Source organism: Rutidosis leptorrhynchoides, chromosome 9, assembly GCF_046630445.1.
Source record: "Rutidosis leptorrhynchoides isolate AG116_Rl617_1_P2 chromosome 9, CSIRO_AGI_Rlap_v1, whole genome shotgun sequence".
In the NCBI taxonomy this organism is placed as follows: Eukaryota; Viridiplantae; Streptophyta; class Magnoliopsida; order Asterales; family Asteraceae; genus Rutidosis; species Rutidosis leptorrhynchoides.
In genome coordinates this window covers 254,794,996-254,939,174 of record NC_092341.1, presented here as the reverse complement: position 1 = coordinate 254,939,174, position 144,179 = coordinate 254,794,996, and the positions used below count along the sequence as shown (strand labels likewise).

Below are 144,179 nucleotides of genomic sequence, written 5' to 3'. Positions count from 1 at the left end.
AATTTACATTTGACTCTTCATTATTATTAGATGAGTCAATGGGACTTGTTCTAGAGGTAGACATCTATCACATAATATCAAACGCGTTAAGAGATTAATATATCACATAATATTCACATGTTAAAAATATATAGTTTCCAACAAAATTTGTTAAGCAATCATTTTTCAAGTAAACACGGTCGAAGTCCAGACTCACTAATGCATCCTAACAACCTCGATAAGACACACTAATGCAAAATTCTGGTTCTCTAAGACCAACGCTTTGATACCAACTGAAATGTCCCGTTCTTATTGATTAAAAACGTTCCATATTAATTGATTTCGTTGCGAGGTTTTGACCTCTATATGAGACGTTTTTCAAAGACTGCATTCATTTTAAAACAAACCATAACCTTTATTTCATCAATAAAGGTTTAAAAAGCTTTACATAGATTATCAAATAATGATAATCTAAAATATCCTGTTTACACACAACCATTACATAATGGTTTACAATACAAATATGTTACAACAAAATAAGTTTCTTGAATGCAGTTTTTACACAATATCATACAAGCATGGACTCCAAATCTCGTCCTTATTTAAGTATGCGACAGCGGAAGCTCTTAATAATCACCTGAGAATAAACATGCTTAAAACGTCAACAAAAATGTTGGTGAGTTATAGGTTTAACCTATATATATCAAATCATAATAATAGACCACAAGATTTCATATTTCAATACACATCTCATACATAGAGATAAAAATCATTCATATGGTGAACACCTGGTAATCGACATTAACAAGATGCATATATAAGAATATCCCCATCATTCCGGGACACCCTTCGGATATGATATAAATTTCGAAGTACTAAAGCATCCGGTACTTTGGATGGGGTTTGTTAGGCCCAATAGATCTATCTTTAGGATTCGCGTCAATTAGGGTGTCTGTTCCCTAATTCTTAGATTACCAGACTTAATAAAAAGGGGCATATTCGATTTCGATAATTCAACCATAGAATGTAGTTTCACGTACTTGTGTCTATTTTGTAAATCATTTATAAAACCTGCTTGTATTCTCATCCGAAAATATTAAATTTTAAAAGTGGGACTATAACTCACTTTCACATATTTTTACTTCGTCGGGAAGTAAGACTTGGCCACTGGTTGATTCACGAACCTATAACAATATATACATATATATCAAAGTATGTTCAAAATATATTTACAACACTTTTAATATATTTTGATGTTTTAAGTTTATTAAGTCAGCTGTCCTCGTTAGTAACCTACAACTAGTTGTCCACAGTTAGATGTACAGAAATAAATCGATAAATATTATCTTGAATCAATCCACGACCCAGTGTATACGTATCTCAGTATTGATCACAACTCAAACTATATATATTTTGGAATCAACCTCAACCCTGTATAGCTAACTCCAACATTCACATATAGAGTGTCTATGGTTGTTCCGAAATATATATAGATGTGTCGACATGATAGGTCGAAATATTGTATACGTGTCTATGGTATCTCAAGATTACATAATATACAATACAAGTTGATTAAGTTATGGTTGGAATAGATTTGTTACCAATTTTCACGTAGCTAAAATGAGAAAAATTATCCAATCTTGTTTTACCCATAACTTCTTCATTTTAAATCCGTTTTGAGTGAATCAAATTGCTATGGTTTCATATTGAACTCTATTTTATGAATCTAAACAGAAAAAGTATAGGTTTATAGTCGGAAAAATAAGTTACAAGTCGTTTTTGTAAAGGTAGTCATTTCAGTCGAAAGAACGACGTCTAGATGACCATTTTAGAAAACATACTTCCACTTTGAGTTTAACCATAATTTTTGGATATAGTTTCATGTTCATAATAAAAATCATTTTCTTAGAATAACAACTTTTAAATCAAAGTTTATCATAGATTTTAATTAACTAACCCAAAACAGCCCGCGGTGTTACTACGACGGCGTAAATCCGGTTTTACGGTGTTTTTCGTGTTTCCAGGTTTTAAATCATTAAGTTAGCATATCATATAGATATAGAACATGTGTTTAGTTGATTTTAAAAGTCAAGTTAGAAGGATTAACTTTTGTTTGCGAACAAGTTTAGAATTAACTAAACTATGTTCTAGTGATTACAAGTTTAAACCTTCGAATAAGATAGCTTTATATGTATGAATCGAATGATGTTATGAACATCATTACTACCTTATGTTCCTTGGATAAACCTACTGGAAAAGCGAAAAATGGATCTAGCTTCAACGGATCCTTGGATGGCTCGAAGTTCTTGAAGCAGAATCATGACACGAAAACAAGTTCAAGTAAGATCATCACTTGAAATAAGATTGTTATAGTTATAGAAATTGAACCAAAGTTTGAATATGATTATTACCTTGTATTAGAATGATAACCTACTGTAAGAAACAAAGATTTCTTGAGGTTGGATGATCACCTTACAAGATTGGAAGTGAGCTAGCAAACTTGAAAGTATTCTTGATTTTATGTAACTAGAACTTGTAGAATATATGAAGAACACTTAGAACTTGAAGATAGAACTTGAGAGAGATCAATTAGATGAATAAAATTGAAGAATGAAAGTGTTTGTAGGTGTTTTTGGTCGTTGGTGTATGGATTAGATATAAAGGATATGTAATTTTGTTTTCATGTAAATAAGTCATGAATGATTACTCATATTTTTGTAATTTTATGAGATATTTCATGCTAGTTGCCAAATGATGGTTCCCACATGTGTTAGGTGACTCACATGGGCTGCTAAGAGCTGATCATTGGAGTGTATATACCAATAGTACATACATCTAAAAGCTGTGTATTGTACGAGTACGAATACGGGTGCATACGAGTAGAATTGTTGATGAAACTGAACGAGGATGTAATTGTAAGCATTTTTGTTAAGTAGAAGTATTTTGATAAGTGTATTGAAGTCTTTCAAAAGTGTATAAATACATATTAAAACACTACATGTATATACATTTTAACTGAGTCGTTAAGTCATCGTTAGTCGTTACATGTAAGTGTTGTTTTGAAACCTTTAGGTTAATGATCTTGTTAAATGTTGTTAACCCAATCTTTATAATATCAAATGAGATTTTAAATTATTATATTATCATGATATTATCATGTATGAATATCTCTTAATATGATATATATACATTAAATGTCTTTACAACGATAATCGTTACATATATGTCTCGTTTAAAAATCATTAAGTTAGTAGTCTTGTTTTTTACATATGTAGTTCATTGTTAATATACTTAATGATATGTTTACTAATCATAGTATCATGTTAACTATATATATATATATATATCCATATATATGTCATCATATAGTTTTTACAAGTTTTAGCGTTCGTGAATAACCGGTCAACTTGGGTGGTCAATTGTCTATATGAAACATATTTCAATTAATCAAGTCTTAACAAGTTTGATTGCTTAACATGTTGGAAACATTTAATCATGTAAATATCAATCTCAATTAATATATATAAACATGGAAAAGTTCGGGTCACTACAATATATACATTAAAATATCATTACAACGATAATCGTTACATATAAGTCTCGTTTCGTAATTCTTGAGTTAGTAGTCTTGTTTTTACATATGTAGTTCATTGTTAACACACTTAATGATATATTTAAATATCATTTTATCATGTTAAATATAGTGTATCAATATCTTAATATGATACATATGTATTTAGTAAACGTTATCATAACGATAATCGTTATATATATATCATTTCGAGTTTCTTAACTTAGTAATCTCATTTCTTATGTATATCACACATTGTTAATATACTTAGTGAGATACTTACTCATCATAATCTCATGTCAACCATATATATATGTCTATATATACCACAACTTGTAGTTTTTACAAATTTGAAACGTTCGTGAATCGCCGGTCAACTTGGGTGATCAATTGTCTATATGAAACTTATTTCATTTAATCAAGTCTTAACAAGTTTGATTGCTTAACACGTTGGAAACATTTAGTCATGTAAATATCAATCTCAATTAACATATATAAACATGGAAAAGTTCGGGTCACTACAGTACCTACCCGTTAAATAAATTTCGTCCTGAAATTTTAAGCTGTTGAAGGTGTTGACGAATCTTCTGGAAATAGATGCGGGTATTTCTTCTTCATCTAATCTTCACACTCCTAGGTGAACTCGGGTCCTCTACGAGCATTCCATCAAACCTTAACAATCGGTATCTTGTTTTGCTTAAGTCTCTTAACCTCACGATCCATTATTTCGACGGGTTCTTCAATGAATTGAAGTTTTTCATTGATTTGGATTTCGTCCGACGGAATAGTGAGATCTTCTTTAGCAAAACATTTCTTTAAATTCGAGACGTAGAAAGTGTTATGTACAGCCGCGAGTTGTTGAGGTAGCTCCAGTTGGTAAGCTACTGGTCCGACACGATCTATAATCTTGAATGGTCCAATGTACCTTGGATTCAGTTTCCCCCGTTTACCAAATCGAACAACGCCTTTCCAAGGTGAAACCTTAAGCATGACCATTTCTCCAATTTCAAACTCTATATCTTTTCTTTTACTGTCCGCGTAGCTCTTTTGTCGACTCTGGGCGGTTTTCAATCGTTGTTGAATTTAGATGATTTTCTCGGTAGTTTCTTGTATTATCTCCGGACCCGTAATCTGTCTATCCCCCACTTCATTCCAACAAATTAGAGACCTGCACTTTCTACCATAAAGTGCCTCAAACGGCGCCATCTCAATACTAGAATGATAACTGTTGTTGTAGGAAAATTCTGCTAACGGTAGGTGTCGATCCCAACTGTTTTCGAAATCAATAACACATGCTCGTAGCATGTCTTCAAGCGTTTGTATCGTCCTTTCTCTCTGCTCATCAGTTTGTGGATGATAGGCATTACTCATGTCTAGACGAGTCCCCAATGCTTGTTGCAACGTCTGCCAAAACCTTGAAACAAATCTACCATCCCTATCAGAGATAATAGAGACGGGTATTCCATGTTTGGAGACAACCTCCTTCAAATACAATCGCGCCAACTTCTCCATTTTGTCATCTTCTCTTATTGGCAGGAAGTGTGCTGACTTGGTGAGATGATCAACTATTACCCAAATAGTATCATAACCACTTGCAGTCCTTGGCAATTTAGTAATGAAATCCATGGTAATGTTTTCCCATTTCCATTCCGGGATTTTAGGTTGTTGTAGTAGATCTGATGGTTTTTGATGTTCAGCTTTAACCTTAGAACATGTCAAACATTCTCCTACATATTTAGCAATATCGGCTTTCATACCCGGCCACCAAAAGTGTTTCTTGAGATCTTTATACATCTTCCCTGCTCCGGGATGTATTGAATATCTGGTTTTATGTGCTTCCTTAAGTACCATTTCTCTCACATCTCCAAACCTTGGTACCCAAATTCTATCAGCCCTATATCGGGTTCCGTCTTCCCGAATATTAAGATGTTTCTCAGATCCTTTGGGTATCTCATTCTTCAACTTTCCTTCTTTTACAACCCCCTGTTGCGCCTCCTTTATTTGAGTAGTAAGGTTAGTACGAATAATTATATTCATAGCTTTTACCAGTATAGGTTCTCTGTCCTTTCTACTCAAAGCTTCGGCTACCACATTCGCCTTCCCCGGGTGGTATCGAATCTCAAAATCATAATCATTCAACAGTTCAATCCACCTGCGTTGTCTCATATTCAGTTGCTTCTGATTAAATATATGTTGGAGACTTTTGTGTTCAGTATATATAATACTTTTGACCCCATAAAAATAATGCCTCCAAATCTTTAATGCAAAAACAACAGCACCCAATTCCAAATCGTGAGTCGTATAATTTTGCTCGTGAATCTTCAATTGTCTAGACGCATAAGCAATCACCTTCGTTAGTTGCATTAATACACAACCGAGACCTTGCTTTGATGCGTTACAATAAATCACAAAATCATCTTTCCCTTCAGGCAATGACAATATAGGTGCCGTAGTTAGCTTTTTCTTCAATAACTTAAACGCCTTCTCTTGTTCATCCTTCCATTCAAATTTCTTCCCTTTATGCGATAATGCAGTCAAGGGTTTTACTATTTTGGAGAAATCTTGGATGAATCTTCTGTAGTAACCAGCCAATCCTAAAAATTGACGTATATGCTTCGGAGTTTTTGGGGTTTCTCACTTTTCAACGGTTTCGATCTTTGCCGGGTCCACCTGGATACCTTCTTTGTTCACTATGTGATCGATGAATTGAACTTCTTCCAACCAAAATGCACACTTTGAAAACTTAGCATACAGTATTTCTTTCCTCAATACTTCTAGCACTTTTCTTAAATGTTCTCCATGCTCTTGATCATTCTTTGAGTAAATAAGTATGTCATCGATGAATACAATGACAAACTTGTTAAGATATGGCCCACACACTCGGTTCATAAGGTCCATGAACACAGCTGGTGTGTTAGTCAATCCAAACGGCATAACCATAAACTCGTAATGACCATAACGCGTCCTAAAAGCAGTTTTTGGAATATCATCCTCCTTTACTCGCATTTGATGATATCCAGAACGTAAATCGATTTTCAAATAAACCGACGAGCATTGTAGTTGATCAAATAAGTCGTCAATTCTCGTTAGTGGATAACGGTTTTTGATGGTAAGTTTATTCAACTCTCTATAGTCAATACACAACCTAAATGTACAATCCTTCTTCTTGACAAACAAAACAGGAGCTCCTCATGGTGATGTGCTTGGTCAAATGAAACCACGTTCTAATAGTTCTTGCAGTTGGATTTGTAGTTCTTTCATCTCGCTGGGTGCGAGTCTGTAAGGAGCACGAGCTATTGGTGCAGCTCCTGGTACAAGATCTATTTGAAATTCAACAGATCGATGTGGAGGTAGTCTCGATAATTCTTTTGAAAATACATCGGGAAATTCTTTTGCGACGGGAACATCATTGATGCTCTTTTCTTCAGTTTGTACTTTCTTGACGTGTGTTAGGACAGCATAGTAACCTTTTCTTATTAGTTTTTGTGCCTTCAAATTACTAATAAGATGTAGCTTCGTGTTGCCCTTTTCTCCGTACACCATTAAGGGTTCTCCTTCTTCTCGTACAATGCGAATTGCATTTTTGTAACATACTATCTCTGCTTTCATCTCCTTCAGCCAGTCCATGCCAACTATTACATCAAAACTCCCTAACTCTACTGGTATCAAATCAATCTTAAATATTTCGCTATCCAGTTTAATTTCTCGATTCCGGCATATATAATCTGCTGAAATTAATTTACCGTTTACTAATTCGAGTAAAAATTTACTATCCAATGGCGTCAATGGACAACTTAATTTAGCACAAAAATCTCTACTCATATAGCTTCTATCCGCACCCGAATCAAATAAAACGTAAGCAGATTTATTGTCAATAAGAAACGTACCTGTAACAAGCTCCGGGTCTTCCTGTGCCTCTGCCGCATTAATATTGAAAACTCTTCCGCGGCCTTGTCCATTCAAGTTCTCCTGGTTCGGGCAATTTCTAATAATGTGACCCGGTTTTCCACATTTATAACAAACTACATTGGCATAACTTGCTCCGACACTACTTGCTCTACCATTACTCGTTCCGACACCATTTGTTCCTTTCGTTCTGTTAATCCCTTGTTCGTAGACCTCACACTTCGCCACGCTATGACCATTTCTTTTATACTTGTTGCAAAATTTGGTGCAGAACCCCGAGTGATACTTTTCACACCTTTGGCATAGCTGCTTCTGATTGTTGTTGTTGTTGCGATTGTTATTGTTGTTGGGATGATTGTTGTAGTTGTTGTTGTTGTTGTTGTTATGCCGTTTGTTGTAGTTGCGATTGATGTTGCGATTGTTGGGATAATTGTTGTTGTATTGGTGACTCTTATCACCGTTTTCCTCCCACTTTCTTTTGACTAGCTTCACGTTGGCCTCTTCGGCCGCCTGTTCTTTAATTCTTCCCTCAATCTGGTTCACTAGTTTGTGAGCCCTTCTACATGCCTTTTGTATGGAGGCAGGCTCGTGTAAACTTATATCTTCTTAGATTCTCTCCGGTAACCCTTTCACAAACGTGTCGATCTTCTCTTCCTCATCTTCGAACGCTCTCGGACACAATAGGCACAATTCTGTGAATCGTCTTTAGTACGAAGTAATATCAAATCCCTGTGTTCGTAACCCTCTAAGTTCTGACTTGAGCTTATTGACCTCGGTTCTGGGACGGTACTTCTCGTTCATCAAGTGCTTGAATGCTGACCACGGTAGCGCGTAAGCAACATCTTGTCCCACTTGCTCTAGATAGGTATTCTACCATGTTAACGCAATACCTGTGAAAGTATGCGTGGCATACTTCACTTTTCTCCTTTAGCACACTTACTTATGGCAAACACCGATTCAACTTTCTCGGTCCACCGTTTCAATCCGATTGGTCCTTCGGTCCCATCAAATTCTGAAGGTTTGCAGACAGTGAATTCCTTGTAGGAGCATCCTACACGATTTCTTGCGCCGTTAGCTGTATTGCTAGATTCAGAGTTATTGTTGGTATGTAGTGCGGCCTGTACTGCGGCTATGTTTGAAGCAAGAAAGGCACGAAATTCTTCTTCGCTCATATTCAAGGTGTGTCGAGTAGTCGGTGCCATTTCCTTCAAAATAGTCAAATGAAACAAGTTAATCATACATAATATTAAGAGTAGTCAATAGTATCTCGTAGCATAATATGAACTCATTTATAAAAGCTTTTTCTTCATATTAGCGTTTTATAAGTTTAAATTCGGGTACTACTTACCCGTTAAGTTCATACTTAGTAGCTAATATACAATTCAACTACTACAATTCCATATGAAAAACTGATTATAATAATATCTCTCATACAAATATTCTTCAAACTTACAACTTAGCTATATTACATATAACATGAAATATAGTACACTATGATACAGGATAGTTTTGAAGATAAATCTAGTTAATACGCAAGTTGTTCAGCAAAGGAAATAAAGACACGTAATTTATAAGTCCAAAAACAAGTCATACATTCTGGTTTTACTAAGACGACTTCCCATCCTTGGTCTTGTGGAAAATAACCGTTATGACCATTGGCTAGGCAGCATGTTGTAATGTCATCAAAAGGACGAGAGTTTCGTAATGTCCAACAGCCCCGTAATAATCTAAAAACCTTGTTTCTCACCCCAACTACTGAATCCGTCACTTGTGAGAAAGTTTTATTTAAAATCTGCAATCCGATGTTCTTTTTCTCACTTTGGTAAGAAGCGAACATCACTAACCCGTAAGCATAACATGCTTCTTTATGTTGCATGTTAGAAGCTCTTTCTAATTCACAAAATCCTATGTTGGGATATGTTGAGTCAAAATAGGTTCTTAACCCGTAGCGTAAAATTGCATTTGGGCTCCCCGCATTTAACGCTTTAAAGAAAACACGGCGTAACTTAAAGTCTCCCCACTGTGATATACCCCACCTATCAAAGGAAAGCCTTTTATAAACTAAGGCATTTCTGGAAAGTCTTTCAAATATTTGACAAGTTAATTTCGCCATAACTAATTGTGCTGATGAATTCTGACCGACTCTAGACAAGATTTCCTCAATCATATCCTCTGGTAGGTCTTCTAAAATATTCAGTTGTCTACCCTTAATGTCCATTTTGTTTTTATACTGTAAAATAGACAAGGATTAGATTCGTAATAACAAACAATACAAGCAATTTTTACATAGAACATAAAAGTACAAGCACACTACAATACATTTATTACACAACATGCTCATACCCCTCTAATCTAAATCACTGGTTTCTTCTTCTTCAGACTTGGTTCTTTTTCCTAATCTTCTAGGGATATATGATGTTCCTCTAATACGAGCCGTCGTTTTCCACGTTGGTTTAGAAAAACCTGGTGGTTTAGAGGTTCCCGGGTTATTGTCACGATATTGAAAATACGGGTGTTGACGGTACATATAAAGTTCTCTATTTTGATGTCTTTTCCCTTATTATTTTCTTTTGCCTCATTAAATTGGGTCGGGGTAATTTCTATAACATCATCGAAATCCTCATCGAGATCCGATTCATCGGAAAATTGGTAATTTTCCCAATATTTTGCTTCCTTAGCGGAAACACCATTGACCATTATTAACTTTGGTCCATTGGTTGAGGATTTTCTTTTATTTGACCGATTTTCTGTGGTTCCTACTATTCCCTCCTCCGGAACATCTTCTTCTTCTGGTTCCTCTTCTTCTGGTTCCTCTTCTTCCGGTTCCGTTTCCTCTTCTTCCGGTTCTTCGGGAACTTGTGAATCTTGCCAATATATATTCGACTCTTCGTTATTATTAGGTGAATCAATGGGATTTGTGCTAGAGGTAGACATCTATCACAAAATATCAAACATGTTATGCGATTAATATATCACATAATATTTACATGTTAATAATATATAGTTTCCAACAAAAATGTTAAGCAATCATTTTTAAAGAAAACACGGTCGAAGTCCAGACTCACTAATGCATCCTAACAAACTCGATAAGACACACTAATGCAAATTTTCTGGTTCTCTAAGACCAACGCTCTGATACCAACTGAAATGTCCCGTTCATATTGATTATAAACGTTCCATATTAATTAATTTCATTGCGAGGTTTTGACCTCTATATGAGATGTTTTTCAAAGACTGCATTCATTTTTAAAACAACCATAACCTTTATTTTATCAATAAAAGCATTACGTAGATTATCAAATAACCTTTATTTTATCAATAAAGGTTTTAAAAGCATTACGTAGATTATCAAATAATGATAATCTAAAATATACTGTTTACACACGACCATTACATAATGATTTACAATAGAAATATATTACATCAACATATGTTTCTTGAATGCAGTTTTTACACAATATCATACAAACATGGACTCCAAATCTTGTCCTTATTTTAGTATGCAACAGCGGAAGCTCTTAGTATTCACCTGAGAATAAACATGCTTTAAACATCAACAAAAATGTTGGTGAGTTATAGGTTTAACCTATATATATCAAATCGTAACAATAGACCATAAGATTTCATATTTCAATACACATCCCATACATAAAGATAAAAATCATTCATATGATGAACACCTGGTAACCGACATTAACAAGATGCATATATAAGAATATCCCCATCATTCCGGGACACCCTTTGGATATGATATAAATTTCAAAGTACTAAAGCATCCGGTACTTTAGATGGGGTTTGTTAGGCCCAATAGATCTATCTTTAGGATTCGCGTCAATTAGGGTGTCTGTTCCCTAATTCTTAGATTACCAGACTTAATAAAAAGGGGCATATTCGATTTCGATAATTCAACCATAGAATGTAGTTTCACGTACTTGTGTCTATTTTGTAAATCATTTATAAAACCTGCATGTATTCTCATCCCAAAAATATTAGATTTTAAAAGTGGGACTATAACTCACTTTCACAGATATTTCCTTCCTCGGAAATATGACTTGGCCACGGATCGATTCACGAACCTATACAAATATGTACATATATATCAAAGTATGATCAAAATATAATTACAACCATTTTTATTATGTTTTAAAGATTTGAGTGCATTAAGTCAGCTGTCCTCGTTAGTAACCTACAACTAGTTGTCCACAGTTAGATGTACAGAAATAAATCGATATATATCATCATGAATCAATCCACGACCCAGTGTATACACGTCTCAGGCTAGATCACAACTCAAAGTATATATATTTTTGGAATTAACCTCAACCCTGTATAGCTAACTCCAACATTACTGCATATAGAGTGTTTATGGTTGTTCCAAATAATATATATGCATGGGTCGATATGATATGTCAAAACATTTGCATACGTGTCTATGCTATCCCAAGATTACATAATATATTAGAATACATGTATAATACAATATAATTTAGCTAGGATATGATTTGTATAGATTTGTTAAACATTTCCCGTAGCTAAAAAGATCAAAAATATCCAATCTTGTTTTACCCATAACTTCTTCATTTTAAATCCATTTTGAGTGAATCAAATTGCTATGGTTTCATATTGAACTCTAATTTAAGAATCCAAACAGAAAAAGTATAGGTTTATAGTCAGAAATTTAAGTTACATGTCAATTACTAAATAGGTAGTCATTTTCGTCGAAAGAACGACATCTTGATGACCATTTTGAAAAACATATTTTCACTTTGAGTTTAACCAAGATTTTTGGGTATAGTTTCATGTTCATATGAAAAATCATTTTCCCAGAAGAACAAACTTTAAATCAAAGTTTATCATAATTTTTAATTATCCAAACCAAAACAGCCCCAGGTTTTATTACGACGGCGTATATCCGATTTTATGGTGTTCATCGTGTTTTCAGGTTTTAAATCATTAAGTTAGCATATCATATAGATATAGAACATGTGTTTAGTTGATTTTAAAGGTCAAGTTATAAGGATTAACTTTTATTTGTGAACAAGTTTAGAATTAACTAAACTATGTTCTAGTGATTACAAGTTTAAACCTTCGAATAAGATAGCTTTATATGTATGAATCGAATGATGTTATGAACATCATTACTACCTCAAGTTTTCTGGATAAAACTACTGGAAATGAGAAAAATGGATCTAGCTTCAAAGGATCCTTGGATGGCTTGAAAGTTCCTGAAGCAGAATCATGACACGAAAACAGTTCAAGTAAGATTTTCACTCTAAATAAGATTGTTATAGTTGTAGAAATTGAATCAAAGTTTGAATATGAATATTACCTTGAATTAGAAAGATAACCTACTGTTAATAACAAAGGTTCCTTGATCTTATATGATTACTTGGAATGGATTAAAAAGCTTGGAAGTAGACTTGCAAACTTGAAAGTATTCTTGATTTTTATGAAACTATACTTATGGAATTTATGAAGAACACTTAGAACTTGAAGATGGAACTTGAGAGAGATCAATTAGATGAAGAAAATTGAAGAATTAAATTGTTTGAAGGTGTTTTTGTTCGTTGGTATATGGATTAGATATAAAGGATATGTAATTTTGTTTTCATGTAAATAAGTCATGAATGATTACTAATATTTTTGTAATTTTATGAGATATTTCATGCTAGTTACCAAATGATGGTTCCCACATGTGTTAGGTGACTCACATAGGCTGCTAAGAGCTGATCATTGGAGTGTATATACTAATAGTACATACATCTAAAAGCTGTGTATTGTATGAGTACGAATACGGGTGCATACAAGTAGAATTGTTGATGAAACTGAACGAGGATATAATTGTAAGCATTTTTGTTAAGTAGAAGTACTTTGATATGTGTCTTGAAGTCTTTAAAAAGTGTAAGAATACATATCAAAACACAACATGTATATACATTTTAATGGAGTCATTAAGTCTTCGTTAGTCTTTACATGTAAGTGTTGTTTTGAAACCTTTAAGTTAACGATCTCAATTAATGCTGTTAACCCAATGTTTATTATATCAAATGAGATGTTAAATTATTATATTATTATGATATTATGATGTATGAATATCTCTTAATATGATATATACATTAAAATATCGTTACAACGATAATCGTTACATATAAGTCTCGTTTCGTAAATCTTGAGTTAGTAGTCTTGTTTTTACATATGTAGTTCATTGTTAACACACTTAATGATATATTTAAATATCATTTTATCATGTTAAATATAGTGTATCAATATCTTAATATGATACATATGTATTTAGTAGACGTTATCATAACGATAATCGTTATATATATCATTTCGAGTTTCTTAACTTAGTAATCTCATTTCTTATGTATATCACACATTGTTAATATACTTAGTGAGATACTTACTCATCATAATCTCATGTCAACCATATATATATATATATATATATATATATATATATATATATATATATATATATATATATATATATATATATATATATGTCTATATATACCACAACATGTTCGTGAATCGCCGGTCAACTTGGGTGATCAATTGTCTATATGAACCTTATTTCATTTAATCAAGTCTTAACAAGTTTGATTGCTTAACACATTGGAAACATTTAGTCATGTAAATATCAATCTCAATTAATATATATAAACATGGAAAAGTTTGGGTCACTATAATGTGGAACTTAAATAGCCATGGATTTATTTTTTTAGCTGGACTACATTTTTTTTAACTTGGGGCGTTATTGTCTAGTTCTTATCTAGAGGTTATACTTTATTGAGTTAAGATATTGATAATGAAGTTTAGAACCAAAGATTAGATGATGAATAATAAGGGTACATGATCATTGATGATGCCAATTAATTAGGGAGATATAAATATTGAGGACAACCTGCTATTCTTCTTTTGCTCCGTGTTTTATGATCCCTTTAATGGGATTGTCGACACTTTTAAGTGGTAGGGAAAAGGAATTCCCTTTCTGTAATACAACATAGAATTTGTATTATTTTCTTAATTAGGTATAAGTGATATTGAGGATGAAACGGATAGATGATATAAAAACGATGGCACAGATAATATGGTGATTAGCATACTATGATGATGATGTATGAAGATGTTCGAGGATGATTAATATTAGGGTTAATGGCGAAAATTTTGTTACAGTGATGCACCGAAATCTAGTTAAGGAATTCATGGACTAATTAAATGTTGGGCTTATAAATCCATAAAGCATGATACATGATACTCTTTGTTGGGTCATAATGAAACTGGGCCGGAAAGAAAAAAAAAAATACGAGTTAAATTTATATTGGGTCGGTTTAAGTTCAGAAAAAAAAATCGAATTGGCCGGATGGTTTATTGTGAGTATGGGTTAACGGGAGGTCGCGGGTTCGAGTCATGGCAGAGCTAGTTTTATTTTTGAAGCTTTTCCTTTAAGGTAGTATTTATATTATTATCATTATTATTATTATTATTATATAAGTATTATTATTATTATTATCATTAATATTATTACTATTATTACTATTATTATTATTATTATTATTATTATTATTATTATTATTATTATTATTATTATCAATATTACTAGTAATATTATGTTTACTATCATAATTATTTAAAGTATCATTATCATGACAATGCTAATAATGATTAAAACTACAATTTCTATTATCATTCTCATCATTACTATATTATAACAAATAAAGATGTTGCACATAAAAAGATATTTATATTACCTATAATGATATATTGAACATATTAACATAATTTTTATATATATACAAAATAAACATATACATAGTATATAATTTAAGATATAATATATAGACAAAATATAGTACAAAGTATATATAAACTACAACACTAAATATATAAATATTATATAATTAATAGATGTAATTATTTGATTACTATTATATGTGTTAATATACATAATTGATATAGGTTCGTGAATCCGAGGCCAACCCTACACTTGTTCAATGCCGTCATATGTATTTTTACTACAAAATACAGTATAGTGAGTTCATTTGCTCCCTTTTTACTCATTACATTTTTGGGCTGAGAATACATGCAAATGCTTTATTAACTGTTTTACAATTATTTATATGTGTGAGTTCATTTGCTCCCTTTTTACTCATTACATTTTTGGGCTGAGAATACATGCAAATGCTTTATTAACTGTTTTACAATATTTATATGTGTGAGTTCATTTGCTCCCTTTTACTCTTTACATTTTTAGGACTGAGAATACATGCGCTACTTTTACAATTGCTTTATTAAATGCTTTTGAAATACATTTTGAACTGCGAATACATGAAATGCTTTTATAAATGTTTGACGAGATAGACACAAGCAAAACATTCCTCGAATAAATTACGTGGACGTGACAATTGCCACAATTGATATGAATATTTTTCCCCTGATTATTATTGCTTGGTAACCTAAGAATTAGAGAACATCACTAATTTTGAGAATTAGTGCACACCTAATTGACGCGAATCCTAAAGGTAGCTATCGGGTTTAACACCCCCACCCAGAATGTTCACTAGACGAAAGGGCTAGTGGGCGTGTTGTTTAGTACTTCGAAGTTTATATGATTATTATACACACAAGATGTTCTGTTTTGGGGATATTATTATGCGCATTATATGTTAAGGTCGGTTACCAAGCCAAGCTATGAAAGCAATGAAAAGTGAATGTTATGTATCGAGAGAATGATTTTATACACAGGTTATGTGTATATTATTTTTGTGCACGAGATATGTGTACGGTTACTAAGATTTATGAAAGATGATTCCGTACACGAGAAAGGTGTACTATATTTAAAAGATATCGCATGTACATTACAGGTGGGTATAGGATTCGGGCCCATTTGTACCATGCAGGATTTAAATCTTGTGGTCTATCAAAATGATAAATTTTATTGTTTTATGATAAACCTATGAATTCACCAACTTTTTGGTTGACACTTGAAAGCATGTTTATTCTCAGGCATGAAAGAAATCTTCCGCTGTGCATTTGCTCATATTAGAGATATTACTTGGAGTCATTCATGATATATTTCAAAAGACGTTACATTCGAGTCGTCGAGTTCATCAAGATTATTATTAAGTCAATTATAGTGAGATATATTATGAAATGGTATGCATGTCGTCAACTTTCAATGTAAAGAAAGTTTGTCTTTTAAAAATGAATGCAATGTTTGTAAAATATATCATATAGAGGTCAAGTACCTCGTGATGAAATCAACTATTGTGAATCGTTTATAATGTATATGAACAGGTCAAGTACCTCGAGAGGGTTGGCAGTAGCCGAGAGGTAGGCCCTAAAATCAGTATCTGAGGTACACTCAGTGGTCACCAGGCGGTTAGCTGAGAAGACACTGGGTAGGACGGTGGTTGTCCCCAACTGTCTTTCAGTTGGTATCAGAGCGGTGGTCTTAGCGAACCAGGTCTTGCATTAGTGTGTCTAACTGATAGATGTTTAGATGCATTAGTGAGTCTGGACTTCGACCGTGTCTGCATGTCAAAAGTTTTGCTTATCATTTCGTATCAAAAATTACCTGCTTATCATTCTTAGGGATTCACTTGCTTATCATTCTTAGTCTAGACACATCTTACTACATTGATTGCATGAAAAGTGTATAGACAAAATTCATATCTTAGCGTATCTGTTACTGTAAACTTTTCCTAGCATATTCCGTAAATTCCTCTGTAATCTACGAAATATTTTGTTCTATATATATAGATATTCTATATAATTAGGATACCACCCGATAGCCGAAAATTATTTCATATCGATAAACCCTTTACTCAATCGTACGAAATGGAACTCGCCACTAGTTCAAGTTCTTCGGAATCCGACAGCTATTCCGACATGGTTGTTCACCTAAGCTCCAAAGCAGCGTCACCAGAATGAATCAACCAATCAGTCATCATCTATTCTGGATGAATTGGGGATGGGTTCGTAATCGACTTAATCAATGAAGAATAGAAGAAGGCGATCCTTCATATTCGGATTTTGACTGATCAAAATCCAAGTCAAGATTTAACAGAAGACATCACTTTTAAATTCCTACATCTTTCAAAGCCATACTTTGAATTCAAAACGGTGCCAGATCCATTGGCGTGTTATTACCAAAAATAACTTTACAATACCTTTCCAAAAATTAGCCAATTTTGTCACAGCTTCAGCAAATCAACTTCGACTTTCATTCGGATTAGCCTTATTCTAACTTTGATATATAAGTTTGCCACTTGATTTCATCCTAAACAATCATTCGTATCTTGACAATTACCATCAGCGTTTAATTATCTAAAAACACAATTCTCTTAAAACCACCTCAGATTGATAACCGATGATTCAGATATAGTAACATTAAATGCAGAGGAAACAGCAAAATTGTAGATGGTCTAAATGGCCAAAAGTTTGATGATAAAGAATGGAGTGTTGGGAACACTCGATAGAAAATTTGGTACTGACAAACGGATTGAGCTAACCATGAAGGAGACCAAGGACAAATACAAGGACCAAACCCTATATTCAAAGAATTCAGGTAATTCTGGATCCAATGAAATCTTTAGAGAATATCTTGCTTCGAAGTCATGTTAAAATCTTGCGGAAAATTTTTCTTCATCAACCTTCGAACTTAGGAATTCCAAAATATCATCATAAATATCTTCGATATTTCTGAGGATATTTTCAAAAATATTCTTGTCCAAAATTATCTACCCCTTCGTACTTTATGTATTCCATTTTATTGGAAACTTCTGTAAAATCTAAGTATAAATTATGAATGAATTCTGGAGAAGTGTTAAGAATTTGAGCATGAATTGGTATAATATAATGACACTTGGCCAACGTGATTATATTACAGTAAGACATGCTGATAGTTCTATTGGAACATGATGATTCACAGATCATATCATCATCATGTGACATGTTACATAACTCTTTCATGCTACTTAACCTTTAAAAACATCAAGAAAATATTTCTCTTGATGATTCGGTCTTTTCCGTGATTCTGGTAATTTAACAAGTCAAATCGTACTATTACCATTTCTTTCTTAGAACGTTAGCCATGATCAATTGAAATCCAAAGATTTGATCTACGAATCCGAGATGTCTTGATCACTTTAAGTTAGGAAGAAAACAAAAGCATGAAGCTTCAAAATAGAAGAAAGTATAAGATTGGTGAAAATAATGGAACGGAAAAGACCAAGTTGTAATGAAAAATCAGACAAAGTAATCGAGAGAGATGATCACATTTTATTAAAGAGATCTTAATTTCCATAAATCTCGAAGAATCATATCTTATAGATTTCCAAGATTTTCTTTTAAATTCCTCGAATTCCGGAAATCCACCGTGACTACATTAAAAGTTAAATCTCTATTTCAATCTTTTGTGATAGCTTCACTCATACGCTTCGATTAATCGAATCGTTTTATCCAAATTATTCAATGGTGATAAAACTCTATTTATCAACTCATATTCGTCATGAAAACATTTTTATTGTTAGCCATGACCACCTTACTCAAATTTCGGGACGAAATTTCTTTAACGGGTAGGTACTGTGACGACCCGGGAATTTCCGACCAAATTTAAACTTAATCTTTGTATGATTTCGACACGATAAGCAAAGTCTGTAATGTTGAGTCTCGAAAATTTTGAAAACTAGGTTCATATATTCAAATTACCCTTTGATTACTTCCGGCGATTCACGAATAAATGTTTGTAAATAACTATACTTATATATATATATATATATATATATATATATATATATATATATATATATATATATATATAAAGTATTTGAAACTATAAAATGTTATTAACTCATTAAAAATTAACCATGAAAAATATTATACAAAATAAGTTGTTATATATATCTATATATATATATATATATATATATATATATATATATATATATATATATATATATATATATATATATATATATATATATATATATATATATAAGTATTTGAAACTATAAAATGTTATTAACTCATTAAAAATTAACCATGAAAAATATTATACAAAATAAGTTGTTACTAAAATAAATTTATGTATATAAATAAGTGATTTTTATAATAATTATTATCATATGTATATTGGAATATATATATATATATATATATATATATATATATATATATATATATATATATATATATATATATATATATATATATATATATATATATAAGCTATAAATATTATATGTCAAAATTTATTTTAATAAAAGAATATAACATATCAATTATATATATATATATATATATATATATATATATATATATATATATATATATATATATATATATATATATATTTGAAATTTGGTATAAAAAAGTTAATATATGAAAATTGATATATATTATTATTATTATTAATATTGTTGTTATTAATAATATTAGTATAATTCGTATTATTGTTATTAACAATATTATTGTTATACATTCATGGTAATTTTTATCATTATCATTAGTAATAATACTACTACTATTATATCATTATAAACTTGTATTATTAGTATGTATGACATTAATAGTATTATTATTATAGTTATAATAATTATTAGTAATACTAATTATAAACTATAAAAACAAATATATAAATATAACAGATATACATATATAAGGATAGGCATATACAGATATATATAACATATAAATACAATTATATAAACATAGTTATATACAGATATTAATAATACAGTTAAATAAAAATAGTTATACAGGTATTAAACCTAAATACCGTATATATATATATGTATAAACACAAGAAAGTACGTAATCCAGTACACCATCGTTTTCAACCTTTATGTAATTCGATTTTCTGTCTACTGATAGTACCAATTAGAGATTCAATCGGATATGTACAAAATTGGTTAACAATTCATATCAGTTTTATTTATCTTATTATATATTCAGTACGAACGAATATCTTTCTGTCTATTAATTGATACACGTCCACCTCGCTCAATCAAAAGGAAACAGATTCAGTAACATGTAACTATCAATCTGTACTATGGTTTGTTTCTAGTTCTTGTTTGTTACACATCGTTATCCATAGTACCAATCTAATTTAACATTTACGGTAGGTATTTCTTTTTCTCTGTTCTTGATTGAAAACATGACGACAACAATCTTTCTATAAATTGACCAAGTAATGAAGTAATGCATTCATTTAAAATCCTTTCCCCTTCCAATATCAATATCAATCATTACCTCTAACCCACACCATGAAACTCCATTGAACACCTCAAACTTCATCGTCATTCTGCTGTATACATGAATCATACCGTCACCAACAATCTTCATCATACTGCTAATACACCTTTCTTTGTTCAAATCGTATTGTTCTACCTCCTGTTCTTCTGCGAATAACCACAACCATACAGCTCATTTTAATAGCTGTAACTTTTACTATATTATGGAGATAAAGCAACCACTTGCTAATAAACAAATAACATGTTGTGGTAGGTTGTTAAAACCATTTTTTTTATGCTGGCCGACACCTTTTCCTAATCAACTAACCCACTTGAGCTTTTTAAAAGAATTAGGAATGATTACAAGAAGGTGTGGCCACCGAAAATTTATGATAAGCTATTATGGTTTTGGTCGAGTAGGTATGTGGAACTCAAATAGCCATGGATTTATTTTTTTAGCTGGACTACATTTTTTTTAACTTGGGCCGTTATTGTCTAGTTCTTATCTAGAGGTTATACTTTATTGAGTTAAGATATTGATAATGAAGTTTAGAACCAAAGATTAGATGATGAATAACAAAGGTACATGATCATTGATGATGCCGATTAATTAGGGAGATATAAATATTGAGGACAACCTGCTATTCTTCTTTTGCTCCGTGTTTTATAATCCCTTTAATGGGATTGTCGACACTTTTAAGTGGTAGGGAAAAGGAATTCCCTTTCTGCAATACAACATAGAATTTGTATTATTTTCTTAATTAGGTATAAGTGATATTGAGGATGAAACGGATGGATGATACAAAAACGATGACACAGATAATATGGTGATTAGGATACTATGATGATGATGTATGAAGATGTTCGAGGATGATTAATATTAGGGTTAATGGCGAAAATTTTGTTACAGTGATGCACCGAAATCTAGTTAAGGAATTCATGGACTAATTAAATGTTGGGCTTATAAATCCATAAAGCATGATACATGATACTCTTTGTTGGGTCATATTGAAATGGGGCCGGAAAGAAAAAAAATACGAGTTAAATTTATATTGGGTCGGTTTAAGTTCAGAAAAAAAAATCGAATTGGCCGGATGGTTTATTGTGAGTATGGGTTAACGGGAGGTCGCGGGTTCGAGTCATGGCAGAGACAGTTTTATTTTTGAAGCTTTTCCTTTAAGGTAGTATTTATATTATTATCATTATTATTATTATATAAGTATTATTATTATTATCATTATTATTATTACTATTATTACTATTATTATTATTATTATTATTATTATTATTATTATTATTATTATTATTATTATCAATATTACTAGTAATATTATTTTTACTATCATAATTATTTAAAGTATCATTATCATGACAATGCTAATAATGATTAAAACTACCATTTCTATTATCATTCTCATCATTACTATATTATAACAAATAAAGATGTTGAACATAAAATTATATTTATATTACCTATAATGATATATTAAACATATTAACATAATTTTTATATATATACAAAATAAACATATACATAGTATATAATTTAAGATATAATATATAGACAAAATATAGTACAAAGTATTTATAAACTACAACACTAAATATATAAATATTATATAATTAATAGATGTAATTATTTGATTACTATTATATGTGTTAATATACATAAATGATATAGGTTCGTGAATCCGAGGCTAACCCTACACTTGTTCAATACCGTCATATATATTTTTACTACAAAATACAGTATAGTGAGTTCATTTGCTCCCTTTTTACTCATTACATTTTTGGGCTGAGAATACATGCAAATGCTTTATTAACTGTTTTACAATATTTATATGTGTGAGTTCATTTGCTCCCTTTTTACTCATTACATTTTTGGGTTGAGAATACATGCAAATACTTTATTAACTGTTTTACAATATTTATATGTGTGAGTTCATTTGCACCCTTTTACTCTTTACATTTTTGGGACTGAGAATACATGGGCTACTTTTACAACTGCTTTATTAAATACTTTTGAAATACATTTTGAACTGCGAATACATGAAATGCTTTTATAAATGTTTGACGAGATAGACACAAGCAAAACATTCCTCGAATGAATTATGTGGACATGATAATTGCCACAATTGATATGAATATTTTTCCCCTGATTATTATTTCTTGGTAACCTAAGAATTAGGGAACATCACTAATTTTGAGAATTAGTGCACGCCTAATTGACACGAATCCTAAAGGTAGCTACCGGGTTTAACACCCCCACCCAGAATGTTCACTAGACGAAAGGGCTAGTGGGCGTGGTGTTTAGTACTTCGAAGTTTATATGATTATTATACAGACAAGATGTTCTGTTTTGGGGATACTATTATGCGCATTATATGTTAAGGTCGATTACCAAGCCAAGCTATGAAAGCAATGAAAAGTGAATGTTATGTATTGAGAGAATGATTTTATACACAGGTTATGTGTATGTTATTTTTGTGCACGAGATATGTGTACGGTTACTAAGATTTATAAAAGATGATTTCGTACACGAGAAAGGTGTACTGTATTTAAAAGATATCGCATGTACATTATAGGTGGGTATAGGATTCGGGTCCATTTGTACCATGCAGGATTTAAATCTTGTGGTCTATCAAAATGATGAATTTTATTGTTTTATGATAAACCTATGAATTCACCAACCTTTTGGTTGACACTTAAAAGCATGTTTATTCTCAGGTATGAAAGAAATCTTCCGCTGTGCATTTGCTCATATTAGAGATATTACTTGGAGTCATTCATGATATATTTCAAAAGACATTGCATTCGAGTCGTCGAGTTCATCAAGATTATTATTAAGTCAATTATAGTGAGATATATTATGAAATGGTATGCATGTCGTCAACTTTCAATGTAAAGAAAGTTTGTCTTTTAAAAATGAATGCAATGTTTGTAAAATGTATCATATAGAGGTCAAGTACCTCGCGATGAAATCAACTATTGTGAATCGTTTATAATGTATATGAACGGGTCCTTTCAAATCTTCCGTTGTGCATTTGCTCATGTTACATGGAGTCATTCATGGCATATTTAGGACAGCACCTCGCAATAGGACCAGATGTTATTATATTTGTCCATATGGATTTGGACGGGGTATGATATATGGTATCAGAGCGGTGGTGGTAGCGAACCAGATCTTGCATTAGTGTGTCTAACTAGTAGTTGTTAGGATGCATTAATGAGTCTGGACTTCGGCCTAGTAGTTGTTAGGATACATTAATAAGTCTGGACTTGAACCTGGTCTGCATGTCAAAAGTTTTGATTACCGTTCTTTGTCAAAAAATATCTACCTATCATTTTCAGTCTCGACGCGTCTTATTGCAATTATTGCATAGATGGTGCACAGACAAATTCACATCCCATCACATTAAATTCTTATCTGACATGTTCCCTTAATTTCCTCCGTAATCTACGAGATCTTTGGAAGTATGTATAGATACTCTATATAATTAGAATATCATTCGATCTCTGAAAATCATTTCATATCAAAATCCTTTAACTGATCGTGAGAGATGGATCCTACACCTAGCTTGGATTCCATTAGTTTCGGAAGCGATTTCGAAATGTATATTGAAGTAGACTCCGAAGTAAATGAACCAGAAGTGCCTCAACCATTTAGCTATTTTTCTTTCTGGAGAAGATGGAGATGGGTCCGAGACTTACTCACTCGATGGAGAAATGAAGAAGGCGGACCCTACCGTGAACCAAACTTACCTCCTAACATCAGGGAAAACAATGTACTCACCGGTGAACCTATGCGCAACACTGTTTTCATCCTTCTTGCCAAAATATTTCGCCTTGAAGGTCGCATTACTGCAATATCATAAAATATTCAACCTCTACTCCCGAATACCAATCAAAGAGGAATATTGGAAGAAGTTAGAGAACTTCGAAATGATAATCAAGATCTATCGAATAAGATGAGTGGGTGGATAGAAATGATAGAGGGTAGGATAGAAACCCAGACAAGAATGGTGCGTGATTTACAAACTATACTTATTACACCAACATCATCACCAACCTCAGCACCAACAGCACTTGTACCACCGACATTAACATCCACATCACCAGCCTCGACATCACCATCTGTACCGCGAGCATAATCTTCATTCTACCTATCGTTCTATCTATTTTATCTTTGTTCCACATATCAATCTACATCGATAATCTTCGTTCTACATGGCGATTATGTAATCTCTGAAGTCTTAGAGATCATTTATTCTAGTTCCAACTAAAAAGCAAATGAGATTAATATCATATTAACTCATTAAATCCATGATTACATCTGAAGAAAATATATATGTATATATGTTTTCATAAAGATTGTAATTAAAAATTCTTTTGTACAAACTGTTAATGATGAAAATATTTTAACGGGTAGGTAATACCCGAGGAACATTTAGATTTCACATTAATAAGTTACACTGTACATTCTTTCAATTTGATTCAACGGTCATTTACTATCCTACTTACATTCACAGATATACGTATCCGTTCACCGTAGAATAACCATTTTCATTCAATTTCATATTTGGATTTTGACATATCAGAATCCAACAAGTGGCATAATGATGAAAACATTGGACAAAATAAAATTTCTTAGAAACAAACAAATTAACTATGAGAAAAATTTTGTTAAGAATCCACGCTAACTGTTCCTAGCTAACTGATTACATTTTATTTATCGCAATTTATTTATCGCAATTTATATTCTCGCAATTTTATTTATCGTCATTTAAATTCTGTTATTTATTTTACGTACTTTAAATATCGGGACATGTATACAAGGTTTTGACATATCATATCGACGCATCTAAATATATTATTTGGAATAACCGTAAGTCACTCTATATCACGGTAATGATCGAGTTAGCATATAAAGGGTCGAGGTTAATTCTAAATAATATATATACCTTGAGTTGTGATCGAGTCTGAGACATGTATACAATAGGTCACGATACGTATTAATTAATTCAAATATTATATATGAATTATTGAATTACTAACTGTGGACTACTAACTTTGGACAATTAAAATGAATTAAAATATTGATTATAACATATGAAACTAAACAATCCTTCAAGTTTGCCACTTGATTTCATCTTAAACATCCTTTGTATCTTGACGATCACAATCAGCGTTTAATCATCTAAAAACCTTCAATATTCTTGAAAACCCTCGGTTTGATAACCGATAATCCAGATCCGTTAACTTTGAAAATGCTGACGAAGCAGCATGTAGTAGATGGTCTAAATGGCCAAAAGTTTGATAATAAAGAATGGAATGTTGGGAACGCTCGATAGAAAATTTGGTACAGAAAAACGGTTTGAGCTAACCATGAAGGAGACCAAGGACAAATACAAGGACCAAACCCTATATTTAAAGAATCCAGGTAATTCTGGATCCGATGAAACCTTCAACGAATATCTTGCTCCGTACTCATGTTAAAATCTTGCGGAAAATCTTTCTTCATCAACCTTCGAACGTAGAAATTCCAAAATATCATCATAAATATCCTCGATATTTCTGAGGATATTTTCATAAGTATTCTTGTCCGAAATTATATACCTCTTCGAGCTTTCTGTATTCCATTATATTGGAAACTTCTGTAAAATCTAAGTATAAATTATGAATGAATTCTGGAGAAGTGTTGAGAATTAGAGCATGAGTTAGTATAATATAATGGCGCTTGGCCAACGTGATTATATTACAGTAAGTCATGCTAGAAGTTCTAATGAAACATGATGATTCACAGACTATACCGTCATCATGTGCCATGTTACATAACTCTTTCATTCTGCTTAAACTTCTGAACATATCAAGAAAATATATTCTTGATAGTTCTATCCTCAGTAATTCTGGTATTTTGACAAATCAAATCGTGTTATTACGTTCTTTCTTGTTTCGAACATTAAGTTCATTCGAAACTCCATACTTACGAATTCTGGACCATTACTCTCTTTACTAGAGGTCGAGAAGAAAATAAATAGGCAAAGAGATCCAAAATATAAGAGAAAATATAAAGCCCAATAACAATGCGGAGGTTACAAACCGTGGATATTAATACGAATAGCAATATAAAGACACGGTATAATTAAGAATAGTACCACCCCAAGGTAATAGTAGAAGTAAACAGATTCTTCTGGTGGAAGATTAAAAAGAAGGATGACAGAAATGATAATTAAGAAAATATCAAGGAGTAGAACTGGATGAAGCATTTTCAAAATCTTTTAGAAGTAAGAATTAAGAAAGAAAGTATAGGAGTGATGAAAATAATGGAACGGAAGGGTTTAATATATAATGAAAATATCATACGTAGCAATCAAGACAGATGACCACATTTAATTAAAAAGAACCTAATTTCCTTAAATTTCGAAGACTCAAATCTTATTTAGATTTCGAAGATTTTCTTAATCCCTTGAATTCCAGAAATTCAACCAAGACAACGTCAAAAGTTAAGACGAGCTTTATCTTCTAGATTCACTCTTTAAGTAATAGCTTCATTCATACGCTTCGAGAAATCAAATTTTTTTATCTTTATTACTCAATGGTGATAAAAATTTATTTATCAACCCATATATGTCAGGAAAACATTCTTATTGTTAACCATGACCACCTCGATCAAATTTCGGGACGAAATTTCTTTAATGGGTAGGTACTGTGACGATCGGGAAATTTTCGACCAAATTTAAACTTCATCTTTATAAGTATGTATCGTTCATATTAACATTTTTATATAAATATTCATATATAACAAATTAGGTATTTCTGATATAATACTAATCATATAATAGATATTAATACAACTATATAAATATTAATCATTTTAAATATATACACAAATTAAATATATATATATATATAATATATAAATTAAGATAGAATATATCAAATTGTTCGATTACGATTATATGTGTTAATAAATATATAAATGATATAGGTTCGCGAATCCGAGGCCAACCTTGCATTGTTCAGTATCGTCGTATGAATATTTTTACTACAAAATATCGTATAGTGAGTTTCATTTGCTTCCTTTTTAATTGCTTTTGCAATATATATTTTTGAGCTGAGAATACATGCGCTGCTTTTATGTTTGACGGAATAGACATAAGTACTTAAAATATATTCTACGTTGAGTTGTACCACCTTGCATATTTTCCCTAATAGCTTGGTAACTAATATTTACATGTTGTAAGAACATGTAAGCGCGAATCCTATTGATAGATCTATCGGGTTTGACCACCCCAACCGGGCTAGTCGATCTAGTATCGTAAACGGTTGCATAGTACTTCGTTTTCACTACACTTGGTTCAGTGTAGGGAGATTTCATAATAAAGGGAATATGCCACATTAATTGTTAAGTATGGTTACCGAAGCGCTCAACAACTTATAGAATACTTTTATACACTTGTGAGTGTACATATATTCATGAAACTGAAATCTTGTGGTCTATCAAAATTACCGAATTTTATGATTGTATATGATAAACCTATGAACTCACCAACCTTTTAGCTGACACTTTTAAGCATGTTTATTCTCAGGTATGAAAGAAATCTTCCGCTCTGCATTTGCTCATGTTACATGGAGTCATTCATGGCATATTTAGAACAGCACCTCGCAATGAGACCAGATGTTATTATATTTGTCCATATGGATTTGGACGGGGTATGACACTTTGCAAGTACCATCTTCTTGAATGATTGAATTGACCATGTTTTGTGAAGTAGTATAACATATTGTATTGTTGGAATATATGCTAATATTTGTGCTAGCTCCTGATTTGGAGACTTAGCGTTATTCTTGTGATGGTATGCTGTATAGTTGCTAGCGTTTATGCGGTAAGGTGTAAGTGGTTGCAAGTACGTATATTATATATGTATGTGTATAACTATTGCATTCACTAAGCGTTTTGCTTACCCTCTCGTTGTTTACATTTTTAGGCTCCGGCTTGGATAAAGGCAAGGGTATTCGATTGGATTAGTGGCCTCCCGCTTCGTTTTGATAGGGGATGCTTTGGGGTGTTTAGCTTTTGAAGTTTGACCGAGAATTGAGTAGTTTAACCCCCAAACACCATGCTCTAGTGTCGTTTGGATATTAAACTCTAATGGTCGAAACTTGTATTTTTGTACGAAAAGTGTAATTCGGGTCGATGTGGGCCCGGCGATGTAAAACTTGTTTTGATGATGGAAATCTCTTAGTTTTACTTATTATGACATGTTGTAATAGGGGTTTCTTTTAAAAGTATCGGGAAGCGGGTTTTCCGCTCATGTAAGTTGGACCCCGGGAACAGAAATATTTAGTTCATTTGGACGCCGTCCTAAATTGTTGGACGCCGTCCTGGCCTTCAGTACTGGACGTCGTCCAGATAACTGGACGCCGTCCAGATGTGCTGTACCAAAAAAAAAAAAAATTTGGTCGTGTTTTTGGCATAACGAGGGTTGGGTCGTTACATGTGGTTTCAGAGAATATCAATTTGGATAATAGGGTTTGTGGGTTGGCTCGAGTTCCTGATGTAGTGGAGGTGAATGGAGTTTCAGATGTTCATCCGGTTTGCAACCTGGTGATCGATGAAGATGGTGGTTCTCGGGTAGATTTCAGCCAAAAAGGCAGGGACTAGAGATGGGTCGGAAGGTAGCTGTGGGTGCTGAGAGTCTTGATGGGACTGGGACTGGTTTGTTGGGCCTATATGCAGGTACACTTTGGGTGATGCTTCTAGTTTTTTGAGGAGGTGGCGAAAGATCTTGATAGATGCATTAAGGTGGAGGGTAAACTGCTTAATTCGAAGGCGCTTCCGAAACAAGTAGTGATGAAGGGGTTTAAGGTCAAGAAAAGAGGTACTTTGAAAGGTTAACGTTGAAGGCTATATTCAAGTTTATGTTTCGGGTCTCATTCTAAATTTTGTTGGTGTGCTTGTGTTTTAGTTTTTTGGTTTCTTAGGTATTTGATGTTAGCATGTTAGATTTCTTGTAGTGATTGTTAGTTTTGTGCGGGCCTCGTTGCCTCAATTTGTATCTTTGTTGCAGGTTTTCAATTTTTTGATGAAGCTCGAGTTTAATAAAGTTATAGTTTTTAGCCAAAAATAAAAAATAAAAAAAACTTAGACAGTATGTTACGGACAAAATTACATGGAGTCCCTGAGGTATGTTCAAAACTACAATCGAAGTCTAAAAGAACTTTTTTGACTTGAGGGATTCTGTGGTATGCATTTCACGTGAAGTCCATTTTATTAGCACTATCAATATCTTCCGTTAAACTCTATCATGTGCAGTACACATGAGGGTATTTATGTCCATTCACTTTACCCTTTCCTACCCTTTTCACTTACCTACTTCACTTTCTTCTCTTTCCCCTACTACGGGTGTGTTTGAACGAAAGTAGCTGGAGTTGGAGCTTATGAGCAGGAGCTGGAGCTGAAGCTTATTTTTGAAGCTGGTAGCTGGAGCTTATTATTTTTTATAAATGTTTGGTAGACTAGCTGGAGCTTATTTTTAAGTTCATAAGCTCTACTATTTTTCAATAAGCTACTATAAGTAGCTTATTTTTTCAGAGCTTATGATTTTCATAAGCTCTACTTTTTTTGTCTACCAAACGAAGCTTATGACTTGGAGCTTATTAAAATCATAAGCTCAAGCTCTCATAAACTTCCATAAGCTCCAATAAGCTACGCGCCAAACACACCCTACTTCCAGCTAGATTCTCTACTACCTATAAAATCACCATTTCAATTCACTATTTCGAAATCAAAATTCAAAATGAAAAAAAATATAAAAGATCTGATGTATAAAATCAAACTCTAATTAAAATCAAACAATAATTTCATCTCCACCTCCATCAATTTTGTCAATTAATTTCAAACCAAAACCCTATAAAGCATCATCAATTCGGTAAGCAATTGTTTGTTTTCGATACATTAGTGTCACCTCCATTTGAAGCATCCTTAAAAGCATCATCGATTGTGTTACCACTCACCACACTATTTTTCTATCACAACCACTCAGAAACCCTATCATGGATCCCTAAAAATTTTTGATCAAAAACCCTAATTCTATAGAAATAAATAGATACAAATTATAGATGCAGAGAAAAATAAAAAGTAATACTTGAAGATATAAATTTATTGTAAGGATAAGAGACAGTAAATAAAAAGATGATCTTGTTGGACTTCATATATGAACTTCATATACGGAAATACCCACCTTCACATTTAAGATGTTTCGTCGATGACGGTGGTGGAATAAGCATAAAACACACAATCGATGAACGGAAAGCAAGCACTTGTTGAAAGGAATCAGATTTGGTGTCTTTCCGGCGAAGCCGACTACCGGTGACGGAAAACACACAGTTGCATAATGCAGATCTGACCATTCCGACTATCGTGAACACAAATCGAAACCCCAAATGGAGTTTGTTAAAATGACTCCGGTGGGGATGACATACATCACATCAATCGATAAATGAGGATGAAGTCAATGAAACAGAAACGATTGATATTTCAGGATATGAAATTTAAATATGTGTATGGATGAGGATGAAGTATGTATGAATTTTAACGTTTAAGACCATGATGAAGTATGTATGAATTTTAACGTTTAAGACCATTTGTAATGGTTAGCGGTGTCACTTTTCGTGTCACTTGCCTTTTTTCACTTTTTGGATTAGTAGGACGTGCTACTTTGTTGAGTGGAGTATTGGTGGTGTTACTTTTTGATGTTAATTTGGAGTATTGTGATGATGTGTTAAAATCTAATTGGGTTAAGTATTAAATGAGGATAAAAATAATATTTTTAAATTAATAAAAAAAATAAGAAACAGCCGTTGCTTGCGGTGTCTCTTTGCTTCAAACGCCATAGAAACGGGGGAAAGTGACGATGGGATACAGCTGCAAACTCGCGTTTCTTATTGCCAAATCAGCAAGTAACAGGGTCACTTGGACCCGTTACAGATGGTCTAAAGAGAAAGATAAAGGTTATATAGATATAGGTCATGTTTGACAATAAGTTTTTTTCTTTTTTTTTCTTTTTTTTTTATTTTGAAGCTTTTAGATTTTATGAAAAAACTCTTATCAAATAAAAATGTCCATTTGATTACAAGAGTTTAAAGCTTTTTGAAGGAGAGAAAATGCTAAAAGCTAAAAGCTACTAGAAGTAGCGTTTAATTTTTAGCTTATAGTTTTTTTTTGTCATTTTACTTTTTATTTTAATAGTTTCAGCTACTCTGCTAAATGACTAAATACATATAAAAAACTAACAGTTACAAACTACCATCTACAAGCTAACAGCTAAAAGCTACCGGCTAAAAGCTAGCAGCTACCCGCTAATTTTGCCAAACATACCCATAGAAATCTATTTATTTATTTATTTATTTATTTATTATTATTATTTTTTTTTTTTTTGAAAACTAAGGTTGTGTTTAGGTTTGCTTTAACTTCATACTCATCATCTGTGTTGATATGAATGAGTTTTAAATATTTCAAGTTGCAGGTAAGAAAAGAAAAATAAAAATAAATAGTTAAAGAAAGGTAAAATGGAACTGCTCGTTTTACCCTCATGTGCACTACACATGCTATAATTTAACGAAAAAAATTGACAGAGTGAAGTGGACTCCCCGTGAAACAAATGTATACCGCAGTGACCTCCTAAGTCAAAATAATTTTTTTAAACTTCAGTTGTAATTTTGAGCATACCATAGGGACCCCCTGTATAATTTTATCTATGTTATGCAATGAAAACTATGGATTCGTTATATATGTGGCACCTCGCAAGATCACAATCGGGAGCTGTTGTCAAAGAAATTGTTAATGATGTTGTGGGGACAAAACACAGCAACCAATCACATAATTTCTTTTTTTTTCATTTATTTATATATAATATTATTTTGCTCAACTATTAATTATATTTTATCATATAATAAATCTCCATGACACAACAACACAGCATTTTTCGTAGTGTCGGCACCAATCGACAACAACCACACGTCATCATAAATTACTCACACAACTCCACAACATCAAAACAATTACATTTACAATAACAAATGATCTTATGCACAATACATAACACTCAGGGACTATAAATCAATAAATACAACACTACAAGGTTCACCACGAAATTTTCATCTTTCATCTAGGGTTTTAAGAACTACTCCGTATGCATTTTTAATATTTTGCAGGAAATCGAGCGCACTAAAGATGAGTAGCAAGCCGCGAACTGGACCCCCAAAACACGCCAACAAATACGCATTTGAAACTGTAAACCGGCGTCAAAATCAACGAAACTGAAGTCGGAGGTAGGTTCTGGCCGTTATCGGAGATCACCGGTGTGCCCTAAGTGTAGAGATCAAATTGAATGGAAACGTAAATACAGAAAGTACAAACCCCTTTCAGAACCCGCTAAATGGTATAGATTTTAGATTTCTGTGTTTGTGTTTTGGATTTGTGGAACTTTAATGACTATTGATTTTGTTAATGATTTTGTGACAGTCAGAAATGTACGAAACGTGCTGTTCCTCAGGCATATCATGATATCTGTACATGTTAGGGTTCTAAAATTATGTATGTATATGTTATTGTATCGTTTAATTGATTTTTCATTGCTTTGTTTTAAATTTGTTAGTAAAGTAATGAATCTAAGCTAACATTTCAGCTTGTGCTAAAGAGCATCATGTATGTGCTAAATGCTCGTGCCATGTTGCAAAGAATTGTTGGATGGTATGACAATGTTTCAGTTTCTGTTGATTTGTAATATGAAAATAGGGTGAGTCATATGGCAATCAGCCTTAGCAAATGTAGATAAGTGGTAGACTCGTCTACTAATCCCAAACACTTATCCGCTCTACATAAAAACATGAAAAAAGGATAAACGTTAGCGAACAAGTACAACATTTCTGATAAGGAATCTTGTCAACACGAATTAATACTAAAATCAATATGCATCAGAGGGAAGACTACGTACTCAAATATTCGTACGAGATTATCATCGATGTTCCAAATGTGGACATGCAAAAAAACCTCGGACCAATTCCTCTATAGAAACCTTTCCAGCCATCATCGGCTATCAATTTTTTGATAACTTCGCATGTAGAAGGCCGCTTTTCTATTATCGTGTAAATGTAATTTTCTTATTTATTTCCTGTTTGTTAGTTGTATCTGGGGTTGCTTTTGGCAATCTTGTACTCTTTCGTGGTGATTAATATAAGGCCTTCTTGCTTTTTTGTTTTTAAAAAAAAAGAAGGCCGCTTTTCTTGTTCCATTACCTTGTACACAATATATGAATGAGCATAAAGTTTAAACACAGATGAAAATCAAAGAGGAACTGGTAACTTATAATGGTTGGTTACAACTATATGGTAATTTAGGCCTCACAACCCATTTACCTTCATTGGATTTTAGTCAAAGACATTGGGCTACTTCATGCTTGGTTTTTAGGATAGAGGTATCAAGATGGGCAATCAAGCAGGTTTGGTATGGGTCAAGCTGGTTATGATATTGATACAAGTCGTCTATTAAAATGGGTTGGTTCGGGTTGGCCTGCAAAACACTTTATTTTATCATATTTTATACAAAGAAATACATTGATTATGATTAAAATCCAATCCAATTTATTATAATAAAAATTTGAAATAAAAAATTACTCAGTGAAGTTGTATCCATGTAAAATAGATTATGAGGCAACTCTCAGTCCATTTGACCCATTTACATGTTCCCCTTTTACCTACAGCTTTTCATTGACCCATTTAAGATAAAACTGCACCCAAATTGACCGTTATAAACAAATGGATCAAAATCTCCAAATCTTTTTAGAGGATGCTCTTTGAATCTCTTATATGATCCCACATTGACTAGAGAACAAACTAGTTGGTGCCTTATAAGGGTGGGTGTCCCCTCCTGGTTCAAGTTATCTTTTGGTAGTGAGTTCTACACTTCATGTGGGATAGGCTTTATATCAATCTCTGTCGAATTTCTAAAATACATTTTAATCATGACAAATCCAGTGAACCTTTATGATGAAAATCAATTTCCTCAACCTTCATCATATGACATATTGACCTATTATTCAACTACATTTTTCTGCATGTGGACATTACACGTAAAAACAATTCAAAAAGAAACTGTTATAATTCAGTAGGCTTATAACTACCTTTAATGGTTATAAGAACAAAGAGAGAAGAAGGAGAGAAGAAATATTGATATTGATATTTCAAGAGAAATGGTGCACCTTAAATGGTTACCATACATATTTATTTATAGTATAAAATATTACTATGCAAGAAATATAATAATAATAAAATTAACATCCAATCTAGATATTTTATAACACTCCCCCTTGGATGACAATTTTATAAGAGAATAACTAGTACTGCCTCGTTAAAAACCTTGCTAAAGAAAACCCATTGGGATAAAACTTTAGCTAAGGGAAAAAGAGTGCAGCATAGAGTTGACTCCCCCTCAAGTAGGCAACGCCTGAGTTGTTACATCTTCTGAACATGTCTCATGCCAATATTATGAACGTGTGTTCTGAAAATAGCAGTTGGCAGTGCTTTGGTATAAAGATCAGCAGAGTTGTTGATTGAACGTATCTCATTTTAATCTGGTTGTCTTTTACGAGATCTTGAGTATATGAGAAGAATCTGAGGTTTTCATCTGAAACTGTATCATCTAAATCTTTTATGTACAAGTTTAGCCCCTGTGATTTGTCTACAGTCTCCTTCATGGTTTGCTCAAACCCTTGTTTCAATTCCTATTCCCTTGTAGTCTTTTCTGAGCCTTACCAACATACCATTCTTTTTCATCAAACTTATGACCGTTAAGACCGTCTATGGCTTTGGCGCCTCGTCAGTATTTATATTTTGTTCAGTCACTTTTGATACTCTTCTTTCATTTGTATTATGCAAGCTGCATTATCTTCATATATAGTTATTGGTGAAGATAGTTGTTGGTCTTTTATAGCGTTCTAGTCCACAAGAATCATTAATGATTTGTGTCATTGATCTCAACCAAAACACATTTTCGAGTAATTTCATATAATGCAATCACTTCGTCATGATTTGATGATGTTGCAACAAGTGTTTGTTTTAAGAATGCCATGATTTTGTGGTACCTCCATTTAGGAATACATATCGAGTTTGAGATTTATCTTTATGAGAATTTGATGAATGACCTGCATATACATAATCAACCAAATCTTGTTTTGAAACGTTAGAATAAAATAATTTTAAATCAGCGGTTTCTCAAGGGTATCAAAATATGTGTTTGATCCCGCTCCATTGTCATTTGAGCTGAATCTTGCCAACAAATTAACTGCAAGAGAAATGCCAGGTCTTGTACAATCTATAAGATACATAAGAATCTCAATTGCACTAAAATATGGAACTTCCGATCTGTTAAGATTTTCATGATCTTCGCAGAGATGAAATAGATCAGTGTCAATATTGAGTGATCTAACAACAATGAGTTTGTCTTTACAAAAAATGTTTTAAAATCTTTTCGGTATAAGTTGTTTGATGTACAAGTAAACCATTAGGCATATGCTCAATTTGCAATCCAAGGTAATACTTGGTTTTTTCAAGATCTTTCATTTCAAAATAATTCTTTAGAAGTTGAATGATTTCATAGATCTCTTTATTTGTTCATATGATGTTAAGAACATTGACATAAACAACTATGATCTCATATCCGAACATTGTTTTTATAAAACATACGTGCAAAATAAGTTTATATTTATACCCTTTTTTTTATCAAGTAGTCATTTAATCGGTTATACCACATACGTCCCGTTTGTATAAAACTCATTTAGAAATCTTTGTGATTTAATGGAATATATTCTCTTGGGTTTTACATTAGATGCTTATGATACCTTAACCCTTTAGGTATATTCATATATATCACTATTAAGTGATCCATACAGATAAGTAGTAACAACATTCATGAGATGCATTTAAATAACTACCAGGTTGATTAAGTATCTAATAAGTAATTGTATTCATTACAGGAGGATAAGTTTTCCTCCTAATTCATTTCTGGTCTTTGTGGGAAATATTGAGTTACAAGTCTAGTTTTGCCTCGTAACTTCATTTGCACATTTCTTTTCGGATAAAAATTCATTTGTATCCCATACGTTTCACATTTTTAAAAGTGATAACGATTGATCCGAAAACTTTTCTTTTATCGAGCGATTCTAATTCAGCTCGTATTGCTCCTTTCCATTGAGCTCAATCATGTCCATTTTGTATATTCAATGATAGATTTTAGTTCCAGATCATCATCTTTATTCATGATGTCATTGTAACATTATATGAAAATATCTCATAGAGATTTTAATTTCATTTCGGTTCCATAATATTGCATAATTTATCGCAATTTTAGTATTTACATTTATCAATATCCTCTGCAGAAGGAATATTGATTTGTGGTTCTTCTTGAACACTTTCTTTTATCTCATTATCAGCTGATTTTCTTTTTCGAGGATTTTTATCTTCGGAACCAATTGATCTTCCACGTTTGATGCGTGGCAAAGACTCAACAGTGACATTATTGCCAGCTTTTGGAATTTCAGTTCGAGCTGGAGCATTTATCGCTGGTATATATGATTTAGTCACTTTTTTTATATCTGTAAATGCATAAAGTAATTAATTTGCAAGTTCTTGCATATGCATTATTTTTGAATTTTCGTTTCACATTCTTTTGTGCGAGTTCAATATACCTTAATTGATGTTCACATCATGAAGCATCATTTTATTTTTTTTATTTTTATTTCTCCCCCTAATCTAGGGAACAGTGTTTTATTAAAATGACAATCAGCAAAACGTGCTGTAAAAATATCACCCATCATGGGTTTAATCTATCTTATGATTGAAGATGTTTTATATTCAAAATATATTATCGTCTTTCTTTGAAGAACCATTTTATTGTGTTGTGGTGATACAATTGGAACATACACTGCACAACCAATGTTCTAACGTGGAAAATATTTGGCTCTTGGCCAAAATCAAGTATTAAGTGAAAATATTTATGACTTCCACATGGTATAATGCGAATTAATGTCGCGGCATGTAAATTTATATGTCCACATATAAATATTGAGAGATTTGTACTCATTATCAATTGTCTAATTATTAGCTGCAAGCGTTTATCTATTGATTCAGCTAAACCAATTTTGTGTATGCACATGAGCAACTGGATGTTCAACAACAATCCCTGTAGATATATAATGATCATTAAATGCTTGAGATGTTAACTCACCAGCATTATCAAGTCTCATCCTTTTAATGGTGTAATCAGAATAATGTGTTCTCAATTTAATAATTTGCGCAAGAAACTTTGAAAATGCCATATTACGGCTTGATAACATACAAATATGAGACCATCCGCTAGATGTGTCTATTAGAACCATGAAATATCAAAATGGTTCAAATGATGGATGAATTGGTCTATATATATAATCTTGAATTCTTTCAAGAAACATTGGTGATTCTTTCTCAATATTCTTTTCATTAATCACCATATGTGTTTTTCATTAATCACCATATGTGCTTTTTCATTAATCACCATATGAGATTTTCATCATATATCCTTTTTACCATATGCGCTTTTAATCATATGTGTTGTAATTTTCATTATATGCACTTTTCATCATATGCACTTTTTATCATATGCGCTGCGCTTTTCATCATATGCGTTTTTTAAATGTATTTGTTGTAATTTATACTTGTAATTGTATAAATAAATAAAATTGAAAACGGAGTGCAAAAATGAAGAATTAATCAAGAAAACGTCAAAACACGAAAAAGTACAAAACAACCATAGCATAGAGTACAAATTCATGAAGCATGAGTTCAGTGTCGGTATGCCAGAATTATTATTATTATTATTATTTTATTTTTTTCAAACCAACTCCAGCCACCTTACATTAAACTATATTATAAAAGTTGATCTTTGACATATGAACATGGGATTGCTTCTTTTGCTTATTTTAAATCTCACTTTTGACACAGATAAAATGTAAACAATTAAAAAAAAATAGCCGAAAGAAGTGTTAGATGAGCGTATGCTCTAATTTTTAACACACATGGATTCACATATTTAAATCAGAGATTTATCCACATTCTTACTAGTATAATGATGATGTTCTAATATTTTAAAGCAAAGGGGGTTCACCACTACACTACAATGATGGTGTTTCTAGATCACGGGTTCACCAAAGAAGAATATTATAATCAATAATATTTTAATCTCAATTATTTTGGTGTGTGTGTGAGTAGTAGTCATTTTATTGTCTATATAATGAATAATTGTCAAAGATGAAGAGATATATAATTGGGTAGTCAGAACCTAGGGGATGGATACCAAGTCACTTTCACCAATTCTTATTTCAATAAAAAGTCATAGTTAAAATTTTTTCATCCATGTGTTCATATTTTAGTTTGTATTAGTTTCAAGTGTATATTACTATAACTAATATTATAAGGGTGTAATACCCGTAATCTTATAAAAAAAATAATAAAAGCAGGTTTCAGATTTCCATTTAGAAAACAAATAGGTGGTGTAGTTTTGTTGACCCAAGTCTTTATTTTATGATATGGGAGTAAGTTGACAGCTCATAACTCCTTTAATATCGTTAAACAAATTATTTGTTAACCTTTTATATATACACTTTATTTATCCTTATATATAAATAAATGTACTCCGTAAACCATAAATCATGACAAATAACTAAGACACAATATATCACTAATAATTAGTTAAAAAAATGAGAGGATGATTAGAATTCCATAAAAAAAAAAAACTAGTGGGTTAGTTTCAACTACCAAAAGTAATTAATTATTAAAAAAATGTCATGATCATTTGGTTGAAAGCAAGTCGGTGGATTTTAAATAATCAAAGGAAAAGAAATTATTCTATTTTAAAGTGTATATATATATGTGTGTGGATAGACATGCATTATAAGTTACAGCTCACCATTGTAATTCTTAGCCTTAATTTTCATCAATTATAATTACTCCGTATACTTTTAGACTTATCTCAAACCATGGCAATTGATTAAAACCCTACGAGAATTATATATACGATAGCTTTTCGTTCGTTCCTTTGTTTCCTGAGTTCGTCTCGTCAAGGTTCAAGAAAGATAAAATTATTTTCTTATACTATGTTCGTTATTTTATATCCGTTCACTGGGCAATTGGCTCAGCCGTAGTTTTTCCTTTCTTCTACGGCAGGTAATCAGGATTGATTCGGGGACTGAGAGTGTGACTTAGAAGACCTTGAAGATTGTGCTTTAGATTATTTTTGTAATGACAAATTATAGTTGTTTTTCGACTCATTCAATTATTTGTATTTTTAGACTAATTAGTATTAGTGTTGAATTATTAAGAAATAACACCGTTCAATTCCATACCGAGTTGGGGTGTTTCAAAGGGTGTTTTAATTCAAGTTTCAACTCTAAAGATAATAAGTGAAGGAGTGAAAAGTACAAGACTTTAAAGCTACTAAGAATACCAAGCAAAAAGGTACAAGCAACAGAGCATGGAGTACAAGTCTACAAAGCATAAGAAAGTTGTCGGCAGAAAACAACACCAGGACATACTCATTCAAAGTCTCAGTTTCGTTTTAAGCAAGCAGACATATATTAATTAATATTTATAAGGAAAAAAGAGGATAGTTTTGAGGTACGGATTCCTTGTTAATTCACATGATATTAATGTGTATTCAAGTTTTGTTTACTAAAACTATTTATTATTTTTGTACGGATTTCCCTTTTATCTTACAAAAATTATTTTTCTTCATGTTCATTGTAGTATTGATATTTGATTCTATGGTTCGTAAAATGTCTTGATTTTCTTGTTAACTAATTAAGTGAAAGGAATGTAAATTAAATAACATCAACAACGTTTTGGAATACCTTGATGAGTATAACTCAGTGGTGGAAGAACCCAAGCTGATAAATTCTTGATCAGAAGACACATCAGAGGTTTCAAGATCTTTCGAAGATCGTCCGGCGATTTCAGCGTGGAGGATGGTGGCCGGCGGGAATCTTGAGAGGTGGAAATGGTGGTTGGGCAACTGGAAGAATCATCTTAAATATATGGAGCTATTCGTGCTGATAACGTGTTATAATTCAATAGGCTTATAACTACCTTTAATGGTTATAAGAACAAAGAGAGAAAAAGAGAGAAGAAGGAGAGAAGAAATATTGATATTGATATTTCAAGAGAAATGGTGCACCTTAAATGGTTACCATACATGTTTATTTATAGTATAAAATATTACTATGCAAGAAATATAATAATAATAAAATTAACATCCAATCTAGATATTTTATAACACAATCTAGATATTTTATAACAGAAACTACTTTTTAAAACTTTTCCACCCAAAATAACAAGTTAACATTTCACTATTGTTACATTGTACAACCCCCTACTGCATGTAAACCCATAGACTTAATCTCATTTGCCAACTGGAAACCAAAAACCAAGAAGACTTTTCAAGTCAACTCTCAAAGCAAATCAGTCAAGCATTTTACTACAACCCCAAACCAGTACTTCTGCAAATTATAAAAGACTCTTGTCACAATTTAAGCAAACATTAACTACTCAATCTCCAATTATCCATCATGTCCACCTTCATTTCTTTGCTAATCCTCTTGTTAACCACCACAACCGCACAACCGTACAAACCAATCGACGAATTCTATCTCGACTGTGGTACTTCATCCACATCCGATACCACCTCGAGATGGGACGGTGATGAAAATTTCAACTTCGTACCCTCAAATTTTGCCACCACTTCCTTCTCTTCCACTGTCGACGGCAACATCGATCCTTCTGTCACTCAAATCGCTTACGCCACCGCTCGTATCATTAACACGTCTTCATTCACCTACAAGTTTCCGGTCTCACAAGGCCCGAAATTCCTCCACCTTTATTTCTAACCCGCCACATATTCCGGCCATAAGAAAAACGAATCATTCTTCGATGTAACATCAAATGGTTACTCTCTTTTAACTAACTTTAGGGCGTTCTTAACCGCCTCTTATATAAACAACATACACTTGAACTTTATGAAGGAATACATCGTTTATGTAAACGATACACAAACCCTGAACGTTACCTTTACGCCCTCACCCAACTCACATGCCTTCATCAATGGTATTGAAATAGTTTCAATCCCGGAAAATCTGTACTTAAACGCTAAGTCCCCGCCGAAATACTTTGCGCTAACTAACGGGCTCGAAATTAATGACGAAAAGGCACTTGAAACTATGTACAGATTAAACATGGGTGGACAACAAATACCCAGGGAAAACGATACGGGTATGAATCGGGTATGGGAACAAGATGAAAATTACATATTTGGAGCACTTGGGTGGACGCCTGTTTATAACGATTCGATCATGTATACAATAGAGACCCCTAATTATACAGCACCAGAGATAGTTTATCGAACACAAAGGAGTATGGGCAATCTGTCTGAATTGTACAATTTAACTTGGATACTTCCTGTTGATTCTGGGTTCTATTACATGCTCAGACTCCATTTTTGCAACATAATACCACAATATGCAAAAAAAGGTCTGATGATTTTCACGATTTTCATCAATAATCAAACCGCTGAGGAGGGAATTGATATTTTCAACTTGACTCGAGGTAGCGGTTATCCGGTATTCAAGGACTACATTGTTTTTATCAATGACCAAGATGGCAGCAAAAGTAAGAAAGATTTGGGGGTGGCCATGCATCCTAATTATGAATCTGAAGCGTATAGTGATGCTTATTTGAATGGTTTGGAAGCCTTCAAGTTGAGCATGAACCACAGTCTTGCTAGTCCCAACCCCGAACTAGCTCCTAAAGCTCCACTGTCAAAGCCGAAATCACTCATAAACAAAAAAACTCCGCCATAATCGGAGGTATTGGCGGATCGTTAGTCTTGTTGTCTCTTCTAGTCCTTGCAGTATTCAGGCGAAGGAAAGTAAAAAGGTTTGGAGGAGCTAAAGACCGTTGTCGTCGTTTTTCACTTAAGGAAGTGAGAGTTGCTACATGTAAGTTTAATGATAATCGTGTTATTGGAAAAGGAGGATATGGTAAAGTGTATATAGGGAATATTGAAAATCTTAAGAAAACGGTTGCGATCAAAAGACTTGACATGTCATCCAAACAAGGTCCTCGAGAATTCCTAACGGAAATTGGGTTCCTATCGAAACTTCGTCATGACCATCTAGTGTCGCTAATTGGATATTGTGATGATGAGGGAGAGATGATACTAGTGTACGATTACATGGCGCACGGGACTCTACAAGAACATCTTTATAATAATAAAAACCCGCCTTTGTCATGGCAAAAACGTCTCCGTATATGCATTGGTGCAGCCAAAGGGTTGGAATATCTTCATACGAGTGCGAACGGTGTAATTATTCATCGGGATGTTAAGTCGACAAATATCTTGTTGGATGAAAATTGGGATGCTAAGGTGTCGGATTTCGGTTTGTCAAAGTTAGGACCAATGGAGAAAGGAGAAAACCATGTTTTTTTGGGTAATGGGTTTTACCCGGTAAATATTATTTATGAAAAATAATAAAAACATACAAGAAAAGAACAACGATCACAAGCTCGCCTTGAGACCTCACAAACAACCAATAAAAACCAAGCTAGAACCCACCAAAACAGGACTAGCAAAACTAAAATTACATACGACACACATAGACCGGGACCTATAATTCCAACTATAACCAGTCCGATTTCATACCAAACGGGGCTGTTGTCTTGGTAGTATTTTTTCCTGCCATAAAGGTTGCCGTTTCATCTTCGTCAGATTCTACATCGCTTGATTCATCAATAAGAACTCCAAACGAATTATTAACCTTTGTTCCTTCCTGTTTTGTGCTCGTTCCCATATTCATGTTGGAGGTCTCAACTTTGTTTTTTATTTCAACTTCATTCTTTTTCCTTATAGGTTCCACACCTAGTGTGTTCTTTCCAATTGGTTTGTAGACCCATTTTTCCTTTTGCTTTCCTACATGAAAACCATCTTTTTGACTCTTACCCTTCACGATGCTTTTACCTAATTTCTTTTTGACTTGTTTAAAACCATCATCATTATCCACAGGTTCCTTTTGCTCAAAACTAACATTTTTTGAGCATTGCACATCATCATGGCCAAACACTTTACACATTGAACAACGTGAAGGTCTCCATTCATAATCAATCCTAACCATATCCATAGTTTTTTCTTTATCATCAAGGCTAGGAGTCGCAACTTTTAAGGTTTCTTTCAACTCAGATTTAGCCGATACCTCAACCATGTTACGAATATGGTGAAGGGCAGAGGCGGAGCCAGAAATCTCGATTGAGGGGGGCTACTAATATATTAAAATAAAAAAATTTCGTATTATATTATATTTTTTATTTAATCATCGGGGGTGATCCTCACACATTACTTTTTGATCCATCTACACCTAATTTATTATCATACCCTTAATTATACTTAGTGGTTGAGTCCATTAGATCGTTGTAAGAAGTATTAAGTTCAAATCTTGTATAGTCAGATAAAGGTTTAGAAACGTTCACGAGTAATCAAATTTTGTTTAAACATACATAGGGTTAAAATATTTGTCCCCCTAGATAACTTCAACGGTAAATTGAAATTAAAGTAGGACTTAGTGAGAAAATAAATTCTTTAAAGTTGTCCATATATATAAACTCAATAACAATTAGATTTATAAAATCTTTAAACAATTAATGATAACTAGTGTAAAATAATTGATTTTTAAAATCTTTAAGCAATATTCAATATGTTAATTTGATATACTATCAATTTAAGAGGCTAAAATAGTATATATTACAATAGTATAAGGACTTAAATGAAAAGTATAATAAAAGTTCATCTTTCTCCTGAGACTTTTCAGCGAACCTCCATTAAAATTCAATTGCAGTACATTACCTTTTTCTCCATTAGTGTTAAATAAAATTTACGGCTAATATTAAGTGGAGACTTGGGCCTATTGAGGGTGGCTTAGCACCACCCTGCCATCCCCTGTCTCCGCTATTGGTGAAGGGTACTTTCGGGTATTTGGATCCTGAATATTTCAGAACAGGGGAAATAACAGAGAAAAGTGACGTGTACTCTTTTGTGGTCGTTTTGTTCGAAGTATTATGTGCAAGACCTGCTGTGATTAATGATAGAGGGGTCCCCTACCAACAAGATAGTCTGGCAGAATGGGGAAAGTTTCATTATCAAAAGGGGTGCTTGCATGAGATAATTGATCCAAACCTAAACGACAAGATCGCACCCAAGTGCTTGATGAAATTTGCAGAGGTAGCGTATAATTGCTTAAATAATAATAGAAGTGAACGTCCAGCTATGGGCGATGTAGTTTGGGGATTAGACTTTGCATTGAAGCTACAAGAAGATGCTGAGAAAAGGGGTTGTGTTGTAGATACGGCCATTAATAAGGATCAGCCCGTTAATTTCACCATTCAGCCTGGAATGATCAACCCAAGACCACTACATGGAAAGTCTGATGAATCAGATGAATGGCTGAGATGAATCAGTTAGTTGGAAGGAATCAGATGAGGGGCTGTGATCATTTAGTTAGTTATTTGCTATGTGAGGGAATAATATAAAGTGGTTGTCATAGTGAGAGAATGGCATTCATGATTTCAGTGTCTGTGTGTGTTGTAATTCGGCCCATTGATTTTGGGTCTCACTGATTGTTATCTTCTTCATATTGAGTAGTAGAATTCAGCTCTTCCATTAATTCTGTTCATTACCCTTTCTATCCTATTTTAATTCTTGTGTCTGTCTTGCATTCATATTCCTCTTTCCTATCAGTCATATTTAAAGATCAAAAACTTGAAAAATATCTTGCAAATTTCAAGGGACATCCAAAATACGATTAAAGTCAGTACATTCCAAAGCCACACAATTGGATTGGTTATCCCACATGAATTATTGACCTATTCAACTAGATTTTTCTGCATGTAGACATTACACATAAAAACAATTCAAAAAGAAACTACTTTCTAAAACTTTTCCACCCAAATTACAAGTTAACATTTCACTATTGTTACATTGTACAACCCCCTACTGCATGTAAACCTTTAGACTTAATCTCATTTGCCAACCGGAAACCAAAGACCAAGAAGACTTTTCAAGTCAACTCTCAATGCAAATCAGTCAAACATTTCACTACAACTCCAAACCAGTACTTCTACAAATTATAAAAGACTCTTTATCACAATTTAAGCAAATATTAACTACTCAATCTCCAATAAACCATCATGTTCACCTTCATTTCTTTGCTAATCCTCTTGTTAACCACCACAACCACGCAACCGTACAAACCAACTGACGAATTCTTTCTCAATTGTGGTACTTCATCCACATCCGATACCACCCCGAGATGGGACGGTGATGAAAATTCCAACTTCGTACCGCCAAATGTCACCACCACTTCCTTTTCATCCACCATCGACGGCAATATCGATCCATCTTTCACTCAAGTCCCTTACTATACAGCTCGAATCATTAACGCTTCTTCGTTCACTTACACGTTTCCGGTCTCACAAGGCCCAAAATTCCTCCGCCTTCATTTCTATCCCGCCACATATTCCGGCCTTAAGAAAAAAGAATCATTCTTCTCTGTAACAGCAAATGGTTACTCTCTTTTAACTAACTTTAGCGCTTTCTTAACCGCCTCTTATATAAAGGATGCACATGTTATGAAAGAATACATCGTTTATGTAAACGATACACAACGCCTGAACGTTACCTTTACGCCCTCACCCAACTCATACGCCTTCATCAATGGAATTGAAATCGTTTCAATCCCGACAAATCTGTACTTAAACGCGAAGTACCCGCCGAAATACTTTGCTCAAACTAGCGGGCTCGAAATTAATGAGGAAACGGCACTTGAAGCTATGTACAGACTAAACATGGGTGGACAACAAATACCCGGGGAGAACGATACGGGTATGAACCGGGTATGGGAACAAGATGATAATTACATATTTGGAGCACATGGGCGGACGCCTGTTTATAACGATTCGATCATGTATACAACAGACACACCTAATTATACCGCACCAGACCCGGTTTATCGAACCCAAAGAAGTATGGGCAATCAATCTGAGCGGTACAATCTGACATGGATACTACCCGTTGATTCCGGGTTTTATTACATGCTTAGGCTTCATTTTTGCAACATTATACCAGAATACCAATTAGAACTTGGCATGATATTTACTATTTATGTTAACAATCAAACTGCTGAGGCTGAAGCTGACTTATTTCGCTGGGCTGGAGGTAGCGGGCACCCCGTTTTTAAGGATTACGCTTTGTCGTTCAATGATCCAGCTGGCGGTAAGCAAGATTTGTGGCTCGCGTTACATCCTAACGCCATTTCGGGTAAATATTTGGACGCTGTTTTGAACGGTCTAGAAGTATTCAAGGTGAGCATGTTACGTAATCTTGCCGGCCCGACTCCCGACCCAAAACTCGATCCTATAACTCCATCGACAAGCCCGAATTCATCCCAAAAAAAGAACAAAAACAGAACGACAGTTATCGTGATAGCAGGAGGTGTTGTAGGAGCGTTAGTTTTGTTGTCTATTTTGGTTCTTGTAGTTTTATGGCGAATACGTAGTGTCAAACACTATGGTCGTACAACTGATGACGTGTCATCCTATGATCCCGTGTATGGTGATTCGAAATCAACAAAGTCAACACATTCAACACTACCATCAGATCGATGTCGTCGTTTTTCACTAACCGAAGTGAAAGTTGCAACCGATGAATTTAACGACAATTGTGTCATAGGACATGGAGGTTTTGGTAAGGTGTACAAAGGGTACATGGATAACGCTACAACCACGGTAGCAATTAAACGTCTCAACGAATCATCGAATCAAGGGGCTCATGAATTTCAGACAGAAATCGTGTTTTTATCAAAGTTACGACATGTTCAGCTAGTGTCCTTGATCGGATACTGTGTGGATGAAGAAGAGATGATACTCGTGTATGATTACATGGCGCACGGGACGTTACGGGAACATTTGTACAAGACGAATAAACCTCATTTGTCGTGGAAACGGCGCCTCGATATTTGCATTGGTGCAGCTAAAGGGTTGCATTATCTACACGAGGGTGCAAAGCGTTCGATAATTCATCGTGATGTTAAGTCTACAAATATCTTACTAGACAAGAATTGGGTCGCTAAGCTGTCCGATTTCGGTTTGTCAAAACTAGGTCCTAGAGATCAAGCACAAAACCATGTTAGCACAGCTGTAAAAGGTAGTTTCGGGTATATGGACCCCGAATATTACCGAACGCAACAACTAACGGAAAAATCCGACGTGTATTCGTTCGGGGTAGTTTTGCTTGAAGTGTTGTGTGCACGGCCGGTAATGATCCCGGGGCTTGTTAAAGAACAAGTGAATTTAGCTGAATGGGGGAAGTTGTGTTATCGAAAAGGGACATTGAATAAAATAATTGATTCGAAATTAAAGGGGGCGATTGCACCCGAGTGTTTAAGGCAGTTTGCAGATGTAGCGATTTGTTGTTTGATGGAGAATAGTAGTGACAGGCCGGCTATGGATGCAGTAGTTTGGGGACTTGAGTTTGCGAAAGAGGTGCAAGAAGCGGTTGAGAAGACGGTTGGTGAGTCTGAGACGGAAGATCAAGAACGTCCGTTTATGGTGCAAGTGGAGCAAACGACAACGGACGATGATCTGTTTTTGGGATCAACAGCAGTAAGAAATGGGACGCCGTCGATTAGTAGCAGCGACGAAGGTTTTAAGTCGCAAACGGTTTTTTCGGAGATACAGAAGCCAACAGCAAGGTGATATGAATGTTGGCATATTTAGGAGAATTTAGAACTCAAATCTGGAGTTAGCTGTTTAAAATTTAATAATTGATGAATATGATTATAGATTATAGAATTTAATTTGCATCTATACTATAAACTAGTGAAACTACCGGTGGAATCACGGATTGGTTTAAACGAAATAGTTTAATGATATGTTTTAGATATTAAGTGAACTTAAATGCTAAAGTTATTTAGTTTAATGACTCGTGGAACCACAGAGTCCGACTAAGAAACTCGTCAGCTGAACATGTCATCAAACACCTAAAATGCATATCAAACAATCCACAACCAATCAGAAGAGATAATATTGGTTGTCCTTTTATTTTAATAGTGTAAATTAAAATATAAATTTAGAATTGGTTTCCTCCTGTCTAGATTTTATACCTTCTCGTACTCTATTTAAAATAATTAATTAAAATAATTCAAAATTATTTAATTTTAATAAGTAAAATAATTATTAATAAGATTTAATAATAATAATTAATTAATAAGATTTAATTTTAATTCAAAATTATTTAGATTAATAACATCATCCACCGTGCTTAAATTTTTTTCTTTTTCTTTTTGAGTTTTTCTTAACAAATGATTTAGTCTAATAATTATATCATCATTATAGGATTTTAATATTAACTATAGATAGTAACAGTATAGATGTGTGTAGCTATAATTTAAAAGATAGAAATATATAAGATAGAAATATATACACGTATAGAAGAGGTAAAAGTGATTCAAGAGTAAAATGGGATTTTTTTTTTTTTTCAAATTAATAATATTTGTTGGGCTAATTACATAAATGGTTTTCAAAGTTAATTTTTTTTTTTTGAAATGGGTAAACCGGCTTTTCATTCATCGTTTTTTGTGCAGTTTTTAAAGCCAAACCGACAATTCAAATGCCGGTTTGTATCCACGTTGCCCTAATCATACAACTTATTTACAGTAAAGTGACACATCTGCAAACTGGCAAATGAAATGCCGGTTTGAACCCATGATTTTTATTGATTTTTTCCAGTTTTTTCTGTCTATTATTAATGTTTTTCAGACTATTATTAATGTTTTTCAGACTATTATTACTGCAAAGCTGCAACCTATCATATCATAGTTTGAATATGAGTTTGAATTGCCAGAAAAATATTGTATTTATATAGTTAAACTGGAATTAATTAATCTCAAAACCATTACATGTTTCTTCAATCACTAAAACACTAAAACACCTCATATTACTATAACACTAAAACACCCTTATATTCATCACATATAATGGCTGAATGTTCTGATTTTATGGTTCATTTTGTTTGGGGTGGTAGAGTTACATTTCAAAATGAATGGTTAACTGGTGATGAAACATCACTTAGAACTACTTTTCTACTATACCAAAAGATTAATTGCATGAAGTTAAACGAAATGGCTTATAAATATGTGGGTGCTGATTCAAGAACACATACGTTGAAGATGATTATGTGGAATAAGTACTTCGTCAATGCGTGTCCGACTGAAATTCACGACCATAATTCTTTGGAATCAATGTATTTTTTGGCTAGTCAAAATCCACAGGAGGTAGATCAGTTACAAAGTTTAATTCAATCTTCTCAAATTACACAAATCGGGGGCGGTAGTGCATCCACATCTCAATCAGGATGTATGCTTGTAGATGAAGATGAAGTAGTGGCTGAAGAACAAAATGAAGAAGTTGATTCCGATGATGGTGCCTCAGCAACGAGTGAAGGTTCAGTAGAGAATTATAGTGTTGAAGGAGATATATCTGAAGATGATCAAAACGTGATCGATAGGCCGATCCAACCTCCTGTGAACCATCCTTTCGGGTTTCTTAATGTTGATGAAGATTCTGATCGACCTGCGTTCGATGAGGATGACAGGTTAGGATGGGATTGTTTAAAAAATGACGATGTACTTAGAAGACGAATGGTTTTTAGAACTAAAGAAGAACTTGTATCTGCTGTTAAGAACTGGAATATCAATCGACAGAGAGAAATTTTTGTTGAAGATAGCAGGCCAAGTTATTATAAAGCAATTTGTTACACAAACAGTCATCATTACAATGATCCAAATCAAATTAGACGATGTCCTTGAATGGTAGCTGCTACAATGAAAAATAAGGATCGTGACTGGAAAATTACAAAATGGTTTGATGAACACATTTGTTATGGAAACGTGCAAGGTAACAACAATCGTTGCTTAACCTCCAGTATAATTGCTACTGATATTATATCCTTTATTAGTCAAGATATTGCCTATGAGGTTAAACACATCCAAGCTCACGTAAAAATTTTTTGGAAAATGGATATCTCTTACGCCAAGGCTTGGAATTCTAGGCGTATTGCAATTGAACGTTTGTTTGGAACTTGGCAAAGCAACTTGGCAGAATTGCCCACATATGTCGATGAATTGGTTCACACCAATCCGGATATAATTGTTCGATGGGTGTTTCGCCCTCAAGTAGAATATGTTGTCTACACATTCAAATATGTATTATGGGCATTTGGCCCTGCTATTATGGCGTACCAACAATGTATTCCAATAGATTGTATTGATGGGACTCATTTGAAGGGTAACTTACATTGGCAAGATGCTTACAACGATAGCCAAGAATGCTAAAGGGCAAATTCTTCCTGTTGCATTTGCATTAGTTGATAGTGAGACGAACGAAAGTTGGGCTTGGTTTTTGAAAATGTTCCAAACTGATGTGTGCGAGGTTTAATACGAAATACTATTATTTTTATTACGAAATACGATACAATTTACACAAGTTTTATTTATTTATATAGATGGGATATACTTAAACCTTGCTACAACACTTATAGGCAGTGTACCTAATCGTAGAGTAGTATAGTTTTTAGTAAGTCCGGTTCGTTCCACAGGGAGCTAGCTGAGTTTAACGCTATATTTTTAACAACTATATTTATATAAAATATATATAATTATATATAGTAATATTATTATAAAAGGGGGTTTTTACCTTTTAATGACCGGTTTGTCGATTTTAAATAAAGCGTAAAGATAAATAACGATAATATAAATGACAGAATTTAAATTTCGATAAAGTAAATTGCAGTAAATAAAATGACAGTAAATAAAGGTACGATGAAATATGAAATAAAAGAATTATGCTTATTTAAAATTCCGTAATCATGATGTTTGACGTTTTGATTTTAATTTATTACTCTTGGGTTAATTGTCCTTTGTCCTGGTTTATTTGATACGTCTATCTGGTTTTTGTCCATAATAGTCCATCGGTCATAAATATAAAGTGCGAGTGGCCTCGTCAAATTACCCTTATACCCGAAGTTAAATAGTCCAACCAATTAAGGATTTAAACTGTGACGCAGTTATCACTTCTGTCAACAATTACACCAGTTGTCACTGTATGTAATCCACCCTGTTTTAATTAGATATGAATATAAATTTACCCACTTAATCAGTTTGAATAATCAATTACCCAACCCGAATAATTAATTAAATAATTATAATAGATTCCGTATGAACATTACTAAATAAGACAACCATAATCATTATTAATTATTAGGTTAATTAATTTGAAGATAGGTTCGACAGACTCCAATGAGTTGTCACTCGATTAGACAATACCCCCATCTATTAATAATCCATAGTCTAATGTCCACAAGTGTCGGTCTTTGTCCAAACATTAATTATGGTCCAAAGTCCAATAACCCGGTCTTAATATTTAGTTTAACATCACGATTACTTCAGCTCAAATAAGCATAATAATAACTTAGTTACGAGACATTAATTTAAAAAGGAAGAACATAGCTTACAGTGATGATTAATCGCGTAGCGTTACATGGACAGAGTTCCAACTTACAAAACCTTAAAACATTTCTTGCATTAACCCAATTATTATTAAACTTAATTTAAACTTAAAATTATAAATATAAATATATATGTTTTCTTACAGAGGAAAAAGAAAAGAGAGTGTATATTTCGTCCAATTCGTTGCCTTTTTATAGCACCTGACCAGCAAATTGCTGCCATGCGATTGCATGAAAATTGTGCCTCCAGGCCATGCGATCGCATGGCCTCCTGATCCAGCTCATATGCTTTTGGCTCCTAGCTTGTCGACATATTTATTTAATATATATATATATATAATATATATAATTTATATTAATTATATATATATATATATATATATATATATATATATATATATATATATATTATATTATATTCTTGTGTATAGTTGACTTGTAATTTTAGCTCCGTTGACTCGTGCGTTGATGCTCAGTTCATTTCTCGGTTCTGGATTTTTGAACGTCCTTTCGTACGCGTAGATATCGTGTACTTTGCGTTCCGCGACTTGTACTCTTGTCATTTTTAGACATTTCTTATTAATAAATGGAACCACTTGAATTATATCTTGTTCATTTGAGCTTTTTGGTCATTTGCGTCTTTAAATCGTCGTTTTCTTCTTTTGTCTTCGCACTTATTTATTTAAACGAATATTACATAAAAATAGAACAATTGCAACTAAAAGCTTTACATATTGGAAGGATATTGTGCCTAAATATATGTTCATTTGGAGCACTATCAAATATCCTCACACTTGAACGTTGCTTGTCCTCAAGCAATACAGAACTTGAAATTAAATCACACTTCACTCGAATCACTTTTTTTATTCTCACACTTTATACATCAGTGATTTTGATACGACGGTATAAACAATGATAGTAACGATGTGGTTTACAGTCCCATATGACTATTAAAAATTTAGATCCTTTAAGAAAATTGGATCTTTATGAAAACATTTGATCTTTTGAAAATTCATTCTAGCTTTTACCCTAGATAAGTTTTCCGGATAACCCTTCACCAGTGTTTGCAAAATGTTTTTGTGGGTTTTGTGGGTTTCAGATTTTAAAATTTTAGCTCAAAACTTGCGATTTTTGTCACCCACTTGCTAACCTTGTATTAGGAAAGCAACACGTCCAGTATACTTGTTCCGTATATTACCTTGCGGTAAACTACCGTCCGGTTGTAAAGGAAAGCGATGAACAAGCAACTGTTAAGGCAATGTCTAATGACATGCAGATGTTCATGGTCCAAAAACATGTCGGATGCAATTACTATCCTTTGTAGGAGCAATAGTAAAGATCACCCTATAACTTTTCGGTCTGGCACAAGGTCCTGTCTTCGACCATGCTATGCAACCACCGTTCTTACAGTTGACACCCGATTTTGGTTCAGGTGACCTAATGAATTCCGGTGAATTCTTAGGATTTTACGTTCAATGGTAATGAACGCATTGAAAATAGGTTTCAGAAAATAAATCGTTTTTAATTTTGATCAAAATATTTTCTCTTTCAAGCTCGAGTTTAGATATCATCGAATTCCATGAGTTTGTAATTCTCAATCTTTAAAGTCAGTCTCAAGAATTGAGTAATATCAGGCTTAAAAGCTGATTTTTTAATTTTTAAGGAGATTATCCTTTCTGGGGGTCTGATTCATTACTCTTATCAAGCTAATTTGCACGGCGCCCTCCCCATTTTACGAGACAGATCCTCTTATGGTTAGGATAAGTCTGACCACTTGGCGACCCTGTTTGATGCTGAGGTCCGTGGATTTCCTGCTGATTTTAGAGATGACTTTTCTAGATTTTTCGTCAACCTACAGCTGGTCTGGATGACAACTTCCTGACCTAAATCAAGAAACGCGTGTCTTTTCCGGAAGACTTCACTTCCTTTTAATGATGGAATTGATTCATCGTGTAGATCCATCTTTTCTTTCAAATGTATTACAGTAAATCGGGTAAAACTGATTAGTTTAGTCCAAAGCAAAAGTACCTGCAATAATCTTCTACAAAAATATGTGATATGTGTTTTAAAGAAATTGGTAAATTCTTTCCACACTTAGCTTTTATTTATTCTTTTCTTTGCCTTTTTATTCTCTTCTATTCCATTTTAAATGAATTCAAGCGTTTTGGGTTGTTTCTCCATTTATGTTCTCTCTGAGGTAACAATAATTTTGGCATTAACGCCTAGTTTTATCATTCATAAATATGTATAAACATGATTTTGAATTCATTTAGTTGAAAATTTTTCAAATTTTCACAAAATTTGGCAATTAAACTAAGTGTAAAGCCGAGAGAATTTATAACCCTTCCCCCCACTTGAGATCATGCAATGCCCTCATTTGCATGAAATCAGACTATAATTATAAATTCATGAGGGCAATTAGTGTAGAAAAGTGATTAAAAATACCGAATTTGCAAACATATTATTTTATATCACATTTGATATTTTGCGTCTTGTCATCAAAATTAGTAGCTTTTGCTGAACTTTAATGCCAGTCTTTGAAAGTGCGTTGTTTTACCCTATTTTGTACATAAGATAAACTACAAACATACATAATATTTTTATTATATTTTTTTATAAAACCTTTATTTATTAAAACAATTTAAATGAATAATTTTTTTTTAAAAAATTTTGTTTCCTTTTACTTTAGGTAGTTTCGGTATGTTTACCTAGTCCGTCCCTCGACAAAATTTAAAATTTGTCATTTTTAAAGAGATTGTTTTAAAAGCAAAGATTTTTGGGTTTTTTTAATATTTTTTTTGGTATACTTTAGATCAATAAAATTAAAAATAATGATAACAAAATTTTTCGCCCCGTCATCGGGTAAAGCAATTTCGGTTCCATGACCTAGTCTTTAACTTACGACTAATTTTAGAAATCATTTTTTTAATGAAATAAAGTAAATTTTTGTTTTTAAATTCACACAAAACATAAATTTAAAAAACGTATTAATTTCATACAAAACCTTCAAAACAAAAAATTCAGAATGGGGGGAGAAAACTAGTTCTTTAGTGTCTGCTAGTGGAAAAGACCAATCGGATTCCATTCTCAGAATTACACGAGAACAGAACAACTAACTCTAGACAGCATTTTCTTTTTAGAACATTTTAATCTCCCCACACTTAGGTAGCTGTGGTGTCGAAATTGTGATTAACTTCATCGTCAATTTCTCTTGGACCATAATCAACTTGCATATCTGTGACTTTTGCTTTAATCCATTGGTCGAATTCATGTGTAACATCCACAAATTCAACTAGTTTCACCTTTTCTTTAGGCGATAGATTGGATACTAACCGGTTACATAACTTAAAGTTCTCCTTGGTTCTAGCATCGTGAATCCGTTTAATAAGTTTCTTCATTGAACTATTAATAACGGGGTCATTTAATTTCGTATCAACAACGGGGTTCTTTGTTATCAAGTCATCATTAGGTGTTACTTCATTTTCCCCACACTTAGGCGTTTTATTATTGTTAAGCACTACCGTTGGAGTTGGTAAAACAACATGGTTCTTACCAATCGTTTTTGTTGGTTCAACGGTTTTGGTTGGTGGAGATTTAGCCTTTCGAATCACAAAGGTGACCGATTTGTCACCATCACTAAGTGTCATTCTACCCTTTCTTACATCAAATAACGCCCCGGTGGACGCTAAGTGTAGTGACCCGAACTTTTCCATGTTTATATATATATTAATTGAGATTGATATTTACATGATTAAATGTTTCCAACATGTTAAGCAATCAAACTTGTTAAGACTTGATTAATTGAAATATGTTTCATATAGACAATTGACCACCCAAGTTGACCGGCGATTCACGAACGTTAAAACTTGTAAAAACGACATGGCGATATATATATGGATATACATATGGTTAACATGAGATTATGATAAGTAAGTATCTCCATAAGTATATTAACAATGAGTTATATACATATAAACAAGACTACTAACTTAAGGATTTCGAAACGAGACATATATGTAACGATTATCGTTGTAACGACATTTAAATGTATATATATCATATTAAGATATATTAATATATCATAATATCATGATAATATAATAATTTAACATCTCATTAGATATAATAAACAATGGGTTAACAACATTAATTGAGATCGTTAACTTAAAGGTTTCAAAACAACACTTACATGTAACGACTAACGATGACTTAATGACTCAGTTAAAATGTATATACATGTAGTGTATTTAGATGTATTAAAATACTTTTGGAAGACTTCAAGACATATATCAAAACACTCATACTTAACGAAAATGGTTACAGTTACTTTCCCATTCTTTTCTTTCATCAAGAATTCTAGTCGTATTTTTACCCGTATTATACACAGCTTCAAAACGTACTTACTATGGGTATATACCAATAGGAACTAGCATGGGATTCCACTCTTGATTATGTCATGTATGACTAATCAATTTTAACTTCTACCATGAGCTAGTCAACTAACTAGAACTCCTTTTAACCCCACTCACCACTCACCAATTACCACTCATCATTCACTCCATTTCACTTCCAATTCTCTTTCTAATTCTCTCTCAACACACCCACACTATTATGAACGTATTTTTCCAGTAGTAAATCATCATCTTCATCAAAAATCACTTCAAGAATCAAGCTATAATCATCATAGGAAGAACACTTCAAGAACACTTCAAAAATCCCTTCAAGTTTACTAATTTACTTCCAAGCTTTCTAATCCATTCCAAGTAATCATCTAAGATCAAGAAACCTTTGTTATATACAGTAGGTTATCTTTCTTATTCAAGGTAATATTCATATTCAAACTTTGATTCAATTTCTATAACTATAAACTATCTTAATTCGAGTAAAAATCTTACTTGAACTTGTTTTTGTGTCATGATCCTACTTCAAGAACTTTCAAGCCATCCAAGATCCTTTGAAGCTAGATCATTTCTTGTCACTTCCAGTAGGTTTACCTACTAAACTTGAGGTAGTAATGATGTTCATAACATCATTCGATTCATATATATAAAACTATCTTATTCGAAGGTTTAAACTCGTAATCACTAGAACATAGTTTAGTTAATTCTAAACTTGTTCGCAAACAAAAGTTAATCCTTCTAACTTGACTTTTAAAATTAACTAAACACATGTTCTATATCTATATGATATGCTAACTTAATGATTTAAAACCTGGAAACACGAAAAACACCGTAAAAACCGGATTTACGCCGTTGTAGCAACACCGCGGGCTGTTTTGGGTTAGTTAATTAAAAACTATGATAAACTTTGATTTAAAAGTTGTTATTCTGAGAAAATGATTTTTATTATGAACATGAAACTATATCCAAAAATTATGGTTAAACTCAAAGTGGAAGTATGTTTTCTAAAATGGTCATCTAGACGTCGTTCTTTCGACTGAAATGACTACCTTTATAAAAACGACTTGTAACTTATTTTTCCGACTATAAACCTATACTTTTTCTGTTTAGATTCATAAAATATAGTTCAATATGAAACCATAGCAATTTTATTCACTCAAATCGGATTTAAAATGAAGAAGTTATGGGTAAAACAAGATTGGATAATTTTTCTCATTTTAGCTACGTGAAAATTGGTAACAAATCTATTCCAACCATAACTTAATCAACTTGTATTGTATATTATGTAATCTTGAGATTCCATAGACACGTATACAATGTTTCGACCTATCATGTCGACACATCTATATATATTTCGGAACAACCATAGACACTCTATATGTGAATGTTGGAGTTAGCTATACAGGGTTGAGGTTGATTCCAAAATATATATAGTTTGAGTTGTGATCAATATTGAGATACGTATACACTGGGTCGTGGATTGATTCAAGATAATATTTATCGATTTATTTATGTACATCTAACTGTGGACAACTAGTTGTAGGTTACTAACGAGGACAGCTGACTTAATAAACTTAAAACATCAAAATATATTAAAAGTGTTGTAAATATATTTTGAACATACTTTAATATACATGTATATATTGTTATAGGTTCGTGAATCAACAGTGGCCAAGTCTTACTTCTCGACGAAGTAAAAATCTGTAAAAGTGAGTTATAGTCCCACTTTTAAAATCTAATATTTTTGGGATGATAATACATGCAGGTTTTATAAATGATTTACAAAATAGACACAAGTACGTGAAACTACATTCTATGGTTGAATTATCGAAATCGAATATGCCCCTTTTTATTAAGTCTGGTAATCTAAGAATTAGGGAACAGACACCCTAATTGACGTGAATCCTAAAGATAGATCTATTGGGCCTAACAAACCCCATCCAAAGTACCGGATGCTTTAGTACTTCGAAATTTATATCATATCCGAAGGGTGTCCCGGAATGATGGGGATATTCTTATATATGCATCTTGTTAATGTCGGTTACCAGGTGTTCACCATATGAATGATTTTTATCTCTATGTATGAGATGTGTATTGAAATATGAAATCTTGTGGTCTATTGTTACGATTTGATATATATAGGTTAAACCTATAACTCACCAACATTTTTGTTGACGTTTAAAGCATGTTTATTCTCAGGTGAATATTAAGAGCTTCCGCTGTTACATACTAAAATAAGGACAAGATTTGGAGTCCATGTTTGTATGATATTGTGTAAAAACTGCATTCAAGAAACTGATTTCGATGTAACATATTTGTATTGTAAACTATTATGTAATGGTCGTGTGTAAACAGGATATTTTAGATTATCATTATTTGATAATCTACGTAAAGCTTTTTAAACCTTTATTTATGAAATAAAGGTTATGGTTTGTTTTAAAAATGAATGCAGTCTTTGAAAAAACGTCTCATATAGAGGTCAAAACCTCGCAACGAAATCAATTAATATGGAACGTTTTTAATCAATAAGAACGGGAAATTTCAGTTGGTATCCGAGCGTTGGTCTTAGAGAACCAGAATTTTGCATTAGTGTGTCTTATCGAGTTTGTTAGGATGCATTAGTGAGTCTGGACTTCGACCGTGTTTACTTAAAAAATGATTGCTTAACAAATTTTGTTGGAAACTATATATTTTTAACATGTGAATATTATGTGATATATTAATCTCTTAACGCGTTTGATATTATGTGATAGATGTCTACCTCTAGAACAAGTCCCATTGACTCACCTAATAATAATGAAGAGTCAAATGTAAATTGGAATGATTCGTGGACTGATTCACAAGTTCCCGAAGAGGAACCGGAAGAAGAGTCGGAACCAGAAGAAGAATCGGAACCGGAAGAAGAATCGAAACCGGATGAAGAAATAGAACCGGTGGGGGAAATAATAAAACGGTTAAGTAAAAGAAAATCCTCAACCAACCGACCAAGGTTAATTATGGTCAATGGTGTTTCCGCCAAGGAAGCAAAATATTGGGAGGATTACCAATTCTCCGATGAATCGGATTCCGACGAGAATTCCGATGATGTTATAGAAATTACCCCAACTGAATTTAAAAAGGCAAAAGAAAATAATAAGAGAAAGGGCATAAAAATAGAGAAATCTAATTCCAACCCCGATGAACTTTATATGTATCGTCAACCCCCGAAGTCCTTAAGTTGTAACAATGACCCGGGAACCTCTAAACCACCAGGTTTTTCTAAACCAATGTGGAAAATTACGGCTCGTATTAGGGGAACATCATATATCCCTAGAAACTTGGCAAAACGAACCAAAATTGAAGAAGAAGAAACAAGCGAGTCGGAATAAGATAGTTGTATTCGTGTGGTGTAATATATGTAATATAGTGTGCTTATGCTTTATGATATATGTAAAAATTGCTTGTATTAATAAGTATTTTTTTTTATGAATCTAACTCTTGTCTATTTTACAGTATAAAAACACAAAATAGATAGACAACCCAATATTTTAAGAGACCTACCCGGAGACATGATTGATGAAATCTTGTCTAGAGTCGGTCAGAATTCTTCGGCACAACTATTTAAGGCGAGATCAGTTTGTAAGACATTCGAAGAACGTTCCAAGAATGCCTTGGTTTATAAAAGGCTTTCGTTCGAAAGATGGGGGATATCACATTGGGAAATCCATAAGTTACGATGTGTTTACTTTGACGCATATATTGCGGGGAACCCAAATGCTATTTTACGCAATGGGTTAAGAAATTATTTTGACTCAATATATCCGAATATTGGACTTCGTGATTTAGAAAAAGAGGCTAACATGCAACATAAAGAAGCATGTTATGCTTACGGATTAGTAATGTTCGCTTCTCACCAAAGTGAGAACAAGAACATCGGGCTTCAACTATTAAACAAAACGTTCCCACAAGTGACGGAATCTGTAATTGGGGTAAGAAATGAGGTTTTTAGATTGTTACGGGACTGTTGGACATTACGTAACCCTCGTCCCTTTGACGACGTTACAACACGCTGTCTTATCAATGGCCATAACGGTTATGTTCCACAAGACCAAGGATGGGAAGTAGTCCTAGTAAAACCAGAATGCATGACTTGTTTCTGGACGTATGAATTACGTGTCTTTATTGCCTTTGCTGAACGACTTGTGTACTAGCTAGAATTATCTTCAAAACTATCTTGTATCAAAGTTATTGTGTGCTATATTTCATGCTTTATGTAAAATAAGCGGTATTGTAAGTTTGTAAAATATTGTATAAAAGTTTGAACGCGAAATATTATTATAATCAGTTTTTCATATAGAATTGTAGTAGTTGAATTGTATATTGGCTACTAAGTATGAACTTAACGGGTAGGTACTACCCGAATTTAAACTTATAAAATGCTAATATGAAGAAAAAGCTTTTATAAATGAGTTCATATTATGCTACGAAATACTATTAACTACTCTTAATATTCTGTATGATTAACTTGTTCCGTTTGACTATTTTGAAGGAAATGGCACCGACTACTCGACACACCGTGAATATGAATGAAGAGGAATTCCGTACTTTTCTAGCTTCAAACATAGCCGCAGTACAGGCTGCGCTACATACCAACAATAACCTTGGATCTAGCAGTACAGGAAATCGTGTAGGATGCACCTACAAAGAATTCACTGCCTGCAAACCTTTGGAATTTGATGGAACCGAAGGACCAATCGGATTGAAACGGTGGACCGAGAAGGTCGAATCGGTGTTTGCCATAAGTAAGTGTACTGAAGAGGACAAAGTGAAGTACGCTACGCATACCTTCACAGGTTCTGCATTAACATGGTGGAATACCTATCTAGAGCAAGTGGGACAAGACGATGCGTACGCACTACCGTGGTCAGCATTCAAGCACTTGATGAACGAGAAGTACCGTCCCAGAACCGAGGTCAATAAGCTCAAGACAGAACTTAGAGGGTTACGAACCCAAGGATTTGATATTACCACGTACAAAAGACGATTCACAGAATTGTGCCTATTGTGTCCGGGAGCATTCGAAGATGAGGAAGAGAAGATCGACGCGTTTGTGAAAGGATTACCGGAAAGAATCCAAGAAGATATAAGTTCACACGAGCCCGCCTCCATACAACAGGCATGTAGAATGGCTCACAAACTAGTGAACCAGATTGAAGAAAGAATTAAAGAACAGACTGCTGAAGAGGCCAATGTGAAGCAAGTCAAAAGAAAGTGGGAGGAAAACGGTGATAAGAATCACCAATACAACAACAACAGCAATTACAACAATAATCGCAACAATTATCCCAACAATCGCAACATCAATCGCAACTACAACAAATGGCCCAACAACAACAACAACAACAACAACAACAACAACAACAACAACAACAACAACAACAACAACAACAACAACAACAACAACAACAGCAACTACAACAATCATCCCAACAACAATAATAACCGCAACAACAACAACAATCAGAAGCAGCTATGCCAAAGGTGTGAAAAGTATCACTCGGGGTTCTGCACCAAATTTTGCAACAAGTGTAAAAGAAATGGTCATAGCGCGGCGAAGTGTGAGGTCTACGGACCAGGGGTTAATAGAACGAAAGGAACAAATAGTGTCGGAACGAGTAATGGCGGAGCAAGTAGTGTCGGAGCAAGTTATGCCAATGTAGTTTGTTATAAATGTGGAAAACCAGGCCACATTATTAGAAATTGCCCGAACCAGGAGAACACGAATGGACAAGGCCGCGGAAGAGTTTTCAATATTAATGCGGCAGAGGCACAAGAAGACCCGGAGCTTGTTACGGGTACGTTTCTTATTGACAATAAATCTGCTTACGTTTTATTTGATTCGGGTGCGGATAGAAGCTATATGAGTAGAGATTTTTGTGCTAAATTAAGTTGTCCATTGATGCCTTTGTATAGTAAATTTTTACTCGAATTAGCAAATGGTAAATTAATTTCAGCAGATAATATATGTCGGAATCGAGAAATTAAACTGGTTAGCGAAACATTTAAGATTGATTTGATACCAGTAGAGTTAGGGAGTTTTGATGTGATAATCGGTATGGACTGGTTGAAAGAAGTGAAAGCAGAGATCGTTTGTTACAAAAATGCAATTCGCATTATGCGAGAAAAAGGAAAACCCTTAATGGTGTACGGAGAAAAGAGTAACACGAAGCAACATCTTATTAGTAATTTGAAGGCACAAAAACTAATAAGAAAAGGTTGCTATGCTGTTTTAGCACACGTCGAGAAAGTACAAACTGAAGAAAAGAGCATCAATGATGTTCCCATTGCAAAAGAATTTTCCGATGTATTTCCGAAAGAATTACCGGGATTACCCCCACATCGATCCGTTGAATTTCAAATAGATCTTGTACCAGGAGCTGCACCAATAGCTCGTGCTCCTTACAGACTCGCACCCAGCGAGATGAAAGAACTGCAAAGCCAATTACAAGAACTTTTAGAGCGTGGTTTCGTTCGACCAAGCACATCACCGTGGGGAGCTCCTGTTTTGTTTGTCAAGAAGAAAGATGGTACATTCAGGTTGTGTATCGACTACCGAGAGTTGAACAAACTTACCATCAAGAACCGCTACCCACTACCGAGAATCGACGACTTATTTGATCAACTAAAAGGCTCGTCTGTTTATTCAAAGATTGACTTACGTTCCGGGTATCATCAAATGCGGGTGAAAGAAGATGATATTCCAAAGACTGCTTTCAGAACACGTTACAGTCATTACGAGTTTATGGTCATGCCGTTTGGTTTAACTAATGCACCAGCTGTGTTCATGGACCTTATGAACCGAGTGTGTGGACCATACCTTGACAAGTTTGTCATTGTTTTCATTGATGACATACTTATTTACTCAAAGAATGACCAAGAACACGGTGAACATTTGAGAAAGGTGTTAGAAGTATTGAGGAAGGAAGAATTGTACGCTAAGTTTTCAAAGTGTGCATTTTGGTTGGAAGAAGTTCAATTCCTCGGTCACATCGTGAACAAAGAAGGTATTAAGGTGGATCCGGCAAAGATAGAAACTGTTGAAAAGTGGGAAACCCCGAAAACTCCGAAACACATACGCCAATTTTTAGGACTAGCTGGTTACTACAGAAGGTTCATCCAAGACTTTTCCAGAATAGCAAAACCCTTGACTGCATTAACGCATAAAGGGAAGAAATTTGAATGGAATGATGAACAAGAGAAAGCGTTTCAGTTATTGAAGAAAAAGCTAACTACGGCACCTATATTGTCATTGCCTGAAGGGAATGATGATTTTGTGATTTATTGTGACGCATCAAAGCAAGGTCTCGGTTGTGTATTAATGCAACGAACGAAGGTGATTTCTTATGCGTCTAGACAATTGAAGATTCACGAACAAAATTATACGACGCATGATTTAGAATTAGGCGCGGTTGTTTTTGCATTAAAGACTTGGAGGCACTACTTATATGGGGTCAAAAGTATTATATATACTGACCACAAAAGTCTTCAACACATATTTAATCAGAAACAACTAAATATGAGGCAGCGTAGGTGGATTGAATTGTTGAATGATTACGACTTTGAGATTCGTTACCACCCGGGGAAGGCAAATGTGGTAGCCGATGCCTTGAGCAAGAAGGACAGAGAACCCGTTCGAGTAAAATCTATGAATATAATGATTCATAATAACCTTACTACTCAAATAAAGGAGGCGCAACAAAGAGTTTTAAAAGAGGGAAATTTAAAGGATGAAATACCCAAAGGATCGGAGAAGCATCTTAATATTCGGGAAGACGGAACCCGGTATATGGCTGAAAGGATTTGGGTACCAAAATTTGGAGATATGAGAGAAATGGTACTTAGAGAAGCTCATAAAACCAGATACTCAATACATCCTGGAACGGGGAAGATGTACAAGGATCTCAAGAAACATTTTTGGTGGCCGGGTATGAAATCCGATGTTGCTAAATACGTAGGAGAATGTTTGACGTGTTCTAAGGTCAAAGCTGAGCATCAGAAACCATCAGGTCTACTTCAACAACCCGAAATCCCGGAATGGAAATGGGAAAACATTACCATGGATTTCATCACTAAATTGCCAAGGACTGCAAGTGGTTTTGATACTATTTGGGTAATAGTTGATCGTCTCACCAAATCAGCACACTTCCTGCCAATAAGAGAAGATGACAAGATGGAGAAGTTAGCACGACTGTATTTGAAGGAAGTCATCTCCAGACATGGAATACCAATCTCTATTATCTCTGATAGGGATGGCAGATTTATTTCAAGATTCTGGCAGACATTACAGCAAGCATTAGGAACTCGTCTAGACATGAGTACTGCCTATCATCCACAAACTGATGGGCAGAGCGAAAGGATGATACAAACGCTTGAAGACATGCTACGAGCATGTGTTATTGATTTCGGAAACAGTTGGGATCGACATCTACCGTTAGCAGAATTTTCATACAACAACAGCTACCATTCAAGCATTGAGATGGCGCCGTTTGAAGCACTTTATGGTAGAAAGTGCAGGTCTCCGATTTGTTGGAGTGAAGTGGGGGATAGACAGATTACGGGCCCGGAGATTATATAAGAAACTACCGAGAAGATCATCCAAATTCAACAACGGTTGAAAACCGCCCAAAGTCGACAAAAGAGCTACGCTGACATTAAAAGAAAAGATATAGAATTTGAAATTGGAGAGATGGTCATGCTTAAAGTTGCACCTTGGAAAGGCGTTGTTCGATTTGGTAAATGAGGGAAATTAAATCCAAGGTATATTGGACCATTCAAGATTATTGATCGTGTCGGACCAGTAGCTTACTGACTTGAGTTACCTCAACAACTCGCGGCTGTACATAACACTTTCCACGTCTCGAATTTGAAGAAATGTTTTGCTAAAGAAGATCTCACTATTCCGTTAGATGAAATCCAAATCAACGAAAAACTCCAATTCATCGAAGAACCCGTCGAAATAATGGATCGTGAGGTTAAAAGACTTAAGCAAAACAAGATACCAATTGTTAAGGTTCGATGGAATGATCGTAGAGGACCCGAGTTCACCTGGGAGTGTGAAGATCAGATGAAGAAGAAATACCCGCATCTATTTCCAGAAGATTCGTCAACACCTTCAACAGCTTAAAATTTCGGGACGAAATTTATTTAACGGGTATGTACTGTAGTGACCCGAACTTTTCCATGTTTATATATATTAATTGAGATTGATATTTACATGATTAAATGTTTCCAACATGTTAAGCAATCAAACTTGTTAAGACTTGATTAATTGAAATATGTTTCATATAGACAATTGACCACCCAAGTTGACCGGCGATTCACGAACGTTAAAACTTGTAAAAACGACATGACGATATATATATGGATATACATATGGTTAACATGAGATTATGATAAGTAAGTATCTCCATAAGTATATTAACAATGAGTTATATACATATAAACAAGACTACTAACTTAAGGATTTCGAAACGAGACATATATGTAACGATTATCGTTGTAACGACATTTAAATGTATATATATCATATTAAGATATATTAATATATCATAATATCATGATAATATAATAATTTAACATCTCATTAGATATAATAAACAATGGGTTAACAACATTAATTGAGATCGTTAACTTAAAGGTTTCAAAACAACACTTACATGTAACGACTAACGATGACTTAATGACTCAGTTAAAATGTATATACATGTAGTGTATTTAGATGTATTAAAATACTTTTGGAAGACTTCAAGACATATATCAAAACACTCATACTTAACGAAAATGGTTACAGTTACTTTCCCATTCTTTTCTTTCATCAAGAATTCTAGTCGTATTTTTACCCGTATTATACACAGCTTCAAAACGTACTTACTATGGGTATATACCAATAGGAACTAGCATGGGATTCCACTCTTGATTATGTCATGTATGACTAATCAATTTTAACTTCTACCATGAGCTAGTCAACTAACTAGAACTCCTTTTAACCCCACTCACCACTCACCAATTACCACTCATCATTCACTCCATTTCACTTCCAATTCTCTTTCTAATTCTCTCTCAACACACCCATGAAGGTATTTCGTATGCCCGAGAGACATATTAAATTAATGTGGCTAATGTGTTATGATCCAAGTCGGGTCATACCCAATAACAAACTTACCGACACCTTATACCTATTTGATCTTAACGATTGGTTCATTAAACAAATACGCGACACTTGAATTTTAGAAAATCGGGTTTCTAAAATATTATCACTTGAGATAAATTATTTGGATAATTTATATATAATTGTTTATAGGTTTAAATGATTATATTGTGTTATATTTTATAAAAGGATTTTATAAAATGTATAGGTAACAAAATAATACATAAGTTTATAAATCTTTTATAAACTTTTATAAACTTATATGTATTGTTGATAAAGAGAATATGTGGCAGAATTTTGGGTCTCCAAGAAAGACCACACATGCTTGTTTTGTTGCCTTCTATACTACACAACTTCTCATGAACTTGTCCAACACTTATACCAAAGTTTGAATGAGTTTTCAAGTGATAACTACTAGTTTAAGCTTGCAAAAAAAACTGAAAAAATACTGCATTCTGCAGCTGGTCCAGCCGTGGCCTTTTTAGGTTGAAAAGAGGATCATTTTCTTTTTTTAAAGTCAGTTTTTCAAGTGTTATCAAAGCCTAACCAATGTACTAGGTGTTGGGTACAAGTTTGGGGTATCACCTCTTGAGGTTTCATTGTTTTGAGACTCCATTCACCTTCATCTTTTCTTAAGTTGCTGTCCAGTTTTTAGGGTGCAAGAGAAGTGGGTTCCAAGCTAAGTTTAAAGGTGATTAAGTGCCTAATACATAACTAAGTTCAAGGGTGGTGTTGGTGCATCAAAAGCTTGGAGTTTTAACACACTCGTTCATCATCTCCTTGTGTTAAACAACCCTCAACTAGCTTGAGGAGGTAAATAAAACTCTATCTTTTCTTGTTAACTTGTAAGCATAATATTCACAACTTGATCCAAGAAGGGATTTAACTTTAATTGGTTTAAAGATAACAAATGAAATTGGTTATTACACGCTTCCGTTTATTATGATTCTTAAAAGGTTTTAAGATATATGAACTTGTTAAATCCCAACAATGGTATCTAGAGCCGAAGTTGTTGAAATATGCTTCGAATTGTTGTCTTTAAACCCACTATATTTGCATTCCAAGTACATGCATGAAAATGGAATACAAAAATTTTCGGGTTTGGGTGGGTTTGAGGAGATGGCCAAATTTTGGAGGTTCCAAAAGGGGTTTGGAACTTGCCATTTTGGTCAAATTTTGGTTGCATGTTAATGTTCACAATCCTAGCCTTGACCTTGTGTTGCATGCATGTGTGTTTGGTTGATTTATGATTCATTTGGTATGTATTATTATTCATTCAAATGGCATGTAATAATTATTCAATTGGTTTGTAATAATTCATTCATTTGTTATGTAATTCATTTTATATTTGGTATGTAAAATAGAATAGGTTGTAATTTCATTTTCTAGATAAAATGTATTAGGATACATATTTTGTAAAAATGAAGATACAAGATCATGAAGACTTGAAGAACACAAGGAGCATTTGGATGCAAGGTTAAGTGGGAGATTGGAAATCTCTTACTTTGTGTTAAAACCCCTTAACCGGTGGCATTTGTTTTCGGCTAAACAAATGCTCACCAAAATGGCTAGATTGTGAACACAATTATTTTGCATGTGTGGTTGTTTGTATGATTATTGTTTTGTATGTTTGGTTGATACAATTAATCACAAGATAACAACAAACAAAACGACAATTTAATTGGTTAAATTAGACATACTAAGTACATGCAAAACGGAAATTTAAATGGTTAAATTAAAATAGCAACCAAAAACCTTTATAAATGGTTGTTAAGAACAAGAAAGGAATAACGCATATAAAATGGTTTATATCAAGTAATTGGTTCAATTACAAGACATGAAATTGGTTTTCATAAGTACCGTACACTAAATGCATGTTGGTGTATGGCATAAAAGTTTTCTCAAACTAGAATTAATGAAAACTTAAATCCCTTTTACAAACAAGGTAAACAAGTTTAACGCCACCCTATTGTGTGACACTTAAAAGTATTAGGGAACTCATGATGGGATAAAGGTCACCTAACCGTTATGAGCAAACTAATATGATTAAGGTAAATTTCGCATGCTTGTGGGATAAAGGTCACCTAACCACTTGTATGTTAAATTTACAAGTCTATACAAGTAGGACGACTTGATTTGGGAATCATGAACTTAGGGTCACCGAAGCATGAGGAACAAATAGGCGTTGATGGGATAAATATGCCATGCAAAAGGATTGCATGATCCCATACTCTAGAAGTTGCAAATGGATTGCAATTGTTATTTATTGACTACCTAGCTAAATCAAATTGCGGGATAAAGGTCACCTAACCGAAATTTGGTTTATCGTTGGATTCTAGAATTTAATAATTCAATTGGATTTAAAGGGTATTGAATGTTAAATTAAAATCGATACTTAAACGAACTTTGTTAATTTTGTAGATGGCCGCCAATAACAACAACAACATTCCTAACGCACCACTTAACCTAAACCACCTATCATTAAGGTCTCTCTTAGAGAAAGACAAACTCAACCATACAAACTTTATGGATTGGTTTCGCAATCTTCGGATTGTCCTCAAACAAGAGGATAAAATGTATGTGCTTGAGGACCCCATTCCCGATCAACCGGATGAGAATGATGTGGAGGCAATGGCCTCTTACGATAAGTATTGCCACGACTCCCTTCAAGTCTCATGCTTAATGCTTGGGACTATGATTCCCGAACTCCAAAAGGATTTCGAGCATCATAGTGCATACGACATGATAACGCAATTGAAGGAGATGTTCCTTCAACAAGCGCGTGTCGAGCGCTTCGAAACGGTTCGGGCGCTACATGCTTGTCGTATGGACGATACCCAATCGGTTTCATCTTATGTACTTAAGATGAAAAGCCTTATCGATCGTGCTAACCGTCTTAACCTAAACATTTCCAATGAGTTAGCCACAGATCTTATCCTTAACTCCTTATCAAAAAGGTTTGATCAATTTGTAATTAATTACAATATGAATGGGATGGATAAGAGCATAGGTGAGCTTCACGGTATGCTTAGAACGGCGGAAACTAGCATGGGTAAAAGGGCTTTACCCGTGTTAGCAATCGATCAAGGTGGGTCCAAAAGTAAGACCTCTAAGCCAAAGGTGGCTAAGAGAAAAGGACCCGCCTATCAAGGCAAAGGGAAAAGGAAGATGGTTACCCCAACCATCAACAAGGCTAAGAAGCAAAAGGTAACCGAGAAGGCAAACCCCAAGGAAGACCCATGTTTCGGTTGCGGTGAAATGGGTCATTGGAAACGAAACTGTCCGGTTTATCTTAAAGAGTTGAAAGACAAGAGGGATGCAGGGCAAACCTCAGGTAATATATATATGGTATATATAGAGCTTAGTATTACTTCTTCTAATACATGGGTATTAGACACTGGATGTGGAACTCATATTTGCAATTCTTTGCAGGGGTTCAAAAGAAGTGATCATAAGGCGGGAACATCAAGTCTCTATATGGGCAATGGTGCAAAGGTGCATGTTAAAGCTCAAGGAGAATTTGTTTTGAAGCTTCCAAGTAGATAGGAACTTATTTTAGAAAATGTTTTGTATGCTCCGGATTTGTGTAGAAACATTATTTCTATTTCTCGCTTAAAACAATGTGGTTACGTTGTTAATTTTATTGATGATGATATTCATATTTCGAAAGATAATGTATTCTATTTCAAGGCCTCGCCTTCAAATGGAATTTATGAATTGGTACATAATGACGCATCATCGAGCTCTATATACCATACAAGCACCAAGAAACTCAAAAGGGATTTGAGTGATTCCTACTTATGGCATTGTCGCCTTGGTCACATAAACAAGAACCGAATGCATACACTTCAAAGGAATGGACTTTTGAAATCAAATGAAATGGATTCATTTGATGTATGCGAATCTTGTTTACAAGGCAAGATGACTAAAGCACCTTTCAAAGGGACTTATGAAAGGGCTAAAGATTTATTGGGATTAATACATTCGGATGTATGTGGACCCTTTAAACCCATAACTAGGAATGGTGAAAGATACTTTGTTACTTTCATTGATGACTTTAGTCGTTTCGGATATGTCTACTTATTAAGACACAAGGACGAAACGTTTGAAGCATTCAAAGAATATCAAAACGAAGTACAAAATCAACTCAATAGGACAATTAAGGTACTACGTACCGATAGAGGAGGTGAATACCTAAGCGATGCCTTCCAAGATCATCTTAGGAGTTGTGGGATTATATCACAACTTACTCCACCCGGAACACCCCAACTTAATGGAGTTTCCGAAAGGAGGAACCGAACACTAATGGATATGGTTCGATCTATGATGGCAAGAAGCTCGTTGCCTCTATCATTTTGGGGTTATTGTCTAAGCTCCGCGGCTCGTATTTTAAATATGGCCCCAACCAAGAAAGTGGAACGAACTCCTCACGAGATGTGGTTTGGTAAACCTCCATCTCTATCATACTTAAAGGTATGGGGATGTGAAGCTTATCCTAAGTGTTACGTCCCTAATAAGTTGAATGCTCGATCCACGAAGTGTATCTTCATAGGATATCCCAAGGATGATATGGGATACTATTTCTATGATCCATCCGAGCAGAATGTATTTATTGCTCGGAAGGCGGAATTCCTTGAAACTAAGTTCCTAATGGAAGGAAATAGTGAAAGGAAGATAGATCTTGAAGAGGTTCAAGATCAAGTAGATGATACACAATTGGTTGACACTAGCACTCAACATGAAAATGTTGATAGTGATCAAATGGATGATCAAAATACACAAGACATTCATAGATCTGGTAGGATTAGCAATCCTCCTGAGAGATATGGGTTTCTCATAGATGGTTGCTATACGGTTGATTTGGATGAACCAACAAACTACCAAGATGCTTTATCAAGGATTGATAAAGATAAATGGCAGGATGCCATGAACGCCGAGATGCAATCCATGTATGAAAACCAAGTTTGGGAACTTGTTGAGCAACCTCCTAGCTCTAAGCTAGTTGATTGAAAATGGCTTTTCAAGAAGAAAACCGACATACATGGAAACTTGGATACATATAAAGCTAGACTTGTAGCAAAAGGTTTCACTCAAACTCAAGGGGTTGATTATGATGAAACTTTCTCGCCAGTGGCAATGCTAAAGTCTATTAGGATATTATTTGCCATTGCTGCTCACTACGACTATGAAATATGGCAAATGGATGTCAAAACCGCTTTCCTAAATGGATATCTTATGGAAGATGTCTATATGGTCCAGCCTGAAGGTTTTGTTGATCCAAAATATCCTAAAAGGGTATGCAAGTTAAAGAAGTCAATCTACGGATTGAAACAAGCATCTAGAATGTGGAATCATCGTTTTAATGAGGAAGCCGAGAAATTTGGCTTCATTAAAAATGGTGATGAAGCTTGTGTATATAAGAAAGCTAGTGGGAGCACTATCATGTTCCTTGTACTATATGTGGACGATATATTATTATTTGGGAATGATATTACCACAATGCAAGGAGTCAAAACTTGGCTAAAGAGTTGCTTCTCCATTAAGGATCTTGGAGATGCACAATACATATTGGGGATAGGGATCTATAGGAATAGATCCAAGAGATTGATAGGTTTAAGTCAAAGTACATACATTGATAAAATCTTGAAAAGGTTCAAGATGGAAAACTCTAAGAGAGGTTTGGTACCTATTCAAAGAGGAACCGTTCTCAGTTCATCTCAGTGTCCTACCACGAAAGATGAACAAGAGAGAATGAAGAAAGTCCCATACGCATCTGCTATTGGGTCTATCATGTATGCAATGATATGTACTAGACCGGATGTGTCGTGCGCTCTAAGCTTGACAAGTAGATACCAGAATAACCCAGGAAATAGTCATTGGATTGCTGTTAAAAGCATATTGAAATACCTTAGGAGGACTAAGGATATGTTTCTAATATATGGGTCTGGTGAGGAGGAACTCGCTGTAAAAGGTTACGTGGACGCGAGTTTCCAAACTGATCGAGATGACTCTCGATCACAATCCGGTTATGTCTTCATGTTAAATGGTGGTGCGGTCTCTTGGAAGAGTTCAAAACAGGAAGTTGTTGCGTTATCCACTACAGAGTCGGAGTACATTGCCGCCTCACTGGCAGCTCAGGAAGCTGCATGGATGAAGAAATTCATCGACGACTTAGGAGTGGTCCCTTCCATTCAGGACCCTCTTGAGATCTTTTGTGACAATGAGGGTGCGATTGCTCAAATCAAGGAACCTCGTGCTCATCAAAAGACTCGTCACATTGAGCGGAGATTCAACTACATCAGGGATGAGGTTGAAAAGGGAAAGATATGTATTCACAAAGTTCACACAGATCAAAATGTTGCGGATCCACTCACGAAGCTTTTACATGGGCCAAAACATGAGGGACATGTTTGTGCATTAGGGCTTCGATATTCTAGTGATTGGATATGATCTATTTTATGTATTGTACCGGAACGAAATTATTCAAACTCATTAATATAACTATGGTGTTAATTTATTTGAGTTATGTTCCTATTTTGCATATTTCATCCATGAATAAGCAACTATTCTAAAATTCCGTAGTCGATCACATTTGTGGGAACAAGTGTGAGGTTTAGACTATTATGAACTTGGATTGGTATACATTCATAGGTTGAATGTGGGGCAAGGTTGCAACCAAGGTTCATAGATATTTGTGGGAAACAAATATTGGAAGACCCGCTCTCAAGAATTACTGTATAGAGCCTTTGTGGTTGATCACATGTAATCTTGAGTAAAGGCGAATATCATTGTATCCTCTGACCTGAGATACATATTGGGTTCGGATATTCACCAAGTACTGTGCCTTGATTCTTTCCTTCGTTATTCTGAAACATGGTAGTACATAAGGAAGAACTCAGGTATATTACAAAGTGTATATCTAGGACGTATGTAGTCAAGATGGAATTTGTCCCTCTTATTCGTTGAGAGTCAGATGTCTAAGGCCTGAAAAGTTAAATCTATAAGAGAGTGATCACTCTGTATCTCCTGGATTTGACATGACATCTAGGATGAAAGGATATAATGAAAGATTCACCTACATATATCAGTTCGAGTAGGGAGCTCGAAAGGGATGATGTTATTGAATGGCACAAAGTCATAACATATTAGGGGTGATGGACGGTGTGTTAGGCTGTATCCATCACTTGCATTAATTTCTTATGTTTCTCGTGCAAGTGGGAGATTGAAGGTATTTCGTATGCCCGAGAGACATATTAAATTAATGTGGCTAATGTGTTATGATCCAAGTCGGGTCATACCCAATAACAAACTTACCGACACCTTATACGTATTTGATCTTAACGATTGGTTCATTAAACAAATACGCGACACTTGAATTTTAGAAAATCGGGTTTCTAAAATATTATCACTTGAGATAAATTATTTGGATAATTTATATATAATTGTTTATAGGTTTAAATGATTATATTGTGTTATATTTTATAAAAGGATTTTATAAAATGTATAGGTAACAAAATAATACATAAGTTTATAAATCTTTTATAAACTTTTATAAACTTATATGTATTGTTGATAAAGAGAATATGTGGCAGAATTTTGGGTCTCCAAGAAAGACCACACATGCTTGTTTTGTTGCCTTCTATACTACACAACTTCTCATGAACTTGTCCAACACTTATACCAAAGTTTGAATGAGTTTTCAAGTGATAACTACTAGTTTAAGCTTGCAAAAAAAAACTGAAAAAATACTGCATTCTGCAGCTGGTCCAGCCGTGGCCTTTTTAGGTTGAAAAGAGGATCATTTTCTTTTTTTAAAGTCAGTTTTTCAAGTGTTATCAAAGCCTAACCAATGTACTAGGTGTTGGGTACAAGTTTGGGGTATCACCTCTTGAGGTTTCATTGTTTTGAGACTCCATTCACCTTCATCTTTTCTTAAGTTGCTGTCCAGTTTTTAGGGTGCAAGAGAAGTGGGTTCCAAGCTAAGTTTAAAGGTGATTAAGTGCCTAATACATAACTAAGTTCAAGGGTGGTGTTGGTGCATCAAAAGCTTGGAGTTTTAACACACTCGTTCATCATCTCCTTGTGTTAAACAACCCTCAACTAGCTTGAGGAGGTAAATAAAACTCTATCTTTTCTTGTTAACTTGTAAGCATAATATTCACAACTTGATCCAAGAAGGGATTTAACTTTAATTGGTTTAAAGATAACAAATGAAATTGGTTATTACACGCTTCCGTTTCTTATGATTCTTAAAAGGTTTTAAGATATATGAACTTGTTAAATCCCAACAACCCACACTATTATGAACGTATTTTTCCAGTAGTAAATCATCATCTTCATCAAAAATAACTTCAAGAATCAAGCTATAATCATCATAGGAAGAACACTTCAAGAACACTTCAAAAATCCCTTCAAGTTTACTAATTTACTTCCAAGCTTTCTAATCCATTCCAAGTAATCATCTAAGATCAAGAAACCTTTGTTATATACAGTAGGTTATCTTTCTTATTCAAGGTAATATTCATATTCAAACTTTGATTCAATTTCTATAACTATAAACTATCTTAATTCGAGTAAAAATCTTACTTGAACTTGTTTTTGTGTCATGATCCTACTTCAAGAACTTTCAAGCCATCCAAGATCCTTTGAAGCTAGATCATTTCTTGTCACTTCCAGTAGGTTTACCTACTAAACTTGAGGTAGTAATGATGTTCATAACATCATTCGATTCATATATATAAAACTATCTTATTCGAAGGTTTAAACTCGTAATCACTAGAACATAGTTTAGTTAATTCTAAACTTGTTCGCAAACAAAAGTTAATCCTTCTAACTTGAATTTTAAAATTAACTAAACACATGTTCTATATCTATATGATATGCTAACTTAATGATTTAAAACCTGGAAACACGAAAAACACAGTAAAAACCGGATTTACGCCGTCGTAGCAACACCGCGGGCTGTTTTGGGTTAGTTAATTAAAAACTATGATAAACTTTGATTTAAAAGTTGTTATTCTGAGAAAATGATTTTTATTATGAACATGAAACTATATCCAAAAATTATGGTTAAACTCAAAGTGGAAGTATGTTTTCTAAAATGGTCATTTAGACGTCGTTCTTTCGACTGAAATGACTACCTTTACAAAAACGACTTGTAACTTATTTTTCAGACTATAAACCTATACTTTTTTTGTTTAGATTCATAAAATAGAGTTCAATATGAAACCATAGCAATTTGATTCACTCAAAACGGATTTAAAATGAAGAAGTTATGGGTAAAACAAGATTGGATAATTTTTCTCATTTTAGCTACGTGAAAATTGGTAACAAATCTATTCCAACCATAACTTAATCAACTTGTATTGTATATTATGTAATCTTGAGATACCATAGACACATATACAATGTTTCGACCTATCATGTCGACACATCTATATATATTTCGGAACAACCATAGACACTCTATATGTGAATGTTGGAGTTAGCTATACAAGGTTGAGGTTGATTCCAAAATATATATAGTTTGAGTTGTGATCAATACTGAGATACGTATACACTGGGTCGTGGATTGATTCAAGATAATATTTATCGATTTATTTCTGTACATCTAACTGTAGACAACTAGTTGTAGGTTACTAACGAGGACAGCTGACTTAATAAACTTAAAACATCAAAATATATTAAAAGTGTTGTAAATATATTTTGAACATACTTTAATATACATGTATGTATTGTTATAGGTTCGTGAATCAACAGTGGCCAAGTCTTACTTCTCGACGAAGTAAAAATCTGTGAAAGTGAGTTATAGTCTCACTTTTAAAATCTAATATTTTTGGGATGAGAATACATGCAGGTTTTATAAATGATTTACAAAATAGACACAAGTACGTGAAACTACATTCTATGGTTGAATTATCGAAATCGAATATGCCCCTTTTTATTAAGTCTGGTAATCTAAGAATTAGGGAACAGACACCCTAATTGACGCGAATCCTAAAGATAGATCTATTGGGCCTAACAAACCTCATCCAAAGTACCGGATGCTTTAGTACTTCGAAATTTATATCATATCCGAATGGTGTCCCGGAATGATGGGGATATTCTTATATATGCATCTTGTTAATGTCGGTTACCAGGTGTTCACCATATGAATGATTTTTATCTCTATGTATGGGATGTGTATTGAAATATGAAATCTTGTGGTCTATTGTTACGATTTGATATATATAGGTTAAACCTATAACTCACTAACATTTTTGTTGACGTTTAAAGCATGTTTATTCTCAGGTGAATATTAAGAGCTTCCGCTGTTGCATACTAAAATAAGGACAAGATTTGGAGTCCATGTTTGTATGATATTGTGTAAAAACTGCATTCAAGAAACTGATTTCGATGTAACATATTTGTATTGTAAACCATTATGTAATGGTCGTGTGTAAACAGGATATTTTAGATTATCATTATTTGATAATCTACGTAAAGCTTTTTAAACCTTTATTTATGAAATAAAGGTTATGGTTTGTTTTAAAAATGAATGCAGTCTTTGAAAAAACGTCTCATATAGAGGTCAAAACCTCGCAACGAAATCAATTAATATGGAACGTTTTTAATCAATAAGAACGGGACATTTCACTAAGAATGGTCAACCTAAAATTAGAGGAATGTTTGAGTCCTCTTCTATGTCAATGACAATAAATTCGACTAAAAAGGTTAAATTACCCAATTGAACGGGTAGGTTGTCAGCAATTTCAACTGGGTGCTTAATGGTTTGATCAAAGAGTCGAACACTCATTTCCGTTGGACTTAACTCACCTACACTTAATCTCTTGTATAATGAAAGAGGCATAACACTTACACTCACACCTAAATCTGCTAGTGCATCATACATGACACAATCACTAAGTAGACAAGAAATAATAAATTCACCCGGATCACCCAACTTGGGTGTAAGTTTTGGTGGAACTGTCTTCACCGGGTTTACTTCTACAGTTTTTGTTTCTTGCACTTTCTTATTCTTCTTCTTCTTTCCAAAGTTATCACAAACTTTATTACCTATTACTTGCTCATACCCAACTCCTTTTCTTGGAAACGGGATGGGTAGTCTGTATGGTGCCACCACTGGCTTTACATACTCGGGTGGTGATGGTGTTGTAACTTCTTCATTGTTACTCACATCTAAAACCTTCCCATCTTCTGGTGCTGGTTTTCCAGAATTCGTTGAAACCATATTAACATTCTCATTCTGAGGATTTACTTCAGTATTACTCGGAAGCTTTCCTTGTTCCGTCTCACTCATCATGCTAGCAAGAGTACCTACATGTTTTTCTAGATTCAAAATGGAAGCTTGTTGAGTTCTTAATGACTGATCAAACCTCTCATTCGTTTGGGTTTGAGATGTAATAAATTGTGTTTGAGATTCCATTAGCTTTGCCATCATTTCTTCCAGATTTGACTTTTTCTCTTCGGTTTGTTGTGGTAGTTTATACAAGCTAGGTTTTTGTTGATTGAAAGTGTTGTTTTGAGTTGGTTGGTTATTCGGACCTTGTTGGTTGTACGAGTTGTTGTTGGGTCCATTTGGATTGTAAAAGAATGTTTTGATTTCGATTAAAATTTGGCCTTGGCTGTTGATAATTATTTCCCGGCCTTTGGTTCATGTAGGAAACATTCTCACGTTGTTCCATCATTTGCTCAATGTTACAATCTTTCGTTAAGTGTAGTCCACCGCATTGCTCACAACTAATTCGTATTGCGTGAATATCTTTAGTCATCTTTTCCATTCGTCTATCGAAAGCATCTATTTTTGCAGAAATGGAATCAAAGTCATGGCTAGAATCGGCTCTAGCCACTTTAGATGAACGAAAAATATCTTTTTCTTGATGCCACTCATGTGAGTGGGATGTTGTATTATCAATTATCTTGTGAGCTTCGGTTGCTGTTTTCTTCATAATGGAACCACCAGCTGCTGTGTCGATGTCTTTTTGTGTGGTGACGTCGACTCCTTTGTAAAATATTTGAACTATTTGATAAGTATCTAGACCATGTTGAGGACATCCTCTCAACATTTTTCCGAATCTTGTCCATGCCTCATATAACGTTTCATTTGGCTTTTGTGCGAACGTGGCAATTTCTCCTTGCAGTCTCACGGCTTTAGATGCCGGAAAGAATCTTTTAAGAAATTTCTCAACTAAAACATCCCATGAATCAATCGCTCCTTCGGGTAATGATTCTAACCAATCTTTGGCTTCTCCTTTTAAAGTCCAGGGGAATAACATAAGATAAATAGTTTTATACTCAACTTCTCGGATTTTAAATAGATTACAAATCCTATTAAAAGTTCGAATATGTTCGTTTGGATCTTCTTTTGCTGTACCACCGAATTGGCATTGATTAGTGACCATGTGTAGGATTTGTCCTTTGATTTGAAAATCTGGCGCATTAATATCTGACTTAATAATAGCGTGACCTTGGCCCGTGCGTGTGGCTCTCATTCGGTCTTCCATACTTTGAGGTTCCGTTTCTTCCGATTCTGATTTAACGGTGTGTGGTTCAGGAGAAATGATTAGTGTTTCAGGATCTTGGAATTGTCCTTGAATATCCTCCGAGTTCTCAATTGTGAAATCGGGTTCAAAAAATGGATTATCTGAAATTTAAATTGGAGTATTTGTTCGACTAAATGATGATTCTAGAGGAAAATCAACGGTGACAATATTGGCTAGATGTCTTGATCGAGTTACAGGTGGTGAACGTATGAAAGGTGGTGAACGTTTTGCTCGGTGCATTCACTGAATATCCTATTAGTTAAAAAAATAAAAATTATATAAGTTATCAAATTAATAGACTTTTCTGCTTTTGCCCACGTTTCGAATAGCCAAAAGATGCAGCAGGGAGCCAGGATCCTTTAAGTCGGAAAATTCACAACTCAGCCACTAACAAATCCAAATATTACTACGAAGCATAAAATTTTGGATGTCTATCAATTTAACCGCTTAAAATAATTTTTCGTCGAAATTTAAAGAAAATAAAGAAAATTCTATGTCCTAAAAACTAGAGCGTCGAAATGAAAAAGAAAAGCGCGTCGAAAAATAAGAGGTTGAAAAATAAGCGTCAAAAAATAAAAGTCGAAAAACAAAAGGTCGAAAAATAATAATAAGAAAGTAGAGCGTCGAAACTTAAAAGTCTAAAAACTAAATATTAAAAGTTGCGTCTAAAGGTATTAAAGCTTAAAAGAAATTCTATATCCAAAACGGCAATTACTTAATTAGGCACTAAAATCTATTTAAAACTAAAGCGATAAGCGACGTCTTAAAATTCTAAAGCGTCTAAATCTTATTCTAAAGAAAAAGTACTTAAGAGATTTTACGGCAAAGCTTAAAAATCTAGAAATATAAAATAACTACGGCAAAAACTAATCTTAAAACTAATTACGAACGATAAATATACAAATTACGAGTTAAACGAATAAAAAGATACAATATATAAAAATAAAACTTAAAGTTATAAAAATACAATTTTTACAAAAATACAATTTTTATATTATTTATTAAAAAGGGTACAAATTTATAAATTAATAAAACTAATTAAAACTTAAAATACAAAATTAAATAAAACTAAAACTAATTATTATTTAATTAAAACCCTAATTACTAATTAATTAATAATAATAATTAATAAACCTTAACCCTAATTCGAATGTCCAAGGTTTCAGACCAGTCTTTTCACCTCATGTGATCGCATGAGGTTTCCTTGTTCTATCCATGCGATCGCATAGTGTCAGGTTCCAGGCCAGATCTTGGGCTGCTGCATTACGGCCAGTTTACTCTTTTACTTATTTTTTTTTCTTTTTTTAAATTATAGAAAATATAATATATAATAAAAACTTATATTTTAAAAAAATACTTATTAGTTTTTATAAATTAAAAACTTTTTTTTTAATTTAAACACTTAAAAATATAGAAATATATACTTTTTTATATATATATTTTTTCTTTTTAATATTTAAAACTTATAAATATATATTTTTACAAAAATAGTTTAAAACTTAATAAAAATATAATTTTTTATATAGCGTTTCGCTTCGGCGTTAAGTGTTCCCCGTCAGCGGCGCCAAAAACTTGATGTGTGCGAGGTGTAATACGAAATACTATTATTTTTATTACAAAATACGATACAATTTACACAAGTTTTATTTATTTATATAGATTGGATATACTTAAACCTTGCTACAACACTTATAGGCAGTGTACCTAATCGTAGAGTAGTGTAGTTTTTAGTAAGTCCGGTTCGTTCCACAGGGAGCTAGCTGAGTTTAACGCTATATTTTTAACAACTATTTTTATATAAAATATATATAATTATATATAGTAATATTATTATAAAAGGGGGTTTTTACCGTTTAATGACCTGTTTGTCGATTTTAAATAAAGCGTAAAGATAAATAATGATAATATAAATGACAGAATTTAAATTTCGATAAAGTAAATTGCAGTAAATAAAATGACAGTAAATAAAGGTACGATGAAATATGAAATAAAAGAATTATGTTTATTTAAAATTCCGTAATCATGATGTTTGACGTTTTGATTTTAATTTATTACTCTTGGGTTAATTGTCCTTTGTCCTGGTTTATTTGATACGTCTATCTGGTTTTTGTCCATAATAGTCCATCGGTCATAAATATAAAGTGCGAGTGTCCTCGTCAAATTACCATTATACCCTAAGTCAAATAGTCCAACTAATTAAGGATTTAAACTGTGACGCGGTTATCACTTCTGTCAACAATTACACCAGTTGTCACTGTATGTAATCCACCCTGTTTTAATTAGATATGAATATAAATTTACCCACTTAATCAGTTTGAATAATCAATTACCCAACCCGAATAATTAATTAAATAATTATAATAGATTCCGTATGAACGTCACTAAATAAGACAACCATAATCATTATTAATTATTAGGTTAATTAATTTGAAGATAGGTTCGACAGACTCCAATGAGTTGTCACTCGATTAGACAATACCCCCATCTATTAATAATCCATAGTCTAATGTCCACAAGTGTTGGTCTTTGTCCAAACATTAATTATGGTCCAAAGTCCAATAACCCGGTCTTAATATTTAGTCTAACATCACGATTACTTCGGCTCAAATAAGCATAATAATAACTAGTTACGAGACATTAATTTAAAAAGGAAGAACATAGCTTACAGTGATGATTAATCGCGTAGAGTTACACGGACATAGTTCCAACTTACAAAACCTTAAAACATTTCTTGCATTAACCCAATTATTATTAAACTTAATTTAAACTTAAAATTATAAATATAAATATATATGTTTTCTTACAGAGGAAAAAGAAAAGAGAGTGTATATTTCGTCCAATTCGTTGCCTTTTTATAGCACCTGACCAGCAAATTGCTGCCATGCGATCGCATGGAAATTGTGCCTCCAGGCCATGCGATCGCATGGCCTCCTGATCCAGCTCATATGCTTTTGGCTCCTAGCTTGTCGACATATTTATTTAATATATATATATATATATATATATATATATATATATATATATATATATATATATAATTTATATATATATATATATTATATTATATTCTTGTGCATAGTTGACTTTTAATTTTACCTCTGTTGACTCGCGCGTTGATGCTCGGTTCATGTCTCGGTTCCGGATTTTCAAACGTCCTTTCGTACGCGTAGATATCGTGTACTTTGCGTTCCGCGACTTGTACTCTTGTCATTTTTAGACGTTTCCTATCATTAAATGGAACCACTTGAATTATATCTTGTTCATTTGAGCTTTTTGATCATTTGCGTCTTTAAATTGTCGTTTTCTTCTTTTGTCTTCGCACTTATTTATTTAAACGAATATTACATAAAAATAGAACAACTGAAACTAAAAGCTTTACATATTGGAAGGATATTGTGCCTAAATATATGTTCATTTGGAGCACTATCACAAACACATGTTAATTCTCAAAGTAACAGAGAATTGTGTGTCATATCTGATCGTCATGTAGGTATACTTAATGCGATGGCTAACCAGCAATATGGTTGGCATCATCGTTATTGTTTGCGCCACATTCGTGATAACTTGATGACAAAGTTTAACAGAAACACTGAGCTGAAGAAGTTGTGTTAGAGGGCTGGTTCCTCGATGCAAAGTAATAGATACAAAGGTGCAGTGCGTGGAATTAAAAGATTGAATGACGCGGCTTGGGATTATTTAGAAGAAGCTGATCTTTATAAGTGGACTTTGTATAGAGACAGTGATCGTCATCGTTGGGGTAACTTAACCACAAACATAGCCGAGTCGTTGAACAATGTTTTGCATCATGCCCCTATGATGTCAGTCAAAGCGTGTATTGATTACACATTTACATTTCACTACACAAGAGAGCACTTCAACACGCAAACAACCACTCACAAATGGCAAGCACCACTATCCAAGACTTTGTGGGCACAATTTTAAGATCGTGAAAAACTTGCTTCTACTTACACAGTAACATGCTATGACTTTCCAACAAGGGTGTACAAGGTCCAATCTACATATCAAAGAAGTGGTGATGGGGGGACAGAGTACATTGTGCAATATTTGGCCAAAAAGTGCACGCGTGGAAGATGGCAACATCAAAAGATGCCTTGCTCTCATGGCATTACCGTATGTCGCAATCGAAATAAAGTTCCATATACCTTGATTAGTAAATACTACACTACTATCACGTGGAGACAACAATATAGTTATCACTTACATCCACTTAGAGATGTCACATACTAAACCCAATGCAAACTGGACAATTAAGGCCGATCCAACATGATTGATCACACATGGGGGTAGGAGACAACAACGACAGTACCCTAATGAGATGCATGAAAGTCACAACAGAGATACAGGTCTACCAAGGTGTATTTTTTGCTCACAACCAGGTCATAACAGGAATTCGTGTTTTACTAGGTTTGGTTAAGAAATGAAGTAGTAATTTTTTGTACTCCGTTTGTTGTAACCGTAGTTATGTTTTTGTAACCGTAGTTATGTTTTTCAATTAAAGTGTTGTTCGTAATAATGACAATGATAATAATGAAAATGATAATATGAGAATGATAATAATAATAATCCAATCACTACTAATCTATTACAACTAACTTTATGCATTATAGTATTCACCATAGCTATCATATATCCTACCAAACTCAAGTGCGTCTTCAAAAACTTCAAATAAAACATACAACTCAATTTACTATTCACAGCTTACAATTTATTGTTTTTCAGCTATTACTATTTTTTGACAGCTTTTACTGAAACCGGCTATCAAAATGCCGGTTGACGAAACCCTGTTTGACAGCTTTTGCTGAAACCGGCTATCAGAATGCCGGTTTCAGTCCTGTCAACTTTTAATGTCGGGTGCAGACTTGTTAACTTTTACTGAAATTGGCTATCAGAATGTCGGTTTATCAATCCATACTAGTCTATATAAACACACGTCTACTTGTTTTTTTTTATTGTACCACTCTTTTACTGTACACATATCACTCTTTTTACTCCACAACAATGGATCCTTGGATTGATGTTTACTACAAGGGTTGGTATTCTCCCGACATGAAGTGGTACGCATTGGGGGGGGGGGGGGGAACAATCATTCCCCCTGATGGATGTTAAAAGTATGAGTATTTCGAAGTCGTTTGAGTGGATCAAAGAAAAATGTCCCATTTAACACTCGGGCATGATGTATTATCACGTTGTCAAAGAAAAATTTGTGTTTCTAAACGACGAAGAGGAATGAGATGAAATAAGAACAAGAGCGTTTACCAGACATGAATTTATAGGCTTACATCTGGTTTAATTATGTGTTTATTTTTAGTATATATGTAACGTTTTTATTTTAAGTAATGTTTTTATTTATGTAATGTTTAATTCTGTATTTTCTTTCTTCCAAAATATGTAACCGTGTTTATGTTGATTAATAAAAGTGTTGTTTAAAAATTGTTATATAATAATAATACTGATAATATTAATAAAGACGTACTGATACGATACAATGTTTATTAAAAAACACAAACTAATACAACATTTGAAACTTAAAATCACATGCATAATTTAAAAAACAGGTAAAACACAAAATAACACACAACAAACTAGGCGACTAGACGATTTCTATCAGGAATACGATAATCACCCGATGTTGATATGCCAAGATGTCGGAATAACTTGGTAATCATCATCCCAAATGGTAACGGTGCATTTAAGCTTTCCCTTGCTTCTTGTATCCGAGTAACCATGACGTATCCGACATCGAAAGATATACCATTTGTAGTGACCCAAACTTTTCCACGTTTATATATATATATATTAAATGAAATTGATATTTACTTGATTAAGTGTTTCCAACATGTTAAGCAATCAAACTTGTTAAGACATGATTAATTGAAATAGGTTTCATATAGACATTTGACCACCCAAATTGACCGGCGATTCACGAACGTTACAAATTCGTAAAAAATACATGATGATATATATATATATATATATATATATATAGATATATATATGGTTAACATAAGATTATGATAAGTAAGTATATCACTAAGTATATTAACACTGTGTGATATACATAAAAAAATGAGTTTATTGAATTAAGAAACTCGAAACGATATATATAACGATTATCGTTATAACAACGTCTTACTAAATACATATGAATCATATTATGATATTGTTACACTATGTTTAAATATGATAATTGATAAGTAAACATATCATTAGGTATATTAATAATGAACTACATATGTAAAAACAAGACTACTAACTTAAGGGTTTCGAAACGAGACATATATGTAACGATTATCGTTGTAACAACATTTAACTGTATATATATCATACTAAGATATATTAATGTATCATAATATCATGATAATGTAATAATTTAACATCTCTTTAGATTTAATAAACAATGGGTTAACAACATTTAACAAGATCGTTAACCTAAAGGTTTCAAAACAACACTTACATGTAACGACTAACGATGACTTAACGACTCAGTTAAAATGTATATACATGTAGTGTTTTAATATGAATTCATACACTTTTGAAAGAATTCAAGACACTTATCAAAGTACTTCTACTTAACAAAAATGCTTACAATTACATCCTCATTCATTTTCATCAACAATTCTACTCGTATGCACTCGTATTTGTACTCGTACAATACACAGCTTCTAAATGTATTTACTATTGGTATATACACTCCAATAATCAGCTCTTAGCAGCTCATGTGAGTCACCTAACCATGTGGGAACCATCATTTAACATTTAGTATGAAATATCTCACAAAATAACAAACTAATGGAGCCTATATGATTGATCAATATTCACGTGAAGTATGGTGTACACAAACACTTTCATTTTGTAACTTACATGCATCAAACTACTCTCTATCAAGTGTTCTTCCATTGTTCTAAGTGTTCTTCATCATCTTCATCAAAATCTAGCTCAATCTAGTTCATAAATCTAGTTCATAAACCAAGTTATAAAACAACTACTCAAGAACACACCAACAACACTTCCAAGTTTGCTAGCTTACATCCAATCTTGCAAATCCACTTTGAGTGATCATCCAACCTCAAGAAATCTTTCTTATTTATAGTAAGATATCTTTTTAATATAAAGTAATACTCATATTCAAACTTTGATTCAATTTCTATAACTTTGACAATCTTATTTCGAGTGGAAATCTTACTTGAACTTGTTTTCGTGTCATGATTCTACTTCAAGAACTTTCAAGCCATCCAATGATCCTTTGAACCTAGATCTGTTTTTCTCATTTCCAGTAGGTTTATCCATAAAACCTGAGGTAGTAATGATGTTCATAACATCATTCAATTCATATATATAAAACTACGTTATTCGAAGGTTTAAACTTGTAATCACTAGAACATAGTTTAGTTAATTCTAAACTTGTTCGCAAACAAAAGTTAATCCTTATAAATTGACTTTTAAAATCAACTAAACACATGTTCTATATCTATATGATATGATAACTTACTGATTTAAAACCTGAAAACACGAAAAACACCGTAAAACCGGATATACGCCGTCGTAGTAACACCGCGGGCTGTTTTGGGTTAGTTAATTAAAAACTATGATAAACTTTTATTTAAAATTTGTTCTTCTGGAAAAATGATTTTTCTTATGAACATGAAACTATATCCAAAAATCATGGTTAAACTCAAAGTGAAAGTATGTTTTTCAAAATGGTCATCAAGACGTCGTTCTTTCGACTGAAATGACTACCTTTACAAAAACGACTTGTTATCTGTATTTCTGACTATAAACTTATACTTTTTATATTTAGATTCATAAACTTAAGTTCAATATGAAACCATAGCAACTTGAATCACTCAAAATGGTTTTAAAACGAAGAAGTTATGGGTAAAAGAAGATTGGATAATTTTGCTTGTTGTAGCTACGTGAAAATTGGTAACAAATCTATATTAATCATATCCTAGCTAACTTATATTGTATTATACATGTATTCTAATATATTATGTAACCTTGGGATACCATAGACACGTATGAAAATGTTTTGACATATCATATCGACCCATGTATATATATTATTCGGAACAACCATAGACACTCTATATGCAGTAATGTTGGAGTTAGCTATACAGGGTTGAGGTTGATTCCAAAAATATATATACTTTGAGTTGTGATCAAGCCTGCGACGTGTATACACTGGGTCGTGGATTGATTCAAGATAATAAATATCGATTTATTTCTGTACATCTAACTGTGGACAACTAGTTGTAGGTTACTAACGAGGACAGCTGACTTAATAAACTTAAAACATTAAAACGTATTAAAGATGTTGTAAATATATTTTGAACATACTTTGATATATATATATATACATATTTGTTATAGGTTCGTGAATCGACCAGTGGCCAAGTCTTACTTCCTTACGAAGTAAAAATCTGTGAAAGTGAGTTACAGTCCCACTTTTAAAATCTAGTATTTTTGGGATGAGAATACATGCAGCTTTATAAATGTTTTACAAAATAGACACAAGTACATGAAACTACTTTCTATGGTTGAATGATCGAAGCCGAATATGCCCCTTTTGCTTGGTAACCTAAGAATTAGTAAACCAGTCTACTAATTGACGCGAATCCTAAAGATAGATCTATTGGGCCCAACAAACCCTATCCGTTGTAGCGGATGCTTTAGTACTTCGAGTTTTTATATCATGTCCGGTGGATGTCCCGGAATGATGGGGATATTCTTATATGCATCTTGTTAATGTCGGTTACCAGGTGTTCACCATATGAATGATGTTTATCTCTATGTATGGGATGTATATTGAAATATGAAATCTTGTGGTCTATTATTATGATTTGATAAATATATAGGTTAAACCTATAACTCACCAACATTTGTGTTGACGTTTAAAGCATGTTTATTCTTAGGTGATTATTAAGAGCTTTCGCTGTTGCATGCTAAAATATGGACAATATATGGTGTCAGCATGCTTGTATAATATTGTTTAAAACTGCATTCGAGATTTACTTTGTTGTAACATATTAATATTGTAAACCAACATGTATTGGTAGTGTGTAAGTGTTTTTTTATTATCATTTCTGATAATCTAGGTGGTGTCCTTTTAACCTTGTCGATAAAATAAAGGTTATGATTTGTTTTAAAAACGAATGCAGTCTTTGAAAAACGTCTCATATAGAGGTTAAAACCTCGCAACGAGATCAATTAATATGGAACGTTTATAATCAATATGAACGGGACATCTCAGTTGGTATCCGATCGTTGGTCTTAGAGAACCAGAAAATTGCATTAGTGTGTCTTACCGAGTTTGTTAGGATGCATTAGTGAGTCTGGACTTCGACCGTGTTTTCTTTAAAAACGATTGCTTAACATTTTTTTTTTGTTAGAAACTATATATTATTAACATGTAAATATTATGTGATATATTAATCTCTTAATATGTTTGATATTGTGTGATAGATGTCTACCTCTAGTACAAATCCCATTGACTCAACTAATAATAATGAAGAGTCGAATATATTTTGGGAAGATTCACAAATTCCCGAGGAAGAACCGGAAGAGGAAGAACCGGAAGAGGAGGAACCGGAAGAAGAGGAACCGGAAGAAGAAGAGGTTTCAGAGGATGAAATATTAATACCTACAATAAAACGATTAAATAAAAGAAAATCCTCAACCAATGGACCAAAGTTAAAAATGGTCAATGGTGTTTCCACCAAGGAAGCAAAATATTGGGAAAATTACCAATTTTCTGATGATTCGGATCCCGACGAGGATTTCAATGATGTTATAGAAATTACCCCAACTCAATTTAATAAGGCAAAAGAGAATAATAAGGGAAAGGGCATCAAAATAGAGAAACCTGATTCCGACCCCGATGAACTTTATATGTATCGTAAACGCCCTTATTTCTTAGATTTTAACAATACTCCGGGAATATCTAGGCCACCAGGTTTTTCTAAACCATTTGTGAAAATGACGGCTCGTATTAGAGGATCACCATGTATCCCTAGAAAATTAGCCAAACGAACTAAGTCCGAAGAAGAAGAAACTAGTGAGTCGGAATAAAGAGTTGTAATCATGCTGTGTAATATATGTATTGTAGTGTGTTTGTATTTTTATATGTAAAAATTGCTTGTATTGTTTGTTTTTTTTACGAATCTAATCCTTGTCTATTTTACAGTATAAAAACATAAAATGGACGTTAAGGGTAGACAACCGAATATTTTAAAAGACCTACCAGAGGATATGATTGATGAAATCTTGTCTAGAGTCGGTCAGAATTCATCAGCACAATTAGTCATGGCGAAATTAACTTGTCAAACATTTGAAAGACTTTCCAGAAATGCCTTAGTTTATAAAAGGCTTTCCTTTGATAGGTGGGGTATATCACATTGGGGAGACCGTAAGTTACGCCGTGTTTTCTTTAAAGCGTTAAATGCGGGGAACCCAAATGCAATTTTACGCTACGGATTAAGAACCTATTTTGACTCAACATATCCCAACATAGGATTTCGTGTGTTAGAAAGAGCTTCTAACATGAAACATAAAGAAGCATGTTATGCTTACGGGTTAGTGATGTTCGCTTCTTACCAAAGTGAGAAAAAGAACATCGGATTACAACTTTTAAATAAAACCTTCCCACAAGTGACGGATTCAGTAGTTGGGGTGAGAAACAAGGTTTTTAGATCATTACGGGGCTGTTGGACATTACGAAACCCTCGTTCTTTTGACGACATTACAACATGCTGCCTAGCCAATGGTCATAACGGTTACTTTCCACAAGACCAAGGATGGGAAGTCGTCTTAGTAAAACCAGAATGCATGACTTGTTTCTGGACTTATGAATTACGTGTCTTTATTTCTTTTGCTGAACGACTTTCGTATTAACTAGAATTGTCTTTATAGCTGCCGAGTAGCAATGTATTATGTGCTATATTTCATCCTATATGTATAATAAGTGGTATTGTATGTTTGTAAAATATTGTTTAAAAGTTTGAACGTGAAATATTATTGTAATAAGTTTTTCATATAGAATCGTAGTAGTTGAATTGTATAATAGCTACTAAGTATGAATTTAACGGGTAGGTACTACCCGAATTAAAACTATAAAATGCTAATATGAAGAAAAAGCTTTTATAAATGAGTTCATACTATGCTACGAAATACTATTAACTACTCTTAAAATTCTATATGATTAACTCAATTCTTTTGGCTATTTTTGAAGGAAATGGCATCGACGACTCGTCAGAACTTGAACATGAGTGAGAAAGACTTCCGTGTTTTCCTTGCTGCGAACATAGCCGTAGTGCAGGCCGCAATGCAAAATAATAACAATAACTCTGGATCTAGCAGTGGAACTAATTTCACAAGAAATCGTGTAGGATGCTCCTACAAAGAATTCACTGCCTGCAAACCTTTGGAATTTGATGGAACCGAAGGACCAATTGGATTGAAACGGTGGACCGAGAAGGTCTAATCGGTGTTTGCCATAAGTAAGTGTACTGAAGAGGACAAAGTAAAGTACGCTACGCATACCTTCACAGGTACGGCGTTAACATGGTGGAATACCTATCTCGAGCAGGTTGGACAAGATGCTGCTTACGCACTACCGTGGTCAGCATTCAAGCAATTGATGAACGAGCAGTATCGTCCCAGAAACGAGGTCAATAAGCTCAAGGTAGAGCTTAGAGGATTAAAAACGCAAGGTTTCGATATCACCATGTACGAACGACGATTCACAGAATTGTGCCTATTGTGTCCCAGAACGTTTGAAGACGAAGAAGAGAAGATCGACGCATTTGTAAAAGGGTTACCGGAAAGGATTCAAGAAGATGTGAGTTCACACGAGCTCACCTCCATACAAAAGGCAAGTCGAATGGCTCACAAATTAGTGAACCAGATCGAAGGAAGGATTAAAGAGCAGACGGTCGAAGAGGCTAACATGAAACAAGCCAAGAGAAAGTGGGAAGAAACAAATGACAAAAGTCACCAATATAACAACAACAATCACAACCACAATCGCAATAACTATCCCAACAACCGCAACATCAATCACAACAACAACTTCATCAAACATCCCAAAAACAACTACAATAACCGTCCCAACAACAATAACAATAACAACAACAACAACAACAACAATAACAGCAACAATAACAATCCCAACAACAATCTCAATAACAACAATGGCAATAAAAACCAAAAACAGCCATGCCAAAGATGTGAAGAGCATCACCCGGGGTTCTGCACGACATTTTGTAACAGGTGTAAAAGAAATAGTCATAGCACGAAGAAGTGCGAGATCTACGGACCAATGCATAACAAAACTAAAAGAACAAATAATGTCGGAACAAATAACACCGCCATAGTTTGTTTTGGATGTGGAAAACTGGGCCACTTTAGTAGAAATTGCCCGAATCAGGGGAATACTAATGGGCAGGGCCGCGGAAGATTTTTCAATATTAATATGGCAGAAGCACATGAAGACCCGGAGCTTGTTACGGGTACGTTTCTTATTGACGATAAATCTGCTTATGTTTTATTTGATTCTGGTGCGGATAGAAGCTATATGAGTAGAGATTTTTGTGCTAAATTAAGTTGCCCATTGACGCCTTTGGATAGTAAATTTTTACTCGAATTAGCAAACGGTAAATTAATTTCAGCAGATAATATATGTCAGGATAGAGAAATTAAACTGGGGGATGAAACGTTTAAAATTGATTTAATACTAGTCGAGTTAGGGAGTTTTGATGTAATAATTGGCATGGACTGATTGAAAAAGGTGAGAGCAGAGGTCGTTTGTTACAAAAATGCGATTCGCATTATGCGTGGAAAAGGAAAACCTTTAATGGTGTACGGAGAAAAGAACAACGCAAAATTAAATCTTATTAGTAGTTTAAAGACGTAAAAACTAATAAGAAAAGGTTGTTACGTCATTCTAGCACACATCGAGGAAGTTAAACCTGAAGAAAAGAACATCAGTGATGTTCCTATCGCAAAAGAATTTCCCGATGTATTTTCGAAAGAATTACGGGATTACCCCCACATCGATCCGTTGAATTTCAAATAGACCTTGTACCAGGAGCTGCACCAATAGCTCGTGCCCCATACAGACTCGCACCAAGCGAAATGAAGGAACTTCATAACCAATTACAAGAACTTTTAGGGCGTGGTTTCATTTGACCAAGCACATCACCGTGGGGAGCTCCTGTTTTGTTTGTTAAGAAGAAGGATGGTGCATTTAAGTTGTGTATCGAGTACCGAGAGTTGAACAAACTTACCATCAAGAACCGCTACCCACTACCGAGAATCGGTGACTTATTTGATCAACTACAAGGCTCGTCAGTTTATTCGAAGATTGATTTACGTTCTGGGTATCATCAAATGCGGGTGAAGGAGGATGATATTCCAAAGACTGCTTTTAGGACGCGTTACGATCATTACGAGTTTATGGTTATATCGTTTGGATTGACTAACGCACCAGCTGTGTTTATGGACCTCATGAACCGAGTGTGTGGACCATACCTTGACAAGTTTGTCATTATTTTCATCGATGACATACTTATTTACTCAAAAAATGACCAGGAGCACGAAGAACATTTGAGAAAAGTGCTAGAGTTGTTAAGGAAAGAAAAACTGTACGCTAAGTTTTCAAAGTGTGCATTTTGGTTGGAAGAAGTTTAATTCCTCGGTCATATAGTGAACAAAGAAGGTATTCAGGTGGATCCAGCAAAGATTGAAACCGTTGAAAAGTGGGAAACCCCGAAAACTCCGAAACACATACGTCAATTTTTAGGGCTGGCTGGTTATTACAGGAGATTCATCCAAGATTTTTCCAAAATAGCAAAACCCTTGACTGCATTAACGCATAAAGGGAAGAAATTTGAATGGAAAGATGAACAAGAGAAAGCTTTTTAATTGTTGAAGAAAAAGTTAACTACGGAACCTATATTGTCATTACCTGAAGGGAATGATGATTTTGTGATATATTGTGACGCCTCAAAGTAAGGTCTCGGTTGTGTATTAATGCAACTAACGAAAGTAATTGCTTATGCGTCTAGACAATTGAAGATTCACGAGCAGAACTATACGACACATGATTTGGAATTAGGCATAGTTTTTTTGCATTAAAGACTTGGAGGCGCTACTTATATGGGGTCAAAAGTATTATATATACCGACCACAAAAGTCTTCAACACATATTTAATCAGAAACAACTGAACATGAGGCAGCGCAGGTGGATTGAATTGTTGAATGATTACAACTTTGAGATTCGTTACCACCCGGGGAAGGCAAATGTGGTAGCTGACGCCTTGAGCAGAAAGGACAGAGAACCCATTCGAGTAAAAGCTATGAATATTATGATTCACATTAACCTTACTACTCAAATAAAGGAAGCGCAACAGGGAGTTTTAAAAGAGGGAAATTTAAAGGATGAAATACCCAAGGGATCGGAGAAGCATCTTAATATTCGGAAAGACGGAACCCGGTATAGGGCTGAAAGAATTTGGGTACCAAAATTTAGAGATATGAGAGAAATGGTACTTGGAGAAGCTCATAAAACCAGGTACTCAATACATCCTGGAACGGGGAAGATGTACAAGGATCTCAAGAAACATTTTTGGTGGCTGGGTATGAAATCCGATGTTGCTAAATATGTAGGAGAATGTTTGACGTGTTCTTAAGTCAAAGCGGAGCATCATAAACCATCAGGTCTACTTCAACAACCCGAAATCCTAGAATGGAAATGGGAAAACATTACCATGGATTTCATCACTAAATTGCCAAGGACTGCAAGTAGTTTTGATACTATCTGGGTAATAGTTGGTCGTCTCACCAAATCTGCACACTTCCTGCCAATAAGAGAAGATGACAAGATGGAGAAGTTAGCACGACTGTATTTGAAGGAAGTCATCTCCAAACATGGAATACCAATCTCTATTATCTCTGATAGGGATGGTAGATTTATTTCAAGATTCTGGTAGACATTACAGCAAGCATTAGGAACTCGTCTAGACATGAGTACTGCCTATCATCCACAAACTGATGGGCAGAGCGAAAGGACGATACAAACGCTTGAAGACATGCTACGAGCATGTGTTATTGATTTCAAAAACAGTTAGGATCGACACCTTCCGTTAGCAGAATTTTCTTACAACAACAGTGTAAGACCCTAATATTTATTGTACAGAGCTGTAAATAGAGTACATGAAGCGTGGGTGATGTTTTGCATTAAAACTGAGGTCAAAAGCTGAGCTGGGCAAAGTGCGATCAACGCACACCTATTGGTGCGCGTGCCGCACTGTCCACTGTAGCCGGGTTCTGCTTGTTTTAATTAGATATTTTGATGGGCTTTTTAGTAATTTCACTTGTGGGCGAGTTTAAGGCCAGTAGGTCAGTTTTGGGGGAGTCATAACTCCATTATCAACAACCTTATCCTTTCCACTTCAATTTTAGAGAGAGAGTGAGATTCTTGTGTGAGAAAGCTCAAGCCAAGGAAGGAGGAACTAGTTTTGGGTCTTAGCTCGAGTTCTAAAATTTTCCATCTCCTCTCTAGCTACGTTTTGGTTGTAGTGGTATGTTCTAACTTGGATTTCCTTACTTTGATTTATGTATGGGTTAGGGTTTGGGTAAATGAAGAACATAAAACCCATATTTGGTGATTTTGGGTGTTCTTGGGTAAGATGGAGTCATGAAGACTAAATAGTAACTAACCTAGGGTTTCAAAGTGTTAAATGATGTTTATAAGTCCTAATTGGTTAGTTAATCACTAGCACACCTAGTTAACTAGTAAATGGGTGTTAGATGGGTTAGTGGATGACCCGAATTGGGTGTGTTGACTTTAAATTAGTCTAAGGGCTAATGATTGACCTAGTTGGAAAATATGGGTATGAAATACCCTAATTATGTAATAGTTAGTGTTATCGGACCTTAATCACTAGCTTTTAAGTGATTAATGATGGTCTTGACCCTTAAGGGCGGTTTTGGTGAAAATGGGGCATTTAATGCATTTAAGTCATTAAATGCACATGAGTGAAATGTTGGTATTTAGTCCAACAAGTTTGTTTATTGACCGAGTACTTATTATATTAGGTACCTTGCTTTGAAGCTTGTGGAGGTATAAATCGTCACCAAATTGTTAAGGTGAGTGGAATGATTATATGCATATATATGTAATGTATTTATTTGTATGCTATGGTATGAACCAAAGAGCCGGTAGTGCCATAGTATGTGCGAGCGTGCTATGATGTGAACCAAAGATCCAGTAGCGTCATAGTACGTGTGTTGTAGTGTGAACCAAAGAGCCGGTAGCACTATAGCATGATTTGTTAGGGTGTGAACCAAAGAGCCGGTAGCACCTTAGCGTTGTTAGAGTGTGAACCAAAGAGCCGGTAGCTGTAGTGACCCGAACTTTTCCATGTTTATATATATATTAAATGAAATTGTTATTTACATGATTAAGTGTTTTCAACATGTTAAGCAATCAAACTTGTTAAGACTTGATTAATTGAAATAGGTTTCATATAGACAATTGACCACCCAAGTTGACCGGTGATTCACGAACGTTAAAACTTGTAAAAACTATACGATGACATATATATGGTTATATATATAGTTAACATGATTTTATTATAAGTATGTATCTCATTAGGTATTTTAACAATGAGTTATATACATAAAGATGAGACTATTAATTTAAGAAACTCGAAAACGATATATATAAAGATTATCGTTATAACAACGTCTTACTAGGTACATATGAATCATATTAAGATATTGATACACTTGGTTAATTATGTTAAATGATAAGTAAATATATTATTAAGTGTATTAACAATGAAATACATATGTAAAAATAAGACTACTAACTTAATGATTTCGAAACGAGACATATATGTAACGATTATCATTGTAACGACATTTAACTGTATATATATCATACTAAGATATATTATATATCATAATATCATGATAATATAACAATTTAACATCTCATTTGTTATAATAAACAATGGGTTAACAACATTCAACAAGATCGTTAACCTAAAGGTTTCAAAACAACATTTACATGTAACGACTAACGATGACTTAACGACTCAGTTAAAATGTATATACATGTAGTGTTTTAATATGTATTCATACACTTTTGAAAGACTTCAATACACTTATCAAAATACTTCTACTTAACAAAAATGCTTACAATTACATCCTCGTTCAGTTTCATCAACAATTCTACTCGTATGCACCCGTATTCGTACTCGTACAATACACAGCTTTTAGATGTATGTACTATCGGTATATACACTCCAATGATCAGCTCTTAACAGTCTATGTGAGTCACCTAACACATGTGGGAACCATCATTTGGCAACTAGCATGAAATATCTCATAAAATTACAAAAATATGAGTAATCATTCATGACTTATTTACATGAAAACAAAATTACATATCCTTTATATCTAATCCATACACCAACGACCAAAAACACCTACAAACACTTTCATTCTTCAGTTTTCTTCATCTAATTGATCTCTCTCAAGTTCTATCTTCAAGTTCTAAGTGTTCTTCATAAATTCCAAAAGTTCTAGTTTCATAAAATCAAGAATACTTCCAAGATTGCAAGTTTACTTCCAAGTTTTCTAAATCCATTCCAAGTAATCATTCAAGATCAAGAAACCTTTATTACTTACAGTAGGTTATCTTTCTAATACAAGGTAATAATCATATTCAAACTTTAATTCAATTTCTATAACTATAACAATCTTATTTCGAGTGGAAATCTTACTTGAAATTGTTTTCGTGTCATGATTCTGCTTCAAGAACTTTCAAGCCATCCAAGGATCCTTTGAAGCTAGATCTATTTTTATCATTTCCATTAGGTTTATCCAAGGAACTTGAGGTAGTAATGATGTTCATAACATCATTCGATTCATACATATAAAGTTATCTTATTCGAAGGTTTAAACTTGTAATCACTAGAACATAGTTTAGTTAATTCTAAACTTGTTCGCAAATAAAAGTTAATCCTTCTAACTTGACTTTTAAAATCAACTAAACACATGTTCTATATCTATATGATATGCTAACTTAATGATTTAAAACCTGGAAACACGAAAAACACCGTAAAATCGGATTTACACCGTCGTAGTAACACCGCGGGCTGTTTTGGGTTAGTTAATTAAAAACTATGATAAACTTTGATTTAAAAGTTGTTATTCAGAGAAAATAATTTTTATTATGAACATGAAACTATATCCAAAAATTATGGTTAAACTCAAAGTGAAAGTATGTTTTCTAAAATGGTCATCTAGACGTCGTTCTTTCGACTGAAATGACTACCTTTACAAAAACGACTTGTAACTTATTTTTCTGACTATAAACCTATACTTTTTCTGTTTAGATTCATAAAATAGAGTTCAATATGAAACCATAGCAATTTGATTCACTCAAAACGGATTTAAAATGAAGAAGTTATGGGTAAAACAAGATTGGATAATTTTTCTCATTTTAGCTACGTAAAAATTGGAAACAAATCTATTCCAACCATAACTTAATCAACTTGTATTGTATATTATGTAATCTTGAGATACCATAGACACGTATACAATTTTTCGACCTATCATGTCGACACATCTATATATATTTCGGAACAACCATAGACACTCTATATGTGAATGTTGGAGTTAGCTATACAGGGTTGAGGTTGATTCCAAAATATATATAGTTTGAGTTGTGATCAATACTGAGATACGTATACACTGGGTCGTGGATTGATTCAAGATAATATTTATCGATTTATTTCTGTACATCTAACTTTGGACAACTAGTTTTAGGTTACTAACGAGGACAGCTGACTTAATAAACTTAAAACATCAAAATTTATTAAAAGTGTTGTAAATATATTTTGAACATACTTTGATATATATGTATATATTGTTATAGGTTCGTGAATCAACCAGTGGCCAAGTCTTACTTTCCGACGAAGTAAAAATCTGTGAAAGTGAGTTATAGTCCCACTTTTAAAATCTAATATTTTTGGGATGAGAATACATGCAGGTTTTATAAATGATTTACAAAATAGACACAAGTACGTGAAACTACATTCTATGGTTGAATTATCGAAATCGAATATGCCCCTTTTTATTAAGTCTGGTAATCTAAGAATTAGGGAACAGACACCCTAATTGACGCGAATTCTAAAGATAGATCTATTGGGCCTAACAAACCCCATCCAAAGTACCGGATGCTTTAGTACTTCGAAATTTATATCATATCCGAAGGGTGTCCCGGAATGATGGGGATATTCTTATATATGCATCTTGTTAATGTCGGTTACCAGGTGTTCACCATATGAATGATTTTTATCTCTATGTATGGGATGTGTATTGAAATATGAAATCTTGTGGTCTATTGTTACGATTTGATATATATAGGTTAAACCTATAACTCACCAACATTTTTGTTGACTTTTAAAGCATGTTTATTCTCAGGTGAATACTAAGAGCTTCCGCTGTTGCATACTAAAATAAGGACAAGATTTGGAGTCCATGTTTGTATGATATTGTGTAAAAACTGCATTCAAGAAAACTGATTTCGATGTAACATATTTGTATTGTAAACTATTATGTAATGGTCGTGTGTAAACAGGATATTTTAGATTATCATTATTTGATAATCTACGTAAAGCTTTTTAAACCTTTATTTATGAAATATAGGTTATGGTTTGTTTTAAAAATGAATGCAGTCTTTGAAAAACGTCTCATATAGAGGTCAAAACCTCGCAACGAAATCAATTAATATGGAACGTTTTTAATCAATAAGAACGGGACATTTCAGTTGGTATCCGAGCGTTGGTCTTAGAGAACCAGAAAATTTGCATTTGTGTGTCTTATCGAGTTTGTTAGGATGCATTAGTGAGTCTGGACTTCGACCGTGTTTTCTTTAAAAATGATTGCTTAACATTTTTGTTGGAAACTATATATTATTAACATGTATATATTATGTGATATATTAATCTCTTAACATGTTTGATATTGTGTGATAGATGTCTACCTCTAGCACAAATCCCATTGACTCACCTAATAATAACGAACAGTCGAATATATATTGGACTGATTCACAAGTTCCCGAAGAAGAACCGGAAGAAGAATCAGAACCGGAAGAGGAGGAACTGGAGGAGGAAATAGAACCGGTGGGGGAAATAATAAAACGGTTAAGTAAAAGAAAATCCTCAACCAACCGACCAAGGTTAATTATGGTCAATGGTGTTTCCGCCAAGAAAGCAAAATATTGGGAGGATTACCAATTCTCCGATGAATCGGATTCCGACGAGAATTCCAATGATGTTATAGAAATTACCCCAACTGCATTTAAAAAGGCAAAAGAAAATAATAAGGGAAAGGGCATAAAAATAGAGAAATCTAATTCCAACCCCGATGAACTTTATATGTATCGTCAACCCCCGAAGCCCTTAAGTTGTAACAATGACCCGGGAACCTCTAAACCACCAGGTTTTTCTAAACCGTTGTGGAAAACGACAGCTCGTATTAGGGGAACATCATATATCCCTAGAAACTTGGCAAAACGAACCAAAATCGAAGAAGAAGAAACGAGCGAGTCAGAATAAGATAGTTGTATTCGTGTGGTGAAATATATGTAATATAGTGTGCTTATGCTTTATGATATATGTAAAAATTGCTTGTATTAATAAGTATTTTTTTTTTTATGAATCTAACTCTTGTCTATTTTACAGTATAAAAACACAAAATGGATAGACAACCTAATATTTTAAGAGACCTACCCGGAGACATGATTGATGAAATCTTGTCTAGAGTCGGTCAGAATTCTTCGGCACAACTATTTACGGCGAAATCAGTTTGTAAGACATTCGAAGAACGTTCCAAGAATGTCTTGGTTTATAAGAGACTTTCGTTTGAAAGATGGGGGATATCACATTGGAAAACCCATAAGTTACGATGTGTTTACTTTGACGCATATATTGCGGGGAACCCAAATGCTATTTTACGCAACGGGTTAAGAAATTATTTTGACTCAATGTATCCGAATATAGGACTTCATGATTTAGAAAAAGCGGCTAACATGCAACATAAAGAAGCATGCTATGTTTACGGGTTAGTAATGTTCGCTTCTCACCAAAGTGAGAAAAAGAACATCGGGCTACAACTATTAAACAAAACGTTCCCACAAGTGACGGAGTCGGTAATTGGGGTAAGAAATGAGGTTTTTAGGTTATTACGAGACTTTTGGTCATTACGTAACCCTCATCCCTTTGACGACGTTACAACACGCTGTCTTATCAACGGCCATAACGGTTATGTTCCACAAGACCAAGGATGGGAAGTAGTCCTAGTAAAACCAGAATGCATGACTTGTTTCTGGGCGTATGAATTACGTGTCTTTATTGCCTTTGTTGAACGACTTGTGTACTAGCTAGAATTATCTTCACAACTATCTTGTATCAAAGTTATTGTGTGCTATATTTCATGCTTTATGAAAAATAAGCGGTATTGTAAGTTTGTAAAATATTGTATAAAAGTTTGAACGCGAAATATTATTATAATCGATTTTTCATATAGAATTGTAGTAGTTGAATTGTATATTATCTACTAAGTATGAACTTAACGGGTAGGTACTACCCGAATTTAAACTTATTAAACGCTAATATGAAGAAAAAGCTTTTATAAATGAGTTTATATTATGCTACGAAATACTTTTAACTACTCTTAATATTCTGTATGATTAACTTGTTCCATTTGACTATTTTGAAGGAAATGGCACCGACTACTCGACACACCGTGAATATGAATGAAGAGGAATTCCGTACTTTTCTAGCTTCAAACATAGCCGCAGTACAGGCTGCGCTACATACCAACAATAACCTTGGATCTAGCAGTACAAGAAATTGTGTAGGATGCACCTACAAAGAATTCACTGCCTGCAAACCTTTGGAATTTGATGGAACCGAAAGACCGATCGGATTGAAACGGTGGACCGAGAAGGTCGAATCAGTGTTTGCCATAAGTAAGTGTACTGAAGAGGACAAAGTGAAGTACGCTACGCATACCTTCACAGGTTCTGCGTTAACATGGTGGAATACCTATCTAGAGCAAGTGGGACAAGATGATGCGTACGCACTACCGTGGTCAGCATTCAAGCACTTGATGAACGAGAAGTACCGTCCCAGAACCGAGGTCAATAAGCTCAAGACAGAACTTAGAGGGTTACGAATCCAAGGATTTGATATTACCACGTACGAAAGACGATTCACAGAATTGTGCCTATTGTGTCCGGGAGCGTTCGAAGATGAGGAAGAGAAGATCTACGCGTTTGTGAAAGGATTACCGGAAAGAATCCAAGAAGATATAATTTCACACGAGCCCGCCTCCATACAACAGGCATGTAGAATGGCTCACAAACTAGTGAACCAGATTGAGGAAAGAATTAAAGAACAGACGACTGAAGAGGCCAATGTGAAGCAAGTCAAAAGAAAGTGGGAGGAAAACGGTGATAAGAATCACCAATACAACAACAACAGCAATTACAATAATAATCGCAACAATTATCCCATCAATTGCAACTACAACAAACGGCCCAACAACAACAACAACAACAACAACAACAACAACAACAACAGCAACTACAACAATCATCCCAACAACAATAACAACCGCAACAACAACAACAATCAGAAGCAGCTATGCCAAAGGTGTGAAAAGTATCCCTCGGGGTTCTGCACCAAATTTTGCAACAAGTGTAAAAGAAATGGTCATAGCGTGGTGAAGTGTGAGGTCTACGGACCAGGGGTTAATAGAACGAAAGGAACAAATGGTGTCGGAATGAGTAATGACGGAGCAAGTAGTGTCGGAGCAAGTTATGCCAATGTAGTTTGTTATAAATGTGGAAAACCGGGCCACATTATTAGAAATTGCCCGAAGCAGGAGAACACGAATGGACAAGGCCGCGGAAGAGTTTTCAATATTAATGCGGCAGAGGCACAGGAAGACCCGGAGCTTGTTACGGGTACGTTTCTTATTGACAATAAATCTTCTTACGTTTTATTTGATTCGGGTGCGGATAGAAGCTATATGAGTAGAGATTTTTGTGCTAAATTAAGTTGTCCATTGACGCCGTTGGATAGTAAATTTTTACTCGAATTAGCAAACGGTAAATTAATTTCAGCAGATAATATATGCCGGAATCGAGAAATTAAACTGGGTAGCGAAATATTTAAGATTGATTTGATACCAGTAGAGTTAGGGAGTTTTGATGTAATAGTTGGCATGGACTGGCTGAAGAAGGTGAAAGCAGAGATCGTATGTTATAAAAATGCAATTTGCATTGTACGAGAAGAAGGAGAACCCTTAATGGTGTACGGAGAAAAGGGCAACATGAAGCTACATCTTATTAGTAATTTGAAGGCACAAAAACTAATAAGAAAAGGTTGCTATGCTGTTCTAGCACACATCGGGAAAGTACAAACTGAAGAAAAGAGCATCAATGATGTTCCCGTCGCAAAAGAATTTCCCGATGTATTTCCGAAAGAATTACCGGGACTACCTCCACATCGATCTGTTGAATTTCGAATAGATCTTGTACCAGGAGCTGCACCAATAGCTCGTGCTCCTTATAGATTCGCACCCAGCGAGATGAAAGAACTGCAAGGCCAACTGCAAGAACTATTAGAACGTGGTTTCATTCGACCAAGCACATCACCATGGGGAGCTCCTATTTTGTTTGTCAAGAAGAAGGATGGTACATTTAGGTTGTGTATTGACTACAGAGAGCTGAACAAACTTACCATCAAAAACCGTTATCCACTGCCGAGAATTGACGACTTATTTGATCAACTACAAGGCTCGTCGGTTTATTCGAAGATCGATTTACGTTCTGGATATCATCAAATGCGAGTAAAGGAGGATGATATTCCAAAATCTGCTTTTAGGACTCGTTATGGTCATTACGAGTTTATGGTTATGCCGTTTGGATTGACTAACGCACCAGCTGTGTTCATGGACCTTATGAACCGAGTGTGTGAGCCATATCTTGACAAGTTTGTCATTGTTTTCATCGATGACATACTTATTTACTCAAAGAATGGTCAAGAGCACAAAGAACATTTGAGAAAAGTGCTAGAAGTATTGAGGAAAGAAAAACTGTACGCTAAGTTTTCAAAGTGTGCATTTTGGTTGGAAGAAGTTCAATTCCTCGGTCACATAGTGAACAAAGAAGGTATCCAGGTGGACCCGGCAAAGATCAAAACCATTGAAAAGTGGGAAACCCCAAAAACTCCGAAGCATATACGTCAATTTTTAGGATTGGCTGGTTACTACAGAAGATTCATCCAAGATTTCTCCAAAATAGCAAAACCCTTTACTGCATTAACGCATAAAGGGAAGAAATTTGAATGGAAGGATGAACAAGAGAAGGCATTTCAATTATTTAAGAAAAAGCTAACTACGGCACCTATATTGTCATTGCCTGAAGGGAATGATGATTTTGTGATTTATTGTGACGCATCAAAGCAAGATCTCGGTTGTGTATTAATGCAACGGACGAAGGTGATTGCTTATGCGTCTAGACAATTGAAGATTCACGAGCAAAATTATACGACACATGATTTAGAATTAGGCGCGGTTGTTTTTGCATTAAAGACTTGGAGGCACTACTTATATGGGGTCAAAAGTATTATATATACCAACCACAAAAGTCTTCAACACATATTTAATCAGAAACAACTGAATATGAGGCAGCGTAGGTGGATTGAATTGTTGAATGATTACGACTTTGAGATTCGTTACCACCCGGGGAAGGCAAATGTGGTAGCCGACGCCTTGAGCAGAAAGGACAGAGAACCCATTCGAGTAAAATCTATGAATATAATGATTCACACTAACCTTACTACTCAAATAAAGGAGGCGCAACAAGGAGTTTTAAAAAAGGGAAATTTAAAGGATGAAATACCCAAAGGATTGGAGAAGCATCTTAATATTCGGGAAGACGGAACCCGGTATAGGGCTGAAACAATTTGGGTACCAAAATTTGGAGATATGAGAGAAATGGTACTTAGAGAAGCTCATAAAACCAGATACTCAATACATCCTGGAATGGGGAAGATGTACAAGGATCTTAAGAAACATTTTTGGTGGCCAGGTATGAAAGACAATATTGCTAAATATGTAGGAGAATGTTTGACGTGTTCTAAGGTCAAAGCTGAACATCAGAAACCATCAGGTCTACTACAACAACCTGAAATTCCGGAATGGAAATGGGAAAACATTACCATGGATTTCATTACTAAGTTGCTAAGGACTACAAGTGGTTATGGTACTATTTGGGTAATAGTTGATCATCTCACCAAGTCAGCACACTTCCTGCCAATAAGAGAAGATGACAAGATGGAGAAGTTAGCAGAACTGTATTTGAAGGAATATTTGGGTGATACTATTTGGAGAAGTTAGCACGACTGTATTTGAAGGAAGTCGTCTCCAGACATGGAATACCAATCTCTATTATCTCTGATAGGGATGGTAGATTTATTTCAAGATTCTGGCAGACATTACAACAAGCATTAGGAACTCGTCTAGACATGAGTACTACCTATCATCCACAAACTGATGGGCAGAGTGAAAGGACGATACAAACGCTTGAAGACATGCTACGAGCTTGTGTTATTGATTTCGGAAACAGTTGGGATCGATATCTACCGTTAGCAGAATTTTCCTACAACAACAGCTACCATTCAAGCATTGAGATGGCGCCGTTTGAAGCACTTTATGGTAGAAAGTGCAGGTCTCCAATTTGTTAGAGTGAAGTGGGGGATAGACAGATTACGGGTCCGGAGATAATACAAGAAACTACCGAGAAAATCATCCAAATTCAACAAAGATTGAAAACCGCCCAGAGTCGACAAAAGAGCTACGCGGACAGTAAAAGAAAAGATATAGAGTTTGAAATTGGAGAAATGGTCATGCTTAAGGTTTCACCTTGGAAAGGCGTTATTCGATTTGGTAAACGGGGGAAACTAAATCCAAGGTACATTGGACCATTCAAGATTATAGATCGTGTCAGACCAGTAGCTTACCAACTGGAGCTACCTCAACAACTCGCGGCTGTACATAACACTTTCCACGTCTCAAATTTGAAGAAATGTTTTGCTAAAGAAGATCTCACTATTCCGTTGGACGAAATCCAAATCAATGAAAAACTTCAATTCATTGAAGAACCCGTCGAAATAATGGATCGTGAGGTTAAGAGACTTAAACAAAACAAGATACCGATTGTTAAGGTTCGATGGAATGCTCGTAGAGGACCCGAGTTCACCTGGGAGCGTGAAGATCAGATGAAGAAGAAATACCCGCATTTATTTCCAGAAGATAGGTCAACACCTCCAACTGCTTAAAATTTCGGTCCGAAATTTATTTAACGGGTAGGTACTGTAGTGACCCGAACTTTTCCATGTTTATATATATATATTAAATGAAATTGTTATTTACATGATTAAGTGTTTCTAACATGTTAAGCAATCAAACTTGTTAAGACTTGATTAATTGAAATAGGTTTCATATAGACAATTGACCACCCAAGTTGACCGGTGATTCACGAATGTTAAAACTTGTAAAAACTATACGATGACATATATATGGTTATATATATAGTTAACATAATTTTATTATAAGTATGTATCTCATTAGGTATTTTAACAATGAGTTATATACATAAAGATGAGACTATTAATTTAAGAAACTCGAAAACGATATATATAACGATTATCGTTATAACAACGTCTTACTAGGTACATATGAATCATATTAAGATATTGATACACTTGGTTAATTATGTTAAATGATAAGTAAATATGTTATTAAGTGTATTAACAATGAAATACATATGTAAAAATAAGACTACTAACTTAATGATTTCGAAACGAGACATATATGTAACGATTATCGTTGTAACGACATTTAACTGTATATATATCATACTAAGATATATTATATATCATAATATCATGATAATATAACAATTTAACATCTCATTTGTTATAATAAACAATGGGTTAACAACATTCAACAAGATCGTTAACCTAAAGGTTTCAAAACAACATTTACATGTAACGACTAACGATGACTTAACGACTCAGTTAAAATGTATATACATGTAGTGTTTTAATATGTATTCTTACACTTTTGAAATACTTCAAGACACTTATTAAAATACTTCTACTTAACAAAAATACTTACAATTACATCCTCGTTCAGTTTCATCAACAATTCTACTCGTATGCACCCGTATTCGTACTCGTACAATACACAGCTTTTAGATGTATGTACTATTGGTATATACACTCCAATGATCAGCTCTTAGCAGCCCATGTGAGTCACCTAACACATGTAGGAACCATCATTTGGCAACTAGCATGAAATATCTCATAAAATTACAAAAATATGAGTAATCATTCATGACTTATTTACATGAAAACAAAATTACATATCCTTTATATCTAATCCATACACCAACGACCAAAAACACCTACAAACACTTTCATTCTTCAATTTTCTTCATCTAATTGATCTCTCTCAAGTTCTATCTTCAAGTTTTAAGTGTTCTTCATAAATTCCAAAAGTTCTAGTTTCATAAAATCAAGAATACTTCCAAGATTGCAAGTTTACTTCCAAGTTTTCTAAATCCATTCCAAGTAATCATCCAAGATCAAGAAACCTTTGTTACTTACAGTAGGTTATCTTTCTAATACAAGGTAATAATCATATTCAAACTTTAATTCAATTTCTATAACTATAACAATCTTATTTCGAGTGGAAATCTTACTTGAAATTGTTTTCGGGTCATGATTCTGCTTCAAGAACTTTCAAGCCATCCAAGGATCCTTTGAAGCTAGATCTATTTTTCGCATTTCCAGTAGGTTTATCCAAGGAACTTTAGGTAGTAATTATGTTCATAACATCATTCGATTCATACATATAAAGCTATCTTATTCGAAGGTTTAAACTTGTAATCACTAGAACATAGTTTAGTTAATTCTAAACTTGTTCGCAAATAAAAGTTAATCCTTCTAACTTGACTTTTAAAATCAACTAAACACATGTTCCATATCTATATGATATGCTAACTTAATGATTTAAAACCTGGAAACACAAAAAACACCGTAAAATCGGATTTACGCCGTCGTAGTAACACCACGGGCTGTTTTGGGTTAGTTAATTAAAAACTATGATAAACTTTGATTTAAAAGTTGTTATTAAGGGAAAATAATTTTTATTATGAACATGAAACTATATCCAAAAATTATGGTTAAACTCAAAGTGGAAGTATGTTTTCTAAAATGGTCATCTATACGTCGTTCTTTCGACTGAAATGACTACCTTTACAAAAATGACTTGTAACTTATTTTTACGACTATAAACCTATACTTTTTCTGTTTAGATTCATAAAATAGAGTTCAATATGAAACCATAGCAATTTTATTCACTCAAAACGGATTTAAAATGAAGAAGTTATGGGTAAAACAAGATTGGATAATTTTTCTCATTTTAGCTACGTAAAAATTGGTAACAAATCTATTCCAACCATAACTTAATCAACTTGTATTGTATATTATGTAATCTTGAGATACCATAGACACGTATACAATGTTTCGACCTATCATGTCGACACATCTATATATATTTCGGAACAACCATAGACACTCTATATGTGAATGTTGGAGTTAGCTATACAGGGTTAAGGTTGATTCCAAAATATATATAGTTTGAGTTGTGATCAATACTAAGATACGTATACACTGGGTCGTGGATTGATTCAAGATAATATTTATCGATTTATTTCTGTACATCTAACTGTGGACAACTAGTTTTAGGTTACTAACGAGGACAGCTGACTTAATAAACTTAAAACATCAAAATATATTAAAAGTGTTGTAAATATATTTTGAACATACTTTGATATATATGTATATATTGTTATAGGTTCGTGAATCAACCAGTGGCCAAGTCTTACTTCCCGACGAAGTAAAAATCTGTGAAAGTGAGTTATAGTCCCACTTTTAAAATCTAATATTTTTGGGATGAGAATACATGCAGGTTTTATAAATGATTTACAAAATAGACACAAGTACGTGAAACTACATTCTATGGTTGAATTATCGAAATCGAATATGCCCCTTTTTATTAAGTCTGGTAATCTAAGAATTAGGGAACAGACACCCTAATTGACGCGAATCCTAAAGATAGATCTATTGGGCCTAACAAACCCCATCCAAAGTACCGGATGCTTTAGTACTTCGAAATTTATATCATATCCGAAGGGTGTCCCGAAATGATGGGGATATTCTTATATATGCATCTTGTTAATGTCGGTTACCAGGTGTTCACCATATGAACGATTTTTATCTCTATGTATGGGATGTGTATTGAAATATGAAATCTTGTGGTCTATTGTTACGATTTGATATATATAGGTTAAACCTATAACTCACCAACATTTTTGTTGACGTTTAAAGCATGTTTATTCTCAGGTGAATACTAAGAGCTTCCGCTGTTGCATACTAAAATAAGGACAAGATTTGGAGTCCATGTTTGTATGATATTGTGTAAAAACTGCATTCAAGAAAACTGATTTCGATGTAACATATTTGTATTGTAAACCATTATGTAATGGTCGTGTGTAAACAGGGTGTTTTAGATTATCATTATTTGATAATCTACTTCAAGCTTTTTAAACCTTTATTTATGAAATAAAGGTTATGGTTTGTTTTAAAAATGAATGCAGTCTTTGAAAAACGTCTCATATAGAGGTCAAAACCTCGCAACGAAATCAATTAATATGGAACGTTTTTAATCAATAAGAACGGGACATTTCAGTAGCACTCTAGCATGAGTATGACTCGAGTTGTGATGTGAACTAAAGAGCCGGTAGCATCATGACAAATGCGTATGGTGTGAACCAAAGAGCCGGTAACACCATGACGCGAGAATGGTTAACCATGGTTGTGTATTGTTTTGTAGCATATTATATTATGTCGATTATGTGTTATTGATTACGCTAGTAGTGGTTTGTTGGAGATTGTTAGCTTTGTACTTGAGATGGTATGCTAATTGTATTGCTAGCGTGTATGTGGTATATGTGTAAGTGATTGCAAGTAGGTATATTATATATATATATATATATATATATATATATATGGGTATAATTATTGCATTCACTAAGCTTTGCTTACCCTCTCGTTGTTTATATTTTTATAGGCTCCGGTGGAGACAAGGGTAAGGGCATTCGTATGGATTAGAGGTCCCGCTTGTTTGTTAGGGGATGCTTTTGGATGTTATAGCTTTTGGAGTTTGACCGAGATTTAGGTAGTTTAACCCCCAAACACCATGCTCATAGTGTCGTTTGGAATTTAAACTCTTATGGTCGAACTTGTATGTTTTGGACGAAACTCGTAAAACGGCCGATGTGGGCCCCATTTTGCAAAACTCATTTTATTATTGAATCGCGTGAGTTTTAACTATTATATCATGTTGTGAAAAGCGTTTCGTCTAAATATGTCGGGAAGTGGGAGATCTTTATTTGAAAAATTGCAAAACCGGACAGAACGGAAATTGACCTGTGCGCGCCGCGCACCCTGAGGTGGTGCGCGTGGCGCACTCCACTGTTATAAAAAAAAAATTTCTTTCGCGCGTTCGGTTGGTTACTGGTTTGAGTTGTTACAAGTGGTATCAGAGCATGGTCTAAGGGATTTAGGCGACTTGAGATAGGTGCCTAGACTTAGATTTATTTGTGTATGCGCTTTATGCGGGACTTGTAAGAGACGGGTCAGACCGGGTGTTGACTAGTGCTTCGGTTTATGTGAACTAACCTTGCGCTAATTGTTTTGTGTCGTGTTAGAAATCATCAAGCGAGATAATGCAACGTGCTCGTGTAACAATGATTAGCTACCATTGTTACGGGTTCAAATCATGTCAAACAAGAAATGTATGACGATTGTTGAGCAAGATGGGGTAGTGTGGTGTATATACATATGTGTTAAGTCCTTTCATTTTGTTGCTTAACCTTTTCCATTTTATAGTATGAAGACGAGAAACGGACCCGAGAGCAATGAAGGGGGTACGAGCGAGGATGTTAAGTTTACGGCCAAGGTTGAGGCCATTATGCAAAGGCGTCATGCGGCCTTCTTAGAGGATGTTAAGAAGATGTTCTTGGATTCGATTGACGAACAAGTAGTCAATCTAGTCAAGGAACAAGTTAAGATTGTTCTTAAGGAGGATAACGCGGGAAGGCGAGATTTCCACTTTAAAAACTTTAAAGATGCTCAACCTCTCACCTTTGAAGGTGAACGAGACCCACTCAAGAGTGCTCGATGGATCTCCGATATAGAGGGGGCTTTTCGTACTAGTGAGTGCCCTCTCGATAAAAAGATGAGGTTTGGTAGTAGTATGATGAGGGGTGATGCCAAGTTGTGGTGGGACGCGAAAATCTGACTTTATGGCGAAGAACAAAGTATGAGTTTGATGTGGGACGAGTTTAAAGAAGAATTTTTCAAGGAGTACCGAACTTCGGTCGATCTTTCAAAGCTTAAGGACGAGTTACGTACTTTAAGGCAAGGGTCAATGGATTTGAACAATCTCAAGTCCACTTTCTTATCAAAGACCCAATTTTTCCCGGAGTATGACGGGAACGATCATATGTTGAAAGAAGATTTCTCCCAAACCTTGAATAATAACTATCAAGAAAGGATTAATAGGAATTCGACGAAGACTTTTGGTGAATTGTTTGATATCGCTAAGGGTTTTGAGTCGCTTGCTCCAAGAAAGAGTGACCTCACCTTTGGCAAACGAAAATTTGAAGCTACTAGCCACTCGAACAAGAAGAGCAAGAGTGCGACCGAGAACGTCGGTATTGCGAGAAAGGGGACTTCTAAGAGTTTTGGGCCCACGTGCTACAATTGTGGTCAACAAGGGCACTTGGCCCGTGATTGCACGAACTCATCTTTCAACAAAATCGTTTGTTTTAATTGTAATAAATAGGGGCACAAGAGGCCGGAGTGTCCCGATTTGCGCAACGATAATGTTAAGCGGCTAGAAAAGGCGGCGGGTACGGCTAGGGGTCGCAATTATTTGATGACCAATGAGGAATCCAAGCAATCTAACGAAGTCGTCTCAGGTACTTTCATGGTTAATTCTAATCTGGCAAAGATACTCTTTGATAGTGGTGCAAACTTGTCGTTTGTGTCACCGAAATTTGTTGAAAGGACCCGTTCATATACATTATAAACGATTCACAATAGTTGATTACATCGCGAGGTATTTGACCTCTATATGATACATTTTACAAACACTGCATTCGTTTTTAAAAGATAAACTTTCTTTACAACGAAAGTTGACGGCATGCACACCATTTCATAATACATCCAACTATAATTGGCTTAATAATAATCTTGATGAACTCAATGACTCGAATGCAACGTCTTTCAAAATATGCCATGAATGACTCCAAGTAATATCCTTAAAATGAGCTAATGCACAGCGGAAGATTTCTTTAATACCTGAGAATAAACATGCTTTAAAGTGTCAACCAAAAGGTTGGTGAGTTCATAGGTTTATCATAACAATCATTTCAATATATTAATAGACCACAAGATTTCCGTTTATAAATATATGTACACTCGCAAGTGTATAAAAGTATTCTATAAATTGTAGGCACCCGGTAACAAGCCTTAACGTTCATGTTTTACCCTCTGAAGTACACCAGATCAGGTGTGTTTAAAATAACCTCGAAGTACTAAAGCATCCCATAGTCAGGATGGGGTTTGTCAGGCCCAATAGATCTATCTTTAGGATTCGCGCCTACCGTACATAGACAAGTAGTTTAATGTTACCAAGCTAAGGGTATATTTCTGGTTTAAACCCACGTAGAATTAGTTTTAGTACTTGTGCCTATTTCGTAAAACATTTATAAAACAACGCACGTATTCTCAGCCCAAAATATATATTGCAAAAGCAATTAAAAAGGGAGCAAATGAAACTCACAATACTGTATTTCGTAGTAAAAATACATATAACGTCATTTAACAAGTGCAAGGTTGGCCTCGGATTCACGAACGTATCAATATTGAGATTCAATATTGCAGGAAAGTACGTAGACGCAACGGAGATGATAAACACTAGATTGACCTCACGAGCATACCCATGAACTATACCCATCACCTCCATAGCTATAACCCATAATTTCCTTAGTTTCGACTCATTCAAAAAAACTATTTTGAAATCACTCGGACAGTACTCCGTCGTAATATTTTATGTATACTAATAATATCTTGAAATAATACAGAGCAAATATATATATAAATCGATTGAGAGAGTTTAGAGAAATATATTTTCAAGTTTATATGAAATAATGAAACCTATTGAATTCTATTTATAATAGATTTTTGAATTATTAAAGTATGAATTATTAAAGTGAATTATTAAAGTATGAATTATTAAAGTGAATTATTAAAGTGAATTATTAAAGTATAAATTATTAAAGTGAATTATTAAAGTATGAATTATTAAAGTGAATTATTAAAGTATGAATTATTAAAGTGAATTATTAAAGTATGAATTATTAAAGTGAATTATTAAAGTTAAAGTAAAGTAAAAGTAAAGTAAAGGTAAAGTTAAAGTATAGTAAAAGTATAAAAACTATGTATGTATAATACGCTTATAAATATATATAATATTAATTTAAATCATTATATATATTTAATGAAATAAAATATAAATATCGTTATATTTATTATACTGGTTAAGTAATGAGTTGTCAAAAGTGATTCTAGATATTTATAAAAGTTATATACATTTTAATAATAAAGTTCTTTTTAAACTGAAAACGTCTTTGTACGTTTGAAAATAGATTAATAGAATATTTTGGAAACCAATTCTCCACTAACATTTATCTAACTTTCGTAAATGACACTTTTTGTTTTTATTTATAAATAGCTTTACAAATTATTCTGAATATCGTTAAGAGGAATAGATTTTCTCAAATCATAGTGGACCTCTCAACAGAAACTTGTAATCATAATTCAATGTTTCTGATAATTCAATCATTTAATATATATTTTTTTAATTTCGTCAAAAATCATATTGAAACAAATACGTTCGTGTAAAGTATTATACGTTTAATACTTTATTAATATTCTCAAGTTATAATATATATATATATATATATATATATATATATATATATATATATATATATATATACATATACATATACATATCTATTTATATATAACGGTTCGTGAATCGTCAGAATTTGGTCGAGGTTATAATGAATGTATGAACACAGTTTAAAATTCTTGAGATTTAACTTAACAAGCTTTGCTTATCGTGTCGGAATAATATAAAGATTAAAGTTTAAATTTGGTCGGAAATTTCCGGGTCGTCACAGTACCTACCCATTAAAGAAATTTCGTCCCCGAAATTTGATAGAGGTCGTCATGACTAACAATGAGAATGTTATTATAACGATTATAGAGTTTTATCATGTTCAAGAAGAATGGATAAAATAATTTGATTACTTGAAGCGTGTGAGTGAAGTTATCGTAAATGAATGAAATAAGATAATAGTGATTCATCGTATCTTTTGACATCATCACGATTGTTCTCCGAAAAGAAAATCTTTGTAATCTATATTGGATTTGATTATTCAGTGATTAAGGAAATTATGATCCTCTTCGAATTAATGCGATAATCCTTTTTGATTTCTCTGTCGGATATTTCACTATAAATCAACCTCATTTGTTTTCTTACAACTCACACCTTCTCAACTCATATTTTAAAGTATTTGTCAATATGCTTCATCCAGTGCTGATTCTTGATATACTCCTCACTTTCATATCTGTCGATCTTCTTTTTCATCTGCCTCCGGAAAAATCTATTTACTTCTACTATAGTCTTGGTTTTATAGTGTTTTTAGTTCTCGCGTGTCTTTATATTGCTATATGCATTGATATATACGGTTTGTGATTTCTGGGTTGTTGTTGGGTTTTATATCTTCCCTTATATTTCAAAGTCCTTGCTTCTTCTATAATCATTGTCATCCACAGTTAATGCCCTCTTCTATTTGCTATGATTTATAATCCCATTTCTAGTTCGGAGCTATTTCCTTTCGTTTCTTCTTCTTGCGATTAAGTACCCCTTGTAATGGTCCAGAATTCGCAGATATAAATTTCAGAATGAACATTGTTAATGTTCTAGGAAGGAAATTGTAATGGCACGATCTTGACTTGTCAAATTACCAGAATACCTCGGAAAAGGCCGAATCATCAAGAAATATTTTCTTGATATTTAGAGATCAAAGAGAATACAAGAGTTGTGTAACATAGCACATAATGACGTTATGATCTGTGAATCATCATGTTCCATTTAGAAACTCAGCATAAATTACTGTAATATAATCACGTTGATCAAGTGTCATTATATCATACTAACTCATGCTTCAGCTCCCAACACTTCTTCAAGAATATTCCTATTTTAAACTCGAATGTTTCAGAATTTAGAAACTAAAATAGTTTCTTTTATAATATAATACAGATAGCGCGAAGAGGTAAATGATTTCAGATAAGAATAATTATAAAAATATCTTCAGAAGTATGGATGATATTTATAATGAAAGATACGATGATATCTTAGAATGTCTAATATCAGAGGATGATGAAGGATATTGTCTGCAGGGTTTAAAGTCAGGAGCAAGTATTCGTTAATGACTTTAGCAAGTACTGAATCATTTGGATTCTTTGAAGGCAGGTTCAGCCTTTGTAATTTGTCCACAGCCTCCTTCATACTTTGCTCAATCCGTTTTCCAGTTCCAAAGCTTCTCTTTTTCTGAGCTTTGCCAATATACTATCCTTTATCATCCAACTTTTTACTGTTAAGGTCGTTTACAGTTTTTGCTGCTTCATCAGCATTTTTCAAAATTTCGAGAACTGGTTCGCAGTTTAGGGTGTTTTCAGAAATTTCTCATTCAAAGAATGTAAGTCTTGGAGGTAGACATTGTGCGTATATGTAATTATTGATGTAGACATGCTGCGAGGTTTCAAAATACTGATTGCTGATTCTCAATAATTGGTATGGCAATTCTTGTTATAAGGTACGAATGAGTATATGATAGGGTTTCGATAATTATAATGATTTTTTTTTTTGGAAAGTAAAATATCAGTGAAGTTGTTGGTAAGTTTATTGCTAATGTGGTGAATATAAACGATTCCCCGGTAACGTTGGCGAAAGGGCAACGTATCTATCGAGGTTATAATAAGACTGTTTTGATTGAGAAGTCAAAGTTGACTTGCTGGAGCTGTGACAAAACTGTCTATTTTGAAACGGAATTGAAAAGTTATTTTAGCTAGTAAATGCCAAAGGGTCTAACACGGATACGTGTCGAACTATGACTTGGGTTTTGAGAGTTTTTCAGGTGTATAACTGTGGGTAACATGTGGTTGGATCATCATCTCGATTGTTCCTTAGTTGAAGTGTCTTCAGGAATTTCGAAAGGTTTGAGCACATATTGTAATCGTTAATACATATGATGTTCTAACACAGTTTTGAAGTCAAAGTATAGCTTTGAAAGAAATAGAAATCTAAGAGTGATGATACTGGTTATATTTTGAATTGAATTATGCGATTTCAAAATCAGAATATGTAATTGAATTTGAATGAGTATGATTGTTTTGATTTATATGAAAGAATGGATATTGTTGTGAAAGTAGGGAGTATAGTTGATGATTGCTGAATCAGTTTCGAAAAATGTAATATATTAATTGTGAATTTATATATCTCTCGGGTATTACCTACCCGTTAAAAAAATTTTCACAATTAATATTTTGTACAAAAGAAGTTTATTACAGTCTTTATGAAAATATATGTGTATATTTTCTTTAGATGTAATATAGATTTAATGAGTTAATATTAAATTAAACTCATTTGTTTAATGGTTGGAACTAGAATTGAGTAATCTCTAAAACTTTATAAATTGCATAAGTATTTCTTCAATAATATTGAAATTATGAATCATTACTTTGTTATTTGTTGGTTTTTGTGAAATTCTTGTGAACTTCGCAAGGTACGAATGATGTTATTTGAAAAGTTTCGAGTACATCGATGATGAAAGTGTAAAATCAAACATATATTGGAATAATACACTTGATTTATTATGAATTGGATTTTTATTGAATTGAGACAGAGATTGTAATTAACGATGGTTAAGTTGCGGACGAAGGACGTACATCATTGCATATTTTTAATATGAATTAACTGAGTAGTTAAGATTCACACATAATAGCTTAGTACGGGAAGATTTATTATGGTTTAAAAATTTATACATATAAAATATACATATAAATCTTTCGATTGGAAATGAGTTAATACTTCATAACTCGTTGATACAATATATATGTTGTTGATTCGTAATGATGTCCACAATGATTCTTGAACTGACAGAGTTTGTGATGTTACAGGTGCTGTTGATTCTGACGATATTGAAGGCACTGACTGTGTTGATGGTGCTACGGTCCTGTTGGTAAAACAATTCTAGCTTGTAAATCGTACACCATTTTCGATCAAAGTTTCTACTCTACCATCTCCGTTCACTCATCCGATTTACGGTCAGAATTAAATAATCTCTAAGATTTTGGAGATTACATAACTGCCGCAGAGATATCTCTTCAATGAAGTTTATGAATTAATACTTCATCGTTTGTTGTTGTTGTTGATATTCCTGGATATTTACAGGGCGTATGACGTTGATGTTTGAGATACAGATTGTGATGTTGCGGTGTGGGATGTGGATGTTGTTGTTGGTGGTGGTGATGGTACTGTTGGTGTTGCTGATGGTGGTACTATTTATACTACTGGTGCTGCTCCTGGTGTTTGTAACCTTTGCACCATATTCTCCAAAGCCACTACCCGAGCGTGAAGCTCGTTGACTTCTTCTATTACACCGGGGTGATTGTCGGTTCGGACGAGCGAATAAATAAAATCTAGAATTTGGTGTAGTATGTAATCGTGACGAGATACTCTAGAAATAAGAGAGAAAATGGTGTTTCGGATAGGTTCGCCGGTAAGTGCTTCAGGTTCTTCGCCAAGAGGGCAATGTGGTGGATGGAAGGGATCACCTTCTTCTTGTCTCCAATGATTAAGGAGGCTACGAACCCATCCCCAATTCATCCAGAGTAGATGATGACTAATTGGTTGATCCATTCCGGTCACACTGCTTTCGGAACTTGAGTGGGATTCCATTTCGGAATCCGAGGGACTTGAACTAATGACGAATTCCATTTTGTACAATTGAATAAAGAATTTTTCGATATGAAATGATTTTCTGGCTATCGGGTGGTATTCTAATTATATAGAGTAAAAGGTTTTGTAGATTATGGAGGAATTTACGGAATATGTCAGGCAAAGTTTACAGTAACAGATACGCTAAGATATGAATTAGCAGATACGCTAAGATATGAATTTTGTCTATACACTATTCATGCAATCAATGCAATAAGATGTGTCTAGACTAAGAATGATAAGCAGGTAATTTCCGACAAAAATGATAAGCAAAAATTTTGACATGCAGACACGGTCGAAGTCCAGACTCACTAATGCATCCTAACGACTATCAGTTAGACACACTAATACAGACCTGGTTCGCTAAGACCACCGCTCTGATACCAACTGAAAGGACCCGTTCATATACATTATAAACGATTTACAATAGTTGATTACATCGCGAGGTATTTGACCTCTATATGATACATTTTACAAATATTGCATTCGTTTTTAAAAGATAAACTTTCTTTACAACGAAAGTTGACGGCATGCACACCATTTCATAATACATCCAACTATAATTGGCTTAATAATAATCTTGATGAACTCAATGACTCGAATGCAACGTCTTTCAAAATATGCCATGAATGACTCCAAGTAATATCCTTAGAATGAGCTAATGCACAGCGAAAGATTTCTTTAATACCTGAGAATAAACATGCTTTAAATTGTTAACCAAAAGGTTGGTGAGTTCATAGGTTTATCATAACAATCATTTCAATATATTAATAGACCATAAGATTTCCGTTTATAAATATATGTACACTCGCAAGTGTATAAAAGTATTCTATAAGTTGTAGGCACCCGGTAACAAGCCTTAACGTTCATGTTTTACCCTCTGAAGTACACCAGATCAGGTGTGTTTAAAATAACCTCGAAGTACTAAAGCATCCCATAGTCAGGATGGGGTTTGTCAGGCCCAATAGATCTATCTTTAGGATTCGCGCCTACCGTACATAGACAAGTAGTTTAATGTTACCAAGCTAAGGGTATATTTCTGGTTTAAACCCACGTAGAATTAGTTTTAGTACTTGTGCCTATTTCGTAAAACATTTATAAAACAGCGCATGTATTCTCAGCCCAAAATATATATTGCAAAAGCAATTAAAAAGGGAGCAAATGAAACTCACAAAACTGTATTTCATAGTAAAAATACATATAACGTCATTTAACAAGTGCAAGGTTGGCCTCGAATTCACGAACGTATCAATATTGAGATTCAATATTGCAGGAAAGTACGTAGACGCAACGGAGATGATAAACACTAGATTGACCTCACGAGCATACCCATGAACTATACCCATCACCTCCATAGCTATAACCCATAATTTCCTTAGTTTCGACTCATTCAAAAAAACTATTTTGAAATTACTCGGACAGTACTCCGTCGTAATATTTTATGTATACTAATAATATCTTGAAATAATACAGAGCAAATATATATATAAATCGATTGAGAGAGTTTAGAGAAATATATTTTCAAGTTTATATGAAATAATGAAACCTATTGAATTCTATTTATAATAGATTTTTGAATTATTAAAGTGAATTATTAAAGTATGAATTATTAAAGTGAATTATTAAAGTATGAATTATTAAAGTGAATTATTAAAGTATGAATTATTAAAGTGAATTATTAAAGTATGAATTATTAAAGTGAATTATTAAATTATGAATTATTAAAGTGAATTATTAAAGTATGAATTATTAAAGTGAATTATTAAAGTATGAATTATTAAAGTGAATTATTAAAGTATGAATTATGAAAGTGAATTATTAAAGTTAAAGTAAAGTAAAAGTAAAGTAAAGGTAAAGTTAAAGTATAGTAAAAGTATAAAAACTATGTATGTATAATACGCGTATAAATATATATAATATTAATTTAAATCATTATATATATTTAATGAAATAAAATATAAATATCGTTATATTTATTATACTGGTTAAGTAATGAGTTGTCAAAAGTGATTCTAGATATTTATAAAAGTTATATACATTTTAATAATAAAGTTCTTTTTAAACTGAAAACGTCTTTGTACGTTTGAAAATAGATTAATAGAATATTTTGGAAACCAATTCTCCACTAACATTTATCTAAATTTCGTAAATGACACTTTTTGTTTTTATTTATAAATAGCTTTACAAATTATTCTGAATATCGTTAAGAGGAATAGATTTTCTCAAATCATAGTGGACCTCTCAACAGAAACTTGTAATCATAATTCAATGTTTCTGATAATTCAATCATTTAATATATATTTTTTTAATTTCGTCAAAAATCATATTGAAACAAATACGTTCGTGTAAAGTATTATACGTTTAATACTTTATTAATATTCTCAAGTTATAATATATATATATATATATATATATATATATATATATATATATATATATATATATATATATATATATATATATATATATATATATATATATATATATATATATATATATATATATATATATTTACATATACATATCTATTTATATATAACGGTTCGTGAATCGTCAGAATTTGGTCGAGGTTATAATGAATGTTTGAACACAGTTTAAAATTCTTGAGATTTAACTTAACAAACTTTGCTTATCGTGTCGGAATAATATAAAGATTAAAGTTTAAATTTGGTCAGAAATTTCTGGGTCGTCACATTTGTGCCTAAACTTAATAAACCGTTAGCTAAGTTAAGTCGTCCGATAGAAGTTGAAATAGCGGATGGCAAGACGGTGCTAGCGGTTGATGTGTGTAAAAATTGTAGTGTTGTGTTTGGTGCCGAAAACTTTAAAATTGATCTCATTCCAATGACTTTGGGTGATTTTGATATCGTGGTTGGTATGGATTGGCTCGATCATAATAGGGCTGATATTGCATGCTATGAAAAATCTATTCGAGTGAAGACCCCTAGTGGGGGAGAGTTAATTATTCATGGCGATAAGCGGAGAAGACTTGTGCCGATATGCACTTTTGCACGGGCACTTCGTTTTCTTGTTGGTGGCGGCATGGCTTTTCTTGCCCATGTTGTTGATACTCGAGATGAGCCACCACCCATTCGTGAAATTTCGGTGGTTAATGAATTTGAAGACGTTTTTCCGGATGAGTTGCCGGGTGTTCTGGCGGAAAGACAAGTTGAATTTCGCATTGAGTTGGTTCCGGGGGCCACCCCCATTGCTAAAACTCCTTATCGTTTAGCACCAACGGAAATGTAAGAGTTATTAAATCAAACCCAAGAGTTGCTTGAGAAGGGTTTTATTCGACCGAGTGCTTCGCCATGGGGCACTCCGGTTTTATTCGTGAAGAAAAAGGATGGTAGTATGCAGATGTGCATCGATTATCGGGAGTTGAACAAAGTGACGATCAAGAATCGTTATCCATTGCCTAGGATTGACGATTTGTTTGACCAACTCCAAGGTGCAACGTATTTCTCTAAAATCGACCTACGTTCCGGCTATCACCAAATGCGGGTCCGTGAGGAAGATATTGAGAAAATGGCTTTTCGAACTCGTTGCGGGCATTTTGAATTTGTAGTAATGCCTTTTGGTCTTACGAATGCACCGGCAGCATTCATGGATCTTATGAACCGAGTGTACCAACCTATGTTGGACAAGTCGGTAATTGTGTTCATTGACGACATACTTGTCTATTCGAAGAGTATGAAGGAACATGAACTTCATTTGCAGTGTGTGTTAAAGACGTTGCGGAAGGAGAAGTTGTATGCTAAATTCTCCAAATGTGAATTTTGGCTAAGGGAAGTTTAATTCCTTGGCCATATTGTGAACGAAAATGGTATTCAAGTAGATCGGGGGAAGATTGAGATGGTAAAGATTTGGGGACGACCGACTACGCCTACGGAAATTCGAAGTTTTCTCGGATTGGCCGGTTATTATCGTCGGTTTATCCAAGACTTTTCTAAGATCGTTTCTCCATTGACGAAATTGACGAGAAAGAACGCGAGGTTTAATTGGGAGAACGAGCAAGAAATTGCTTTTCAATTGTTAAAAGAAAAGTTGTGTCAAGCTTCGGTGCTAGTATTACCGAAAGGGGTGGAAGACATGACGCTCTATTGTGATGCTTCTCTAAACGAACTCGGATGTGTTCTAATGCAAAGGGGTAAAGTCATCGCTTATGCCTCTCGACAATTAAAGGAACACGAAACTAGATATCCGACTCATGATCTTGAGTTGGCGGTGGTTGTGCATGCGTTGAATATTTGGCGCCATTACTTGTATGGTGTCAAGTGTACGATTTATTCGGATCACAAGAGTTTGAAACATCTTTTTGATCAAAGAGATTTGAATTATCATCAACGTAGATGGATGGATGGATGGATGCGGTGAAAGACTATGATTGTGAAATACTTTATCATCCGGGTAAGGCGAATGTGGTCGCGGATGCGTTAAGTCGAAAGAGTCAACATCCAGCGATACGAGTAGGATCGTTACGCATGATTATTACTAACGATTTTCTTGTAAATCTTGGCAAGACTCAAATCGAAGCTTTTGTTAACAATAAGCATGAGGAACGAATCATGGGACAAACGGAGTTTATTACCTTAGGTCCGCATGGTTTGTTATCTTTTCAAGGAAGAGTGTGGGCGCCTAAAATGGGTGATCATCGACGAGTGCTACTTGATGAAGCACATAAGTCAAAGTATTCCATTCACCCGGGAGCAACGAAAATGTATCTTGATTTGAGGAAGGAGTATTGGTGGCAGGACATGAAACGTGATGTTGTTAAGTATGTCGAGCGATGCGTCACGTGTTTGCAAGTTAAAGCCGAACATCAAAAGCCGTATGGTAAGTTACAACAGTTAGAAGTCCCGAAATGGAAATTGGAGCACATTACCATGGATTTCATCACAAAGTTACCAAAGATGGCGAGAACCCAATTCGACTCGATTTGGGTAATAGTTGATCGATTGACGAAGAGTGCCTTGTTTCTTCCCATTCGGGAAGCGATATCATCGGAGACTTTGGCTAAGTTGTTTATCAAGGAGGTGATAGCGAGACACGGGGTTCCTATATCTATTATATCGGATCGAGATACCCGTTTCACATCTCGGTTTTGGGAAAAGTTTCATGAAGATATGGGCACACAATTGAAATTGAGCACGGCGTATCATCCTCAAATGGACGGTCAAACCGAACATACGAATCAAACTTTAGAGGATATGTTACGGGCGTGTATTATTGATTTCGGCAGTAGTTGGGACGAGCACTTACCTTTGGTGGAATTCTCGTACAATAATAGTTATCATACTAGTATCGGGATGCCACCTTACGAGATGCTTTATGGGCGGAGGTGCCGAACTCCGATTTGTTGAGGTCAAATTGGTCAAAGGGAAATTGGGAGTACCGATTTGGTTTTAGAGACGAATAATAAGATTGATATGATTCGGGCTCATTTGAAAAAGGCTCAAGATAGACAAAATTCGTATGCCGACAAATGTAGGCGAATGATCGAATTCCAAGAAGGTGACATGTTGATGCTTAAGGTTTCGCCATGGAAAGGTATTATTCGGTTTCGAAAATGGGGAAAGTTAGCTCCTCGGTTTATTGGGCCATTCAAGGTTTTAGCTCGTGTTGGTGAAGTCGCGTATCGTTTGGAGTTACCCGAGGAGCTTGCGGGGATCCATAATACATTTCATGTTTTCCATCTCCGTAAGTGTCTTGCGGATGATTCTTCATGGGTGCCATTAGACGAGATTGAGCTAAACAATATGTTAGAGTATATTGAGGAGCCGATTGCTATACTCAATGAGAAGGTCAAAAGGTTGAGAAATAAAGAGGTGAGAACTTTTAAATTTCAATGGAGTCGTAGTAAAGGTTCCGAGTTTACTTGCGAGCCCGAAGAGTTCGTATTGGTTTACCTTACCTCTTGTCATGCGGCTTGGATCGCGAGGACGCGCTCCGATTCTAGTGGGGGAGAGTTGTAAGACCCTAATATTTATTGTACAGAGCTGTATATAGAGTACATGAAGCGTAGGTGATGTTGTGCATTAAAAGTGAGGTCAGAAGCTGAGCTGGGCAAAGTGCGCTCAGCGCACACCTATTGGTGCACGTGGCGCACTGTCCACTGTAGCCGGGTTCTGCTTGTTTTAATTAGATATTTTGATGGGCTTTTTAGTAATTTCACTTGTGGGCGAGTTTAAGGCCAGTAGGTCAGTTTTGGGGGAGTCATAACTCCATTATCAACAACCTTATCCTTTCCACTTCAATTTTAGAGAGAGAGTGAGATTCTTGTGTGAGAAAGCTCAAGCCAATGAAGGAGGAGCTAGTTTTGGGTCTTAGCTCGAGTTCTAAAGTTGTCCATCTCCTCTCTAGCTACGTTTTGGTTGTAGTGGTATGTTCTAACTTGGATTTTCTTACTTTGATTTATGTATGGGTTAGGGTTTGGGTAAATGAAGAACATAAAATCCATATTTGGTGATTTTGGGTGTTCTTGGGTAAGATGGAGTCATGAAGACTAAATGGTAACTAACCTAGGGTTTCAAAGTGTTAAATGATGTTTATAAGTCCTAATTGGTTAGTTAATCACTAGCACACCTAGTTAATTAGTAAATGGGTGTTAGATGGGTTAGTGGATGACCCGAATTGGGTGTATTGACTTTAAATTAGTCTAAGGGCTAATGATTGACCTAGTTGGAAAATATGGGTATGAAATACCCTAATTGTGTAATAGTTAGTGTTGTCGGACCTTAATCACTAGTTTTCAAGTGATTAATGATGGTCTTGACCCTTAAGGGCGGTTTTGGTGAAAACGGGGCATTTAATGCATTTAAGTCATTAAATGCACATGAGTGAAGTGTTGGTATTTAGTCCAACAAGTTTGTTTGTTGATCGAGTACTTATTATATTAGGTACCTTGCTTTGAAGCTTGTGGAGGTATAAATCGTCACCAAATCATTAAGGTGAGTGGAATGATTATATGCATATTTATGTAATGTATTTATTTGTATGCTATGGTATGAACGAAAGAAGCGGTAGTGCCATAGTATGTGCGAGCGTGCTATGATGTGAACCAAAAAGCCGGTAGCGTCATAGTACGTGTGTTGTAGTGTGAACCAAAGAGCCGGTAGCACTATAGCATGATTTGTTAGGGTGTGAACCAAAGAGCCGGTAGCACCTTAGCGTTGTTGTAACGACCCGACTTTTCCGACTAGCTTTTATGCTTTGTATTTTTGCGAAACTGCGTATTTGTGCGTACTGTGTTACTTTATACTATGAAATCTTGATATACGTGGTTTACTTCCAATTATATGTTAGAACGTGCCTTAGAGTACGTAGGATACTTAACTTGTTCACCGGATGCTTTTATAACCGTTAGTGTTATTTAACGTTTTGAATAAACCGCGAACTGCGCGCACGTTTGACTTTTGTCGGAACCGGAATATTTGGACAGCGAAATATTAATTATTATTTTATAATAATAATTACTTGGGCTTTTGGACGCTTAATTTTATTTATTTAATTTCTAAAGCCCAATAGTTAGTCTTGTTGGACTTTCTACCTTATTGGACCTTAGCCCACCCTACACTAGCTAGTGGCCCAATTAATTAGCCCAAGTATTATTACTAGTGACCCATAATAATAAATAAATAAAATAAATTAATTAGTGAGTCATACAAGCATTTGGATAAGGATTATCCATATTGTTACATGGGATTCTAGCATAAGTACATGCTTTAGACAACCACTAACCAAAAAGCAAAATGGTGTCCCCTCCCCTCCCCGTAGAAAATCACGGCCAAGAGGCCCTCCATGTCATCAATCCTTGTCAAAATTTTGCTTATAAATACTAGCCATCTTCCTCTCATTTTACACATGCTCTCATTTGAATTTCACACACACTTGCTCTCTTCTTTCCTTCCTTCCTAGTATTTCTTGTAAGTTTTCTTTTCTTCTTCTTTTTCCTTTCAAATTCATGGCTCATCATCATCATTTTATGAAGATCAAGTCCTTTTAACTTTGATCTTGATTATATCTTGTTGATTCAAGCATGAATCCTTCAAGAACATGGAAGATTCAAGCTTTCTAGCTTTGAATCTTCACCAACTTTGTAGATCTATATTTTTCTTACTTTAATCTTGTTGTTTTGTTAAAAAGATTCAAACTTTTGTTTGTTATCTTCATATATCTTAAAGATCCAAGCTTTATGCTTCAAGATCTTTAAGAACACTTAAAGGTTCAAGCTTTCTAGCTTTGTGACCTTATAAATTGTGTGAAAGGGATCCAAGCTCTCTAGCTTAGGGTTCCATCACTTCATTTGACTTAGATCATTTTCATACTTGTTTGATTGATGTAAAGTTTGTAACTTTGTTGTAAATAGGACTTGTAATTGTGTTAAGACTAAGAATATGATGTAACCTTGGTTCATCATTCATCTAAGACTCTTAAATGAGTTGTGTTACCACTTGGTCTTAACATATTGTGTATTGATGGTAGAGTCTTGGTCAAAAGTGATGCTAAACCATCAACGAGTTGTACACTTGAAGCTACAAGCATCAAGGATGAGAACCGTGATGAGCATCAAGCACCAAGAACCCCACCGGAGCACTTGTCCACTGATTTTCGTATCTGATCAAACAACCTGGGCTACTGGAAAGTTTATTTTCAGTTAGTTCGGTTCGAGTATATGATTTTCCGTTTAGGCCTCGTCTTAATACGAGTTACGGTTTAGGATTTATGGCCCTCCGAGAGTCACTACACCCTATTAACGTTGTGCTGAAATTTCTGACCTACCCGCACTTAAACTGACGCCACGGTCAAAGGAAGACGCGTTAGGTTCTGAAAATTGGTCAGCTGTTAGAGGACTCATATACGGAGCCATAGCCACTGACTATGCATCTTTTCGATTTATGTAGAGGTCGTAGCAGCTGACCGAAGTCAACCTATTGTTTCGATCTCTATTCTTGTCGAACTTACTTAGCTTTTATGATGATGAACGATGATGATGATGATGACACTTAAACTTATTTTATGCACTATTAGAATTTATAAAGACAACCTACTGACCTAGTAACCTTTGATTTAGGTTGACGACCTTTCGGACCGACTTACGTACTTTCATTACCGACTTTACCGCTTTTATCACTGTGAGTTATAGCATCCCTTTTTACTTTAACTATTTTGGGACTGAGAATACATGCGCTTTTTACATTTTACATACTAGGCACGAGTACTTAAACTTTATATGTGTGTGGGTTATACAACGGCATAAACATTCCCCTTAGCACGGTAACGTTTAGTCATTGGTTTTTGAACCGGTGAACGCGAATCTTAGATATGGATCCATGGGGTTTGACATCCCCACTCGGGCTAGTCGCGCTAGCATTTAACGGGTGTTTAATACTTCGTGAACATACGCACTCGCCAAGTGTACTTTCAGAGGGTTATAAACGTTAAGTCTAGTTACCGGGTGCCCACAGGTTATACATATAATTTTCATACTGTTTGTTACACTGAAATCTCGTGGCCTACCTTACTTTACTGTTACAACTTAAACTATAGCTCACCAACATTCGTGTTGACTTTTAAGGGTGTATTTCTCAGGTGCCTAGAGGTTTATTGCTTCCGCTATTAGACTTGATGTCATGCTGTTAGATTTGTTGTCTTGCTGTTAAGGACCTGCTATTTTTGTTATCCGTTGCATTACTAGAGATGTCTCATTCATGGAACTTTTCTGTTGCATTCATAGTTTATGTTAATTTCAAACAATGGCTTTGTAACGGCCTTAGGGTCAAATAATTATGTTTATGCTCCTAATCGTAGGATGCGCGCTATCTTTTGTAAAGCGTTGTCTTTTTATGAATGCTAATCGGTTTTCAAACAGCATATAGTGTTTGACCATATAATGGTCCTGTTTATTGATGATCCGTACACGATGGTTTTGTACGGGGCGTCACAGTTGTTAGAGTGTGAACCAAAGAGTCGGTAGCACTCTAGCGTGAGTATGACTCGAGTTGTGATGTGAACCAAAGAGCCGGTAGCATCATGACTAATGCGTATGGTGTGAACCAAAGAGCCGGTAGCACCATGACGCTAGAATGGTTAACTATGGTTGTGTATTGTTTTGTAGTATATTATATTATGTCAATTATGTGTTATTGATTACGCTAGTAGTTTGTTGGAGATTATTAGCTTTGTACTTGAGATGGTATGCTAATTGTATTGCTAGCGTGTATGCGGTATATGTGTAAGTGATTGCAAGTAGGTATAGTATATATATATATATATGGGTATAATTATTGCATTCACTAAGCTTTGCTTACCCTCTCGTTGTTTATATTTTTATAGGCTCCGGTGGAGACAAGGGTAAGGGCATTCGTATGGATTAGAGATCCCGCTTGTTTGTTAGGGGATGCTTTTGGATGTTATAGCTTTTGGAGTTTGACCGAGATTTGGGTAGTTTAACCCCAAACACCATGCTCATAGTGTCGTTTGGAATTTAAACTCTTATGGTCGAACTTGTATGTTTTGGACGAAACTCGTAAAACGGCCGATGTGGGACCCGTTTTGTAAAACTCATTTTATTATTGAATCACGTGAGTTTTAACTATTATATCATGTTGTGAAAAGCGTTTCGTCTAAATATGTCGGGAAGTGGGAGATCTTTATTTGAAAAATTGCAAAACCGGACAGAACTGAAATTGACCTGTGCGCGCCGCGCACCCTGAGGTGGTGCGCGTGGCGCACTCCACTGTTATAAAAAAAAAAAAAATCTTGCGCACGTTCGTTTGGTTACTGGTTTGGGTTGTTACAAACAGCTACCATTCAAGCATTGAGATGGCGCCGTTTGAAGCACTTTATGATAGAAAGTGCAGGTCTCCGATTTGTTGGAGTGAAGTGGGGGATAGACGGATTACGGATCCGGAGATAATACAAGAAACTACCGAGAAGATCATTCAAATTCAACAACGGTTAAAAACCGCCCAAAGTCGACAAAAGAGCTACGCTGACATTAAAAGAAAAGATATAGAATTTGAAATTGGAGAGATGGGCATGCTTAAAGTTTCACCTTGGAAAGGCGTTGTTCGATTTGGTAAACGAGGAAAATTAAATCCAAGGTATATTGGACCATTCAAGATTATTGATCGTGTCGGACCAGTAGCTTACCGACTTGAGATACCTCAACAACTCGCGTCTGTACATAACACTTTCCACGTCTCGAATTTGAAGAAATGTTTTGCTAAAGAAGATCTCACTATTCCGTTAGACGAAATCCAAATCAACGAAAAACTTCAATTTATCGAAGAACCCGTCGAAATAATGGATCGTGAGGTTAAAAGACTTAAGCAAAACAAGATACCAATTGTTAAGGTTCGATGGAATGCTCGTAGAGGACCCGAGTTCACCTGGGAATGAGAAGATCAGAAGAAGAAGAAATACGCGCACTTATTTTCAGAAGATATGTCAACACCTCCAACTGCTTAAAATTTCGGGACGAAATTTATTTAACGGGTAAGTACTGTAGTGACCCGAACTTTTTCATGTTTATATATATATTAAATGAAATTGATATTTACTTGATTAAATGTTTCCAACATATTAAGCAATCAAACTTGTTAAGACGTGATTAATTGAAATAGATTTCATATAGACATTTGACCACCCAAATTGACCGGCGATTCACGAACGTTACAAATTCGTAAAAAATACATGATATATATATATATATATATATATATATATATATATATATATATATATATATATATATATATATATATATATATATATATATATATATATGGTTAACATAAGATTATGATAAGTAAGTATCTCACTAAGTATATTAACAATGTGTGATATACATAAAAAAAAAATGAGTTTATTGAATTAAGAAACTCGAAACGATATATATAACGATTATCGTTATAACAACGTCTTACTAAATACATATAAATCATATTATGATATTGTTACACTATGTTTAAATATGATAATTGATAAGAAAACATATCATTAGGTATTTTAACAATGAACTACATATGTAAAAACAAGACTACTAACTTAAGGGTTTCGAAACGAGACATATATGTAACGATTATCATTGTAACAACATTTAACTGTATATATATCATACTAAGATATTTTAATATATCATAATATCATGATAATGTAATAATTTAACATCTCTTTAGATTTAATAAACAATGGGTTAACAACATTTAACAAGATCGTTAACCTAAAGGTTTCAAAACAACACTTACATGTAACGACTAACGATGACTTAACGACTCAGTTAAAATGTATATACATGTAGTGTTTTAGTATGTATCCATACACTTTTGAAAGAATTCAAGACACTTATCAAAGTACTTCTACTTAACAAAAATGATTACAATTACATCCTCATTCATTTTCATCAACAATTCTACTCGTATGCACTCGTATTTGTACTCGTACAATACACAGCTTCTAAATGTATTTACTATTGGTATATACACTCCAATGATCAGCTATTAGCAGCCTATGTGAGTCACCTAACTATGTGGGAACCATCATTTAACATCTAGTATGAAATATCTCACAAAATAACAACCTAATGGAGCCTATATGATTGATCAATATTCACGTGAAGTATGGTGTACACAACCACTTTCATTTTGCAACTTACATGCATCAAACTACTCTCTCTCAAGTGTTATTCCATTATTCTAAGTGTTCTTCATCATCTTCATCAAAATCTAGCTCAATCTAGTTCATAAATCCATACATAAACCAAGTTATAAAATAACTACTCAAGAACACACCAACAACACTTCCAAGTTTGCTAGCTTACCTCCAATCTTGCAAATCCACTTTGAGTGATCATCTAACCTCAAGAAATCTTTCTTATTTATAGTAAGATATCTTTCTAATATAAGGTAATACTCATATTCAAACTTTGATTCAATTTCTATAACTTTAACAATCTTATTTCGAGTGGAAATCTTACTTGAACTTGTTTTCGTGTCATGATTCTACTTCAAGAACTTTCAAGCCATCCAAGGATCCTTTGAAGCCAAATCTATTTTTTTCATTTCCAGTAGGTTTATCCACAAAACTTGAGGTAGTAATGATGTTCATAACATCATTCGATTCATATATATAAAACTACCTTATTCGAAGGTTTAAACTTGTAATCACTAGAACATAGTTTAGTTAATTCTAAACTTGTTCGCAAATAAAAGTTAATCCTTCTAACTTGACTTTTAAAATCAACTAAACACATATTATATATCTATATGATATGCTAACTTAATGATTTAAATCCTGAAAACACGAAAAACACGAAAAACACCGTAAAACCGGATATACGCCGTCGTAGTAACACCGCGGGCTGTTTTGGGTTAGTTAATAAAAAACTATGATAAACTTTGATTTAAAAGTTTTTCTTCTGGGAAAATGATTTTTCTTATGAATATGAAACTATATCCAAAAATCATGGTTAAACTCAAAGTGAAAGTATGTTTTTCAAAATGGTCATCAAGACGTCGTTCTTTCGACTGAAATGACTACCTTTACAAAAATGACTTGTAATCTGTATTTATGACTATAAACTTATACTTTTTCTGTTTAGATTCATAAACTTAAGTTCAATATGAAACCATAGCAACTTGAATCACTCAAAATGGTTTTAAAACGAAGAAGTTATGGGTAAAACAAGATTGGATAATTTTGCTTGTTGTAGCTACGTGAAAATTGGTAACAAATCTATATTAATCATATTCTAGCTAACTTATATTTTATTATACATGTATTCTAATATATTATATAATCTTGGGATACCATAGACACGTATGCAAATGTTTTGACATATCATATCGACCCATGTATATATATTATTCGAAACATCCATAGACACTCTATATGCAGTAATGTTGGAGTTAGCTATACAGGGTTGAGATTGATTCCAAAAATATATATACTTTGAGTTGTATTCTAGCCTGAGACGTGTATACACTGGGTCGTGTATTGATTCAAGATAATATATATCGATTTATTTCTGTACATCTAACTGTGGACAACTAGTTGTACGTTACTAACGAGGACAGCTGACTTAATAAACTTAAAACATTAAAATGTATTAAAGATGTTGTAAATATATTTTGAACATACTTTGATATATATGTACATATTTGTTATAGGTTCGTGAATCGACCAGTGGCCAAGTCTTACTTCCCGACGAAGTAAAAATCTGTGAAAGTGACTTAGAGTCCCACTTTTAAAATCTAGTATTTTTGGGATGAGAATACATGCAGCTTTATAAATGTTTTACAAAATAGACACAAGTACATGAAACTACTTTCTATGGTTGAATGATCGAAGCCGAATATGCCCCTTTTGCTTGGTAACCTAAGAATTAGTAAACCAGTCTACTAATTGACGCGAATCCTAAAGATAGATCTAATGGGCCCAACAAACCCCATCAGTTGTAGCGGATGCTTTAGTACTTCGAGTTTTTATATCATGTCCGATGGATGTCCCGAATGATGGGGATATTCTTATATGCATCTTGTTAATGTCGGTTACCAGGTGTTCACCATATGAATAATTTTTATCTCTATGTATGGGATGTATATTGAAATATGAAATCTTGTGGTCTATTATTACGATTTGATAAATATATAGGTTAAACCTACAACTCACCAACATTTTTGTTGACGTTTAAAGCATGTTTATTCTCAGGTGATTATTAAGAGCTTCCGCTGTTACATGCTAAAATATGGACAAGATATGGTGTCAGCATGCTTGTATAATATTGTTTAAAACTGCATTCGAGATTTACTTTGTTGTAACATATTAATATTGTAAACCAACATGTATTGGTAGTGTGTAAGTGTGATATTTTTTTTTTATTATCATTTCTGATAATCTAGGTGGTGTCCTTTTAACCTTGTCGATAAAATAAAGGTTATGATTTGTTTTAAAAACGAATGCAGTCTTTGAAAAACGTCTCATATAGAGGTCAAAACCTCGCAACGAAATCAATTAATATGGAACGTTTATAATCAATATGAACGGAACATTTCACCATTCGTGATCCAGTAAATCATAATAGCTTCAATTAGAAGCACACCGTTAGAGTAATCGTCCACCGCACAATTGGGATGACCAGTTATGTTGCTACGGATGATAGTATTTATTTTTAGTTTATTGGCTCTAAGAAAACCAAAAAGCATCTTTTTTATTTCTACACAAATTTTAAAACGGTGATCTTCAACACATGTGTTGACAACATCAAGTATAGAAGTGTCGGCAACAACATGTGTCTCAAGAAGATCGCCATCAATTTGACCGGTAGAATTGTAAAATTGAAATCCTCCAGTTGGGAGTCCCAAAGCATTGTTGAAGGTATCCATATCCCAGCAATATGGTATACCTTTCTACATAAACCTAACATTCTTGTCTTCTTCAGAAAAAGAAAAATGATGATAGAACTCACGTACACAATCAGGGTATACAGGAAAAATGTCAGTTATCATACACAACACTGACAAATCTTCAAACTGCTCGTATGTGAGTTCATGATCTTCTCTAGACTCAGTTCCTCTTAAAAAAAACCCCATCGAGGATTGTCCTGTGAGATATTGGAATTTGACGACGACGATCCATAGTGAGAAAAACGAAATGTGAAAAGTTATAGTTTGAGATAAAACTTGAATTTGACGACAACACTCAATAATACTGTCCATTTAGATAGAACTAAAAAAATTTAATAATAGCATGCAAACCGATATTTCAATGATTGGTTTGTCAGTAGAAGGAGCCAAACCGGCATTTCAAATGCGGATTGGGTGTATTTAGGGTACGAGAGTCAAAATGAAAGGATCCGTTCATATACATTATAAACGATTCACAATAGTTGATTACATCGCGAGGTATTTGACCTCTATATGATACGTTTTACAAACATTGCATTCGTTTTTAAAAGACAAACTTCCTTTACATCAAAAATTGACGGAATGCATACCATTTCATATTACATCCAACTATAATTGACTTAATATTAATCTTGATTAACTCAATGACTCGAATGCAACATCTTTTAAAGTATGTCAAGAATGACTCCAAGTAATATCCTTAAAATGAGCTAATGCACAGCGGAAGATTACTTTAATACCTGAGAATAAACATGCTTTAAAGTGTCAACCAAAAGGTTGGTGAGTTCATTAGTTTATCATAATCAATCATTTCTGTAATAGTAATAGACCACAAGATTTCATATACATAAACGTTTTAATAAAAATATTCTAAGTGGTTGAGCACTTGGTAACCATACTTAACATTTAATCAACGTCGCATATTCCCTTTATTATGAAATCTCACTACACTGTACCAAGTGTAGTCACTGAAATGAAGTACTGTGCAACCGTTGAATACTGGTCGTCCAGTCCGGTTGGGGTTGTCAGGCCCGATAGATCTATCAACAGGATTCGCATTTACAATACCGCATGTAAATGGTAGTTACCAAGCTATTAGGGAAAAATATGCAAAGTGGTACAACTCAACGTAGAATATGTTTTTAGTACTTGTGTCCATTTCGTAAAACAGTTATAAAACAGTGCATGTATTCTCAGTCCAAAAATATATATATATATAAAAAGGGAGTAATGAAACTCACAATACTGTATTTCGTAGCAATTATGTATATGACGGCACTGAACAAGTGCAGGGTTTGTCTCGGATTCACGAACCTATATTAAGTATATATATTTATATGTTGGTCAATATCTGTCTAACAATTTAGGTCAAGTCGTAGTGTATTACAATCCTAATGCTCGAGACCGACATGCAAAAGTCAACAAAAGTCAACTTGACCCAAAATGACTTCCAAAATCTATACATGTTTTAATTTAACTTATATATAGTCGTTTTATATATTTAAATATATTTATTAGATCTTATTATACTAAATAATACAAGTTATTTACTAATAAATAAAAATTTATATTAAAATTCATATATGATAAAAATATACTTTTATATATCTCAAGTAATAAAATTTATAAAATTCACTTAATATCATAAAAATATAGTGGTATGTATTCTTAATGTAATTATATTACGTGTGGTAAATATATCTTTGTACGCATATTTATTTGATAAAATAATATTGATAATAATAATAATGATAAAAATAATAAAATGATAGTTTCAATAAAAATATTAATTTTAGTAATAAAGATAATTTTAGTAATAACATCAACTAATAACAACTATAATAATCGTTTTAATAATAATATTAAAATTAATGATAATTCAGTTGACCATATCTTTTAATCCGTTCATCGAAACCACACGATTTCTAAATGAAAACTTATTAATTTTTCTTCATCTTTTCAACGACATGCATATCATATACCTTATCTCAGTATCATATGTATCAAATTCGTGATTTATCATAAACTATTTAACGACGAAACTAAGCATACAAACATGCATAATCATATATACTCGAGCACTAGTCAGGGATACACTATTAATATATAAAAGATAAGATATGAATGCTCACGTATCAATATTGTGATTCAATATTGCAGGCAAGTACGTAGACGCGACGAAAATGATAAACGTTAGGTTGACCTCACGAGCAATACCCTCGATTAATGCCCATAACCTCCATAGCTATAACCCATAATTTCCTTAGCTCTATCCCGTTTGAAAACTTATTTTGAAATCGTGTGAATATAACTCCGTAGTAGTATTTTATGTATACTCATAATATCTTGAAATAATACTAAGTATATATATATATATATATATATATATATATATATATATATATATATATATATATATATATATATATATATATATATATATATGTGATTCGATTGAGAGAGTTTAGAGAAATATATTTTCAAGTTTTTATGAAATAATGAAACCTATTGAATTTTATTTATAATAGATTTTTGAATTATTAAAGTGAATTATTAAAGTATGAATTATTAAAGTGAATTATTAAAGTATGAATTATTAAAGTGAATTATTAAAGTATGAATTATTAAAGTGAATTATTAAAGTATGAATTATTAAAGTGAATTATTAAAGTGTGAATTATTAAAGTATGAATTATTAAAGTTAAAGTAAAGTAAAAGTAAAGTAAAGGTAAAGTTAAAGTATAGTAAAAGTATAAAACTATGTACGTATAATACGCGTATAAATATATATAATATTAATTTAAATTGTTATATATATTTGATAAAATAAAATATAAATATCGTTATTTTTATCATACTGGTTAAGTAATGAGTGGTCAAAAAGAATAGATTTCTTAAATCACAGTGGACCTCATAACATAGGCCCGTAATCATATCATAATGTATCTGATAATTTAATCATTTGAAATTATCTCTTAATTCTGTCAATAAATATATCGAAACAAATACGTTCATGTAAAGTATCATATATCTAATACTTTGTTAATGTTTTCAGTTAATATTATATATTATATATACATATCTATATACACATAATTGTTCGTGAATCGTCGAACACGGTCAAAGGGTAATTGATTACATGAATGTAGTTCCAAACTTTTTGAGATTCAACATTACAAATTCTGCTTATCGTGTCGGAAACATATAAAGGTTAAGTTTAAATTTGGTCGGAAATTTCTGGGTCGTCACAGTACCTACCCGTTAAAGAAATTTCGTCCCGAAATTTGATCGAGGTCGTCATGGCTAACTTTAAAAATATTTTCATGACGAATATGAGTTGATAAATAGAGTTTTATCATCATTGAGTAATATAGATAAAATAATTTGATTACGCGAAGAGTATAAGTGAAGCTATCGCAAGAGAGTGAAATGAGTAAACGTATATTCGTTTTAACTGATGACATAGTTATGATTGATTTTCGGAATTCATGGGATTTAAAGAAAATCTTTGCAATAAGATTTGGTTCTTCGGCGATTAAGGAAATCAGGATCTTATTTGATTAAATGCGATAATCTGTCTCGATTTCTCTGTCTGATATTTTACTATAAATCCACCCCCTTCGTTTCTTTATTTCCACAGCTCACACCTTCTAGTCTTTCTCCCCAATTCATACTTTAAAGCATTCGTTAATATGCTTCATCCAGTATTGATTCTTGATATACTCTTAACTTTCATATCTGTCATTCTTCTTTTTCATCTACCACCGGAGGAAGTTATTTTCTTCTACCATTACCTTGGGGTTATTGTGTTTTTCATTCTCCCGTGTCTTTATATTGCTATACGCATTGATATACACGGTTTGTAATTTCGGGGTTGTTATCGGGTTTTATATTCTCCATTATATTTCGGAGCTTCATGTTTTCGTTTTCTCTTCCCGACCTTAAGTCAAGCGGATAATGGTCCAGAATTTGTAGATATGAATTTTTGGATGAACATAGTTAATGTTCCAAGAAGAAAATCGTAATGGCACGATCTTGATTTGGTAAATTACCATAATATCCGAAAATATAGAGCTATCAAGATGATATGTTCTTAATATGTTTGGAAATTGGGTAGAATGTAAGAGTCTTGTAAATAGTACATGATGACGGTATGTTCTGTGAATCATCACGTTCCATTAGAAACTCAGTATGGCTTACTGTAATATAATCACATTGATCAAGTGTCATTATATTATACTAACTCATGCTTCAGTTCCCAACACTACTTCAAAAACATTCCTATTTTAAATTCGAATTTTTTTTCTTCAGAATTTAGAAACTAACACAGTTTCTTTTTATGTTGTAACGCAGATATTGCGAATAGATAGAAGATTTCGGATAAGAATAGTTGTGAAAATATCTTCAGGAATATCGAAGATATTTATAATAAAAGATACGATGATATCTTAGAATTCTTAACATAGATGGATGATGAAGAAGATTTGTCTGTGAAGGTTTAGAATAAGAAGTAAGGTGTTTGCTAATGATTTCAGTAGACACTGAATCATTTGGATCCTTTGAAGGCAGGTTTAGTCTTTGTGATTTGTCCACAGCCTCCTTCATGGTCTGCTCAATCCGTTTTCCAGTTTCAAACCTTCTCTTTTTCTCAGCTTTACCACCATACTATTCTTTATCATCAAACTTTTGACTGTTAAAGTCGTTTACAGTTTTTGCTGCTTCATCAGCATTTTTTCAATTTCGGAGAACTAGTTCATAGTTTGGGATGTTTTTCAGAAAATTCACATTCGAAGTATGTAAGTCTAGGAGATAGACGTTATATGTATACATATAACTTTTGACGTAAAATTGTCGCGAAATTCAAAATACTGATTGCTAATTCCCAGTAGTTGGTGTGACAATTATTGTTACAGGATGTAGGTGAGTACATGATGGGGTTTTAATGAATAAGTATAGTGGCTTTTCGGAGAGGCTTAAGTCGATGGTTAATGAAGTTGTTGATAAGTTTACTGCTAATGTGGCGAGATATGAAAGGTTCCCCGGTAACAATGATGAAGGGGTAATTATTATAATAAGGTTTATTCGTATAAACAAATGAAGGTGATTTGCTGAAGCTGTGACTAAACTGTCTATTTTGGAAAGAGATTGAAAAATTATATTTGGTAATAAATATCAAAGGATCTGACACGGATACGTGTTAAACTATAACTTTGGTTTCGAGAGCTTTTCAGGTGCATGACAGTGGGTAATGTGTGTTTGGATCATCATCTCGCATGTCTTTAAGAATTTCGAAGTGTTTGAACACATATTGTAATTGTTAATATACATATGATGTTCTAAGATTTTGAATGATACAAATATTTTTGTGAGTTCCATGAATAGAAATGAGGTTCTAGGACAGTTTTGAAGTCAAAGTATAATTTTGAAAGATGTAGGAATCTAAGAGTGATGATTTCGGTTATATCTTGAATCGAATTCTGAGATTTCAAAATCAGAATATGTAATTAGATTTTGAATGAGTATGGTTGTTTTGATTTCTATAAAAGAATGTATATTGTTGTGAAAGTAGGGAGTATAATGGATGATTTGTTGAATCAGATTCGAAGAATGTAACATATTAATTGTGAATTTATATATCTCTCGGGTATTACTGTCATAACCCGTCCTTAACCATAAGAACGAGTTAGATAACGTATGATTTCATTGCGAGGTATTGACCTCTATATGCGACATTTTTTAAAAGAACAACTGCATTTATTTTACATTACAAACCATAACTCTTATTTTAATACAAGCTTTAGACAATAAAAAGATGATTATCGTTTAGCGATAATCTTAGACTTACAAACTTTACATGTGATGATAACAATACGATTTCTAGCATATTTTACATTACAATTCCTCGGATATGCAGTTTTATTTTTGACACAAATATGCATACTCAAGATCTTGCTTAAATTCAACATGTTGCAGCGGAAGCTTTTAGTTATCACCTGAGAATAAACATGCTTAAAACGTCAACATAAAGTTGGTGAGATATAGGTTTAATGCCGGCAGCAATATATATATATATATAGACCACAAGATTTCATATATAAACATTTTAATAAAAATATTCTAAGTGGTTGAGCACTCGGTAACCATACTTAACATTTAATCACGTCGCATATTCCCTTTATTATGAAATCTTACTACACCGTACCAAGTGTAGTCACGAAACGAAGTACTGTGCAACCGTTGAATACTGGTCGTCCAGTCCGGTTGGGGTTGTCAGGCCCGATAGATCTATCAACAGGATTCACGTTTACAATACCGCTGTAAATAATAGTTACCAAGCTACAGGGAAGTATGCCAGTGGTACAACTCAACGTAGAATATATTTTTCAGTTACTTGTGTCCATAACGTAAAACATAAAATACATGTATTCTCATCCCGAAATACTTAGAGTTTAAAAGTGGGACTATATACTCACTTTCGTCTTGAAGATATGTAATTTTGACTTGGTCTCCGATTGATATCACGAACCTATCCATATATAATATATCAATACCTTTTCTTTTTAAACAAACGTCACATATATATACTTATAATACTTTTAATAATTCCTTAGTCCGTAGTTAGCAGTCCGATGTTAGTAATTCAATTTTAAATGGTTCATTTTTAGGTGTTTAATAAACCCCCAATGAAATAAATAAAAACCCCCATCGTATATGTATTGGTCGAGATTAATCTTGACCCACGGTACCGGTGTTGTCAAATGACGTGTTGCGTACATAAAGTACCGGTGTTGTCAAATGACGTGTTGCGTACAATCATGGGATCTTATGATTAATCTTCTCGTATTGTTTACGGGTGATCCTGAACCATATAAAATTAAATTATGAGTACATATATATAAAATATCATGTTATTTTAAAAAGATGTGATTTATTTAATTTTTCTCCAATTATTTTCGTGACTAAACAAGTCTTGGATATCCGATTTTGTTTTGGTCATAGTTTCTTCGTTACAACTCCGTTTTCGTTGGTTCAACTTGCCACTTCCTTGGATCGAGTCCCTCTTTAAGAATATGAACTGTAAATACCTTAGTTTGTATTCGAAATCACAGGTCAAAGGTCAAACTTTGGTGAAACTTATGAAGTTAATCATTTTTGTTACAAAAATATCATTTAATGACCATTTTTCTAAAAACACTTATACTTTGAATTAAATCATGAAATTTTTATGTGTTAACATATTCATAAGAAATATCATTTTTCCAGAATATAAACCTCCAATTCAAAGTTCAAGATGGTTTTTAATTATCCACCCCCAAACAGCCCCCGGTTGCACTCCGACGTCGTAAAAACAGTTTTTAAGGTGTTCTTTGAAAAACCAAGTTATACCTTGTTAAATTAGCATATATTTATGTTATATTATAGGTCTTGAAGTATTTTAAAAGTTAAGTTAGAAGGATCTATTTAGTTTGCAAACAAGTTTGAAAACATTCAAACTATGTTCTTGTTGTTAAAATTTTATACCACAAAATAAGATAGCTATATATATATGAATCAAATAAGGTTATGAACAAAGTTACTACCTCAAGTTACTTGGACAAGATTGCTGTAAAAGAGGAGTAAGAACCTAGAACCAAAAGGGTGATGGAATTGGATGAAAGATTGGAAGTAAGTTTGTGTTCTTGGAAGGATTCTTGAAGTGTTTTTGTAAGAGTTTTCTTATGGTGATTAAGTCATGTTTTTATGGCTAGATCTTCATGGATATTAGCTGAATGGTTATGGAGTTTAAGACTCTTAAAAGTGTGTGTGTTTTTAGCTAGAGGTTTGAGGTAAAAATGAATCAAAAATTAAAAATGGATGGAGTATAAATGGTGATGTAAAAGGTGTATAAGTTTGTAATTTTGTGAAAAAATCTTTTAATCATGTGAAATTGTCATACTAGATAACAAAAGTAGTTACCTTATACATAAGGCATTGAACAAGGGCTGGTTGGTGGTGATTTGATGTGTATATACCAATAGTAAATACGTATAGAAGCTAGGTATGATACGAGTACATGTACTCTAGATATACGTATAGAAATTTTGTGAAAAATGGAATGAGAATTCAAATATAGCTATCTTTTGTGAATATACTTATATTGTTTTATGTATTGAAGTCTTTAAAAAGTGATTAAATACATTATATATACGATATATGTATAAACATTATAGGTTATAAGTATTTATATCAAATAACGTTACGTATGGTTATTGTTTTGAAAACTTAAGTTAGTAGTTTCAAAATATACTTATAACTTATTGTTATTAATACAAAATGAGATATTAAAACATTCTTGGATCATGTTAAATATGTATATATACATATATATACACAAACGTATAATTATCATATATTGTATAGTTCATGATATCATCGGTCAAACTAGACGGTCAAACGTTGTGTAAAACTCATTTCAAAAACATAAGTCTCAACAATTTGGATTGCTTATCATGTTGGTAAGGTTTAATTTATGTAAATATTAATCTTATAAGTATAAATTGATCGAAAAAGTGCGGGTCATTACAGTACCTACCCGTTAAATAAATTTCGTCCCGAAATTTTAAAATTGTACCTATTTTGCGTCATCGAGAAACAAGTGTGGATACTTTTGTTTCATCTGATCCTCTCTTTCCCAAGTAAACTCGGGACCTCTTCGAGCATTCCAACGAACCTTAACGATCGGTATGCTGCTCTGCTTGAGCCGTTTAACTTCACGATCCATGATTTCGATTGGTTCTTCGATGAATTGTAGTTTTTCATCGACATGGATTTCTTCAAGAGGAATGGTGAGGTCTTCCTTTGCAAGACACTTCTTAAGGTTCGAGACGTGAAATGTATTATGTACTCCGGCGAGTTGTTGCGGTAACTCGAGTCGATAAGCTACCGGTCCAATGCGTTCGATGATCTTGAACGGGCCTACGTACCTTGGGTTCAATTTACCTCTTTTACCGAAACGTATTACACCTTTCCAAGGTGACACCTTTAGCATAACCATGTCACCGATCTGAAACTCTAATGGTTTCCTTCGGACATCGGCGTAGCTCTTTTGGCGACTACGGGCTGTTTTCAATCTCTCCTTGATTTGTACTATCTTCTCAGTCGTTTCGTGTATGATCTCGGGACCAGTTAATTGTCGATCTCCTACTTCATTCCAACAGATAGGAGATCTACACTTCCTTCCGTACAATGCTTCGAATGGTGCAGCTTTAATGCTCGCATGATAACTATTATTATACGAGAATTCTGCTAATGGTAGATACTTATCCCATCCGTTTCCAAAATCGATCACACATGCCCTGAGCATGTCTTCAAGAGTCTGAATTGTTCTTTCACTCTGCCTGTCCGTTTGCGGATGATATGCGGTACTCATATCCAAACGAGTTCCTAGTGCCTCCTGTAGTGATTGCCAGAACTTTGAGGTAAATCTACTATCACGATCAGATATAATGGAAATAGGTATTCCATGCCTTGAAACAATTTCCTTTATATACAATCGTAATAGTTTCTCCATCCTATCCGTTTCCTTTATAGGTAAGAAATGTGCAGACTTGGTGAGACGATCAACAATCACCCAAATGGTGTCGTATCCCCAGGCAGTCTTTGGTAACTTCGTGATGAAATCCATGGTAATACCGTCCCATTTCCATTCTGGGATTTCTGGTTGTTGAAGTAATCCTGACGGCTTCTGGTGTTCTGCTTTGACTTTGGAACAAGTTAAACATTCCCCAACATATGTTGCAACGTCTGTCTTCAAATTAGGCCACCAATAATGCGTCTTAAGATCTTGATACATCTTTCCAACTCCAGGATGTATCGAGTATCTTGTCTTATGTGCCTCATTCAATATTAACTTCCTTAATCCACCCAACTTTGGTACCCAAATACGGTTTGCAAAATATCGAATTCCATCTTCCCGCATAACGAGTTGCTTCTCATACTTCTTCATTATTTCATTTCCTATATTTTCTTTAGTAAGTGCTTCTCGTTGAACTTCTTTGATTTGTGAGTTGAGATTCATGCGAATTTTTATGTTCATCGCTCGTACTCGAATTGGTTCTCGTTCCTTTCTGCTTAGTGCGTCAGCCACCACATTCGCTTTCCCGGGATGATAACGAATTTCACAATCATAGTCGTTTATTAACTCGACCCACCTACGTTGCCTCATGTTCAGCTGTTTCTGATCAAAAATATGTTGAAGGCTTTTATGATCAGTAAACACAGTGCATTTAACTCCATACAAGTAGTGTCTCCACATCTTCAATGCAAACACGACTGCTCCCAATTCTAGATCATGCGTCGTATAATTTCGCTCGTGAATCTTCAATTGTCGGGATGCGTATGCAATAACTTTCTTCCGTTGCATAAGAACGCAACCAAAACCTTGTCGCGAAGCGTCGCAATATATTTCAAAATCATCGTTCCCTTCTGGTAACGATAAAATAGGCGCCGTAGTTAACTTCTTCTTCAGTAATTGAAATGCACTCTCCTGCTCAGAGGTCCATTCATATTTCTTCCCTTTTTGCGTTAACGCTGTCAACGGCTTAGCTATTCGGGAAAAATCTTGAATAAACCTTCTATAATAACCGGCTAAACCCAAAAATTGGCGTATCTGCATTGGTGTTTTAGGAGTCTCCCATTTTTCAATGGCCTCAATTTTTGCTGGATCAACCTGAATTCCTTTGCTACTAACAACGTGACCAAGAAATTGTACTTCTTTCAACCAGAAAGCACACTTAGAAAATTTAGCGTATAGCTGTTCTTTTCTCAACAACTCTAATATTAACCTTAAATGCTGCTCATGCTCTTGCTCACTCTTGGAATAGATAAGAATGTCATCAATGAAAACGA

The 144,179-nt window shown here is 33.9% G+C and overlaps 1 protein-coding gene, 1 non-coding gene and 1 pseudogene across 2 annotated transcripts; all 3 read left to right on the top strand.

Annotated features, from left to right (window-relative positions):
• Positions 1-41,339: 41,339 nt before the first annotated feature.
• On the top strand, positions 41,340-45,677 carry LOC139865579 (receptor-like protein kinase FERONIA; annotated as a pseudogene).
• A 291-nt stretch (positions 45,678-45,968) lies between these two features.
• LOC139869378 (receptor-like protein kinase FERONIA) lies at positions 45,969-48,772 on the top strand. Its single transcript, XM_071857696.1, has one exon. The coding sequence runs from the start codon at positions 46,012-46,014 to the stop codon at positions 48,574-48,576; it is 2,565 nt and encodes an 854-aa protein (XP_071713797.1). The 5' UTR covers positions 45,969-46,011; the 3' UTR covers positions 48,577-48,772.
• Positions 48,773-79,006: 30,234 nt separating this feature from the next.
• LOC139869770 (small nucleolar RNA R71) lies at positions 79,007-79,113 on the top strand. The gene has a single exon (XR_011766350.1). It is a non-coding gene; the product is annotated as a small nucleolar RNA R71 (small nucleolar RNA).
• Positions 79,114-144,179: the final 65,066 nt, after the last annotated feature.

Excerpts from the sequence above, each read along its gene's own strand:
- LOC139869378 (XM_071857696.1), top strand. The coding sequence starts at position 46,012 with ATGTTCACCTTCATTTCTTTGCTAATCCTCTTGTTAACCACCACAACC.